The 135,175-nt window shown below is 41.7% G+C and overlaps 1 protein-coding gene across 1 annotated transcript; it reads left to right on the plus strand.

The window, feature by feature from the left end:
- The first annotated feature begins 15,964 nt into the window (after positions 1 to 15,964).
- On the plus strand, positions 15,965 to 116,524 carry LOC147085059 (osteoclast-associated immunoglobulin-like receptor). Its single transcript, XM_085979415.1, is given in 5 exon segments — positions 15,965 to 16,040; positions 87,100 to 87,390; positions 98,463 to 98,768; positions 112,657 to 112,764; positions 116,448 to 116,524. Coding segments are annotated over 5 exon segments (858 nt in total).
- The last annotated feature ends 18,651 nt before the right edge of the window (positions 116,525 to 135,175 follow it).

The following is a 135,175-nucleotide window of genomic DNA, read 5'->3' on the forward strand; positions in this document are numbered from 1 at the left end:
TGCCTCTGCACTTGCTTAAAAACTTCTACATCTCTAACTTTTTCCAGTTCTGGCAAAGTGTCACAGAAATGAAAAGTTAATTCTGTTTCTCACTCCACGGATGTGGCCTGAGTGTTTCCAGCATTTTCAGTTGTTATTCCTTCATTAGTTTATTGAAATGATTGTCTCTCTGATAATATTGAAACTAATTAAAGAAATATCTGTGATCAATTTGTGGGACCAATTGAGTAAAGAGAAAATTAATTTTTCTGCCACTACGAAATCCAGCCTTTTGAAATCACTGATTGTAATGTCAGAAACGGAGCAGCCAATTTTGCAAATAAGCTCCTACAAACAGCAATGTGATAATGACCAAATATTATGTTTTTAGTTGTCTTAAATGTGGGATAAATATTGGCCTGGGCCCAGGGAATAAGTCCCCTGCTCTTTTTTGCAATATTGTCCTATGAGATTTTACATCCACCTGGCAGCAGACGGGTCCTTGGTTTAACGTCTCCTCTGAAAGACAGCCGCTCCGACAGTGTCCTTACAGTGCAGTGCTGGGGTTTGAGCAAGTCTGTGTCCTTACATTACAGTGCTGGTTGTTGTAAAGGTCTATGTCCTTGCAGTGCACTGCCAGCAGATTTTTAAAGGTACGTGTACATACAGTGCAGGTGCCGTTATTATAAAGGACTGTTTTCTTAAAGAAAACCGAGCTGCAGCCATACAGGTCTCTGTCCTTAGATTGAAGTGCAGGGTGTTGTTTGAGGTAATATAAGAATTGGGAGCATGATGTAGGCCATACAGCCCTTCGAGCCTGCTGCACCATTCAATAAGATCATGGCTAATCATGGAACTCAACTCTACTTTCCCACCTGATCTCCACAGACCTTTATTCCCCGAAAGTCCAAAAATCAATCTATCTCTGCCTTGAATATATTCAACGACTGAGCATTCACAGTCCTTTGGGGTAGAGAATTACAAAGATTCACAACCTTCTGAGTGAAGAAGTTCATCCTCATTCAGACTTAAATGGCTGTCCTTTCTTCTAGTTCATTAATATAGATTGTAAATGTCTGAGGCTCCAGCAATGATCCTTGCAACACCCCACTAGTTACAGCCTGCCAACCTGAAAATGCCCCGTTTATCCCTATCTGTTTCTGTCCGTTAGCCAATGCTATATCCATGCTATTATATTACCCCCAACCTCACGAGCCCATACCTCACGTGCAATGTTGTCGAATCTTAACTCCCCTCAGAATTGGCTTAGCAAGCCACACAGTTGTTCCAAACCGCTACGACAGACTTTAAGAAGAATAAAACTGAATGGACAACTCTGCATCGAACAAGGCATTGGATTCGGACACGACAAAGTTACACCCAGCCCAGTCGACCCTGAAAATTGCTGCTCACTAAAACCTGGGGAATCTGCCCAAAATTGGTAGACTTGTCCCACAGACTAGACAAGCAATAGCCTGACCTAGTCATACTCACAGCATCATAGCATTCAGCAAACATCCCAGAATCCTCCATCACTATCCCTGGATATGTACTGTCTTACCGGCAGGACCGACACACCAGTGGTTGCTGCATAGTCGGGAGGGAATGGAACTCTAAGTCATCAAAATTGACACCGGACCCCATGAAGTCACATGGCTACAGGTCAAAGATGGGCAAGGAAACCTCCTGCTGTTTGTCACCTATCACCCTCCCTCAGCTGATGAATCTGTATTCCTTCATGTTTAACACAACTTCGAAGAAGGACTGAGGTTGCAACGGTACAAAATATACTCTGGGTGGGGGACTTCAATGTCCATCACCAAGAGTGACTCGCCAGCACCAGTACTGACCAAGCTATCAGAGCCCTGAAGGATATTAAAGTCAGGAAAGGCTTGCCGCATGTGATGATACAATCAACATGAAGAGAAAAGAAAACAACTTGACCTCATCCACGCCAATCCACGTGTCGCAGATGCATCTGTCCATGACAGTACTGTGGAGATATGACCGCCACACAGTCCTTGTGGAGACCACATCCAGTTTTCACATTGAGGGCACCCTTTTCCGTGTTGTGTGGCACTACCATCGTGCTAAATGGGGTAGATTCAGAACAAATCTAGCCATTATAACTGGGTATCCATTAGGGGCTGTGGGCCATCAGCAGCAGCAGAAATGTAATCTGTACAATTGTAACCTCATGGGATGGCCGGCATATCCCTCACTTTACTAGTACTATCAAGCCAGCGGACTACCTCTTGTTCAATGAGAAGCGTGGAAGAGCATGCCATGAACTTCACCAGGCCTAGATATAAAGAGCTGCCAATCTGGTGAAGCTACAAGTCTGGAATCCATGCATGAGAAACAGCGGAAGCATCGTGATATAGACAGAGCTAACCGATCCCACAAAGAACGGATCAGATCAAAGCTCTGCAGTCCTGCCACATCCAGCCTTGAATGGTGGCTGGGGATGGGAAATAAATACGGCCTTTCCAGCGACGCCCTTATCCCATGAACAAATAAAGAATAAATCAGCCCAGTCGATTGTTTTCGAGATTAAAATGTCCAATTTCCTCCACTCTTTCCTCATAAACCAGAGCTTTGGCTTTGGGGAGCAGACTCCTGGCCGTTCCCTGCTCTGTGCCCCGCACTTAATGTCTCCGCGATATTTCGGTGAATAAAGGTGAACAGATTTCTTAAACATTGGATGGAGCCGAGCCGCACACAGTTGCACGGTGATTTCCCTGCCTTGTACTCTGTTGTTTGGGATTGTAGATGAATATTTTATTGATATTTTTGATTGCTTTATTGCCTTTGTTGGATTGTTCACTGTTCAATCTACTTAACTTCCCAGGGCTCTTTATAACTTATCCTCAGCTCGAAGAACACTTTTATTTTAATGCCTAGAATTCTAATTCCTCTAACTGTGTGGTATTTTACACGGGCCTGCATTAAATTACACCGCCCATTAATGTTCTCACTTGAATATTTTGCCTAAAATGTCGTGTTGTTTCTGAGCTGTGTTCTCCGCCTAGAGCACCCTTTCTGATTTGACAATATCTAAAATTTGATCAGTTGACATTGAGTTTCCTAGACTTTGTTAAAGAGGGAAATTAGCAACAATACTTTTCCCAACACCGATCCCCGCAAAGCCCACACAGTTCTCCCCCGCCCTGCCATGCCCTAAATCCTGTAACATTTAACCATTGTTTTCTAACTTTCAAAGTCTTTGTTATCCAGTTCCAAAGTGTGATGTGTCACATTGAAACGTTCATTCCCATAGCAGTATTAACCTGGGAGTAAAGCGGCTGACGCAAACTGTTTGTTCAAATGACTGTAACTAATATCAGTGGCCCTGGGACAGAACTGTATGCTGGAGATTTCCCTGCTTTATAAATGAGGGCTGCTTTCAATGTCTCACTTCACAGTTTTCACCGGGGCTGATGTATCCATCACAACAGGAATAGTCGCTTCTCACATTAAATGGAAGCCCCGATACTTCAACAGATAAGAGCCATTTACTGCCCTATTCTCGCAGCTGTTGGTGTTCCTGGTAAGAGATTATTAAAATATACGAATCGTGTAAACTCTGTTAACTACATGGCTTCTCATGCTGCGTGTCTGACAAAGCAGCTGCTTTTTTGAGTTCCTCTCTTGCAGTTATGTAAGCTGTAGTGTCAGTTTAACCTCAATGTTCCTGTTTAATTAAGGTGGTGTCTTCTTTCACGCTCTAGTTTCTAGTGACGTCACCGTGCTTTTTCTGAACTGTCTGTCTTGCAAGCTGGGCTCCGGATCAAAGGACTCCATCAAATGAGAAATGGTGTCACCGGACATGAAGTTTGTAAAATGGCAATCATTGCATAGTGATAATTAATGTCGGGTTTGACGCATTCTCCAAAATTCACATTGAAATAATTAACAATGTAATTGAATGAGTTTCCTGGGTGTTACAGTATTGCAAGGAACGAACGTCCTACTAATCACTTACTTTCTATTACAGCGATATTTATTTTGAACTGTGCACAGTGAGCACATCAGCAATGTTGGCCAAACGACAAAGTTGAAAATATTAATGGAATTTCGATGTCTTATTTACTTATGGTTGGAAGCAAGATTCAATCATGTCTGCATCTTGACCACGTCCATTGATCTCATGATTCAGCTCAGTCTAATTTTGTCCTACATTCCTGTTATTGCGTTATGTTGTAAATCATTTTTCTAACTATAAACGAAATGCATTTGAAAGTGGAGCTGTTTGATGTTATGTATTGTCACGTTCTTGTGTATCATTAGGAAACCTAAGTTACCGCATTAATTGCAGATGAGAATCGGCTCAGGGTGGGCTCCGATATCTCTCCAGTTAGAAAGTGGTGCATCATATTATTGAGCACAACGCAATCATTTAACATTAAGCTCAATGCTTATTGGAATGGCTCTCCCTGAAGTTACAGGTTCTCCCAGTAGACTTCGTTTCAATATGTTTTTTTGTTGGCTTGGCTTTGTTGCCAGCGCTCCAGCATTTATTTCAGGAAGTTGTGTGTTCTAGTCTCTCTCTGGTACTTAAAACTATAACGAAACTAACATGTCATTCAAGGGGTGCTGAATGTCAGAGATTTGTAGAAATACCAATCCTTCAATGGTTACATCATAGTGGGGTCATTGCAGCAAGAAGCGCAGGGGAACCGAAACATGTGTCTGCTGAAAATCATATTTTAATAATATCCTGTAAGTGAATAGGAGTCCAGAAAGAAGTTATATTTGGATAGATCAGTGGATAATGCAGGACAAAATAATTTGAGTATGTCAGTGTTTGATTCGGTAGATAATTGTGAGGATAATTCTTTGGATATTTCAGTGTTTAATTCTATACCAAATTGAGAGGTGAATTCTTTGTAGATTCTAGTGTTTAATTCGATGTATAATTGTGTGGATTATTCTTTGGATATTTCAATGTTTAATTCGACGGATAATTGAGTGGATAATTCTTTGGATATTTCAGTGTTTAATTCGATTGATAATTGTGTGGTTAATTCTTTGGATATTTCAGTGTTCAATTCGATGAATAACAGAGATGATAATTCCTTGCATATTTCAGTGTTTAATTCTATAGATAATTGAGTGGATAATTCTTTGGATATATCAGTGTTTAATTTGATTGATATTTGTGTGGCTAATTCTATGGATATTTCAGTGTTCAATTCGATGGATAATAGAGATGACAATTCTTTGCCTATTTCAGTGTTTAATTCTATAGATAATTGAATGGAGAATTCTTTGGATATTTCAGTGTTTAATCCTGTAGATAATTGAGAGGATAATTCTTTGGATATTTCAGTGTTTATTTCTATAGATAGTTGAGATAATAATTCTTTGCATTGTTCAGTGTTTAACTCTTTAGATAATTATATGGATAATTCTTTGGACATTTCAGTTTTTAATCTGCAGATAATTGTGAGGATAATTCTTTGTATATTTCATTGTTTAATTATATAGATATTGTGAGGATAATTCCTTGGATATTTCAGTGTTTAATTGGATGGATAATTGAGTGGATAATTCTTTGTAGATTTCAGTGTTAAATTCGATGTATAATTGTTTGGATTATTCTTTGTATATTTCAGTGTTTTATTATATAGATATTGTGATGGTTATTTTTTGGATATTTCACTGCTAAATTCGATGCAGAATTGATAGTATAATTCACTGTACATTTCAGTGTTTAATTCTGTAGAGAATTGTGTTTATTTATATATAGATAAATGAGTGGATAATTATTTGTTTATTCATTGTTAAATTCGATGGAAACTTGTGTTGGTAATTCTTTGGATATTTCAGTGTTTTATTATATAGATATTTTGAGGATAATTATTTGAAACATTCAGTGTTTCATTCTCTTGATAAGTATCTGGATAATTCTTTGGATATTTCAGTGTTTAATTCTATAGATAATTGAGATAATAACTCTTTGTATAGTTCAGTGTTTAATTCTTTAGATAATTATATTGAAACCTCATTGGATATTGCAAAGTTTAATTCAATGAATAATTAAGAGGATAATTCTATGAATATTTCAGTGTTTAATTTCGATGGACAATTGAGTTGATAATTAATTGTATATTTCTGTGTCTAATTCTATAGATATTGTTAGGATAATTCCTCAGGCATTTCAGTGTTTAATTCTATACAGAATTGAGAGGATAATTATTTGTAGATTTCAGCATTAAATTCGATGAATAACTGCGTGGATTATACTTTGGATATTTCACTGTTTAATTCGATGGAAAATTGAGAGGATAATTGTTTGGATATTTCAGTGTTTAATTATATAATTAATTGCATAGATAAACCTTTGGATACTTCAGTGTTTAATTTGGTGCATAATTGAGAGTATAATTCCTTGTACATTTCAGTGCTTATATCTGTAGATAATTGTGTTTAATTGTATAGATAATTGAGTGGATAATTATTTGGATATACAGTGTTTAATTCGCTGGAAAATTGTGTTGGGAGTTCTTTGGATATTTCAATGTCTACTGTAATAGATATTGTAAGGATAATTCTTTGGATATTGCAGTGTTTAATTCGATGGACAATTGAGTAGATTATTATTTGTATATTTCAGTGTTCAATTCTATAGATATTGTTAGGATAATTCTTTGGATATATCAATGTTTAATTCTATAGATAATTGAGAGGATAATTCTTTGGATATTTCAGTGTTTAATTCTATAGATAATTGAGAGGATAATTCTACAGATATTTCAGTTTTTAATTCTATAGATAATTGAGAGGATAATTCTTCAGACATTTCAGTGTTTAATTCTATACAGAATTGAGAGAATAATTCCTCAGATATTACAGTGTTTAATTCTATAGATAATTGAGAGGATAATTCTTCAGATATTTCCGTGTTTAATTCTATACAGAATTGAGAGGATAATTCGTTGTAGATCTCAGCATTAAATTCGATGAATAATTGCGTGGATTATTCTTTGGATATTTCACTGTTTAATTCGATGTAAAATTGAGAGGATAATTCATTGGATATTTCAGTGTTTAATTATATAGTTCATTTCACAGATAATCATTTGGATACTTCAGTGTTTAAATCGGTGCATAATTGATAGTTTAATTCCTTGTATATTTCAGTGTTTATTTATGTAGATAATTGTGTTTAATTATATAGATAATTGAGTGGATAATTATTTGTATATTCAGTGTTTAATTCGATGGAATATTGTGTTGGTAATTCTTTGGATATTTCAATGTCTACTTTTATAGATATTGTGAGGATAATTCGTTGGTATTTCAGTGTTCCATTATATATAGATAATTGTGTGGATATTTCTTTTCGAAATTTCATTGTTTAATTCGATGGATAATTGAGAGGATAATTATTTGTAGATTTCAAAGTTTAATTCGATGGATAATTGAGATGATAATTCATTGTATATTTCAAAGTTTAATTCGATGTATAAGTGAGAGGATAATTCTTTGTATATTTCAGTGTTTAATTTGATGGATAATTGAGAGGATAATTCTTTGTATATTTCAGTGTTTAATTTGATTGACAATTGAGTGGATAATTCTTTGAATATTTCAGTAGTTCTTTCACTAGATAATTGAGTGCATAACTGAGTTCGGAATTCTGTTGAAATTCGTTGAATAATTCGATAAATAATTATTTTGATAATTCTGTTGATAATTGTTTAGATAATTCTTTGGACATTTTAACATTTAATTCATAGATAATAGTGTCGAAGTTTTAGAGGACAATTCTTCGATTGTTTCAGTTTTTTGAGTTTGGACAATTATGTATAATTTATGGGTTAAATATATATATAATCCATGTGAATGAATTTCTCGAAATTGCAGATCAAATGAAAGTTCTGTCCATGTATCTGTTATTCGTTATCATAATATTGACTTTCATATTTCAAATTAATCCGTGTTAATTTAAACTCATCTCTTCATTCAGTCTGGTGCCGGAGTCTGGGGGGAGGGAGGGAATTCTGCTTTGAATTATCGAGTGTTTTATCCACAGTTTGTAACATTGCTATGTAAAGACTCTGTGGTCAACAGCAGCAACATAATTGATATCAGACAGACAGCAGTGGGAAGCCTCCACCCAAACCATCTTCAGTTCCTGCCCACATGTGAATGTAGAAGCTTTCTCCACATCTATGTATGAAAACACGCCTATCCTCGTATCCGGTCCATGCGCTTTCTGCCCAATACCTGCTCCTGGCTTCCCTCCAGAGGGCGCTGTTCATGAGCTCTGGCAGCATCCAATGACTGATTGGGTCCACCTCTAACTATATCACAATGATTCAGAACTTTCAACAACACATTACTTCTTTTTCACTTCTCTATCATACAGCAAGCTCGATTTTGAAATGGAGGAAACACGTGTACCAATTGGATCTTCATCCTGCCAAGTCCCCATTGCAGCTTTACCCCTCCAATCCCCATTTCTCCTTCGCCAGGCACAGTTCCCATGGAACCGTCACCAGGCTGAGCCCCCATTGAAATTTCCCCCTGCCCAAACCCCAATGCACCTTTCCGCTGCTCAAACCCAACTGCAACTGCTCTCTGCCCAAATCCCACTGCACCTTCCCCCTGCACAAAACCCACTGCACCTTCCCCCTGCTCAAACAACACTGCCCCTACCCCCTGCCCAAACCCCACTGCAGCTTCCCCCTGCTCAAACCCAACTGCAACTGCTCCCTGCCCAAATCCCACTGCACCTTCCCCCTGCCCAAAACCCATTGCACCTTCCCCCTGCTCAAACAACACTGCCCCTTCCCCCTGCCCAAACCCCACTGCAGCTTCCCCCTGCTCAAACCCAACTGCAACTGCTCCCTGCCCAAACCCCACTGCACCTTCCCCCTGCCCAAACCCAACTGCACCTTCCCCCTGCCCAATCCCCACTGCACTTTCACCCTGCCCAAACACCACTTCTCCTTCACCCTGCCCAAACCTCAATGCACCTTCACCCTGCCCAAACCACAATGCACCTTCACCCTGCCCAAACCCCAATGCACCTTCACCCTGCCCAAAACCCACTGCACCTTCTCCCTGCCCAAAAACCACTGCAAAATCCCCCGGACCAACCCAACTGCACCTTCCCCCTGCTCAAACCCCACTGCAGCTTCACCCTGAACAAACCCCACTGCACCTTCACCCTGCCCAAGACTCACTGCACCTTCCCCCTGCCCTAACCCCACTACACTTTCCCCCTGCCCAGGTTCCATTGTACCTTCACCCCGCATGGTTCCCATTACATAGAATAGAATGACATACAATTTTCCATCACAGAAACCGGCCATTCTGCCCAACAGATCTATGCCAGAATTTATGTTCCACGAAAGTCATCTCCCACCTTTCTTTGCCTCACTCCAACAACAATTCCTTCTATTCATGTTTGCCTCCTGTACTTAACTAGCTGCCCCTTACATGCATCTATGCTAAGCGCCGCAGCCTCTATATATCATAGAATCATAGCATCATAACGGCACAGAAGGAGGCCATTGGGCTCGTCGACTCCATGCCAGCTGTCTTTAGAGCAATCCAGTCAGACGTAATCCCCCCGGTGGTTGTTTTATGAAAAAAGGTTGAGCAGGATGTACCAATACTTATTGGAGTTTAGAGGAATTATAGGCGATCTTATTGTTACATATAAGATTCTGAGGGGGCTTTACTAGGTAGATGTAGAGAGGATATATCCCCACGGGAGGAATCCAGATCTTGGGGGCACAGTTTCAGAATAAGGGGTCGCCCACTTAAAACGTAGATGAGGTGGAATTTCTTCTCTCAGCAGGTCGGGAAGCTATTGCATTCTGTACCTCAGACAGCTGTGGAGGCTGTGTCATTGAATATATACAAGATGGAGATAGACTGATTTTTGAAATATAGAGGAGTCAAGGGTGATGGAGAGCGGGCAGGAAAGTGGAGTTGAGGCCAAAACAGATCAGCAATGATCTTATTGAATGCAAACGAGTTTCAAATTCTAACCCATTTTGCACTTTCTCCAGTGCTTCTACATACTTGTTGTACTAAGCAGATCATAACTGTGCACTGCACTCTAAGTGTGGTCTCTCCAATGTTCTATATAATTTTAACATACCTCCTCTGTTATTGCGACCCATTTCTCTAGAAATGAACTCCGTTGTTTTGACAGCACGTTTTATGGCTTCCTTATCCTTCTTAGCTACTTTAATAATTTGTGAATTTGTCCCCCTAAATCCATTTTCTTCTCTCCCCCATTTGGAATCTTATTTTCCAAGTCTCATGCGGCCTCCTTATACCACCTAACAAAATTCACCACCTCACACATATATAGTTATTGAAAATCATTTATCATTTACTCTCCTTGATTCCATTCTGTTAATATCTTCTTGAATTTTGTCACAGACTTCCTCAGTGTTAACTTTACCGCATAATTTGGTGTAATCCGCAAATTTCGATGTTATACTTCTGATTCCCAAGTCCAAACCTCCACTATAAATTGTAACCAAAAGTGGCCCCTGTGGAATAACACTTCCCACCTTCCGCCAATCTGAACAACTACCTTTAATATTTACCCTCTGTTTTCTATTTAGCAGCCAGTTTACTATCCATGCGGCTACATGTCCACTGAGTCTACATGCTCGGACCTTAGTCATGAGTCTACTATGGCGGTGGAAGCTCTTTGAACGTCTATGTATACTACATTCACAACTTACCCTTAACTACTCTCTCTGCTAGTTTGTCAAATAATGCTATAATGTTGGTCAAAGATGTCCTTCCCTTTTGAAATCCATGCCGACAAGTCTTTATTATTGACATAATAAAGACTCACTACACACTTTAATTGACTTGTAACAAAACATGGAGGTCTAGTTAGTAGCCACTAGCTTCCTGTTTCCAGACTGTCTCTGGCCAAGCTGGGCCCACACCCTAGTATTTATACTCCTCGGGCGACGCACTCAGCTGGCCGTTCAGTAGTACTTCCTGAGTTACTTCTTGTAGAGTTTGCGATTTATGACAATTATGTTTTCGGATTTTAGCGTTTCTTCTATTTTATGTTTGAGCAAAGATTTCAATACCTTTCCTCTCGCCGATTTTAAGCAAACTGGACGACAGAATTTGTTTTACATATAATAAATAAAAAAAAAATATATATATATAGTGCCTCTGCTATCTCTTCCTTAGCTTTGAGTATGAGGGGAACTGTCTTTCCAGACCCCAGGTTTATCATCTAGTTAATTAATGTCTAGTTCATTAAAAATCTCACTCCTGTCTATCTTAGAAGCCGTGGTTACCTTTCTGAATTCTTTGGCTAACCTCACGTGCACCATGTTTGTGACGCTGGTAAAAACTGCGGTAAAATAACTCTTCAATATTTCTCATTTCACTGCCTTTATTTTAGAGTTTGTCTTGTTCATTCCTTAGTGGCTATATCCCTATTTTCCTATTCCTATGATTATAAAATACTTAACTATTTATTTTTATATTGGTTGCTAATTTAATTTCGTATTTTGTTTTGAGTTCCTAATTATTTATATTCATTTAAGGACAGAAGAACATAAGAAATAAGATCAGGTGTAGGCCACACGGGACCTCAAGCCTGCCCCGCCAATCAACAAAATCCTGGCTGATCATCGACCTCAACTCTACTTTCATGCCCGATCTCCATATTCCTTGAGTCCCTAGATTCCAAAAATCTATCTGTCACAGCCTTGAATATATTCAAAGTCTCAGCATTCACAGTCCACTGCTACAGAGATTTCCAAAGGTTCGCAACCCTCTGAGTGAGGAAATTCCTCCTTATCTCAAGGTTCTATTGTAAGGGGAATAGATAGGCATTTCTGCGGCCGCAAACCAGACTCCAGGATGGTATGTTGCCTCCCTGGTGCAAGGGTCAAGGATGTCTTGGAGCGGCTGCAGGGCATTCTGGGTGAGGGTGGTTGAGCAGCCATTTGTCGTGGTGAATATAGGTCACAACGATATCGGTTGAAACCTGGCATGAGGTCCTAAAATGTTGAATACAGGGAGTTTGGAGGTAAATTAAAAAATAGGACCTCAAAGGTAGTAATCTCAAGATTGCTACCAGTGCCACGTGCTAATCAAAGTAGAAATAGAAGGATATTTCAGATGAATACGTGGCTAAAGGACTGGTGCAAGGGGGAGAGATTCAAATTCCTGGGACTTTGGAATGGCTTCTGGGGAGGTGGGACCAGTACAAACTGGACGGTTGGCACATGGGCAGGACCGGGACCGATGTCGTTGGGGGAGTATTTGCTAGTGCTGTTGGGGAGGGTTTAAATTATAAGGGCAGGGGGTTGGGAACCAGTGCAGGGAGACAGAGGAAAGGGAAACAAGGAATGCACCAAAGGCAAAAGACAGGAAGGAGAAAAGCAAAAGTGGCAGTCAGAGAAATCAAGGGTTTATATTAAACATGGCCAAAGTAAATAATAATTTTAAAAGGATTAAGAGTGCTAAAAAAACAAGCCTGAAGGCTTCATGTCTTAATGCGAGGAGCATTCATAACAAGGTGGAAGAATTAGCTGTGCAAATAGATGTTAACGGATATGATATGATTGGGATTACAGAAACATGGTTCCAGGGTGACCAAGGCTGGGAAATCATCATCCAGTGGTATTCAATATTCAGAAAAGACAGGCAAAAAGGAAAAGGAGGTGGGGTAGCATTGCTGGTTAAAGAGGAGATTAACACAATTGTAAGGAAGGATATTAGCTCTGATGATATGGAATCTGTATAGGTATAGCTGAGAAATACCAAGGGACAGAAAACGTTAGTGGGAGTTGTATACAGACCTGCAAACAGTAACGCTAAGTTTGGGGATGGCATTAAATGGCCAGATGAGATTTGAAAACAAGAATGAGAATATTAAAATTTTGGCTTTGGCAGACCGGGAGCCAATGAAGATCAGTGAGCTCAGTGGGTGCTGGGTGAACGGGACTTTGTGCAAGTTGGGATGTGGGCAGCAGAGATTTGGACGACTCAAGTTTATGAAGGTTGGAAGAGGGTAGGTCGGACAGAAATGAGTTGGGGCAATCAATCCTAGAGGCCACAGCAGCATAGATGAGGGGGTCAGCAGCAGTTGAGATGAGGCAGGGGCTGAGTCGGTGATGTTACAGAGGTGGAAGCAGGCAGTCTTTGTGATGGAGCAGATATTTGGTTGGAAGCTCATATCGGGATGAATAAAACACCAAGTTTGGGCAAGGCTGGTGCAGCCTCAGAAAGTTGCAAGGGAGGGATGGAGCCGGTGGCTAGGGAATGAAGGTTATAGCGGGGACCGAATACAATGGCTTCGGTCTTCCCAATATTTAGTTGGAGGAAATTATAGTTCATGACAAATAGTGTGAAATTATGGACAAGGGACGTGTTGTGTGAGCTGGTGGTGAGATGGAGCTGGGTGTCTTCGGCATGCCTTTGATTCAGACGTTGTGTTTTCGGATGATGTCGCTGATGGGCAGCATGAAGATGATAAATAGGAGGAGTCCAGAGGTAACGGTGCGGGAGTGGGAAGATAATCTGCTGCAGGCTCCGATTATATCGATAAGATTAGAACCCAGTGAGTGCAGTCCACTGCAGCTGGCAGACGCTGGAGAAGCATTGGAGGAGAATTGTCTGGACAAAGGATGCAGACTGGTCGTGAAGGAAGAGGAGGGATAGCTTACCACAGTCACAGTCGCATAGGATGCCACTTGTGACATTGTTAAGGTCCGTTTATGTACTCGGGCAGCGGGTGACACCAGATTTGAGGGGTTCAAACATGGAATTCTGTGAAAGATGGGCACCGACTTGGGAGGAGACAGCACGATCAAGGACGGGGTAAGGAATGGGAGGTTGGAGATTGGGCGGTAGTTGGCAAGGACAGAGGCTTCAAGGTTGTTTTTTGAGCAGGTGCTGATGACGGCGGATTTGAAGGGGAGGGGACAGTATGTGAGGAGAGAGAACTGTTAACAATATCAGCTAACATGGGGGCCAGGAAGTGAAGTTGAGTGGTCAGCAGTTTGGTTGGAATAGGATCGAACGAGCAGTAGGTGGGTCTCATAGACAAGTTGAGCTCGTAGAGGGCATGTGGGGAGCTATGAGGGAAATTGGATAACGATGCGAGTTCAGATTAGATGGCAGATGGCAGCCACCAGTGCGTGAATGATTTCCTATTAATCAGTGCAATAATAACTTGAAAGTTCACTCAAAACAATTTGAATAATGAGGGTTTTACTGCGACTCTGAGTGGAAACAAATCTCACTAATCTTTGTATCTCTTGCAGTTAACTTGGTGGCGATTGTGATCCTGTCCCGAGGAAAGTGCGGTCTCTCCAAATGTATCACTCGCTACCTGGTGGCCATGGCAACGGCTGATCTCCTGGTTGTTTGTACGGATGTAATATTAAGCTGCATTGTTGAAATTTATTTCCCCGTTTCATTCTTGACCATTACCCCCGTGTGCTGTCTGAATATAGTCCTGGTTTGTGCAGCCACAGCGGCCTCGGTCTGGTTCACAGTGGTTTTCACCTTCGATCGATTTGTGGCCATTTGTTGTTCGAAGCTGAAAACAAAATATTGCACCGAGAAAACGGCGGCTGTCGTTATCGGGGTGGTGAGTGCGCTGGGATGTTTAATAAACATTCCCTGGTACTTTATATTTGACCCTGAATATAAAATGGAGAACGTACCCCGGGGTTGTGCCTGGAAACCCACCTTTCTTACTTCACCCGCGTGGGCAGCGTTTGACGTCTTTAATCTTACTTTAATCCCTTGTGTCCCATTCGTTCTGATTTTGTTGCTCAATGTTCTCACCGCTAGACACATTTTAGTGTCCAGTCGAGTCCGCAGGGGACTCCGGGGCCTCGGCAATGCAGAGAATCACAAGGATCCAGAGATGGATAACCGAAGGAAATCCATCGTTTTGCTCTTCAGTATATCGGGCAGTTTTATTTTGTTCTGGACGACCATGGTTGTTTATTTTCTGTTTGTCCGTATTACCGTCTTTGATTATGATGATGTTAAGGACATTAAATCGGTGGGATTCATGCTTCAGGTTCTCAATTGCTGCACAAACACATTTATTTATGTGCTGACCCAGGATAAATTCAGAGAGGAGTTAAAGAATGGGGTAAAATATCCACTGCATTCAATTGCAAAAGTATTTAAATAAGTGAAATAGCTGAAGTGTTTCCCACACAATATTTATCGGCGATTGCAATAGAGCTCAAAACATGTTTAATGGATCAATCGATATTGGTACAACATTTTAAGCAAAGTTGCAAATCGATGCTTGCTGTAATATATTCTCCTTAATAAACTGTGTTATGTACCGTCACAGATGTGATTCTTATGTTAAAACTTTTCCTGTTATTAACTGTGAAAATTAAAATAAACGAAGACTGAACATGCCCAGGTAATTCAGCTTCTCTTCTGATGGGAACAATTGTTCTAATGATACACGATGCTGCATCATTCTTCCAGCGGACACTAAATCCATCCAATAAATCATCGTGTGCAACATTAATAATCACCTGGGCATGTTCAGCCCATATCAGGCCAGCCAAAGAAACTGGAGACAAGCATGGCCCGTAAGAGTGTTGTGTAAAAAGGAAGATTGTCAATTGCAGCCACTTTCCTCTCAATGCAACAAACAATATCTGAAATGTACTGCCTTACGACCTTCCACAAGATCTGAGACACTTCCTTCACCAGCAAGTCTTACTTTACCTAATATCTTTAACCAGCAAGACGCAGTTGAAGGCTCTTGTGACAGATATTCTGTTACCAATACACGTTTTCACCCAATGAATGAATGCGCTATGAATCCAGAGATGTATCACGTATTATTTTTGATCAGTTTCACTCGAGCAACTTTCTTCTATCATGAGAACTAACCTAAAAGCAAAGACAAGGTAGAATTAACCTCACTCCCCATGGGTTGTGCTCTAAAAACCCACCTGCAAACTAAGATGCTTGTGCTCGCTCGATGAGGCAAGAGGCCTGTGCTGAAAATGCAAACAATAAGAGCTATGAAGGAGACGTTCATAAACGTCTAATACCAGGTATATCAGAATCATTACTTATATTGTACATGTAATAGTGGTTCAAATTACACTTAACATTACCTATAACTCAACGTTGCTGTTTTAATTGAGGGACTCAATTCCGATATCGGTTTACAGGCTTAATCAGATCTAATCCAATCATATGCATTTGATCAAAACTACCACTTTTTTTTTACCTTTTTCTCTTAACATTATTTAGGATGTGATAACAGGGCACTTAGAAAATCATAATATGATTAGGCAGGCTCAACATGGTTTTTTGAAAGGGAAATTGTGTTTAGCAAATTTATTGTAGTATATTGAAGATGCAGCAAGCAGGGTAGATGAAGTGGAAGCAGTGGATGTACTATATTTGGATATCCAACAGTCATTCGATAAGGAGCCACTTTAAAGAATGTTATGGAAGATAAAGACTTATTAGGTCGGGGTAAATTACTGGCATGGTTAGAGGATTGATTAACGGGCAGAAAACAGAGAGCAGGGTTAACCGGGTCATTTTTCCGGTTGACAGGCTATAATTATTGGGGTGCCGCAAGGATTATTGTTTGGGCCTCAATTATTTACAATCTAAATTAATGATATACATGAAGGGGCCGAATGTAATGTACTCAATTTTCATGACGATAGAAAGCTAGGTGGGAAAGTAAGTTGTGTGGAAGATACAGAGATCCTGCAAAGTGATATAGACAGGTTATGCAATTGGGCAGTATAATGTGAGGAAATGTGAGGTTATTCACTTTGGTAGGAAGAATAGAAAAAGGGAATACGTTTTAACTGGTGCCAAAATATTGAATGTTGAAGTTCAGAGAGATATAGGTGTTATCGAACAGGAACCTTAGAAGGTCAGCATGCAGGTACAGCAAACAATTAGGAAGGCAAATAGCTTGTTGGTCTTTATTGCAATGGGATGGAGTGCAAAAGTAAGGAAGCCTTACTACCATTGTACAGGGCTTTGGGGAGACCACACCTGGAGTACAGCGCACAATTATGGTCTCCTTAATTGAGGAAGGTTATACCTGCCTTAGAGACAGTGCAACAACAGTTTACTAGATTGATCCAAGAGATGGGAGGATTGTCCTATGATTAGAGTTTGAGTAGATCGGGCCTATGTGGCAAGAGTGGAGGCGGTGATGCTACTGAGGCGGAAGTCAGTGGACTTTGTTATAGCGTGACTGATGGTTATAACGCAGAAGCTAGGATCAGAGAGATGCTGAGGGTCATTGGCAGCTCACGGCCAATGTGGGGATTGGTACTGGTTGTTAGGGAACAATGTTTGTAAAGTTTGTAAAATTTGACTAAAGATGATGGCTTTTGCCTTGCCAATGTTTGTTTAGAGAAAGTTATGGCTCATTCAAAGCAGGATGTTGGAAAAGTAGTCGGATAACACAGGAAAGGGGGGTCGAGAGAGGAGATGTTAAAACTGGTGGCTTCAATGGACATGTAGAAGAGGATCCCATATCTGGTGATGGATGTTTCAATGGGAAGGAGGTAGATGAGGAAGAAGAGAGGGCTTGGATATGGAGAGATAGAAAATAAACAAAATGGGCGTCCATAAACCTATAAATCTGCCGGATATACTGAAAACCAAAATGATGGATTTCCTTCGGTTCTCCATCTCTGGGTCCTTGTGATTCTCTCCATCGCTGCGACGCCGGAGTCCCCTGCGGACTCTACTGGCCGCTAAAATACCTCTGACCGTCAGAGCTTTGAGCAACAAAATCAGAAAGAACGGGACACAAGGGGTTAAAATAGGTGCAACAACTCAAATGCGACCCATGCGTGGGATGGAAAGAAGCTCGGTTGATTGACACAATCCCAGGGAACATAATCAAGTATATTCTTAGGTTCATAAATAAAGTACCAGGGGACAGGATCTAAATAGCCCAGCACACTCACTGTACCGGTAACCACAGTGGCCGTTTTCTCGGTGCAATATTTTGTTTTCAGCTTCTCACAACAAATGGTCACAAATCGATCAATGGTGAAAGCGACTGTGAGCCAGTCAGAAACCGCCGTGGTTGGATAAACCAGGAAGGTAACGAGACTTAACACGGGAGTAATTCTCAGGAATGATTTGGGAAATAATTCAGATACATGCACCTCAATATGGGATCATTGATGACGGCCAGAAGATCGGTCATTGCCATTCCCACCAGTGATACATTTAGAGTCATAGAGTCATAGAGTAATACAACACGGATAGAGGCCCTTCGGCCCATCGTGTCCGCGCCGGCCATCAAGCCCTGCCTAATCTAATCCCATTTTCCAGCATTTGGCCCGTAGCCTTGTATGCTATGGCATTTCAAGTGCACATCCAAATGCTTCTTAAATGTTGTGAGGGTTTCTGCCTCCACAACCCTTTCAGGCAGTGAGTTCCAGACTCCTACCACCCTCTGGGTGAAAAAGTTATTTCTCAAATCCCCTCTAAACCTCCCGCCCTTTACCTTGAATCTATGCCCCCTAGTTATTGACCCCTCTACTAAGGGAAAAAGCTCCTCGGCATCCATCCTATCTATGCCCCTCATAATTTTGTACACCTCAATCATGTCCCCCCTCAGCCTCCTCTGCTCCAAGGAACACAAACCCAATCTGCCCAGTCTCTCTTCATAGCTGAAGCGCTCCAGCCCTGGTAACATCCTGGTGAATCTCCTCTGCACCCTCTCTAACACGATCACATCCTTCCTGTAGTGTGGCGACCAGAACTGCACACAGTATTCCAGCTGTGGCCTAACCAGTGTTTTATACAGCTCCATCATAACCTCCTTGCTCTTATATTCAATGCCTCGGCTAATGAAGGCAAGTATCCCATATGCCTTTTTTACCACCTTATCCACCTGTTCCGCCGCCTTCAGGGATCTGTGTACTTGCACACCCAGATCCCTCTGACCCTCCGTCTTGCCTAGGGTCTTTCCATTCATTGTGTATTCCTTTGCCTTGTTAGTCCCCCCAAAGTGCATCACCTCGCACTTTTCCAGGTTAAAATCCATTTGCCACTGTTCCGCCCATCTGACCAACCCATCTATATCATCCTGCAGACTGAGGCTACCCTCCTCGCTATTTACCACCCTACCAATTTTTGTATCATCCGCGAACTTACTGATCATACCCTTTACATTCATATCCAAGTCATTAATGTAGACCACAAACAGCAAGGGACCCAGCACCGATCCCTGTGGTACCCCACTGGCCACAGGCTTCCAGTCACAAAAACAACCTTCGACCATCACCCTCTGCCTTCTGCCACTAAGCCAGTTTTGTATCCAATGTGCCAAGGCACCCTGGATTCCATGGGCTCTTACCTTCTTGACCAGTCTCCTGTGCGGGACTTTATCGAAGGCCTTACTGAAATCCATGTATACCACATCCACTGCGTTACCCTCATCCACACACCTAGTCACCCCCTCAAAAAATTCAATCAAATTAGTCAGACATGATCTTCCCTTGACAAAGCCATGTTGACTATCCCTGATTAATCCTTGCCTCTCCAAGTGGAGACAAATTTTGTCCCTCAGGATTTTTTCCAATAATTTTCCTACCACTGATGTTAGGCTCACTGGCCTGTAGTTCCGCGATTTTTCCCTACTACCCTTCTTGAATAATGGTACTACATTAGCGGTTCTCCAGTCCTCTGGCACATCCCCTGTGGCCAGAGAGGTCCTGAATATATGTGTTAGGGCCCCCGCAATCTCCTCCTTTGCCTCACACAGCAGCCTGGGATACATTTCATCCGGGCCTGGGGATTTATCCATTTTTAGGCCAGCTAAAACCGCCAATACCTCCTCCCTCTCGATGTTAATATGTTCGAGCATATCACAGTCCCCCCGCCCTATTTCTATGTCTACATCGTCCTTCTCCACAGTGAAAACAGATGCAAAAAATTCATTTAGAACCCATATTCCAGCATTTGGAGGGACCGCACTTTCCTCGGGACAGGATCACAACCGCCACCAAGTTAAATGTAAGAGAGAGAAAAGGAAGCAGAGAAATTACTGATCAGAGCTGGAGCCAAAGCAGCAGTTTGACAAGAACTGCGCTGATATTGCCAGATTTGATGCTGCATTGAATGGTGGAAACTGATTCATGGACCTGGGCAACGCTTCAGGGCAGAGAAATGTATTTAAATACAATTATCATTAATTAAAAGGAACTTTGATAAAGAAAGTGAATAAAGTGAGCAGCGGATCCACTGGATGGGCTGAGTGAGGTCACAGCACAGTGGTCTCCTCTACATTGGGGAAACCAAACGCAGATTGGGTGAACGCTTTGTGGAACACCTCCAATCAGTCTGTAAGGGTGACCCCGAGCTTCCGGTCGCCTATTATTTTAATTCACCACTCCATTCCCACTCAGACCTCACCGTCCTTGGCCTCTTGCATTGTTCCATGGAAGCTCAACGTAAACTCGAGGAACAGCACCTCATCTTCCGATTAGGCACTTTGTAGCCTTCCGGACTCAATATCGAGTTCAACAATTTCAGATCATAACCTCGGCCCCTATTACATTTTAACATATTTTTTTCCACCGCTTTGTTTTGGATCTCACCCCGCCCCCTTTCCTTTTTTTTCTCTCTCTCCCACACGGCAGCTGTCTCCCAACCTGCCAGTACACTTCACATTTAATCTTGCTGTCTTTTGTCTCCACTGTCCTATTACCATCTCGTCTGGTTTTGAACACCTCTTAATGTCTCTTTTACTTCTTTTACTTCTTTTGTTCTATGGCAGCCCTGCATTCGATCTTTTTTATTTCCTTTCCATTTGCAAAAGGGATAGGCCCGAAACGTCACTCTTATTTCTCTCCACGGATGTTGCAAGGCCTGCTGAGTTTTCCAGCATTTTCTGTTGTTATTGAGGGCACAGTGCCAGTGGTCAAAGGAGGAGAGGTATCAGGGAGCGGGTATCCAAAGTGTTAAATCCGGATTTAAGCTACAGATAGAGTGAAAGAAATTTAAGGCTGGGATGATTTCGGGACAGGGGGAGGTGCTGCTGCTGTGTTTGCTCCGGGTTAACGGATCCGACAGTGTCTGGCACTAAACGGGAAAGGCCGAGAGCCACGGCAGGGAGTTTGACGCTTTGGATCTGTTGGAAAAGGTAGCTGGAAACCGAGTCATACTAAGCGAGATGATTAAACACACAGACGATAAAATGAAACTGGCTATCCTAAAACTCTTCAACTTGGTTCTGAGTGTCGGTTACTTCCCTGATATCTGGAACAAAGGACTCATAACGCCCATATACAGAAGTGGGGACAAAGTTGACCCAAATAACTATCGAGGCATCTGTGTAAACATTAACCTGGGGAAGGTATTCTGTAGTATCATAAACAAAAGACTTGTAAACTTCCTTCAGGAGCACAATGTCTTGAGTAAAAGCCAAATTGGATTCCAACCAAACTATAGAACATCAGATCATATCTTCACCCTACAGACCCTAATTGACAAACATGTTCATCAAAACAAAAGCAACATTTTTGCCTGCTTTATAGATTTCCAGAAGGCTTTCGATTCCATCTGGCACGACAGTCTATTCCTGAAACTTATCGAAAGTGGTGTAGGGGGAAAAACATATGATGTAATTAAATCAATGTATAGCAACAATAAATGTGCAGTTTAAATTGGAGACAAACAAACAAAATACTTCCCACAGGGGCATGGTGTGATGCAGGGCTCGCCCATCTCACCAACACTCTTTAATAATTACATAAATGAATTGGCAAAACTACTTGAAAAATCTACAGCACCCGGCCTCACCCTATATGAATCCAAGGTTAAATTCCTCCTCAATGCAGATGACCTGGTTCTGCTGTCACCAACTAAGGAGGGTCTACAGCAGAACCTGGATCTGCTGGAGTCGTTCTTTCAGACATGAACCCTGACAATAAAACCCCAAAGAACCAAAGTCCTTGTGTTCCAGCAAAGATCCAGACATCAGGGACGCAAAATAAATTTCACACTCGGAACAACTAAAATCGAACAAACCACTAACTATACATACTTGGGCTTAAAAATCAGTTCTACGGGAAATTTTCATCTGGCTGTGAATGAACTGAAAGAGAAAGCGAGAAGGGCTTTCTATACCATTAAAAAATCAATCCAAATAGAAATCCCAATTAGCATTTTGCTCAAAATTTTTAAATCAATAATTGAACCAATTGCACTCTATGGCAGTGAGGTTTGGGGACCGCTAACACAAAAAGAATTTGCAAAATGGGACAAGCACCCAATTGAGATCCTACATGCAGAATTCTGTAAAAGTATCCTCCGGACTCAAAGGAAAACCATAAACAATGCATGCACAGCAGAACAAGGCCAATATCCATTAATAAACAACATCCAAAAAAGAGCCACCAAATTTTGGAAACACCTAAAAATGAGCATCCCCCACTGCTATCATTACGAAGCCCTGAAATGCCAAGAGAGGACCATAAAGAAGAATACCCTCTGTCAACTAGTCCTGGGACTCAGTGAAGTAACTACTAACACTACTAACAATAACCAGCCCCAGGACAGTGACAGCGTAACAGAAAGAATTCGACCCAACACAATCGTCACTAAGCAAAAGGAAAAACATCTGTCATATTGGGCAGAAACAACAAAAACTCAAAACAAACTCAATTGCTACTTGGCCCTAAACAGACAATACAAAATGGCTGATTACCTGACCATGATAAAGGATAGCAAACTGAGAAAATCCTTGACAATGTGCAGACTTAGTGAACATAGCCTGGCCATCGAAAAAGGTAGACACAGGCAGACCAGCTACGAGGAGAGGACAGGATATGCTCTCACTGCAGTCAGGGAGTGGTGGAGACAGAGATGCACTTCCTCACAGCTTGTAGAAAATATCAGGGCATAAGGGAGAATTTCTACCCAAAATTCACAAAAACATGCTCGAAATTCAGAAATTTGAATGACGACCAAAAACTCCCATACCTACTAGGGGAAGAGAGAAATTGTGTAACCTTAGCGGCACACTATCTTAAAGCTTGCCATAAACAGAGGGACAACCAGTAAATCTAAGAAAAGAGTGTATACAAATTATATGAATGTATATTTATACACTCAGGGATATATCTGTTTATACACTGTATGGATAGAGCTGTGTTTGTGTTCAACCATGAATGTTTTTCGATGCTTTGGCAACATAAGATGTACCTTGTCATGCCAATAAAGCGATTTGAATTGAATTGAATTGAGTGAGATTGGGAGGGAAACCAGGAAAAGGACACGGGGGAGCTGGAGGGGTGTCAAGAGCAGAGGGTTTGGGAATGCGGACAAACTGAAGAAACGGGTGAGGAGACAGAGGATTCAATGCAGGGGGAGGAGAGGCTGGGATTCACAGGGAGATAATACAGCAGAGAGTGAGAGGAAGTTAATGTATAGATCACAGTAACACCACTCAAATAATAAATTCAAACATTCATTTCTGTGCTTACTGGTATCAGCTTGTGGGTTTAAAATGTGGTCAAATAATTAACTCAGCAATTCAGTTACATCAAATTCAAATTCAAATATATCCGTTATAACTGCCTCATTTTTTAATAATAGATTACGATTACTAATTCATGCATCCTATATGTTAATTAATTTTTAAGAATGTGTACTTATAAGTCATAAAGTAAGGAAAAATAACATTCACGAAAACAGACAGAGGATCTGACGCACAAACACAGGGAGCGGGTCCAACAATAACATCTCACCAAATCTGACCACATCCTAATAACACCTTGAAGTCACATCTACTTGTAATTTTACTCGAGGTTTCAGTAGCTCGCTCTATCTCACTTTCACTAAAACATATCCTTCTCGCTTGCCTTCTCCCTCTCTGTTTCTCTATTGCTCCTCTATCTTTCCGCACTGTCTGTATTCTCTTTGCCAAAGCTTTTTCACATCCGATTCAATCCTATCCTACAACGCCGAAATTCTGCTCACATGCTTCGTGCTCATTGATCCTATTCTCAGTGTCAGTTTGTCCATTGGCGAGATCTCTGAAAAATTTAATATCTCTGCAGATGATCCACGCCTCCTCCTGTTCATCTGTGCTCTTCCCCTCATCTGTAATACATGGAATCAACAGAATCGAATATCTCTACCAGACAGAACTAAAAGTATATGAAGTCCTTTCTCCTGTAATTATAAATTGCAGCGTTAGATGGGACGATTGTTCAGTTAACAAAACGCCAACATCACAGCTGCTTCGTATAATCTCCAGATCAATGGAAGGGCTTCTGATTCCAACAGATACAGTGCAAACTGATACAGCATATCCTCAAAATATTTCATATTACAATGAAGTCCAGTGACAGTCAGTGAGTCCATCACACTGAAGCAGAGAAGGAGCTATGAAAGTGTCAGCAGCAATGAAGGTAATCACAAGGATCCAGAGATGGAGAACCGAAGGAAATCCATCGTTTTACTCTTCAGCATATCTGGCAGTTTTATACTGTTATGGGTGACCCTGATTTTATATTTATTTTCTATCAGCGAATTGCAAAGATTTATGCTTCCTCCGTCAATGACCCTCTTTATATCCCAGGAGCCACAGCAGGAATGCTGCAGCTTCTCAGTTCCTGCACCAACATGTGTATTTATGCTGTGACCCAGACTACATTCAGAGAGGAGCTGAAGAACGCGGTGAAATGCCCACTCAATCTACTAGTTAAGTTCGTTAAATCATTGAAGGGGCGGAAGGGTTTCAAGCAGTAGAACTGATTCCCATTTCATGCTTCATTCCCTCAGTCCCCACTGGGGCGAAACTACATTTTTATTAACAGCCCAGAGCCCTGAAATGATCTTAAATCTGATCCTGTTATTATTCTTTGTTGATCATCTGACCTATTGAGGCGGGACTCGCTCCGAAGACGACACTTGAATTGTTTCACAAAAAGGCGGCACTAAAGTGCTCAGCTGGAGTTCCAGTAAAGGCCCGCCCTGCACTGACAGCAACATGGGCAAACCCGCCAATCACAGTCGCTGCTGTGGGCCTGCTCAGAGCTCTGCACATAAATGGGGACACAGAATGACAGAGATAGATAAAGAGATAGGTTATCAATAGATAGAGAAAGGCAAAGAAAAGAATACAGAGTTACATAGAGAGATAAACATAGATATAGTGGCAGGTGGAAAGTGGAAATGACAGATAGTGAGAGCCCTAAAACAGAGAAAAAACATAGGTCAGAACTCAGAAGGGAAGAAAGAGACAGAAATGAAACGTAGAGCAACCGAAAGTGAAACTGATTGCAGAGCATAGAGAGCAGAGGTAACACGTTAAATAAAGTAAACACAACAAGAGACCAATCAAAATAGGTAAAGAAGCAAAGAGTAAGAGATGTAGATGTTGAAATGGATAGAGAAACAGGAGAGAAAAAAGAATAGAGAGAAAGAGGGAGAGAGGGAGAAATTAATGGGCAAATACACTGAGAAGGCACAAAGAGAAACCGGCAAAAGATGAGATGGAGGAAAATAGAAAGAGATAAATATAATGAGGAAAGTTACACGGAGGAAAACCATAAACAGTAAAGGCACAGGTATATAAATTTAAAAAGCAGCAGAAATTAAGAGAAAGATAGGAGTTTGTGAGCAAGAGAAAACTGCGAGGAATTTTTGTACAAATGGAGACAGAAACTGAGAGATGTAGAGGAAAGTTAAACAGGAATAATACAGTCACGCAGGGGATTTATCAGCTTTCATTCCCATTAATTTCTCCAGCACTATTTTTTTACTATTAATGATTTCCTTTAATTCCTCCTTCTCACTAGACCCTTGGTTCGATAGTATTTCTGGAAAGTTAACAGTTTCCTCTTCCATGAAAACAGACCCACAGTATTTGTTTAATCACCGCACCATTTCCTTGTTCCCCGTTATAAATACTCCCGTTTATGACTGTAAGGGACCTCCATTTGCCTTCTCTAATCTTTTACTTTTTACATACTTGTAGAAGTTTTTACAATCCGATTTTATGTTCCTTGCAAGTTTTCTCTCATACTCTTTTTTTCTCCTCTTAATCAATCTCTTTTCCCTTTTTAGCTGAACTCTAAACTGCTCCCAATCCTCAGGCTTGCTACTTTTCCTGGCAACTTTATATGACTTCTCTTTCGATCTAATACTCTACTTAATTTCTTTTGTTAGCCGTGGTTGTGGATCTTTTGCTTTTGTGTTTTTGCGCCAGAGAGGGATGAACAACTGTTCCAATGTCACAGTGTTCTGGTTGACGGTCAGATGTAGTTTTAATTACATTAATAGAGTCATGTTTAGAGATGTTTGATGACACTAAGCTGCTTAAAAAATGCTATGTTCAAAAGTGACTCCCGCTGTTACACTGCCTCCGATCCCTCCCGTGCTGATGGCAAGAATTCAGTCATGGCCATGTGATGCCGCGTTGACAATCACCCTATACATCGATGATAAGCAGAAACTGCACCACGGGCACATAAGGTAAATAGCAGAGGATCCACAGTGCGAGTTAAGAATTTTTTTATGCAGCAAGATGTTCTGTTCTGGGCTGTCCTACTTGAAATGGTCGTGCTAGCAGATTGAATGTTAAGTCTTGAAAGAAAATTGGATGTACACATGTAAAATGAAAAAACGTGCAGGGCAATGGGGAAAGAGCAGGAAGTGGGATGAATTGGATAGCTCTTTCAAAGAGCCGCCACAGGCACGGTGGGCCGAATGGCCTCTGTCGGTGCTGTTTCATTCTAAAATTCTATGATTCTATGATTCGGTGTCTACGAATCTATATCAAGTTAGGAAGTGACAACATCCAAGCTTCGACAATTGTTGTATTTGCCTGGAGATCACTAAGCTGCTCATGTGCAAAGTTTTTCAATTGCTCCATTGTGCTTTTCCGTTTAGTTCTTCTCCATCCGCTGGTCGGAGAGGCGATAGAAAGTGAGCATGTGACATTAAATTAATGCCCAATTTATTAATATAAGCCTGAGTGCACTATTACGTGACTGATTCATGATTGATTGATAATCGTAATAGGTGTAGAGCTCTAGGGCGCGTTAAGTTATCACATAAATTGTTATTTATTCATTCACGGGATTTTGGTGCTGAAGGCAAGTTCAGAATTTATTGCCCATCGCTAATTGCCCTTGAGTGTCATATAGACCAGACCAGGAGAGGACGGCGGATTTCCTTCCCTAAAGGACATTAATGAACCAGATGGGATTTTATGACAATCCGGCAGTTACATAGTCTCCATTACTGGTACTAACTCTTTATTTCAGATTTATTTAATTAATTGAATTCCAATTCCCCAGTTGCATTTGAACTCTTGTTCCCCACTTATTAGCCCAGGCCTCTGGATTACTAGTCCAGTAACATTAACACTATGCTACCGTTCCCACAATGGAACATTAGAGAACAGTTCTTAAATTTCTAACATAACCAAATAATATTTCTTTTTTCTCGAGGGGTGATCACCACATTTCCTGTATTTAAATTTGTTTTTAATAACACTGCCTTTTGCTGTACAAACAGCTTTTAATTTCACGTGTTGTATTCATTATTTGGATTTGGCCGTCGCTGATAATGCCAGCATTTATTGCCCATCCCTAGTTGCCCGTGAGAAGGTGGTGGTGAGCCGCCTTCTTGAACTGCTGCAGTCCGTGTGGTGAAGGTACTCCCACAGTGCTGTTAGGGAGGGAGTTCCAGGATTTTGATCCAGCAACAATGAATAACCGGCCTGATTTATTTACAAGTCAGGATGTGTGACCTGAAGTGGAACTTGGAGGTAATGGTGTTCCCATGCGCCTGCTGCCCTTGTCCTTCTAGGGGTTTGAGGTCATGGATTTGGGAACTGCTGCTGAAGAAGCCTTGGCGAGTTGCTGCAGTGCATCTTTTAGATTGTACTCACTGCTGCCACAGTGCACTGGTTGTGGATGGAGTGGTGTTTAAGGTGGTGGATGGGGTGCCCATCAAGCGGGCTGCTTTTCCCTTAACAGTGTCGAGCTTTTTGAGTGTTGTTGGAGCTGCACTCATCCAGTCAAGGGGAGAGTATTCCATCACAATCCTGACTTTTGCCTTGTAGATGGTGTAAAGGTGTTGGGGAGTCAGGAGGTGAGACACTTGCTGCAGAATATCAACTGCTGACACGCTCTTGTTGCCACAATGTTTTTGCGGCTGGTCCTGTTAAGTTTCTGGTCAATGGTAACCCCCCCAACATTTAATACCTTTGAGTGTCATGGGAAGATGGTTAGACTCTCGATTATTGTAGATAGTCATTGCCTGTCACTTGAGTGTCGCAAATGTTACCTGCCACTTATCCCCGAAGGCTAAATGTCATTCACGTCTTTCTGCATGCGGTCATGGATTGTTCATTTTCTGCATGTTACTGATACCTCTGTAACAATCATTAAAAATTGCATGTCAGTTCAGAAGATGTAGAAGCATTCAAAAGCAGAGAGCATGCTGCCCTCTGACAGTATTTCCATTGATTGACGGATGCCTTTCTGGTACAGAACACATTGAACTTGCTGTATTACAATAAGATAAATGTAGGAACCTCGGCTGCCCCGTGTCCTAACACGCAGCAAATTCCCTTCACCCATCACCCCTGTGCTCGCTGTCCGACATTGGCTACCGGTAAGGCAACACCTCGTTTTCAAAATTGTCATCCTTTTCTTCAAAACCCTCCAATGGCCCTCGACCATCCCAATCTCTGTAATCTCCTATGGCCGCACAGCTCCGCGAGATATATGTGTTCCTCTAACTTTGCCCTCTTGAGCATCCCTGATTATAATCGCTCAACCATGGTGGCTGTGCCTTCTATTGCCTAGGCCATAACCTCGGGAGATCCCTTCCTAAACCGCTCCGCCTCTCTACCTCTATTTCCTCATTTAAGACGCTCCTTAAAACCTGCCACTTTGACCAAACTTTTAATCATCTACCCTAATTTCTTCTTATGTGGCTTGCTGTCAATTTTTGTTTGTTTTATCGCACACCTGTGAAGCACCTTGGGGCGTTTTACTAAGTTAAAGGTGCAATATATATATATATATATGCACAAGTTGTTGTTGTAGCTTCCTTAAATGAATTCCCTTGCGCAGGAGATGCAACACATGCCCTTATACCAGTCCCTTCCCACTGTCCAGGGCCCCAAACACCCCTTGCAGGTGATACAGCGATTTACTTGCAATTCTTGCAATTTAGTATACTGTATTCGCTGCTCACGATGCAGTCTCCTCTACCTTGGGGAGATCAAACACAGATTGGGTGACCGCTTTGATGGAACACCTCCATTCAGTCCGTAAGGGGGACCGCGAGCTTTCAGTCGCCTGTCACTTTAAGTCTCCACTCCACTCCGACTCATACCTCATGGTTTACCGCCTTTTGCACTGTTTCAATGAAGCTCAACGTAAGCTTGAGGAACAGCACCTCAATCTTTCGATTAGGCACTTTACAGCCTTTTGGACTCAACATAGTTTTCAACAATTTCAGATAATAGACTCTGCCCCTATCTTTATTTCATTTATGTTTTTCTCTCTCTCACATGGCAGCTGTCCTTCATTCTGCCATTGCCATTTACCCTTCATCTAGAGCCATCTTTTGTTTCTTAACTTGACCCATTGTCATCTACTTTTGCCTTGCACCATCCTTCCTTTTGTCTCTTAATCTCTCCTGCCTTCCATCCTATCACAGACCTTCCCTTTTGTTCTTTCCTTCCCTCCCCCCTGCACCCTCCCCCTGGCCCTACACTTCCATCTCCAACTTTATGCCAGTTCTGACGAAGGGTCATCGACCTGAAACGTTAACTCTGTTTCTCTCTCCACAGATGCTGCCTGACCGGCTGAGTATTTCCAGCATTTTCTGTTTTTATTTCAGATTTCCAGCATCCGCAGTATTTTGGTTTTGTATCACGATTGATTTAGTTGAAAACACGGTTGCCTTCTCTGATTAATGGTAAGAGTGAATGAAATCATGCAAAGACTTCATCTCCCAATGCCAAAAGTTACAGTTTCAGATGGAAAAACACACAGTTCAAATCCGAACGTCTCCGGCCATGGTTTCATTCCTGAATGCTCTTTTTACATTGAATTAGATGGAATTAAAAGCACAGAAAGAGGCCCTTCGGCCCAGTTGGTCCATGCCGATGTTTAGGCATCACGTGAGTCTCCTCCCACCACTTTTCATTTAACCCTATAGCAAAACCTAATCCCTCGTGATTTATCTATCTTCCCTATTAACTGCATCTATGCTATTAGCATCAACACTTCATGTGTTAGCCAGCTCCACATTGTAACCACACTCTGGCTGAATACATTGCTCCTAAATTTTCTGTTTGACTTACCAGTTATTCTCTAATATTTACGGCCCCAATTTTGGTTTCCCCACAAGTGGGATCCTTTCAATTTCTCTCATATTCTTAAAAATCTCTTCCACCCTCAGCGTTCCTTTTTCTACAGAAAGGATCCCCAGTCTGCTCAATCTTTCCGGAGATGTATTACTTTCTGTTCGAGTTAACTCAATTCGTGTATATTGCTCTCTGAGATAAATCCTTAGTTTGGCACTAACCTGAAAGTGTGTTCTCTGATCCTGACACACAGTTAAACTATTCGCAATAATCCAAGCATACCTTATTGTGCTTTAGTGAAGGAAACATACGAATACAAGAACATAATAAATAGGAGCAGGAGTATGCCATTCGGCCCCTCGAGCCTGCTCCACCATTCAATAAGATCATGGCTGATCTGATCGTGGCCTGAACTCCACTTTGCTGCCCGCTCCCCATAACCCTTGATTCCAATATGTTTCAAAATCTGTATATCTCCGCCTTGAATATATTCAATGACTCCGCCTCCACAGCTCTTTGTGGTACAGAACTCCAAAGATTCACGACCCTCTGAGAGCAGACATTCCTCCTCATCTCCGTTTTTAATGGGCGACCCTTTATACTGGAACAATGCCCCCTAGTTCTAGATTCCCCCACGAGGGGAAACATCCTCCCTGCCTCTACCCTGTCGAGCCCCCTCAGAATATTATAGATTTCAATAAGATCACCTCTCGTCCTTCTAACCTGCTAAACCTTTCCTCATAAGAAATCTACAGTCTTTACCCGGTCTGGGCTATAGATAACTTCAGCCACACATCGATGTTTTTGATTTCTAACTGCCCTCTGAATTGGTCAAACAACCACTCAGTTGTATCAATACAGCTAGAAAGGAATAAAGCAATAACATCGAATTGATAATTATGCTATGATCTAGACATCGAATAAAATCACAACAACGGCTTATCTCGCGCACTAGACCCTGCAATGTCCTCCTCACTGGTATCTGTGGACTGCTGGCCAGTTTGGGCGAACCTAGTCAATAAAAGCCTGACGTACGCATATTCACAGAAAAATAACTTTCAGCTAACGTCCGTGGTTCTGTCCTGCCTCACCAGCAATGTCTAGCTCTACAACAGGCTCGGAAATAACAACATTGACCGAACTGGCCGGGACCTGAAGGGCACAGATGCCAGACCGGACTTGCTGCAGGTGGAGAGAGAACCAACACGAGCAAATAAGCTATTCAGTAAACCGGTCGCAGAATTATCAGCTCAAATCTGGGCATCCATGAGGCGTTGTTGGCAATCAGCAGCAGCAGAATTGTGTTCCTGCACAATCTGTAACCTCATGGCCTGGCATATCCCTCACTCAAGCATTACTGATAAGTCAGGGGGCAAACCCTGGTTCGAAGAGATGGAAGGTCTCATCGACAGTTGTATCAAGCAACACTTACTCACCAATAACCTGCTCACTGATGACAAGTGTGGGTTCCGTCAGGACTACGTGACTCCAGCCCTCATTACAGCATTGGGCCAAACATGGACAAAGGAGCTGGCTTCCAGAGGTGAGGCGAGATTGACTGCCCTTGACATCAAGGCCGCCTTTGACCGAGTATGGAATCAAGAGCCGTAGTAAAGCTGAAGTCAATGGGAATCGGGTGGGGGGGAACATTCCACTGGCTTGAATCAAACCAAGCAAAGAGGAAGATGATTGTTGCTGTGGATGTCAATCAGCGCAGCCCCAGGATATTGCTGCATGAGTTCCTCAGGGAAATCTCGTAAGCCCAACCATCTCCAGCTGCTTTATCAATGGCCTTTCATCATCATAAGCTAACAAGTGTGGATGTTTGCTGATGATTGCACAGTGTATAGTTCCTTCTGGAACTCCTCAGGAAATAAAGCATTCCATGCCCATGCAACAAGACCTGGATGACAATCAGGCTCGGGCTGATAAGTGGCAGGTAACATTCACGACACTCAAGCTCCAGGCAATAAAGATCTCCAACAAGCAAGATTCTAATCACCACCCCTTTATAGTCAATAGCATTGCCGTCGCCGAAACCCCCAACATCAATATACTGGGGGTCAGCATTGACCATAAACTTAACTGGACCAGCAACTTGAACACCGTGGCAACATGAGCTAGTCAGAGGCGACGCATTCAGCGTCGAGTGTCTCACCTCCTGACTCCTTAAAGATTTTCCACCATGTACAAGGCAAAAGTCAGGAGTGTGATGGAACACTTGCCTGGATGAGTGCAGCTCCAACAACACTCAAGAAACTACAAAATCCATGTGAACGCAGCCCTCTTGATTGGCACCCCATCCACAACCTTCAACTTACAGTCCCTCCACTACCGGTGCACCGTGGCTGCAGTGTGTACCATCTACAAGATGCACGGCAGCAACTCGCCAAGGCTTCTTTGCCAGCACCACCTAAACCCATGACCTCTACCACCTACAAGGACAAGGGCTGCAGGCGCATGGGAACAACGTGACCTGCGAGTTCCCCTCCAAGTCACACATCATCCTGAATTAGAAATATATCGCCGTTCCTTTATCGTCGCTGGGATAAAATCTTGGAACTCCCTTACTAACAGCACTGTGAGAGCACCTTCACTGCAAGGACTACATCATTTCACCACCTTCTCAAGGGCAAATAGGGATGGTCAATAAATGGTAGCCTTGGCAGTGATGCACACATCTCAGAACGAATGAGAGGAAAAGATCCACTTGACATGATTGGATTGGCAGGATGATCAACTCACAGTACTGGTAAAGACCAGGTCCTATCTTTATATTGAGGACACCCTCTGTGGTGAAGTATAGCATTATCGCCATTAAAAGTGGAATAGATTAAGGTCAGATCTATGAGCTCTAAATTGTGCATTCAAGAGTCGTTGTGCAACATCAGCAGCAGTAGAGTTGTATTCCATCACAAATATGTAGCCCACAAACCAGCATAACCCTCACTCCTCTGACACAAAGATGTCAGATGAATAACTTAAGTTTAATGCGTGTCAAAGTGCATGCGATGATCATCACCAGGTGAACCAGAAAATGAAGTGCCTCTCGGGTGAAGCTGGAACACAAGCCTAAATGCAAGATAAAAGTCGGAAGTATCATGACAGCGCCATTCCAGAACCAACAAATCAGGTCAGAGGTCCGCCATCCTACCACATCCAGTCGTGAATGTGGGTGCAAAATTGTGCAACTAACTGGAGGAGGAGTCGGTTAGAACATCCCCATCCGACATAATGATGTGTGAATGCAAAACGCAAGGGTGATGAGTTCGCAAGCATGCTCAGCCAGAAGTGTTGTGCACATGCAGTTTCTTGTACAGCTCCTGAGGTCCTCAACAGATGCCAGCATAAAGCCAGTTCAATTCTCTTCACCTAACCTCAAGAGCCTGCTGAGTGCCCTGGACACCTAAAGAACTATGGGGACTGACAAAGTAGTGCTGGAAGCCGCTCCATCAGACTAGTCACAATCATCACTTCACATTCTGCGCCTTTAACTCAGTAGGTGCTTCCAGTAATTGTTGGTCAACATGGAAGAGCACGAATTCATCACTTGTCGAGGAAAAGATGTTCATTGTCAGGAAGACTCCTTCAGCTTGTTTGACTCAATTCCTCAATCCATGAGATTTATTGAGTCTGGATTCAATGTTGATTACCCAATGATCGTGCATTTTTGTCCGGATTTAGCATGTTTGGCCTATCCTGAGGATGATCCTCGAACTTTGCAGGCTTGATGCTGGGATGCTAAGTCATATCTATGACTCGTTGTAAACAACTATGGGACGCTCTCTCTGGGACAGAAGAACGGAAGGTCATCAGAAATAGGAGCAGGCTTTGGCCAAAAGGACCCTGGAGACTGATCCTCTATTCAAAAAGATCATGGCTGATCATCGACCTCAACTTCACTTTCCCACCCGAGCTCCATATCCCTTGACTCCATTTGCGTCAGCCTTGTATATAATCAAAGACTCAGCATTCACAGAACTCTGGGGCAGAAAACTCCAAGGATTCACAACCCTCTGAGTGAAGACATTCATCCTCAGCTCGGTCTTAAATGGCCGACCCCTTATCCTGAGTCTATGCCTTCAAGTCCTAGACACTCCAGGCAGGGGGAAAACAACCTCTCAGCATCTACCCTGGCCATCCCTTCAGAATCTTGTATATTTCCATGAGATCACCTCTTATTCTTCTAAACTCCAGAGAGTACAGGCTCATTCTGCACAATCTCTCAACACAGGACAGCCCGCTCATTGCATCTTGGAGGCCAGACTGCCCATGGCATTGATTGTGGTGGGCAATACTGGATTGGAGGCAGATTTTCTTCGGTGAAAGACTTTAGTGAAACAATTGTAATTTGTATAACAACGCACAGCTTTGCTGACTATTTTAGCTGCTGAAACTGGCTCGTAAATACCAACACTACACGTAATTTCTAGGCTGCTGTTTCCATACCATAATCAACACACCAAGTGTTCACACCTCGTCTGCAGGTCGGATGTTAAAGTGACAGCAAATCCATCATTACAATATCATGATGAGGTTGAGTCAATAATCAAAAAGGCTAAAGGAATGTCGGTCTTTATATCTGGAGGACAATATATAAGGGTTTATAAGTTATGCTACCGCTATCCAAAACATTGGCTAGACCAAACCTGGTGTACTGTGAGCAGTTCTGGGCAGCACATCTTAGGAAGGATATGTTGACCTTGGAGGGAGTGCAGCGTACGTTTACCAGAATGATACCCGGACTTCAAGGGTTAAGTTCAATGTAGAGCTTAAACAAATTGGCTTGTATTCCCTAGAATTTAGAAGGTTAAGGGGTGATCTGATCCAAATTTTCAGGATATTAAGGGAAACAGATAGGGTAGATAGAGTGAAAATATTTCCGCTTGTTGTGGATTCTAGGACTAGGGGGCATAGTCTAAAAATGAGAGCCAGACATTTCAGGTGTGAAATTAGGGAACACTTCTACACACAACGGATGGGAGAACTTTTGAACTCTCTTCCATCAATGGCAATTGGAGCTAGGTCAATTATAAATCTTAAATCTGAGATTGGTAGCGTTTTGCTAACTAAAGATATTGCGGGATATGGGGCAAGGGTGCGTATCTGTACTTAGGCTCGAGGGGCTGAAAGGCCTATTCCTGTTCTTATGTTCCTACATTCCTATGTTCAAACTGCAATGGATAAGGTATGAATTGTTGAAGGTATGAATTGCAGTGCCTCAGAAAAAAGCAGATGGGTTCTATCTTCATCTTAGGAAATGCATTACATTAATAATTTGGGAGTGTATAATTTAAATGTTTGAATAATTTTATTTTTACTTGAGGCAAACAGATGTATGTCTGCGATTGTATCTTCAAACCTGTTCAGTCGCATTGCCCAGAAAATGTCCTCTGTGGAACGATTGACGACATGCCTGTTATCTCACTCGCCAGATAACTTCTCCAACGGCAGGAAGTAGAACAGAACCGTTATCAGATTGGATGTTGCAAATAGGGAAGTGGTGGCAGGCCAGTTAGGCAGGAGATATATTATAATACTGAGATCTCGACATTCTTATGTGCACATTGTGTTTGAATATTTAACCCTTCCATTGTCAAATCAACCGGCATTGTAAATATTAGTTTTCATTTTTTTAGACAATATGGCAGAATGTTGTTCTGTCCCCAGGAATAGATATTAATGCCACTGCTCTTTTTTACATAGACTTTGACTGGATTTGGTAATAAAGGCATAATTTCAACGTTTGCAGCTGACACGAAATTTGGAACAGACGGAAACAATGAGGAGGCACTGGAAACTGATTTAATATAAATTTTCAATAAGGAATTGGATACATCCTTCGAAAGGAAACTTTGGCAGGGCTATGGTGAAAGAGCAGGTGAGTGGGAACAGTTGGATAGCTCTTGCAAAGAACTGCCACAGGCACCATTGGCCGAATAGTTACTTCCCACTGTAAACACAATTTGGCAATCGAAGAGATCTACTACAGCCTTCTGAGCTGATTCACAACATAATCCAATTACTCTTCATTATCCGTGCTCAATAATTACGAGTTTACAAGCAGTTTGCGCCACTGGATTTTTGCTCAGGTACAATCGCGTTGCCATGACGTTGTGTTTCAAGGGAAAGAGAATAGAAGAGTTATTCGCTAAGAGAGAAAATATGATCATCCGCCATGTTGCAATGAATTGGAGTGAGGAGCGGAACGTAGACGGACAGGACCGGAAAAAGTAACGATCTGGAAGTAGAGCAATGCCGAGGTCATAATCCGTTGCGTAGGTAGCACAACAGCTGCAGAAGGAAGTGCCAACAAAACCATTTAATGAGGGTAAAATGTATCGTAACAAAACGCTGTCAGTAGCACAGCATTCGTTTTTGTCAGGTTTCCTGAATTGTAGGTGTAGTTTGCTGAAAATTGTCTTTATGGTGTTGCCCTTTTCTCCCTTTACTGCAACCCTGTGATTGATATATGGAACGCAGAGTCAGTGAAACAAATCCATCTGTAATACCAGTAAGAGTAAATTGCATGCTTTGAATACCCACATATTTTAATGATGCATAACAAAAAACTCTTCCAGCACGGTGGCATAGTGGTTAGCACTGTTGCCTCAGCGCCAGGGACCCGGGTTCGAATCCGGCCTCGGGTGACTGTCTGTGTGGAGTTTGCACATTCTCCCCGTGTTTGCGTGGGTTTCCTCCGGGTGCTCCGGTTTCCTCCCACAGTCCAAAGATGTGCGGGTTAGGTTGATTGGCTATGATAAATTGACCCTTCGTGTTAGGGGGATTAAATACGTGGGGTTACGGGGATAGGGTGGGATATATGTTGGTGTGGGGGTTACGGGGATTGGGTGGGATATGTGTCGGTGCAGGCTTGATGGGTCGAAATGGCCTCTATCTGCACTGTGGGGTTTCTGTGATTTCTGTGATTTCTGTGATATCTTATGGCTGCAATGCGAAGGAAAATTTCAAAGATATTGTAAAGCTCCCACTTCCTGTTGCTGCACTAACCCTACTCTTAATGCAATGACATGAAAGCAGGGAGGAAGGAGCAGGCTCTTGCTGCGTGAACGCAGTGGCTGCAGAATTTATCAGTTCTGAGTGGACCTCAACAGCAACTGGCCGCTTCAGAAATAGTGAAAGATTTCTCCTCTGATCAGATTCCGTATTTCATGATACCTGTGAGTTGTGATTATTAATCTGTTCAGACAGTAAGTTATTGTTACATCTCGGTAACGGGAACGGTACTTTATTTGATTTCTTCCAATGCTGTCAACTCTGGTTTAAAATTGTTTAGTTATCTTTTGTACAGTACGCAGTGTAGTTAAACAGGCATTACAGGTGATTGTAAAAGCTGACATTCAAGCATATGGCTTTATCAGCAGGACTACAGTGGAAGTTTGCAACACATAACAGGGCCATTGAATTCATTCTGTCTCTGCTGGCTGTTTGTTGCAGCTAGCCAGAACACATCCTAATATCCTGCTGCTTCCCCACAGCCCCTGGGTTTTCATCTGATTAAAACGTTTATTCACTTAAAACTTTACACGTGGCAATGTACCGTGCTTGCGCTTGCTGCTGGCCCTGACACTTCATCCGGATCCCTCCTGTTATTCCTCGACTTTCAATTAATATTTTGTGACTGTAATTTCTATAGTCGTGGCTGCTTATTGTCGTTCCATCAATTATATTATTAGTAGGGCAGTAGCAGCGTGCACACAACATTGGCTAATGGACAATAAGCACAGTGGTGCTGCACGCTTGTTTATCAGCCTTGGGGGGAGAACTTCGTGGTGTTCCTCAAACGTCGGTTATTGAGAACGCTGCTCTTTTTAAGATACATTAATGACCTGGACTCGATTATAAAGGGCATAGTTTCAAATGGGCAGGCACATGCCATCTGAAATATAATGCAGAGAAATGTGACGTGAAGCATTTGCGAAGAACTATGAGATGCAATACACATTAAATGGTTCTGTTTTAAAGGAAGTGCAGTAGCAAAGAGAATTGGCAGTTCACATTGACAATTGTGACGATGACAGGACAAGTAGATACGGCTGATAAATAAAATCATATGGCAGCTGGGCTTTGTAAAGAGAGGCACATATGAATTAAAAATGAACACATAACAACATGAGAAATAGGAGCAGGAGTAGGCCATTCGGACCCTCGAACCTGCTCCGCTATTCAATTGCTGATTTTCAACCTAAACTCAACTTTCCTGCACTATACCCATATCGATTGATTCCCTTAATATCCAAAAATCGGTCGATCTCTGTCTTGAATATACCCAGTTATAGTCCAACTGTTTTATTTGAAATCACAAGCTTTTGGAGTGCTGCTCCTTCGTCAGGTGAAGTGGAGAGATGCCTATAGACACAGATTATATAGTCAGAGAATAATGCCAGATGATTACAGGTAATCTTTCTAACTGCCATTTATCACACCTCGGCAGAGAGATAATCACAGCAATCATCAATGATGTAATGTTTTCCTGACTGACCTGTTTGGACACCATTCACACCTTTGATTGCTGTGATTATCTCTCTGCCAAGGTGTGATAAATGGCAGTTAGAAAGATTACCTGTAATCATCTGGCATTATTCTCTGACTATATAATCTGTGTCTATAGGCATCTCTCCACTTCATCTGATGAAGGAGCAGCGCTCCGAAAGCTTGTGATTTCAAATAAAACTGTTGGACTATAACCTGGTGTTGTGGTGACTTCCTACATTTGTCCACCTCAGTCCAACACCGCCATCTCCACACCTTGAAGCTACTCAACGACTGAGCCTCCAGAACCCTCAGGGGTGCAGAACTGCAAAGATTCACTACACTCTGAGAGAAGACATTTTTCAACTCAGTCGTAAACGGTGCCCCACTTATTCTGAGACTGTAACCCCAATTCTAGATTCCCCAACCAGGGGAAACATACTCCCTGCATCTACCATGTCAATCCCATTAAAAATGTGTATGTTTCAATTAGATCACCTCTCATTCTTATAAAATCTAGGGAATATAGGCCTCAATCTCTCCTCACTGGACAATCACCACATCTCACGAATCAGTCTGGTGAACCTTTGTTGCACCTCCTTTGTGACAAGTATATCCCTACATAGGTAAGCAGAGCAAAACTGTACATATTAGATGTGGTCTAAACAAGGACCGATGACATTGCTTTAAGATGTCATCACACTTATGCTCAAATCCGCTTGTAATAAATGCCAACATATCATTTGCTTCCCAAATTGCTTGATGTAGCTGCATGTTAACTTTCAATCATTAGTGCACAAGGACACCCAGATCCCTCTGAACACCAACATGTCCCCCGCGAGAATCGGCGGGAATCGCGGGCTGAGCGGCTGTATAAAGGCTCCAGACACACAGGTAAGGCCTCAGTGCGAGAATCGGCGGGAATCGCGGGCTGAGCGGCTGTATAAAGGCTCCAGAGACCAGGTAAGGCCTCAGTGCGAGAATCGGCGGGAATCGCGAGCCGAGCGGCTGTCTAAAGGCTCCAGAGACCAGGTCAGGCCTCAGTGCGAGAATCGGTGGGAATCGCGGGCTGAGCGGCTGTATAAAGGCTCCAGAGACCAGGTAAGGCCTCAGTGCGAGAATCGGCGGGAATCGCGGGCTGAGCGGCTGTATAAAGGCTCCAGAGACCAGGTAAGGCCTCAGTGCAAGAATCGGCGGGAATCGCGGACTGAGCGGCTGTATAAAGGCCCCAGAGACCCAGGTAGGTTTACCAATCTCCAGTCTTGGAACTCGGAGGGAAGGAGAGAGGTAAAAAGCAATCCAAGTGTGACGTCACCAGAAAGTGGGTAAGTGATTGGTTGGTAAGTATTTCTCCCTTTTTAAGCTTAAATCTCTTTGGTTTATAGTTTCTAAGGTGTGATATTCACCAGCTAGAATCGGGGCAGAGGGTATTTAAGATTAATATTAATAAATTTAATTAATTACATAGAATGGGAGATCAGGTGATGTGTTGCTGCTGCAATATGTGGGACCTGGTGGACACCATTGATGCTCACGGTGATCACATTTGCAGTAAGTGTTGGCTGCTCGAGGAATTCCGGCTCCGTGTTGAAGAGCTGGAGTCCGAGCTTCAAACAGTGAGACACATCATGGAGGGGAGAGTTACCTGAACTCTGTGTATCACGAGGTATTCACGCCAATTAGATTAATTAATTCAGATGTAGTCCATGGCTAGGGTCAGGATGGTGTGACTAGAATTTTGGCAGGCACGGGGATCCAGGAGGTAGTGTTGGAGGAACCACAGCCCTTGCACTTGTCCAACAGGTTCGAGGCTCTTACTCCCTGTGAGGATGGGAACAGGGACTGCGGGGAGGATGAGCAACCTGGCGACAGCACCGTGGAGCGGGGGGGCCATTCAAGTGGGGGGAGTTAAAAGAAATGTTGTAGTGGTAGGGGATAGTATCGTTAGGGGGATAGATTAAGTTCTTTGCAGCCGAGAGCGAGAGTCCCGAAGGCTGTGTTGCCTGCCCGGTGCCAGGGTTAAGGACATCTCCTCTGGACTGGAGAGAAACTTGGAGTGGGAGGGGGAAGATACAGTTGTCGTGGTCCATGTTGGTACCAACAACATAGATAGCACAAGGAAGGAGGTTCTGCTGAGGGAGTTTGAGCAGCTAGGGGCCAAATTAAAAAGCAGAACCACAAGGTGGATTATTACCTGAGCCACGAGCGAATTTGGCTAGAACAAATAAAATTAGAGAGTTAAATGCGTGGCTCAAAGACTGGTGTGGGAGAAATGGGTTTTGATTCCTTGGACACTGGCACCAGTACTGGTGCAGAAGGGAGCTGTTCCGTTGGGATGGGCTTCACTTGGCCAGAGCTGGGACGAGAGTCCTGGCGGATCATATAACTAGGGCTGTAGAGAGGGCTTTAAACTAACTAGTGGGGGGGAGGTTCGTAGAGAGCAAATAATAAAAATGACAACAGAGAAGGTCATAGACTTAGGTAGAAGTGGGGAAATTAAAAACCAGAGCGTGTCAGGGAGTGGCAGAAGGTATGGAGTATAATGTAAAGTAATAAAAAGGGCAAAAGCAGGAACTAAGTGTCACAAAACATCTTTGAAAGTTCTCTATCTGAATGCACGTAGCATTCGTAACAAAATAGACGAGTTAATGGCACAAATAACTACATATGGGTATGATCTTGTGGCCATTACAGAAACATGGCTGCAGGATGACAATGCCTGGGAATTAAACATACCAGGTTATTTAACGATCAGGAAGGAAAGGCAGGAAGGAAGGGGAGGTGGGTGGCTATGTTAATAAAGGAAGGAATCACTATAATACAGAGAAATGATATTGGGTCAAAAGATCAGGATAATGAAACAGCTTGGGTGGAGGTAATGAATAATAAGGGGAAAAAACACTAGTGGGCATAGTCTATAGGCCTCCGAACAGTTGCAACTCTGTTGGACGGAGTATCAATCAGGAAATAGTTGAGGCTTGTAATAAGGGAGAATCTATAATTGCGGGGGATTTTAACTATCATATTAATTGGACAAATCAAATTGGGCAGGGCTCCCTTGAGGATGAGTTAATTGAGTGTATTAGGGATGGGTTTCTTGAGCAGTATGTAACTGAACTGACCAGAGGGCAAGCAACCTTAGATCTGGTCCTGTGTATCGAGACAGGATTAAGTAAAAATGTCCTAGTAAAGGATCCCCTTGGAATGAGTGACCATAACATGATTGAATTCCATATTCAATTAGAGGGTGAGAAGGTTGGATCTCAAACAAGCGTGCTAAGCTTGAATAAAGGAGACTATGAAGGTATGAGAGCAGAATTGAGTAGAGTGGATTGGGAAAATAGATTAAAGGGTAAGACGATACATGATCAGTGGTGTACATTTAAGGAGCTATTTTACAACTTCCAAAAATTTTTATTCCACTGAGAAGAAAAGGGAGTAAAAGAAAAGACAGCCATCCGCGGCTAAATAAAGAAATTAAGGATAGTATTCGACTAAAAACAAGGGCATATAATGTAGCCAAATCTAGTGGGAGGATAGAGGATTGGGAAAACTTTAAAAGACAGCAAAAAATAACAAAAAGATTGATTAAGAAAGGGAAGGTAGATTATGAAAGTAAATTAGCAAAAAATATATAAACAGATAGTAAGAGTTTTTAAAGTTATATAAAAAGAAAAAGGGTGGCTAAAGTAAATGTTGGTCCCTTAGAGGATGAGACCGGGAAATTAATGGTGGGAAATATGGAGATGGCAAAAACACTGAATGAATATTTTATATCAGTCTTTACAGTAGAAGACACTAAGAATATCCCAACACTGGACAAACAGGGGGCTAAAGGGGGGGAGGAGCTAAACACGATCAAAATCACTAAGGAAGTGGTACTCGGTAAAATAATCGGACTCAAGGCAGATAAATCATCTGGACCTGATGGCTTACACCCTAGGGTCTTGAGGGAAGTGGCGGTAGGGATTGTGGATGCATTGGTAATAATTTTCCAAAACTCCCTGGACTCGGCAAAGGTCCCGGCAGACTGGAAAACTGCTAATGTAACACCCTTATTTAAAAAGGGCAGTAGCCAGAAGGCTGGAAACGATAGACCAGTTACCCTAACATCTGTGATAGGTAAAATTTTGGAGTCCATTATTAAGAAGACAGTAACAGGACATTTGGATAATCATAATTTAATAGGACAAAGTCAGCATGGTTTTATGAAGGGGAAGTCATGTTTAACAAATTTGCTGGAGTTCTTTGAGGAAGTAACATATAGGGTGGATAAAGGGGAACCAGTGGTCGTAGTGTATTTAGACTTCCAAAAGGCATTTGACAAGGTGCCACACAAAATATTATTGCTTAAGATAAAAAATCACAGGATTGGGGGTAATATTCTGGCATGGATAGAAGATTGGCTATCTAACAGAAGGCAGAGAGTTGGGAGAAATGGTTCATTCTCACTGGCAACCAGTAACTAGTGGTGTTCCGCAGGGGTCAGTGCTCTTAACTCTTTACAATCTATATTAACGATTTGCAGGAGGGGACCGAGTGTAACATATCAAAGCTTGCAGATGATACTAAGATGGGAGGGAAAGCAGTGACTGAGGAGGACATAAAAAACCTGCAAGGGGACATAGACAGGCTAAGTAAGTGGGCAGAGATTTGGCAGATGGAATACAATACTGGAAAGTGTGAGGTTATGCACTTTGGCAGGAAAAATCGTAGAGCAAGTTATTATCTTAATGGCAAGAAACTGGAAAGTACTGAAGTACAAAGGGATCTGGGGGTCCTGGTGCACGAAACTCAAAAGGTTAGTATGCACGTGCAGCAAGTGATTAAGAAGTCCAATGGAATGTTGGCTTTCATTGCTAGGGGGATAGAATATAAAAATAGGGAGGTATTGCTTCAGTTGTACAAGGTATTGGTGAGACCACACCTGGAATACTGCGTACAGTTTTGGTGTCCATACATAAGAAAGGACATACTTGCTCTCGAGTCAGTACAAAGAAGGTTCAATCGGATAATCCCGGGGATGAGGGGATGGACGTATGAGGAGAGGTTGAGTAGATTGGGACTCTACTCATTGGAGTTCAGAAGAATGAGAGGCGATCTTATTGAAAGATATAAGATTGTGAAGGGGTTGGATCGGGTGGATGCGGCGAGGATGTTCCCGATGATGGGTGAAAGTAGAACTAGGGGGCATAGTCTTGGAATAAGGGGCTGCTCTTTCAAAACTGAGATGAGGAGGAGCTACTTCACTCAGAGGGAGGTAGGTCCATGGAATATGCTGCCCCAAAAAGCTGTAGAAGCTGCATCATTACATAAATTTAAGACACAAACAGACAGTTTCCTAGAAGTAAAGGGAATTAAGGGTTACGGGGAGCGGGCAGGAATTTGGACATGAGTCTAGGTTCGGATCGGTCCTGGCCCTGTGGGTAGCGGAGCGGGCCCAGGGGCCGTGTAGCCTGATCGTACTCCTATTTCGTGTGTCTAATTCTGTGAGATTCAGGAGATGGTTCTGTGATAGTGGATTGGCGGTTAGGATCAGATCAGCCATGATCTTATTGAATGGCGGAGCAGGCTCGAGGGGCCGATTGGCTTACTCCTGCTCCTATTTCTTATATTCTTATGTTCTTCTGTTTTCTCAATTATATTAATTAAGAGTCAGTGGCAGCGTGGATATAAAATCAGCTCAGGGTCAGAAAGAAGTGAGTGGTGCTGAAGGATTGTTTTTCAGACTGGAGAGAAGTATGTAGGGGGTTCCCCATGGGTCGCTTATTGAGACCGCTGCTCTTGTTCCTATATATTAACGACCTGGACTTGGGGTTAAAGGGCATCATTTCAAATGTGCAGAGACCTGGCTGCTGAAATGTTATGCAGGGAAGTGATGCCTGTTGGAAGGAAGAATGAGGTGAGAGAATATAAATAGCTTGGTGTAATTTTAAAGGGTGTGCAGGAGCAGATAGACCTGGAGGTTCACGTACACACATCTTTGAAGTTGGCAGGCCAATTGTAAAGGCTGATAAAAAGTATACCGTATCATGGGATTTATAAATAGAGCCATAAAGTAGTGATGAATAATTATGAGGTGATGCTAAATCATTACACATCATTTTTGGGGCTCAGATGGAACATTGTTTCCAGTTCTGGCCATCAGATTTTACAAAGTATGTAAAGGCCTTGGAAAGGATGCAGAGAAAATTTAACAGAATGGAACCAGATGAGGAACTTCGATGATGTGGACATAGTAGAGAAGCAGGGTGATGTTCTCTATGCAGCAGAGAAGGGCAAGGGGTTTTAATAGAGTTGTTCATAATTAGAAATTATTTGGAAAATGCAAATATGTATAACCGTTTCACTGTCCAGAGATCAACAACCAGAGCGTGCACATTTAGGGCAGATGATAAAATCGCCAAAGGGAGCGCTGCACTGTCGGAGGTGCCCTCTTTAGTATGTGATGTTAAACTGAGGCCCCTTCGTCCTCCCTCAGGTGGATGTAAGTTATCCCACACCATGATTCAATGAAGAGCAGGGCAGTGGCACTGGTGTCCTGGTCATTATTCCTCACTCAGCCAACCCAAAATAGCATTTGGAAAATCCACCCGTTTGGGAAGTTGTTGCAAATTTGAGGACAAATGACTATAAGATGAAAGGCATTGGAGAATAAATTATCAATATGTATATCTCGGGTACAGGTCTGAGAATAAAACGTGAAATAAGATAATTAACTGAGCAATCCTGGCACCGGCAGTTATAGAAACAGAATAATTAGTCAAAGTCTTCCCTGGGCTGAATCACCAGCTGCCTGCAGTTAGAGCAAGCGTGATTCAGTCATTGCAAATTTTAAGGTGTTTCCTGTGAAAACTGATATCTCTGCTGAAAGCTACTGCTGGCATTTTCACAGCAACACCATCAGTTCCCTATAATCCAAATTTCTCTGTGCAGAATAGTACAGTCGGGAAAGTTTATTTCTGTACTCCCATCGCAAAAAAGTTAGCACCTGAGATTATTGAACCATCATTTTTCACATTGTGCTCTTTGTGATCAGTGTCACAGATACTGTAAATTGTGATACAGCTCCTCTCTAATCAAAAGCGCCAGAAATCTTAGCTCATAGGACGTGCCTGTAAATGTATTCTGGATATCAATCAATACATTTTCAACAATGGGCCAGAAATTAGGATCGGGGGCTTGCCGCGCGTGCATGCCCCCGATGTGCACTCACCCGGCGCGCCGACATCTGAAGCCCGAGCCTGCTTGCATTTCCTGTCATTGGCCTGGTTCAGATGTCGGCGCGATGTGCTTACCTGATCCAGTGGCGTAGTTAGTGCGATGTGCCGGCTGGGATCAGGTGAGCACTGTGCAGCCAATCAGGGGAGGGGAAACTCATTCATGAGTTTGATAGTAAAGACTGTCAAACTCATGAAAAGTACGGGCGCCCAAAAGACTAGTTTAACTTTAATTAAAATTTAGAAAAACATCCCAATAATTAAATAAACTATAAATAAATTTAAAAAACTATTTAAAACAATTAATAACATTTTTGATTTTTTTTTTTTACCAATTCGGGTCTAAAAATAAACTTACCTTACTGTAAAGTCCTTAAAAACAATGAAGCTATGGAAAAAATGAAATAATTTTAAATATTAAACCACTTACCTTCAAGAATCCACTGCTTATGCCTCCTTTTTTCATTTCCAAAAAGTGCAGGCCCTTGCACATGCGCAAACCTGTCAAAACGTTGGATCTCTTAACCCCTTAGTTTGATGGAGAGGAAATGCTGGTTTCCCGCGCATGCGCTATGCATGCTGGAATCCAGCAGTTCCAACGGGCCCACGCGTGAGTACACCGTCCGTACTCACACGTTGGGACCGGAATTACTGGCCCAATGTATTCATTATTAAGTTTATCCGTGTCCTGCATATATGTAAGCTTATATAAATGTCTCTCTCGCTAAATGTACATATATATATATATATATTAGAGACAGAGAGAGAGAGACAGAGACAGATAGAGACAATGAGAGACAGACAGACAGAGAGAGACATAAAAAGAGAGACAGAGAGAGACAGACAGAGAGAGAGAGACAGAGAGAGAGATAGAGGGAGAAGGGCAGGGGGAGAGAGAGACAGAGAGATCGAGACACGGATGGAGAAAGAGAAAGTGAAGTACAGGGAGAGAGAGGTAGAGAGAGAGACAGGTAGAGATAAAGGGTGAGAGAGAGATACAGAGAGAGAGAGAGAGTGACAGAGAGAGTGAGAGAGAGAGATACCACAACCTGCACCATGTCTCTGTGAAGAAAATAAAGTGTTGTTAATTATGAACGGTTTGGATACAGTGAATAAGGAACAAGGTTTCCATTGGCTAGAGGTCGGTGACCAGGGGATGCACAATTATGATAATTAGCAAAAGCATCAGAGGGGAGATGAGGATTTTTTTTAATAACCACTTATTTTGTATCTGTCTTCACTGTAAAAGACGCAAAAAGCAGACCAAAATTTCTGGGGAAGCAAGAGTCCAATTAGGGTCAGGACTTAAACTTACTAATATAAGTAGAGAAAAAGTACTAGAGAAATTAATGGGAGTAAAAGCCAACAAATCCCCTGGACCTGACGGCCTACAAGCTAGGATTCTAAAAGTGGTGGCTGAAGAGACAGTGGATGCATTGGTTTTGATCTTCCAAAATTCCCTAGATTCTGTAGAGGTCCCAGCGAATTGGAAGGTCGCAAATGTAACACGGCTATTCCAGCAAGGAGGAAGAGAGAATACAGGGAATGACAGGCCAGTTAGCCTGACATCAGTCATCGGGGATATACTGGAATTCATTGTTACGGAAGTTGTATGAGGGCACTTGGAACATTTTAACATGTTTACACAGAGTTAACATTGATTTATGAAAGGGAAAACTTATTTGCCAAATTTGTTAGACTCTTTTGAGGGCAATCTGTGGATGTAGTATATTTTGATTTCCAAAAGGCATTCGATAAGGCATCACGTAAAAGGTTATTACACACGATAGGGGCTCATGGAATAACAGCAGAAAATGCTGGAAAAACTCAGCAGGCCAGGCAACATCCGTGGAGAGATAATAGAGTCAACGTTTCGGGTGAAAACCCTTTGTCGAGACTGGAAAGGCACAGGAAATGAAATAGATTAAGAGGTCAGGCTGGGAGAGAACAAAAGAGTAGTGAAGAGACATTAAGAGGTATTCAAAACAAGACGAGATCGTGATACATAGATACATAGAAGATAGGAGCAGGAGTAGGCCATTCGGCCCTTCGTGCCTGCTCCGCCATTCGATGAGATCATGGCTGATCTTTTAATTCAGTATCCCATCCCCGCCTTCTCTCCGTAACCCTTAACCCCTTTTGCCCGTAGAAATATATCTAATTCCCTCTTAAATATATTTAATGAGCTGGCGTACACTGCCCTCTGTGGCAATGAGTTCCACAGGTTCACCACTCTCTGAGTGAAGAAATTCCCCCTCATCTCTGTCCTAAATGGTTTAGCCCTTATCCTCAAATTATGTCCTCTAGTTCTGTTCTCACCCGCCAAGGGAACATTCCTTCTGCATCCAGTCTGTCTAGACCTGTCAGAATTTTATACACTTCTATGAGGTCCCCTCTCAATCTTCTAAACTCCAGTGTGTACATCCCTAAACTACATAGTCTCTCCTCATAGGTCATTCCCGCCATTCCTGGTATCAGCCTGGTGAATCGCCGCTGCACCCCCTCCATGGCAAGAACATCCTTCCTCAGATGAGGCGACCAAAACTGTACACAGTACTCGAGGTGTGGTCTCACCAGTGCCCTGTACAGCTGCAGCAAGGTATCCCTGTTCCTGTATTCTAACCCTTTTGCTATGAAGGCCAGCATACCGTTTGCCTTCTTGACTGCCTGTTGCACCTGCATGCTCGCCTTCAGTGACTGGTGTACAAGAACACCCAGGTCTCTCTGTACTTCCCCCTCTCCCAATCTATTGCCATTTAAATAATAATTTGCCCTCCCGTTCCTGCACCCAAGGTGGATAACTTCGCACTTGTCCACATTATAGTGCATCTGCCATTTATCCGCCCAATCGCCCAGTCTGTCCAAATCGCTCTGGAGCTTCCTGGTCTCTTCCTCTGAGCCCACCCCCCCTCCTAGTTTAGTGTCGTCTGCAAATTTGGAAATGCTGCATCCGACTCCCTGATCCAGGTCATTAATGTAAATTGTGAACAGCTGGGGGCCCAGGACAGATCCCTGTGGTACCCCACTTGTTACTGCCTGCCATTCAGAAAATGAGCCGTTTATTCCAACTCTCTGTTTTCTATCTGACAGCCAGTTCCCTATCCACGCCAGAACTTTCCCCTTTATCCCATGAGCCTCAATTTTCCATGCTAATCTTTTATGTGGGACCTTATCGAAGGCCTTTTGGAAGTCCAGGTACACCACATCTACTGGCTCTCCCCCATCTATTCTACCAGTTACTCCCTCAAAAAATTCCAATAGATTAGTCAAGCACGATTTACCCTTTGTAAATCCATGTTGACTCTGTCCTATCCTGTCCCCATTTGCTAAGTGCTCCGCTATTTCATCCTTAATGATGGACTCCAGCATTTTGCCCACAACTGATGTAAGGCTTACAGGTCTGTAATTACCTGCTTTTTCCCTACCCCCCTTTTTGAATAGTGGGGTAACGTTAGCTACCCTCCAATCCATCGGCACTGTTCCCGAGTCTAATGAATTCTGAAAAATCATCCTTAGTGCATCCGCTATCTCTAGGGCCACCTCCTTCAGTACCCTAGGATGCATGTTATCAGGCCCTGGGGATTTGTCCACCTTCAATCCCTTTAGCTTCCTTAACACCATATCCTTAGAGATATTGATTTGCGTCAGTTCCTCCTTTGCCAATGTCCCTATTTTTCCCGATATCCCAGGGAGGTTTTTTGTGTCTTCCTTCGTAAAGACTGACCCAAAGTATGCATTTAGTTGATCTGCCATTTCCTTATTTCCCATTATATATTCCCCCGTGATAGGACTAGTGGAGAGACAAAAGACGGCTCTAGATTAGGTGTGAAATGCGCTGGCAGAATGGGAGACAGCTGCCATGTGGGAGAGAGAAAAAAAAGGTGGGGGGGAAAGGGCAAAAACAAAGGTGTGGATAAAAATATAAGAAAAAATGTAATAGGGGCCGAGTTTATGATCTGAAATTGTTGAACTTGATATTGAGTCCAGAAAGCTGTAAAGTGCCGAATCGAAAGATGAGGTGCTGTTCCTCGAGTTTACGGATAGGGGCTCATGGGGTTGGGGGTAATACTGTAGCATGGATGGAGGATCAGTGTTGGGGCCTGAGCTTTTTACAATCAGTATCAATGACCTAGATAAAGGGACCGAGTGTAATGTATCCGAGTTCTGGATGACACAAAGATAGGTGAGACATTAAGCTGTGAGGAGATCTCAGAGAGTCTCCCAAGGGATATAGGTCGACTTAGTGAGTGGGCAGTACGGTGGCAGCTGGAGTATAAATAAGTGTAACATTGTATGAATTGGTAAATTCCTGACGAAAATACTGAGAGCGAGTCAATCAGATAACCAAACGATGTTTAATGCAAACTGGAGGACGGAACATTCAAAACTGCAGGAGAACGAATCAACAGGTGTTTGCTTAAGGCTGGCTCCACGAGGACTGAGAGGGGAGGCTCCTCAGTCCGACGTCATGACGTCATCACGTTTCCCGCAGTTGGGAACATCACGTGACCCACGTGGTGACGTCATCTCGTTTGGTCTTAATCCTTTAGCGACCGCGCTGCTTACATGCAGCAAACAAATACAGATACCGATTCACTCTGTTAAAGGCAATTATGTACATCCATATAAGAGTCCCTTGGTGGCTCTGCCACAACCTGACGTTATTCACTTTGGTAGGAAGAATAGAGAAACATAATCTTTTTTCGATGGTGGGAAACTTTTAAATGTTGATGTTCAGACAGATTTGGGCGTCGTCGTGCAAGACACACTGACAGCTAGCATGCAGGTACAGCAAGCAATTAGGAAGGAAATGGCATGTTGGCCTTTATTGCAAGGGGTTTGGAGTATAAATGTAAGGAAGTCTTGCTACAATTGTACAGGGCCTTGGTGAGACCACACCTGGAGCACTGTGCACAGTTTTGTACTCTTTATCTAAGGAAGGAGATACATGCCTTGGAGGCGTTGCAAAGAAGGTTCACTAGATTGATTCCTGGGATGAGAGGGCTGTCCTGTGATGAGAGGTTGTGTAGAATGGGCCTATACTCTCTTCATTTTAGAAGAATGAGAGGTGACCTCATTGAAACATACAAGATTTTGAAGAGAATTGTTAAGGTAGATGTTGGGAAGTTGTTTCCCCTGGCTGGATTGTCTTCAACAAGGGGGCATGATCTCAGGATAAGGGGTAGGCCATTTAAGACCGAGATGAGGAGGCCTTTCTTCATTCAGATGGTTGCGAATCTTGGAACTCCACTGCCCCAGAGGACTGTGAATGATGATTCTTTGAATATATTCACGGCTGAGATAGATTGATTTTTCAACTCCAGGGCAATCAAGTGATGTGGAGATCGGGCGGGAAGGTAGAGTTGAGGTCAATGATCAGCCATGATCTTATTGAAAGTGGGAGCAGTCTCGTGGGGCCATATGGCCTACACCTGCTGCTATTTCTTATGTTCTTATGTTCTTATTATCTGGAATTAATTGTCTGAAAGGGTAATGTAATCAGATTTAATAGTTATATTGAGGCAATTGGATCTATGCTTAAAAATAAAACATTTACAGAGCTATGGGTAAACAACTGGGGAAAGAGATAAATTGAATAGGTCTTTCTTGGAGAGTGCATAGGCGCAATGGGTCAAATGATCACATACTGTACTGTTTCGTTCTAAAATTCTATACATATATGCATATGTATATTTAATACATATTGCAAAAACATTGTCAAGACCTCTATTTATTTATTTATTTATATGAATTCATTAATACAACAAATTGCCACTAATCAAAAAAATATCTGGTTGCAACATAACTATTTCTAAAATAACATAGGGAGTATATAGGACCAGGGAAGATCACATTTATCTATCAACTAACCAATTAATTCCATTGGTTATGTCTGTGGTCTGTAGCCGTTCCAACCTTAGAACAGAAATGAAATCTTGAAACATTAGCACACTTGGAACATGAGGAGGCCATTCAGCCCCATGAGACAGATTTGATATTCAATGAGATCTTGGATGGTCTGAACCTCAAATCCATTTATCCACCTTTGCTCCATATGTTTAATACATTTAAGAAACAAAATTGAATTTATCAATCTTGTCATCTCTATCTGATTCAAGATCCAAAGCGTTTTGATGGGATAGTTTGGGCCTTCAAAAACCCTTTGTTTGAAATATATTCTCCTTATCTCTCGCTGTTTTTTTCTGCCAGTTGTCTTCAATCTGTGATCTTTGGTTACCCGCCCTCCTAGCAGTAAAACCACTTCCTCCTTGCTTACTCTATCAAAACAACTCATAATTTGCAATAGCTCTAGCAAATCTCCCCTTAACCTTCTCTGCTCTAAGGAGAACAGCCCCAGCTTCTCCAGTCCCTCCACTTCACTGAAGTCCCTGATCTCTGGTACCATTCTGGTCAATCTCCCCTTAACCTTCTCTGCTGGAAGGAGAACAATCCCAGCTTCTCCAGTCTATCCACATCACTGAAGTCCCTCATCCCTGGTACCATTCTGGTCAATCTCCCCTTAACCTTTTCTGTTCTAAGGAGAACCCCAGCTTCTCCAGTCTCTGCACATAACTGAAGTCCCTTAACCCAGGTACCATTCTATTAAATAACTTCTTGTACCTCATCATGGCCTTGACACACTTACTGAAGTGTAGTGCCACAGTTGCACACAATACTCCCCCTAAGGCCAAACACGTTGTTTATAATTTTTACCATCACTATAACTTCACTGTATTTGTTCTAAGGTTTTAACATAATTGATTTACTCTATTAATCGGAAAAAACATTTGCATCACGTTCTTTTCATATACTGGAATGTATCTCTTGATTCTCCCAAATATTGCCAATTGATACATTCCCATTGTGTGTGTTCGCCATCTTTTCTGCCAAACTCTCTTCCCAATTTTATCCAGCGGTTACCTTTTATCTCATCCAAGTTGACTTTTTTATTTCCAGTACAGTGACATTGTTGTTGACTATCTGCTTTCAGATTCATTTAACGGCCTGCCTAATGACATACTGGCTCTTTTATAATCCCATATTCCTAATTCATTTAGTAGAGTTGTGCCCAGGGATGCCACCTTTCCTTTGCTTTTAGTAATATTGTAACCTAGTAATAGTTGCAGGCAGCGGAATATCTCGTCCAGCTCGCCCACCTATCCCATGTGTCAGCCTTGTCTAAGTGGTAACACTGTTGCTTCTTAATCAGAAGCGCATGGGTTAAATTCTAACGTGAGATATTTGATCACGTAATTTAGACTCACACATCAGTGCAGTCCTGAGGGAGCGCAGCAGTGTCAGAGTTACCGCCCTTAGCATGAGACGTTAAACCGAAGCACCATCTGTTCTCTCAGCTTGAACAGCATTATTCAATTAAGAGCAGGGGAGTTTCAAATTTATGCTTGTCCTGTATATATTTAAGCTGGTATAAATGCCTCCCTCTCTCTCTCTATGGATATATATATATAGTGCCAAAATAAAATTAATTAAATCCGCACTCTAGTCTGTAAATGGTAAAATAGCCAAGCAATTTATTTATACACAAAATTATTCAACAGTACAATACGAACAGTCTACGGAGGTACCTAAGGGCTGATCAGGGAGTACAGCTTAGAGTTCCTGCAACTCGTTCCTGGCTGACTCCCCGATTGTCTTTGGTCTCTGGTATTTAAGCGTACAAAAACCGTGGCAGGCTCGTGCATAATCCATTAATTGGCTTAAAGCCCGCATGCACATTTGCTAATTGGCTGATTCCCTATCTCGCATCACGTAATCTTTTGCCTATATTTATTGTCACATGCTCTTTATGACCTCACCTATTATTGTATCTTTGTGACCTTCAGTAAACCCGCATGTCTACATTTCTATCCTGACTGTGCCCCGTGTGGTTTTACTTATCTCTAGGTTCCATTTCTTGTGGTTGGTGCTTCTGTACCTGTTTTATCTAATCTTGCAAAAGCATCAAGACCTTGCGGTTAACATGTCTGAACTGTCTCCGCTGTTGTCTCGTGTGCAAGCAACATTGTTAACCCCTTAATTCCTGAAGGGTGCCAATGCTTCACTTCTGAGCCATATGCAAAGCCTCTTTTATTTCTGGCTGTTGTTGCCAGGCAGAAATGCCTTGACTACGTATTCTTACCCATGAAGCTATGCTTCTACTAATTGTGATTTCTAAAAATCCACTTCAATATATATATAGTGAGAGAGAGTGATAGAGAGAGAGATACCACAATCTGCATCGTGTATTTGAGAAGAATCTAAAGTGATCATAATTATAAAGGGTTTTGATAGGTTGAATCAGGACAAATGGTTCCCACTGGCTAGAGATCAGTGACCAGAGGATGCACATTTATGGTAATTGGCAAAAAAAGAGGGGAGTTGCGGATATTTTTTAGTACCCTATTAATTATTACCTGGAATTCGTGGCTTGAAAGGAAAATAGAAACAGATTTCACAGTTAATTTAAGGTAAGTCATTTTATAGTTGAAAATGAAACATTTACAGGGCTTTGCTGAATGAACAGGGGAGTGAGTCAACTGAATAGTTCTTTCAAAGAGACTGCACAGGCGCGATGGCCACATTGTGTGCCATTTTATTATATACTAGCTGGGGGAGCCCGGCTTTGCCAGGGCTGTTTTGGGCCGGGCGGTTTAAATCGAGTCCCAGGCTTTGGGGCCTGTCTGTCTGTCCCTGTGTGAATCTGCTGCAAGGAAACATTTTAAATCGAGTCCCAGGATTTCGGGCTTGTCTCTGTGTCCCTCTGTGAATCTGCTGCCGGGCAACATTTCTACCTTTTAATAGCTTCAAAGATGAAAGTGAAAGTACTTATAAAACGTTTTTGTTAATGTTATGTAATTTTTAAAAGAGACACTAACTTTTCCGAAGCTGGATTAGCAGATTTTGAGCTGGAAGTAGTGAAGCAATGGCTGCCCGATGCCTGAGTTGAAAAGCATTAGTCCCGCCCACAGACGCAGCGATTGGCCAACCATCAGGTGACAGAACTGTAGGATTGGTCAATCGTGCCGGCACAGGATTGGTTGACCTTGACGTCAGTCAATCAATGCTATTAGCAGATAATGAGTTTAATTTTGAAGGTTTTTTGCATAACGCGCGAACAATTTTTGTCCGACCGAAAAGTAAATATGCTTATGACGGTTCTGGAATCGTAAGCTTTGTTTCGACGTAACACACGTGTAGGTTCGCTCTATTACTTTCGAGTTTATTGAAGACAGACAGACAGACTGAATGACAGACAGAAGTATCCTATTTTATATATATATATACAATAATTTGTAATATGTCTCTGAAAAGTACACTGAACACTTCTGATTAAACAAATTGTTTGCTGCATGTCTTTGGAATATACAGGGTATCATTATCAGAGATGAAATATGTGTGAACTGATTTGTTCACTATCCATGTGTATTAAACATTTCTTCCTCCTAAATATTGAAATGGCTGCAGATAGGCTACAGTAGGTGAAGCTAATATTTAAACAAATCTGCACTTTGAATAATGTAGTGAGTAATCTTATTGTTGTACTGAAAATTAAACAGGATTGTTGTGTGTTTAGCAATTAAATGTAATAATATGTACATATATATGCAAATATATTAAGATAACGTCAACATACAATTAACATAATCTGGAATAGAAATTAATTCTTCTGAGCTTCTCTCTGCGATCCTAAAACAGTCTCTATTTTTTAAAATTAGGGTTTTCAGTCCTGTATCATTGAAACAAGATGTTTAATATTGAAAGATCTTCAGAGATTTGCCGGTAAGTTATATGTGATTGCCTAAAATGCACTGTCATTGTAGGTGATTGTTTCAATACATTGTTTAATATGTGCTCCAGGCTTATATATACATATATAGGAAAAGGAGGCCATTCAGCCCCTCGAGCCTGTTCTGCCATTCATTGAGATCATGGTTTATCTGCGATTTATTTCCACAAACACGCCTTTGGCCCATATCCCTTAATTCCATTGGTTAACGGAAAGCTATCAATCTCCGATTTAAAATTAACAATTGATCTAGCAACAATTGCCGTTTGCGAGAGAGAGTTTCAATCTTCGACCAGCATTTGTGTGTAAAATTTTGGAATTTCATATTTTCACACCTGATAGGTCTGGCTCTAATTTTAAGACTATGCCACCTAGTCAAGGAATCACTAACCAGCGGAAATCGTATATCTCTATCTATCCTATCTGTTCCCCTTGCTATCTTGAAAACATCGAACAGATCACCCCCTCACCTTCTAAATTTTAGGACATACAATCCTAATTTGTGTAATCTCTCCTGGTAAATCAATATTTTAAACACACACACACACACACACACACACACACTGGTGTAACATGTCAAATTTATGTTCAGAATGAGTGTGTAGTAATTGTATGTGCTGACAGGTCAGGAAGAGAGTGTTTGAAGACCAGGACCTCAAACCTGACACTAAGCTCATGGTCTACAGAGCAGCATTGATACCCGCCCTGCTGCACGCCTCAGAGACATGGACAATGTACATCAGGCACCTCAAAGCACTGGAGAGGTACCACCAACTGTTCCTCCACAAGATCCTGCAAATCCTTTGGCAGGATAGGTGCACCAACGTCAGTATTCTCGCTCAGGCCAACAGCCCCAGCATCGAAGCTTTGACCATGCTGGATCAGCTCCGATGGATGGGTCACATTGTCCACATGCCCGATACGAGACTTTCAAAACAAGTGCTCTAATCGGAGCTCCGGCACGGCAAGAGAGCCCCAGGTGGGCAGAGGAAACGCTTCAAGGACACCTTCAAAGCCTACTTGAAACAGAGCAACATCCCTACTGACACCTGGGAATCCCTGGCCCAAGACCGCACAAAGCGGAGGAGAAGCATCCGGGACGGCGCCGAACAGCTCAAGTCCCTTCGCCGGGAGCAAGATCAAGGAGCGCACGTCCACCCAAGCACCCTACCCACCCGTGCCTTCAACCACTGTCTGCCCCACCTGTGACAGAGACTGTAGGTCCTGCATTGGACTCATCAGTCACCTGCGAACTCAGTTTTAATGTGGAAGAAAGTCATCCTCGGTTCCGAGGGACTGCCTATGAAGAAGAAGAAGAAGATTATTCGTTCCTTTAGTACCAACTTGATTAACGTGATATCTGTGTTGCAATCTCGGTTACTACAGCAACAGCCACATCATATCCGTTATGTCCAAACCAATGAATAAGGATATTAAGAAAGAAAACTATCTCGGTCCTTTGGAGGATCCGAAAATTGTGCACGAATCTAATGAGAACATGTATACTCCCTCAGTTCTGCTTGGGATCGGTGAGTATGATTCTAGTGTCTGTTAATTTTAACTCCTCGAAGATTTTTATTTCAATGAAAAGTTGAAATAGAGAGTTACGCAAACTGTTTGAATTGAGGAACAGTCTACACAGGGCATTGCTCGCTGCTGTTTTTTTTTCTAATGCGCATAGTCGGTCAAACTCGACCTGTATTTGTAATTGTTAAAAGGTGGGCGAGCAATTCACAGGTTACAAACTGGATGATGTGCTCTGGTAGCTTAACAATAAATCACACAGATGTTTCTCAAGATCTGGACACTGTTCTCGTACAGTTTGAAAAGCGGATTAAAGGAAGTAAGGGCAGGGTATGTGTGGCTGCTATATCACTAATTCACAGACACATTGTCTATCTAACTTACTTCAAACAATAAGTGCTGGACACACTCAGAAGGTCAGGCATCAACTGTGGAGAGAGAGTAGAGTTATTGTTTCAGTTCAAAGAACTTTCATCAGAACTGGAAGTTGTTAGTGAGGAGCAGCTTTTAAGAATATAAAGTGCTAGGATAAAGTCGATGGGAAATTAATAAAAGGAGGCAGTCTGTGATAGATTGGAGGACGTGAGTGATTCAGTGACAAAATGGATGATGGTGTAAGGCAAATGGGAGTGCTAATGCTGCAAGTCTAGAAACACATATTGGGTGCGAACGATTTTTAATGGTTACAGTAGAACAGCAACAGGTAAAGGAATCGTGGAAAATCAAACAAAGTGGAGAAGCTTAACCTGGTTCGGGAATGAGGCGGAAGATAGTAGGTAGACTCCCAGGGGTGCGGTTGGTGGTCGGAAATTGTTTCTGGGAGGGAAGGGCTGATGGTGGAAGTGTGCGAAAGAGGTTTCTGGGAGTTGTTCCCAGTCCCTGCGCTTATTTTAAAAGCACCTCTTCTCTAATATCTTCTAGTTCTCATTTCAATTATCGACCTGAATCGTTAACTCTGTTTCACTCTCCACAGATACTGCCTGACCTGCTGAGTGTTTCCTGAATTTCCTGTTTGTATTTCAGGATTCCAGGATCACAGTGTTTTGTTTTATCTATCTGCCTCAATATCTCGTTGTTTTTTCTTTCTTACACTCTCTTTTTTCTTTCTTTCCTTCTTTCACTCTCTCTTTCCTTCTTTGCCCCTTTCTTTACTTCTCTCTTTCTTTCTTTCTTTCTTTCTTTCATTCTCTCTTGACGAAAGTTTGAGCAGGCTGAGCCTATACCCATTGGAGTATAGAAGAATGAGAGGTGATCTTATTAAAACATATAAGATTCTGAGTGGGATTGACAGGGTGGATGCTGAGAGGATGTTTCCCCTAATGGGGGTATCGAGAACTAGGGGGCATCGCTTCAGTATAAGGTGTCACCATTTAAGACGGAGATGAGGAGGAATTTCTTCTCTCAGAGGGTCGTGAATCTTTGGAATTCTCTACCCCAGAGAGCTGTGGAGGCGGAGTCATTGAATATATTCAAGGTGGAGATTGACAGACATTTGAACTACAGGGGAGACAAGGGATATGGGGAGAGAGCGGGAAAGTGGAGTTGAGGGCAAGATTGGATCAGCCATGATCTTATTGAATGGCGGAGCCGGCTCGAGGGGCCGATTGGCGGACTACTGCTCCTGGTTCTTATGTTCTTATGTTTCTTATGATCTTTAACTCGCTCCTTCTTTCCTTCCGTCTGATTCTTTCTTTTTCTTTCTTTCCTTCTTTCCGTCTTTCTTTCTCTCGTTCTTTCACTCTTTCCTTGTTTCTTGCTATTTTCTTTCTTTTTTCTTTGTTTTATTATCCTTCCGGTCTTTCTTTCTTTCCTTCTCCTTTTTCCGTTTTTCTTTCTTTATGTCCTTCTTTCTTTTTTTCTTTCTTTGTTTCTTTCGTTCTATCTTTTTCCTTTGCTCTTTCTCTATTTCATTCTTTCTGTTTACGTGATTATCTCGATGTATCCGTCAATCTCTTTATCCACCTGACTATCTTTCTATCATTCTTTCTGTTTATGTGATTATCTCGATGAATCCGTCAATCTCTTTATCCCCCTGACTATCTTTATATCATTCTTTCTGTTTACATGATTATCTCGATGTATCCATCAATCTCTTTATCCTCCTGACTATCTTTCTATCATTCTTTCTGTTTATGTGATTATCTCGATGTATGCATCAATCTCTTTATCCCCCTGATTATCGTTCTATCATCCTTTCTGTTTACTTGATTATCTCGATGTATCCATCAATCTCTTTAACCCCCTGACTATCTTTCTATCATTCTTTCAGTTTACATGATTATCTCGGTGTATCCATCAATCTCTTTATCCCCCTGACTATCTTTCTATCATTCTTTCTGTTTACGTGATTATCTCGATGTATCCGTCAATCTCTTTATCCCCCTGACTATCTTTCTATCACTCTGTCTGTTTACATGATTACCTCGATGTATCCATCAATCTCTTTATCCCCGACTATCTTTCTATCATTCTTTCCGTTTACGTGATTATCTCGATGTATCCGTCAATCTCTTTATCCCGTGACTATCTTTCTATCATTCTCTCCGTTTACGTGATTATCTCGATGTATCCGTCAACCTCTTTATCCCCCTGACTATCTTTATATCATTCTTTCTGTTTACGTGATTATCTCGATGTATCCATCAATCTCTTTATCCCCCTGACTATCTTTCTGTCATTCTTTCTGTTTACATGGTTATCTCGATGTATCCATCAATCTCTTTACCCGCTGACTATCTTTCTATCATTCTTTCTGTTTACATGATTATCTCGAAGTATCCGTTAATGTCATTATCCCCCTGACTATCTTTCTATCATTCTTTGTGTTTACATGATTATCTCGATGTATCCATCAATCTCTTTATCCCCCTGACTATCTTTCTATCATTTTTTCTGTTTACGTGATTATCTCGATGTATCCGTCAATCTCTTTATCCCCCTGGCTATCATTCTATTATTCTTTCTGTTTACGTGATTATCTCGATGTATCCGCCAATCTCTTTATCCTCCTGACTATCTTTCTATCATTCTTTCTGTTTACATGATTATCTCGATGTATCCGTCAATCTCTTTATCCTCATGACTATCTTTCTATCATTCTTTCTGTTTACATGATTATCTCGATGTATCCGTCAATCTCTTTACCCCCCTGACTATCTTTCTATCATTCTTTCTGTTTACGTGATTATCTCGAAGTATCCGTCAATCTCTTTATCCCCCTGACTATCATTCTATCATTCTTTCTGTTTACATGATTATCTAGATGTATCCATCAATCTCTTTATCCCCCTGACTATCTTTCTATCATTCTTTCTGTTTACATGATTCTCTCGAGGTATCCATCATTCTCTTTATCCCCCTGACTATCTTTTTATCATTCTTTCTGTTTACATGATTCTCTCGAGGTATCCGTCAATCTCTTTATCCCCCTGACTATCTTTCTATCATTCTTTCTGTTTACATGATTATCTCGATGTATCCGTCAATGTCTTTATCCCCTGACTATCTTTCTATCATTCTTTCTGTTTACATGATTATCTCGATGTATCCGCCAATCTCTTTATCCCCCTGACTATCTTTCTATCATTCTTTCTGTTTACGTGATTATCTCGATGTATCCATCAATCTCTTTATCTCCCTGACTATCTTTCTATCATTCTTTCTGTTTACATGATTATCTCGATGTATCCATCAATCTCTTTATACCCCTGACTATCTTTCTATCATTCTTTCTGTTTACATGATTATCTCGATGTATCCGTCAATCTCTTTATCCCCCTGACTATCTTTCTATCATTCTTTCTGTTTATGTGATTATCTCGATGTATCCATCAATGTCATTATCCCCCTGACTATCTTTCTATCATTCTTTGTGTTTACATGATTATCTCGATGTATCCATCAATCTCTTTATCCCCCTGACTATCTTTCTATCATTTTTTCTGTTTACGTGATTATCTCGATGTATCCGTCAATCTCTTTATCCCCCTGGCTATCATTCTATTATTCTTTCTGTTTACGTGATTATCTCGATGTATCCGCCAATCTCTTTATCCTCCTGACTATCTTTCTATCATTCTTTCTGTTTACATGATTATCTCGATGTATCCGTCAATCTCTTTATCCTCATGACTATCTTTCTATCATTCTTTCTGTTTACATGATTATCTCGATGTATCCGTCAATCTCTTTACCCCCCTGACTATCTTTCTATCATTCTTTCTGTTTACGTGATTATCTCGAAGTATCCGTCAATCTCTTTATCCCCCTGACTATCATTCTATCATTCTTTCTGTTTACATGATTATCTAGATGTATCCATCAATCTCTTTATCCCCCTGACTATCTTTCTATCATTCTTTCTGTTTACATGATTCTCTCGAGGTATCCATCATTCTCTTTATCCCCCTGACTATCTTTTTATCATTCTTTCTGTTTACATGATTCTCTCGAGGTATCCGTCAATCTCTTTATCCCCCTGACTATCTTTCTATCATTCTTTCTGTTTACATGATTATCTCGATGTATCCGTCAATGTCTTTATCCCCTGACTATCTTTCTATCATTCTTTCTGTTTACATGATTATCTCGATGTATCCGCCAATCTCTTTATCCCCCTGACTATCTTTCTATCATTCTTTCTGTTTACGTGATTATCTCGATGTATCCATCAATCTCTTTATCTCCCTGATTATCTTTCTATCATTCTTTCTGTTTACATGATTATCTCGATGTATCCATCAATCTCTTTATACCCCTGACTATCTTTCTATCATTCTTTCTGTTTACATGATTATCTCGATGTATCCGTCAATCTCTTTATCCCCCTGACTATCTTTCTATCATTCTTTCTGTTTATGTGATTATCTCGATGTATCCATCAATCTCTTTATCCCCCTGACTATCTTTCTATCATTCTTTCTGTTTACATGATTATCTCGATGTTTCCATCAATCTCTTTATCCCCCTGACTATCTTTCTATCATTCTTTCTGTTGACATGATTATCTCGATGTATCCGTCAATCTCTTTATCCCCTGGTTATCTTTCTATCATTCTTTCTGTTTACGTGATTATCTCGATGTATCCATCAATCTCTTTATCCCCTGATTATCTTTCTATCATTCTTTCTGTTTATGTGATTATCTCGATGTATGCATCACTCTCTTTATCCCCCTGACTATCTTTCTATCATTCTTTCTGTTTACGTGATTATCTTGATGTATCCATCAATCTCTTTATCTCCCTGACTATCTTTCTATCATTCCTTCTGTTTATGTGATTATCTCGATGTATCCATCAATCTCTTTATCCCCCTGACTATCTTTCTATCATTCTTTCTGTTTGCATGATTATCTCGATGTATCCATCAATCTCTTTATCCCCTGACCATCTTTCTATCATTCTTTCAGTTTACATGATTATCTCGATGTATCCATCAATCTCTTTATCCCCCTGACTATCTTTCTATCATTCTTTCTGTTTACATGATTATCTCGATGTATCCGTCAATCTCTTTATCCCCCTGACTTTCTTTCTCTCATTCTTTCTGTTTACATGATTATCTCGATGTATCCATCAATCTCTTTATCCCCCTGACTATCTTTCTATCATTCTTTCTGTTTACGTGATTATCTCGATGTATCCCTCAATCTCTTTATCCCCCTCACTATCTTTCTATCATTCTTTCTGTTGACATGATAATCTCGATGTATCCGTCAATCTCTTTATCCCCCTGACTATCTTTCTATCATTCTTTCTGTTTACGTGATTATCTCGATGTATCCATCAATCTCTTTATCTCCCTGACTATCTTTCTATCATTCTTTCTGTTTCCATGATTATCTCGATGTATCCATCAATCTCTTTATCTCCCTGACTATCTTTCTATCATTCTTTCTGTTTACATGATTATCTCGATGTATCCGTCAATCTCTTTACCCCCTGACTATCTTTCTATCATTCTTTCTGTTTACGTGATTATCTCGATGTATCCGTCAATCTCTTTATCCCCCTGACTATCATTCTATCATTCTTTCTGTTTACATGATTATCTCGATGTATCCATCAATCTCTTTATCCCCCTGACTATCTTTCTATCATTCTTTCTGTTTACGTGATTATCTCGATGTATCCATCAATCTCTTTATCCAACTGACTATCTTTCTATCATTCTTTCTGTTGACATGATAATCTCGATGTATCCGTCAATCTCTTTATCCCCCTGACTATCTTTCTATCATTCTTTCTGTTTACATGATTATCTCGATGTATCCATCAATCTCTTTATCCCCCTGACTATCTTTCTATCATTCTTTCTGTTTACGTGATTATCTCGATGTATCCATCAATCTCTTTATCCCCCTGACTATCTTTCTATCATTCCTTCTGTTTACGTGATTATCTCGATGTATCCATCAATCTCTTTATCCCCCTGACTATCTTTCTATCATTCTTTCTGTTTACGTGATTAACCCGATGTATCCGTTAATCTCTTTATCTCCCTGACTATCTTTCTATCATTCTTTCTGTTTATGTGATTATCTCGATGTATCCATCAATCTCTTTATCCCCCTGACTTTCTTTCTATCATTCCTTCTGTTTACGTGATTATCTCGATGTATCCATCAATCTCTTTATCCCCCTGACTATCTTTCTATCATTCTTTCTGTTTACGTGATTAACCCGATGTATCCGTCAATCTCTTTATCCCCCTGACTATCTTTCTATCACTCTATCTGTTTGCATGATTAACTCGATGTATCCGTCAATCTCTTTATCCCCCTGACTATCTTTCTATCATTCTTTCTGTTTACGTGATTATCTCGATGTATCCATCAATCTCTTTATCCCCTGACTATCTTTCTATCATTCTTTCTGTTTACATGATTAACTCGATGTATCCGTCAATCTCTTTATCCCCCTGACTATCTTTCTATCATTCTTTCTGTTTACGTGATTATCTCGATGTATCCGTTAATCTCTTTATCCCCCTGACTATCTTTCTATCATTCTTTCTGTTTACGTGATAATCTCGATGTATCCATCAATCTCTTTATCTCCCTGACTATCTTTCTATCATTCTTTCTCTTTATGTGATTATCTCGATGTATCCATCAATCTCTTTATCCCCCTGACTGTCTTTCTATCATTCTTTCTGTTTCCATGATTATCTCGATGTATCCATGAATCTCTTTATACCCCTGACTATCTTTCTATCATTGTTTCTGTTTATATGATTATCTCGATGTGTCCATCAATCTCTTTATCCTGCTGACGATCTTTCTATCATTCTTTCTGTTTACGTGATTATCTCGATGTATCCGCCAATCTCTTTATCCCCCTGACTATCTTTCTATCATTCTTTCTCTTTATGTGATTATCTCGATGTATCCGTCAATCTCTTTATCCCCCTGACTATCTTTCTATCATTCTTTCTGTTAACATGATTATCTCGATGTATCCATCAATCTCTTTATCCCCTGACTATCTTTCTATCATTCTTTCTGTTTACGTGATTCTCTCGATGTATCCATCAATCTCTTTATCCCCCTGACTATCTTTCTATCATTCTTTCTGTTTACGTGATTATCTCGATGTATCCGTCAATCTCTTTATCCCCTGACTATCATTCTATCATTCTTTCTGTTTACTTGATTATCTCGATGTATCCGTCAATCTCTCTATACCCCTGACTATCTTTCTATCATTCTTTCTGTTTATGTGATTATCTCGATGAATCCATCAATGTCTTTATCCCCCTGACTATCTTTCTATCATTCTTTCTGTTTATGTGATTATCTCGATGTATCCATCAATCTCTTTATCCCCCTGACTATCTTTCTATCATTCTTTCTGTTTACGTGATTATCTCGATGTATCCGTCAATCTCTTTATCCCCTGATTATCTTTCTATCATTCTGTCTGTTTACATGATTATCTCGATGTATCCATCAATCTCTTTATCCCCCTGACTGTCTTTCTATCATTCTTTCTGTTTACATGATTATCTCGATGTATCCATCAATCTCTTTATCCCCCTGACTGTCTTTCTATCATTCTTTCTGTTTACATGATTATCTCGATGTATCCGCCAATCTCTTTATCCCCCTGACTATCTTTCTATCATTCTTTCTGTTTACATGATTATCTCGATGTATCCATCAATCTCTTTATCCCCTGACTATCTTTCTATCATTCTTTCTGTTTACGTGATTCTCTCGATGTATCCATCAATCTCTTTATCCCCCTGACTATCTTTCTATCATTCTTTCTGTTTACGTGATTATCTCGATGTATCCGTCAATCTCTTTATCCCCTGACTATCTTTCTATCATTCTTTCTGTTTACTTGATTATCTCGATGTATCCGTCAATCTCTCTATACCCCTGACTATCTTTCTATCATTCTTTCTGTTTATGTGATTATCTCGATGTATCCATCAATGTCTTTATCCCCCTGACTATCTTTCTGTCATTCTTTCTGTTTATGTGATTATCTCGATGTATCCATCAATCTCTTTATCCCCCTGACTATCTTTCTATCATTCTTTCTGTTTACGTGATTATCTCGATGTATCCGTCAATCTCTTTATCCCCTGATTATCTTACTATCATTCTGTCTGTTTACATGATTATCTCGATGTATCCATCAATCTCTTTATCCCCCTGACTGTCTTTCTATCATTCTTTCTGTTTACATGATTATCTCGATGTATCCGTCAATCTCTTTATCCCCCTGACTATCTTTCTATCATTCTTTCTGTTTACATGATTATCTCGATGTATCCGTCAATCTGTTTATCCCCTGACTCTCTTTCTATCATTCTTTCTGTTTACATGATTATCTCGAAGTATCCATCAATCTCTTTATCCCCCTGACTATCTTTCTATCATTCTTTCTGTTTACGTGATTATCTCGATGTATCCGTCAATCTCTTTATCCCCTGACTATCTTTCTATCATTCTTTCTGTTTACATGATTATCTCGATGTATCCATCAATCTCTTTATCCCCCTGACTGTCTTTCTATCATTCTTTCTGTTTACATGATTATCTCGATGTATCCGTCAATCTCTTTATCCCCCTGACTATCTTTCTATCATTCTTTCTGTTTACATGATTATCTCGATGTATCCGTCAATCTGTTTATCCCCTGACTCTCTTTCTATCATTCTTTCTGTTTACATGATTATCTCGAAGTATCCATCAATCTCTTTATCCCCCTGACTATCTTTCTATCATTCTTTCTGTTTACGTGATTATCTCGATGTATCCGTCAATCTCTTTATCCCCTGACTATCTTTCTATCATTCTTTCTGTTGACATGATTATCTCGATGTATCCGTCAATCTCTTTATCCCCCTGACTATCTTTCTATCATTCTTTCTGTTTACATGATTATCTCGATGTATCCATCAATATCTTTATCCCCCTGACTATCTTTCTATCAGTCTTTCTGTTTACATGATTATCTCGATGTATCCATCAATCTCTTTATCCCCCTGACTATCTTTCTATCATTCTTTCTGTTTATGTGATTATCTCGATGTATGCATCAATCTCTTTATCTCCCTGACTATCTTTCTATCATTCCTTCTGTTTATGTTATTATCTTGATGTATCCATCAATCTCTTTATCTCCCTGACTATCTTTCTATCATTCTTTCTGTTTATGTGATCATCTCGATGTATCCATCAATCTCTTTTTCCCCTGACTATCTTTCTATCATTCTTTTATGTTTACATGATTATCTCGATGAATCCATCAATCTCTTTATCCCCTGACTATCTTTCTATCATTCTTTCTGTTTGCATGATTATCTCGATGTATCCATCAATCTCTTTATCCTCCTGACTATCTTTCTTTCATTCTTTCTGTTTACGTGATTATCTCGATGTATCCATCAATCTTTTTATCCCCCTCACTATCTTTCTATCATTCGTTCTGTTTACGTGATTATCCCGATGTATCCATCAATCTCTTTATCTCCCTGACTATCTTTCTATCATTCTTTCTGTTTATGTGATTATCTCGATGTATCCATCAATCTCTTTATCCCCCTAACTATCTTTCTATCATTCTTTCTGTTTGCATGATTATCTCGATGTATCCGTCAATCTCTTTATCCCCCTGACTATCTTTCTATCATTCTTTCTGTTTATGTGATTATCTCGACGTATCCATCAATCTCTTTATCCCCCTGACTATCTTTCTATCATTCTTTCTGTTTACATGATTATCTCGATGTATCCGTCAATCTCTTTATCCCGTGACTATCTTTCTATCATTCTTTCCGTTTACGTGATTATCTCGATGTATCCGTCAACCTCTTTATCCCCCTGACTATCTTTATATCATTCTTTCTGTTTACGTGATTATCTCGATGTATCCGTCAATCTCTTTATCCCCCTGACTATCTTTCTGTCATTCTTTCTGTTTACATGGTTATCTCGATGTATCCATCAATCTCTTTACCCGCTGACTATCTTTCTATCATTCTTTCTGTTTACATGATTATCTCGAAGTATCCGTTAATGTCATTATCCCCCTGACTATCTTTCTATCATTCTTTCTGTTTACATGATTATCTCGATGTATCCATCAATCTCTTTATCCCCCTGACTATCTTTCTATCATTCTTTCTGTTTACGTGATTATCTCGATGTATCCGTCAATCTCTTTATCCCCCTGGCTATCATTCTATCATTCTTTCTGTTTACGTGATTATCTCGATGTATCCGTCAATCTCTTTATCCTCCTGACTATCTTTCTATCATTCTTTCTGTTTACATGATTATCTCGATGTATCCGTCAATCTGTTTATCCTCCTGACTATCTTTCTATCATTCTTTCTGTTTACATGATTATCTCGATGTATCCGTCAATCTCTTTATCCCCTGACTATCTTTCTATCATTCTTTCTGTTTACGTGATTATCTCGATGTATCCATCAATCTCTTTATCTCCCTGACTATCTTTCTATCATTCTTTCTGTTTACATGATTATCTCGATGTATCCGTCAATCTCTTTATCCCCTGACTATCTTTCTATCATTCTTTCTGTTTACATGATTATCTCGATGTATCCGTCAATCTCTTTATCCCCCTGACTATCTTTCTATCATTCGTTCTGTTTACGTGATTATCTCGATGTATCCGTCAATCTCTTTATCCGCCTGACTATCTTTCTATCATTCTTTCTGTTTACATGATTATCTAGATGTATCCATCAATCTCTTTATCCCCCTGACTATCTTTCTATCATCCTTTCTGTTAACATGATTATCTCGATGTATCCGCCAATCTCTTTATCCCCCTGACTATCTTTCTATCATTCTTTCTGTTTACATGATTATCTCGATGTATCCATCAATCTCTTTATCCCCTGACTATCTTTCTATCATTCTTTCTGTTTACGTGATTCTCTCGATGTATCCATCAATCTCTTTATCCCCCTGACTATCTTTCTATCATTCTTTCTGTTTACGTGATTATCTCGATGTATCCGTCAATCTCTTTATCCCCTGACTATCTTTCTATCATTCTTTCTGTTTACTTGATTATCTCGATGTATCCGTCAATCTCTCTATACCCCTGACTATCTTTCTATCATTATTTCTGTTTATGTGATTATCTCGATGTATCCATCAATGTCTTTATCCCCCTGACTATCTTTCTGTCATTCTTTCTGTTTATGTGATTATCTCGATGTATCCATCAATCTCTTTATCCCCCTGACTATCTTTCTATCATTCTTTCTGTTTACGTGATTATCTCGATGTATCCGTCAATCTCTTTATCCCCTGATTATCTTTCTATCATTCTGTCTGTTTACATGATTATCTCGATGTATCCATCAATCTCTTAATCCCCCTGACTGTCTTTCTATCATTCTTTCTGTTTACATGATTATCTCGATGTATCCGTCAATCTCTTTATCCCCCTGACTATCTTTCTATCATTCTTTCTGTTTACATGATTATCTCGATGTATCCGTCAATCTGTTTATCCCCTGACTCTCTTTCTATCATTCTTTCTGTTTACATGATTATCTCGAAGTATCCATCAATCTCTTTATCCCCCTGACTATCTTTCTATCATTCTTTCTGTTCACGTGATTATCTCGATGTATCCGTCAATCTCTTTATCCCCTGACTATCTTTCTATCATTCTTTCTGTTTACATGATTATCTCGATGTATCCATCAATCTCTTTATCCCCCTGACTGTCTTTCTATCATTCTTTCTGTTTACATGATTATCTCGATGTATCCGTCAATCTCTTTATCCCCCTGACTATCTTTCTATCATTCTTTCTGTTTACATGATTATCTCGATGTATCCGTCAATCTGTTTATCCCCTGACTCTCTTTCTATCATTCTTTCTGTTTACATGATTATCTCGAAGTATCCATCAATCTCTTTATCCCCCTGACTATCTTTCTATCATTCTTTCTGTTTACGTGATTATCTCGATGTATCCGTCAATCTCTTTATCCCCTGACTATCTTTCTATCATTCTTTCTGTTGACATGATTATCTCGATGTATCCGTCAATCTCTTTATCCCCCTGACTATCTTTCTATCATTCTTTCTGTTTACATGATTATCTCGATGTATCCATCAATATCTTTATCCCCCTGACTATCTTTCTATCAGTCTTTCTGTTTACATGATTATCTCGATGTATCCATCAATCTCTTTATCCCCCTGACTATCTTTCTATCATTCTTTCTGTTTATGTGATTATCTCGATGTATGCATCAATCTCTTTATCTCCCTGACTATCTTTCTATCATTCCTTCTGTTTATGTTATTATCTTGATGTATCCATCAATCTCTTTATCTCCCTGACTATCTTTCTATCATTCTTTCTGTTTATGTGATCATCTCGATGTATCCATCAATCTCTTTTTCCCCTGACTATCTTTCTATCATTCTTTTATGTTTACATGATTATCTCGATGAATCCACCAATCTCTTTATCCCCTGACTAGCTTTCTATCATTCTTTCTGTTTGCATGATTATCTCGATGTATCCATCAATCTCTTTATCCTCCTGATTATCTTTCTATCATTCTTTCTGTTTACGTGATTATCTCGATGTATCCATCAATCTTTTTATCCCCCTCACTATCTTTCTATCATTCTTTCTGTTTACGTGATTATCCCGATGTATCCATCAATCTCTTTATCTCCCTGACTATCTTTCTATCATTCTTTCTGTTTATGTGATTATCTCGATGTATCCATCAATCTCTTTATCACCCTGACTATCTTTCTATCATTCTTTCTGTTTGCATGATTATCTCGATGTATCCGTCAATCTCTTTATCCCCCTGACTATCTTTCTATCATTCTTTCTGTTTATGTGATTATCTCGATGTATCCATCAATCTCTTTATCCCCCTGACTATCTTTCTATCATTCTTTCTGTTTACATGATTATCTCGATGTATCCGTCAATCTCTTTACCCCCCTGACTATCTTTCTATCATTCTTTCTGTTTACGTGATTATCTCGAAGTATCCGTCAATCTCTTTATCCCCCTGACTATCATTCTATCATTCTTTCTGTTTACATGATTATCTAGATGTATCCATCAATCTCTTTATCCCCCTGACTATCTTTCTATCATTCTTTCTGTTTACGTGATTATCTCGATGTATCCATCAATCTCTTTATCCCCCTGACTATCTTTCTATCATTCTTTCTGTTGACATGATAATCTCGATGTATCCGTCAATCTCTTTATCCCCCTGACTATCTTTCTATCATTCTTTCTGTTTACATGATTATCTCGATGTATCCATCAATCTCTTTATCCCCCTGACTATCTTTCTATCATTCTTTCTGTTTACGTGATTATCTCGATGTATCCGTCAATCTCTTTATCCCCCTGACTATCTTTCTATCATTCTTTCTGTTGACATGATTATCTCGATGTATCCATCAATCTCTTTATCCCCCTGACTATCTTTCTATCATTCTTTCTGTTTACATGATTATCTCGATGTATCCATCAATCTCTTTATCCCCCTGACTATCTTTCTATCATTCCTTCTGTTTACGTGATTATCTCGATGTATCCATCAATCTCTTTATCCCCCTGACTATCTTTCTATCATTCTTTCTGTTTACGTGATTAACCCGATGTATCCGTTAATCTCTTTATCTCCCTGACTATCTTTCTATCATTCTTTCTGTTTATGTGATTATCTCGATGTATCCATCAATCTCTTTATCCCCCTGACTTTCTTTCTATCATTCCTTCTGTTTACGTGATTATCTCGATGTATCCATCAATCTCTTTATCCCCCTGACTATCTTTCTATCATTCTTTCTGTTTACGTGATTAACCCGATGTATCCGTCAATCTCTTTATCCCCCTGACTATCTTTCTATCACTCTATCTGTTTGCATGATTAACTCGATGTATCCGTCAATCTCTTTATCCCCCTGACTATCTTTCTATCATTCTTTCTGTTTACGTGATTATCTCGATGTATCCATCAATCTCTTTATCCCCTGACTATCTTTCTATCATTCTTTCTGTTTACATGATTAACTCGATGTATCCGTCAATCTCTTTATCCCCCTGACTATCTTTCTATCATTCTTTCTGTTTACGTGATTATCTCGATGTATCCGTTAATCTCTTTATCCCCCTGACTATCTTTCTATCATTCTTTCTGTTTACGTGATAATCTCGATGTATCCATCAATCTCTTTATCTCCCTGACTATCTTTCTATCATTCTTTCTCTTTATGTGATTATCTCGATGTATCCATCAATCTCTTTATCCCCCTGACTGTCTTTCTATCATTCTTTCTGTTTCCATGATTATCTCGATGTATCCATGAATCTCTTTATACCCCTGACTATCTTTCTATCATTGTTTCTGTTTACATGATTATCTCGATGTGTCCATCAATCTCTTTATCCTGCTGACGATCTTTCTATCATTCTTTCTGTTTACGTGATTATCTCGATGTATCCGCCAATCTCTTTATCCCCCTGACTATCTTTCTATCATTCTTTCTCTTTATGTGATTATCTCGATGTATCCGTCAATCTCTTTATCCCCCTGACTATCTTTCTATCATTCTTTCTGTTAACATGATTATCTCGATGTATCCATCAATCTCTTTATCCCCTGACTATCTTTCTATCATTCTTTCTGTTTACGTGATTCTCTCGATGTATCCATCAATCTCTTTATCCCCCTGACTATCTTTCTATCATTCTTTCTGTTTACGTGATTATCTCGATGTATCCGTCAATCTCTTTATCCCCTGACTATCTTTCTATCATTCTTTCTGTTTACTTGATTATCTCGATGTATCCGTCAATCTCTCTATACCCCTGACTATCTTTCTATCATTCTTTCTGTTTATGTGATTATCTCGATGTATCCATCAATGTCTTTATCCCCCTGACTATCTTTCTGTCATTCTTTCTGTTTATGTGATTATCTCGATGTATCCATCAATCTCCTTATCCCCCTGACTATCTTTCTATCATTCTTTATGTTTTCGTGATTATCTCGATGTATCCGTCAATCTCTTTATCCCCTGATTATCTTTCTATCATTCTGTCTGTTTACATGATTATCTCGATGTATCCATCAATCTCTTTATCCCCCTGACTGTCTTTCTATCATTCTTTCTGTTTACATGATTATCTCGATGTATCCATCAATCTCTTTATCCCCCTGACTGTCTTTCTATCATTCTTTCTGTTTACATGATTATCTCGATGTATCCGCCAATCTCTTTATCCCCCTGACTATCTTTCTATCATTCTTTCTGTTTACATGATTATCTCGATGTATCCATCAATCTCTTTATCCCCTGACTATCTTTCTATCATTCTTTCTGTTTACGTGATTCTCTCGATGTATCCATCAATCTCTTTATCCCCCTGACTATCTTTCTATCATTCTTTCTGTTTACGTGATTATCTCGATGTATCCGTCAATCTCTTTATCCCCTGACTATCTTTCTATCATTCTTTCTGTTTACTTGATTATCTCGATGTATCCGTCAATCTCTCTATACCCCTGACTATCTTTCTATCATTCTTTCTGTTTATGTGATTATCTCGATGTATCCATCAATGTCTTTATCCCCCTGACTATCTTTCTGTCATTCTTTCTGTTTATGTGATTATCTCGATGTATCCATCAATCTCTTTATCCCCCTGACTATCTTTCTATCATTCTTTCTGTTTACGTGATTATCTCGATGTATCCGTCAATCTCTTTATCCCCTGATTATCTTTCTATCATTCTGTCTGTTTACATGATTATCTCGATGTATCCATCAATCTCTTTATCCCCCTGACTGTCTTTCTATCATTCTTTCTGTTTACATGATTATCTCGATGTATCCGTCAATCTCTTTATCCCCCTGACTATCTTTCTATCATTCTTTCTGTTTACATGATTATCTTGATGTATCCGTCAATCTGCTTATCCCCTGACTCTCTTTCTATCATTCTTTCTGTTTACATGATTATCTCGAAGTATCCATCAATCTCTTTATCCCCCTGACTATCTTTCTATCATTCTTTCTGTTTACGTGATTATCTCGATGTATCCGTCAATCTCTTTATCCCCTGACTATCTTTCTATCATTCTTTCTGTTTACATGATTATCTCGATGTATCCATCAATCTCTTTATCCCCCTGACTGTCTTTCTATCATTCTTTCTGTTTACATGATTATCTCGATGTATCCGTCAATCTCTTTATCCCCCTGACTATCTTTCTATCATTCTTTCTGTTTGCATGATTATCTCGATGTATCCGTCAATCTGTTTATCCCCTGACTCTCTTTCTATCATTCTTTCTGTTTACATGATTATCTCGAAGTATCCATCAATCTCTTTATCCCCCTGACTATCTTTCTATCATTCTTTCTGTTTACGTGATTATCTCGATGTATCCGTCAATCTCTTTATCCCCTGACTATCTTTCTATCATTCTTTCTGTTGACATGATTATCTCGATGTATCCGTCAATCTCTTTATCCCCCTGACTATCTTTCTATCATTCTTTCTGTTTACATGATTATCTCGATGTATCCATCAATATCTTTATCCCCCTGACTATCTTTCTATCAGTCTTTCTGTTTACATGATTATCTCGATGTATCCATCAATCTCTTTAACCCCCTGACTATCTTTCTATCATTCTTTCTGTTTATGTGATTATCTCGATGTATGCATCAATCTCTTTATCTCCCTGACTATCTTTCTATCATTCCTTCTGTTTATGTTATTATCTTGATGTATCCATCAATCTCTTTATCTCCCTGACTATCTTTCTATCATTCTTTCTGTTTATGTGATCATCTCGATGTATCCATCAATCTCTTTTTCCCCTGACTATCTTTCTATCATTCTTTTATGTTTACATGATTATCTCGATGAATCCACCAATCTCTTTATCCCCTGACTATCTTTCTATCATTCTTTCTGTTTGCATGATTATCTCGATGTATCCATCAATCTCTTTATCCTCCTGACTATCTTTCTTTCATTCTTTCTGTTTACGTGATTATCTCGATGTATCCATCAATCTTTTTATCCCCCTCACTATCTTTCTATCATTCTTTCTGTTTACGTGATTATCCCGATGTATCCATCAATCTCTTTATCTCCCTGACTATCTTTCTATCATTCTTTCTGTTTATGTGATTATCTCGATGTATCCATCAATCTCTTTATCCCCCTGACTATCTTTCTATCATTCTTTCTGTTTGCATGATTATCTCGATGTATCCGTCAATCTCTTTATCCCCCTGACTATCTTTCTATCATTCTTTCTGTTTATGTGATTATCTCGATGTATCCATCAATCTCTTTATCCCCCTGACTATCTTTCTATCATTCTTTCTGTTTACATGATTATCTCGATGTATCCGTCAATCTCTTTATCCCCCTGACTATCTTTATATCATTCTTTCCGTTTACGTGATTATCTCGATGTATCCGTCAATCTCTTTATCCCCCTGACTATCTTTCTGTCATTCTTTCTGTTTACATGGTTATCTCGATGTATCCATCAATCTCTTTACCCGCTGACTATCTTTCTATCATTCTTTCTGTTTACATGATTATCTCGAAGTATCCGTTAATGTCATTATCCCCCTGACTATCTTTCTATCATTCTTTCTGTTTACATGATTATCTCGATGTATCCATCAATCTCTTTATCCCCCTGACTATCTTTCTATCATTCTTTCTGTTTACGTGATTATCTCGATGTATCCGTCAATCTCTTTATCCTCCTGACTATCTTTCTATCATTCTTTCTGTTTACATGATTATCTCGATGTATCCGTCAATCTGTTTATCCTCCTGACTATCTTTCTATCATTCTTTCTGTTTACATGATTATCTCGATGTATCCATCAATCTCTTTATCCCCTGACTATCTTTCTATCATTCTTTCTGTTTACGTGATTATCTCGATGTATCCATCAATCTCTTTATCTCCCTGACTATCTTTCTATCATTCTTTCTGTTTACATGATTATCTCGATGTATCCGTCAATCTCTTTATCCCCTGACTATCTTTCTATCATTCTTTCTGTTTACATGATTATCTCGATGTATCCGTCAATCTCTTTATCCCCCTGACTATCTTTCTATCATTCTTTCTGTTTACGTGATTATCTCGATGTATCCGTCAATCTCTTTATCCGCCTGACTATCTTTCTATCATTCTTTCTGTTTACATGATTATCTAGATGTATCCATCAATCTCTTTATCCCCCTGACTATCTTTCTATCATTCTTTCTGTTAACATGATTATCTCGATGTATCCGCCAATCTCTTTATCCCCCTGACTATCTTTCTATCATTCTTTCTGTTTACATGATTATCTCGATGTATCCATCAATCTCTTTATCCCCTGACTATCTTTCTATCATTCTTTCTGTTTACGTGATTCTCTCGATGTATCCATCAATCTCTTTATCCCCCTGACTATCTTTCTATCATTCTTTCTGTTTACGTGATTATCTCGATGTATCCGTCAATCTCTTTATCCCCTGACTATCTTTCTATCAATCTTTCTGTTTACTTGATTATCTCGATGTATCAGTCAATCTCTCTATACCCCTGACTATCTTTCTATCATTATTTCTGTTTATGTGATTATCTCGATGTATCCATCAATGTCTTTATCCCCCTGACTATCTTTCTGTCATTCTTTCTGTTTATGTGATTATCTCGATGTATCCATCAATCTCTTTATCCCCCTGACTATCTTTCTATCATTCTTTCTGTTTACGTGATTATCTCGATGTATCCGTCAATCTCTTTATCCCCTGATTATCTTTCTATCATTCTGTCTGTTTACATGATTATCTCGATGTATCCATCAATCTCTTTATCCCCCTGACTGTCTTTCTATCATTCTTTCTGTTTACATGATTATCTCGATGTATCCGTCAATCTCTTTATCCCCCTGACTATCTTTCTATCATTCTTTCTGTTTACATGATTATCTCGATGTATCCGTCAATCTGTTTATCCCCTGACTCTCTTTCTATCATTCTTTCTGTTTACATGATTATCTCGAAGTATCCATCAATCTCTTTATCCCCCTGACTATCTTTCTATCATTCTTTCTGTTCACGTGATTATCTCGATGTATCCGTCAATCTCTTTATCCCCTGACTATCTTTCTATCATTCTTTCTGTTTACATGATTATCTCGATGTATCCATCAATCTCTTTATCCCCCTGACTGTCTTTCTATCATTCTTTCTGTTTACATGATTATCTCGATGTATCCGTCAATCTCTTTATCCCCCTGACTATCTTTCTATCATTCTTTCTGTTTACATGATTATCTCGATGTATCCGTCAATCTGTTTATCCCCTGACTCTCTTTCTATCATTCTTTCTGTTTACATGATTATCTCGAAGTATCCATCAATCTCTTTATCCCCCTGACTATCTTTCTATCATTCTTTCTGTTTACGTGATTATCTCGATGTATCCGTCAATCTCTTTATCCCCTGACTATCTTTCTATCATTCTTTCTGTTGACATGATTATCTCGATGTATCCGTCAATCTCTTTATCCCCCTGACTATCTTTCTATCATTCTTTCTGTTTACATGATTATCTCGATGTATCCATCAATATCTTTATCCCCCTGACTATCTTTCTATCAGTCTTTCTGTTTACATGATTATCTCGATGTATCCATCAATCTCTTTATCCCCCTGACTATCTTTCTATCATTCTTTCTGTTTATGTGATTATCTCGATGTATGCATCAATCTCTTTATCTCCCTGACTATCTTTCTATCATTCCTTCTGTTTATGTTATTATCTTGATGTATCCATCAATCTCTTTATCTCCCTGACTATCTTTCTATCATTCTTTCTGTTTATGTGATCATCTCGATGTATCCATCAATCTCTTTTTCCCCTGACTATCTTTCTATCATTCTTTTATGTTTACATGATTATCTCGATGAATCCACCAATCTCTTTATCCCCTGACTATCTTTCTATCATTCTTTCTGTTTGCATGATTATCTCGATGTATCCATCAATCTCTTTATCCTCCTGACTATCTTTCTATCATTCTTTCTGTTTACGTGATTATCTCGATGTATCCATCAATCTTTTTATCCCCCTCACTATCTTTCTATCATTCTTTCTGTTTACGTGATTATCCCGATGTATCCATCAATCTCTTTATCTCCCTGACTATCTTTCTATCATTCTTTCTGTTTATGTGATTATCTCGATGTATCCATCAATCTCTTTATCACCCTGACTATCTTTCTATCATTCTTTCTGTTTGCATGATTATCTCGATGTATCCGTCAATCTCTTTATCCCCCTGACTATCTTTCTATCATTCTTTCTGTTTATGTGATTATCTCGATGTATCCATCAATCTCTTTATCCCCCTGACTATCTTTCTATCATTCTTTCTGTTTACATGATTATCTCGATGTATCCGTCAATCTCTTTATCCCGTGACTATCTTTCTATCATTCTTTCCGTTTACGTGATTATCTCGATGTATCCGTCAACCTCTTTATCCCCCTGACTATATCATTCTTTCTGTTTACGTGATTATCTCGATGTATCCGTCAATCTCTTTATCCCCCTGACTATCTTTCTGTCATTCTTTCTGTTTACATGGTTATCTCGATGTATCCATCAATCTCTTTACCCGCTGACTATCTTTCTATCATTCTTTCTGTTTACATGATTATCTCGAAGTATCCGTTAATGTCATTATCCCCCTGACTATCTTTCTATCATTCTTTCTGTTTTCATGATTATCTCGATGTATCCATCAATCTCTTTATCCCCCTGACTATCTTTCTATCATTCTTTCTGTTTACGTGATTATCTCGATGTATCCGTCAATCTCTTTATCCCCCTGGCTATCATTCTATCATTCTTTCTGTTTACGTGATTATCTCGATGTATCCGTCAATCTCTTTATCCTCCTGACTATCTTTCTATCATTCTTTCTGTTTACATGATTATCTCGATGTATCCGTCAATCTCTTTATCCTCCTGACTATCTTTCTATCATTCTTTCTGTTTACATGATTATCTCGATGTATCCGTCAATCTCTTTATCCCCTGACTATCTTTCTATCATTCTTTCTGTTTACGTGATTATCTCGATGTATCCATCAATCTCTTTATCTCCCTGACTATCTTTCTATCATTCTTTCTGTTTACATGATTATCTCGATGTATCCGTCAATCTCTTTATCCCCTGACTATCTTTCTATCATTCTTTCTGTTTACATGATTATCTCGATGTATCCGTCAATCTCTTTATCCCCCTGACTATCTTTCTATCATTCTTTCTGTTTACGTGATTATCTCGATGTATCCGTCAATCTCTTTATCCCCCTGACTATCTTTCTATCATTCTTTCTGTTTACATGATTATCTAGATGTATCCATCAATCTCTTTATCCCCCTGACTATCTTTCTATCATTCTTTCTGTTTACATGATTCTCTCGAGGTATCCGTCAATCTCTTTATCCCCCTGACTATCTTTCTATCATTCTTTCTGTTTACATGATTCTCTCGAGGTATCCGTCAATCTCTTTATCCCCCTGACTATCTTTCTATCATTCTTTCTCTTTACATGATTATCTCGATGTATCCGTCAATCTCTTTATCCCCTGACTATCTTTCTATCATTCTTTCTGTTTACATGATTATCTCGATGTATCCGTCAATCTCTTTATCCCCCTGACTATCTTTCTATCATTCTTTCTGTTTACGTGATTATCTCGATGTATCCGTCAATCTCTTTATACCCCTGACTATCTTTCTATCATTATTTCTGTTGACATGATTATCTCGATGTATCCGTCAATCTCTTTATCCCCTGATTATCTTTCTATCATTCTTTCTGTTTACGTGATTATCTCGATGTATCCATCAATCTCTTTATCCCCTGATTACCTTTCTATCATTCTTTCTGTTTATGTGATTATCTCGATGTATGCATCACTCTCTTTATCCCCCTGACTATCTTTCTATCATTCTTTCTGTTTACATGATTATCTCGATGTATCCATCAATCTCTTTATCTCCCTGACTATCTTTCTATCATTCCTTCTGTTTATGTGATTATCTCGATGTATCCATCAATCTCTTTATCCCCCTGACTATCTTTCTATCATTCTTTCTGTTTGCATGATTATCTCGATGTATCCATCAATCTCTTTATCCCCTGACCATCTTTCTATCATTCTTTCAGTTTACATGATTATCTCGATGTATCCATCAATCTCTTTATATCCCCGGACCATCTTTCTATCATTCTTTCAGTTTACATGGTTATCTCGATGTATCCGTCAATCTCTTTATCCCCCTGACTATCTTTCTATCATTCTTTCTGTTTACATGATTATCTCGATGTATCCATCAATCTCTTTATCCCCCTGACTATCTTTCTATCATTCTTTCTGTCTCCGTGATTATCTCGATGTATCCATCAATCTCTTTATCCCCCTGACTATCTTTCTATCATTCTTTCTGTTGACATGATAATCTCGATGTATCAGTCAATCTCTTTATCCCCCTGACTTTCTTTCTATCAATCCTTCTGTTTACGTGATTATCTCGATGTATCCATCAATCTCTTTATCCCCCTGACTATCTTTCTATCATTATTTCTGTTTACGTGATTACCCCGATGTATCCGTTAATCTCTTTATCCCCCTGACTATCTTTCTAACATTCTTTCTGTTTATGTGATTATCTCGATGTATGCATCAATCTCTTTATCCTCCTGACTATCTTTCTATCATTCTTTCTGTTTATGTGATTATCTCGATGTATCCATCAATCTCTTTATCCCCCTCACTATCTTTCTATCATTCTTTCTGTTTATGTGATTATCTCGATGTATCCATCAATCTCTTTATCCCCCTGACTATCTTTCTATCATTCTTTCTGTTTGCATGATTATCTCGATGTATCCGTCAATCTCTTTATCCCGCTGACGATCTTTCTATCATTCTTTCTGTTTACGTGATTATCTCGATGTATCCGTCAATCTCTTTATCCCCCTGACTATCTTTCTATCATTCTTTCTGTTTACGTGATTATCTCGATGTATCCATCAATCTCTTTATCCCCCTGACTATCTTTCTATCATTCTTTCTGTTTACCTGATTATCTCGATGTATCCGTCAATCTCTTTATCCCCTGACTATCTTTCTATCATTCTTTCTGTTTACATGATTATCTCGATGTATCCGTCAATCTCTTTATCCCCCTGACTTTCTTTCTATCATTCTTTCTGTTTATGTGATTACCTCGATGTATCCGTCAATCTCTTTATCCCCCTGACTATCTTTCTATCATTCTTTCTGTTTACATGATTATCTCGATGTATCCGTCAATCTCTTTATCCCCCTGACTTTCTTTCTATCATTCTTTCTGTTTATGTGATTACCTCGATGTATCCGTCAATCTCTTTATCCCCCTGACTATCTTTCTATCATTCTTTCTGTTTACGTGATTATCTCGATGTATCCGTCAATCTCTTTATCCCCCTGACTATCTTTCTATCATTCTTTCTGTTTACGTGATTATCTCGATGTATCCATCAATCTCTTTATCCCCTGACTATCTTTCTATCATTCTTCCTGTTTACGTGATTATCTCGATGTATCCATCAATCTCTTTATCCCCCTGACTATCTTTCTATCATTCTTTCTGTTGACATGATTATCTCGATGTATCCGTCAATCTCTTTATCCCCTGACTATCTTTCTATCATTCCTTCTGTTTAGGTGATTATCTCGATGTATCCATCAATCTCTTTATCCCCCTGACTATCTTTCTATCATTCTTTCTGTTTATGTGATTTTCTCGATGTATCCATCAATCTCTTTATCCCCCTGACTATCTTTCTATCATTCTTTCTGTTTACATGATTATCTCGATGTATCCGTCAATCTCTTTATCCCCCTGACTATCTTTCTATCATTCTTTCTCTTTATGTGATTATCTCGATGTATCCGTTAGTCTCTTTATCCCCCTAACTGTCTTTCTATCATTCTTTCTGTTTGCATGATTATCTCGATGTATCCGTCAATCTCTTTATCCCGCTGACGATCTTTCTATCATTCTTTCTGTTTACCTGATTATCTCGATGTATCCGTCAATCTCTTTATCCCCCTGACTATCATTTCTATCATTCTTTCTGTTTACGTGATTATCTCGATGTATCCATCAATCTCTTTATCCCCTGATTATCTTTCTGTCATTCTTTCTGTTTACATGATTATCTCGATGTATCCGTCAATCTCTTTATCCCCCTGACTATCTTTCTATCATTCTTTCTGTTTACATGATTATCTCGATGTATCCGTCAATCTCTTTATCCCCCTGACTACCTTTCTATCATTCTTTCTCTTTATGTGATTATCTCGATGTATCCATCAATCTCTTTATCTCCCTGACTGTCGTTCTATCATTCTTTCTGTTTACATGATTATCTCGATGTATCTTTCTATCATTCTTTCTGTTTACATGATTATCTCGATGTATCCGTCAATCTCTTTATCCCCCTGACTACCTTTCTATCATTCTTTCTCTTTATGTGATTATCTCGATGTATCCGTCAATCTCTTTATCCCCTGAATATCTTTCTGTCATTCTTTCTGTTTACATGATTATCTCGATGTATCTTTCTATCATTCTTTCTGTTTACGTGATTCTCTCGATGTATCCATCAATCTCTTTTAATACCCCTGACTATCTTTCTATCATTCTTTCTGTTTACATGATTATCTCGATGTATCCATCAATCTCTTTATCACCCTGACTATTTTTCTGTCATTCTTTCTGTTTACATGATTATCTCGATGTATCCATCAATCTCTTTATCACCCTGACTATCTTTCTGTCATTCTTTCTGTTTACGTGATTATCTCGATGTATCCATCAATCTCTTTATCCCCTGACTATCTTTCTATCATTCATTCAGTTTACGTGATTATCTCGATGTATCCATCAATCTCTTTATCCCCCTGACTGTCTTTCTATCATTCTTTCTGTTTACATGATTATCTCGATGTATCCATCAATCTCTTTATCCCCCTGACTATCTTTCTATCATTCTTTCTGTTTACATGATTATCTCGATGTATCCATCAATCTCTTTATCCCCCTGACTATCTTTCTATCATTCTTTCTGTTTACATGATTTTCTCGATGTATCCGTCAATCTCTTTATCCCCCTGACTATCTTTCTATCATTCTTTCTGTTTACGTGATTATCTCGATGTATCCGTCAATCTCTTTATCCCCCTGACTATCTTTCTATCATTCTTTCTGTTTACGTGATTATCTTGATGTATCCATCAATCTCTTTATCTCCCTGACTATCTTTCTATCATTCTTTCTGTTTATGTGATCATCTCGATGTATCCATCAATCTCTTTATCCCCCTGACTATCTTACTATCATTCTTTCTGTTTACATGATTATCTCGATGTATCCGTCAATCTCTTTATCCCCTGACTATCTTTCTATCATTCTTTCTGTTGACATGATTATCTCGATGTATCCGTCAATCTCTTTATCCCCTGACTATCTTTCTATCATTCTTTCTGTTTACATGATTATCTCGATGTATCCATCAATCTCTTTATCCCCCTGACTATCTTTCTATCATTCTTTCTGTTTACATGATTATCTCGATGTATCCGTCAATCTCTTTATCCCCCTGACTTTCTTTCTATCATTCTTTTTGTTTATGTGATTATCTCGATGTATCTGTCAATCTCTTTATCCCCCTGACTATCTTTCTACCTATCTTTCTGTTTATGTGATTATCTCGATGTATCCGTCAATCTCTTTATCCCCCTGACTATCTTTCTATCATTCTTCCTGTTTTCGTGATTATCTCGATGTATCCGTCAATCTCTTTATCCCCCTGACTATCTTTCCATCTATCTTTCTGTTTACGTGATTATCTCGATGTGTCCGTCAATCTCTTTATCTCCCTGACAATGTTTTTCTTTCTTTCTTTCTTTGTTTCTTCTTCTTAGTTTTACTTTCCTCTTTCCCTCTTTTTTCTGTCGATCATTCCCTCTTTCCTTGTTTCTTGTTATTTTCTTTCTATCTTGTTTCATTCTTTCTTTCATTCTTTCCTGCTTGCTTTCTTTTTTCTTTCTGTCTTTCTGTCTTACCTTCTCCTTCTTTCTTTCTTTTGTTCCTTTATATCCTTCTTTCTCTCTCTGTTGCTCGTTCTCTCTTTCTGTCTTTCTTTCTTTCTGTTTATGTGTCTATCTCGATGTACACATCAATCTCTTTGTCTACCTGACTATCTTTCTTTCTTTGATTCTTTCTGTCTTTCTTACCTTTTTCTTTCCGTCTCTCTATTTCTCTTCCTCTCTATCTTTCTTTCTTACTTTCTTTCAATCTTTCTTTCTCTTTCTCTCTCTCTCTCTTTCTCTCTCTATCTCTCTGTTTATTTATTGCTCTGTGTCTATATCGATGTGTGCATCTATCACCTTTTCCACTATTCCACAGGTTGTTCCCCTGTGTCTATTCCCATGAGCTCTTTGACTGGCAGTCCGGACCCGAGCCGTTCATTTATTTTCCCACTTTTTCTCCCCCTTTACTTTTAAACATAGAAACATAGACATAGAAACATAGAAACATAGAAACATAGAAGATAGGAGCAGGAGTAGGCCATTCGGCCCTTCGAGCCTGCTCCACCATTCAATGAGATCATGGCTGATCATCCAAACCCCAGCACCCGGTCCCTACACCAACAGCCATCCCACCCAAGCCCTATCCCTGTAACCCCATAACCCCATGTATTTAATCCCTCCTAACACTAAGGGCCAATTTTTATCATGGCTATCCCTCTCGCTATCCCTCCATGACCGCGCCCTCCTGTTGTTCTGCCACCTTTCATCTCTTCACTTTCGGATACTCTGCCCTCCCAAATCTCTATCTGCCAGAAGATCTTTCTTTCTCTCTTTCTCTCTCTCTCTCTTTCTCCACTTGGCCCCTCGAGCCTGCCCCGCCATTCAATAAGATTGTGGCTGATATTGGGCTCCCCAAAATTGCCTAATCTCTCCTCATAACTCAATATATTATATCTATATATATATATATATATATATATATATACACACACTGGTGTAACAGGTCAAATTCATGTTCAGAAAGTGTTTGTAGTAGTTTTATGTGCTGACAGGTCAGCAATAACGTGAACTCTATTTCAATCTACAGATATACTGCCTGGCCTGTTCAGTTTTTCCCTCATTTTCTGTTTGTTTTTCAGATTTCCAGCATTCCAAGTGTTTTCCTTTTCTCCAGCTGACTTTCTTTCTTTCTTTCTTTCTTTCTTTCTCTCTTTTGTTTACTTTCTTTCCTACTTTCCATCTTTTTTTCTGTCGGTCATTCACTCTTTCCTTGTTTCTTTCTTTCTTTTTTCTTTCTATCTTTTTTCATTCTTTCCTTCTTCTTTCTTTTTTCTTTCTGTCCTTTCTTACCATCTTCTTCTTTCTTTCTTTTTTCTTCTTTATATCCTTCTTTCTTTCTTATTTGCTCTTTCTTTCTTTTTTCTTCTTTATATCCTTCTTTCTTTCTTATTTGCTCTTCCTTTCTTTGGTTCCCTCTTTCTGTCTATATGACTATCTCGATGTATGCATCAATCTCCTTATTTAACTGACTTTCATTCTTTCTTTCATTCTTTCATTCTTTCATTCCTGCATTCTTTCATTCATTCTTTCTTTGTTTCTATCTCTTTCGTTATTTATTTCTTTTTAATTTATTTTTCTCTCTTCCTTTGTTTGTTTCTTTCTTGTGCTCATTCTCTATTTCTTCCTATCTTTTTCTTTCTTTGCAACTATCTATTTTTGCAACAGTCTAGAACAAAATGTATTAACATTTATACCCACGACGAAACACAAAGTGACATTTCAAAATGTTTTTCTCGGTGTATACGATCTGTTTAATTATTCAGTAAAATAATTATGTTTGTTATTGTTTGATAATTTTGAATCAATTTGCATTTTGTGCCTTACCTGTACTGAATTACAAAGGTACACCTAATTCTGGGAAAGAAAATCTGATGGCAATTTCGGAAGTGATAACATGTGAGCTCTGGGAGCATTTGGTTAATGCGACAAGTCAACCGGATATTGATAGGCAAAAACTTTTCAACGATTAATTTTTTTCTCTTTCAGTTCATTTCCAGGCGTTGTTCGGACAGAAAATAATATGTAAGTATGCGACATTAAAATGAATAGTCAATTCATTAATATAGCCATCAGCTGGCAGAAATTAATATTTCATAGTTGGGATTTCGTTTAACTCCAGGGCACACCGATCTAATGCAGGAAGTGTTGTGCAACATCCCGCAATTGTTTCTTAAATTCTGATATTCCCCCCAAAAAATTGCACTTAATTGAAAAGCGATCACGGCTTGTACGCATTTTGTAAAATTGTATTTATTAACACTGTCCATCACTATTATTATATAGGGCTCGACATTCATCTTGGGCAGGGCGCAAAACGGGCAGCATCGGATCAGCCATCCGTTATACGCAGCGCCTGATATTCAGTATTTGGGTGGATCAATTGGTTGGCGACCCTTTCGGGATGCCAAATTCGTTGCCGCTAATTTTAGCGCCCCGAAAATGTTAACGCCCCTCCGCTGGAAATTCATTAGTAGTGTCCCAAGCAGAATGTGAAGAGTGACTGGAAGTGCCCCACACCCTTCTTGGGCTGCCATAACTGATGATTGGCGGGATACGTGCAACAGCGCCACGCACGTTGGAGCATACCGCTGCCTCATTGCAAGACTCCTCCCCTGATTAATAGAGAGGGACCTAGCGCCGCACGTATCGGGGCACTGCTAGACCACTGGGGAGCGGGGTGCAGTAAAAACAGCCTCGCCTGCCCCTGTGGCCACTAATGGGAGGCGCAAATCCACCTAATTTACCAGTTTCTAAAATGACAGCAGTTGCACTTTCCTGTTATGTTGTTTGAAACATCATGTTACTGTTCCAGTAATTAAAAAACTGCACATTAATTCCAATGATCTAGAAAGCGGAGAACTCGTTTACCATTTCAGTGCGGGGGCATACATTGGTAAAGGGCAGGCTGAAATTAGGTTATTGCAGTGATATTGATGTTAATTGATTGAAGCTTTTCGGTGTTTAAACTCTTTTGACTGTGCTTTCCTCAGATGATTTATCGAAGCCAATCGTTACTGTGAATCCACCATATGAAGTCATTTTAGATGGAGAGACAATAACTATGACTTGTCGCTGTCAGTGTCCCCTCACAATGAACCGTTATTACCGAAGGCAAGGTTTATTCACGGAACTGGACGCTCCTGAAGGACAATGTTATACCTCTTATGAATTCATCGCAGATCATGGCTGTCAAAATAGTTACTCATGTGTATGTCTACACACAGAGAATGAACAATGGAGATCTTCAAGACCGAGCAACACTATTCAGATAATTATTCAAGGTATGTTAACAAAACCTATTCTCCCAATGGGATTAGAAAAAATTGTACTTACTCAGCAATCAAACGATCCAGTGGAACAGAAGGACACTTGGGCTGCAGTTACATTGGATCTTGGGTGCTAGTTTTCAAACCCAACCTCTTTACATGGTCTGAGCGGATTTCTTAATGGTTAGCGTCACAGCACAGGGTATTCCGGTGACAATAACTCCACTTATGATTCACGCACGATTTTTTTTCTATTAACAAGTTTAGCACATCCACTATTAACATCATTACTCTCTTTTTATAAAGACATAGTAAAAAAGCTTTTTTATACCATGTTAATTTTTATCAAACCGGATGTGGCCTGATCGTATTTGGTAGCCTCCAGTCAATGCATTTTCCTTCAGCCGATTCATACCCACACAAGTTGACAATTCTAGTACATCAGCATGTTGTAGTTTCCGCTCAATTCACAGTCCTTCTGCCGATGCAGAAAATAGTATAAACAGCCCAAGGCCTTACTTCAATCTTGAACACTTGCTGCTGCTGAGTGAAATATGTATCTTTCCCGCTCTCTCACGCTCTCGTTCTCTCTCCAATGATGCCATCCACGTTTCTTTGCTGTGCACTGAATGAAATAAAACTGCAAACATTTAAAGCCGATTTACCCGAGTTCCAGAAGCCAACAGAATCTGATAAATGGAATACCAACAGAAAATGCTGGAAAAACTCAGCAGGCCAGACAACATCCGTGGAGAGAAAATAGAGTCAACGTTTCGGGTCAAAACCCTTTGTCAAGACTGGAGAAGCACAGGAAAAGAAATAGATTTAAAGGCCAGGCTGGGAGAGAACAAAAGAGAAGTGAAGAGACATTAAGAGGTATTCAAAACGAGACGAGATGGTGGTAGGACTAGTGGAGACAAAGGACGGCTCTAGTTTAGGCGTGAAATGCGCAGGCAGAATGGGAGACAGCTGCCATGTGGGAGAGAGAAAAAGGAGCGTGAAAAGGGTCAAAACAAAGGTGTGGATAAAAAATCAGTAAAAATGTAATAGGGGCCGAAGTTATGATCTGAAATTGATGAACTCGATATTGAGTCCGGAAGGCTGTAAAGTGCCTAATCGGAAGATGAGGTGCTGTTCCTCGAGTTTACAGTGAGCTTCCGTGGAACAATGCAAGAGCCCGTGTACAGTGAGGTCTGAGTGGGAATGGAGCAGTGAATTAAAATGACAGGCGACTGGAAGCTCGGAATTGTGGTGTATGTGCCTTTAAGAGCCCCCTGTGTACTGTAATGCCGGTAATGGCCACTTGGGCTATATAAGCCTGTACATTGTCTTGTATCTGTTAGTTCACCTCCAGACTTTGTTCAGTAAACACCTGTGAAAACCAACTCCTGCCTTCCGTGTCTCCATTAACACATGGATACAACAGGGGTCATCCTTCAGGACTGAACGGAGGTGTTCCGCAAAAGTCACTCAATCTGCATTTGGTCTCCACAATGTAGAGGAGACCACATCGTGAGCAGCAAATACCGTATACTAGATTGCAAGAAGTACAAGTAAATCGCTGTTTCACCTGGAAGGGGTGTTTAGGGCCTTGGAGAGTGGGAAGGGGTGAGGAGTAAGGGAAGGTGTTGCATCTCCTGCGCTTGCATGGGAAGGTGCCGGGCGAAGGGGAAGGGGTGTTGGTGGTGATAGAGAAGTAGACTAGGGTGTCTCGGAGGGTGTCGTCCCTATGGAATGATAAAAGGGGAGGGGAGGGGAAGATGCATTTGGTGGTGGCATCACTTTGGAAGTGGCAGAAATGGTGGAGGATGATCCGTTGAATGTGGAGGGTGGTGGGGTGAAAGGTGAGGACAAGGGGATCCCTATCCTGGTTCCAGGTGGGAGGGGCAGGGGTGAAGGCAGAAGTGCGGGATATAGAATGGACACGGTCGAGGGCTATGTCAACCACGGTAGAGGGGAATCCTTGGTTGAGGAAAAAGGAAGACATGTTGGAAGCACTTGTGTGGAAGGTGGCATCATCAGAGCAGATGTGGCGGAGACGGAGAAACTGGGAGAATGGAATAGAGTCCTTACAGGAGGCGGGGTGGGAGGAAGTGTCGTCCAGGTAGCTGTGGGAGTCAGTGGGCTTGTAGATAAATGGAATATCTGCCTCAGAATGGGAGGGTCATTTAAAGCATTGAGCCAAAGGATGGTCGGGTTGTACAGATTGAATGGAGATGTACAGTAAGCGGCTACACAATGGTCATTATAGAAAACAGAAAAAAAACAGACTGAAATAAATGCCTTGCATAAAAGAAATAATCAGCACATTCTCGTTCATCCTGTTTTCTATCTGTCCTCTTGTAAGTAATAACAAATACCATGTATGCATTGCAAGCAAGGCGACAGATTCTGTTTTTTATAAAAGTGTCCTCATATATCATTGAGTAGACTTCTGACACACCATTTCATACAGTATTTTTAATACAGATGAACTCCCGGAGCCGACTATCTACATGGACCCAGATTCCGGTGCAGTTTCAAAAGGGGAAAATGTTGCCATTTCCTGCAAAGGTGAGATTCGCTCCAGAGGAGGAACATTTCTCTTGTTCAAAGATCACAAGAGGAACCCTGTACAGTCTCGTAAAGTGAGTGGCGATGAGCGGAATGTGACCATCAACATAATTACCCGAAGCGAAGGCTTTGTCGGAAATTACAGTTGTCGATATCAAACAGAGGTTGCAGGACGTTCGAGGGATTCACCATTCAGTAAAGATGTCCTAATTACGGAGAAAGGTAGGGACCAACACATTTCAATACGACGTTGTATGTTCTTGTATCTCAATGTCTGTCTCGTTCGCTCATATATTGTTTAAATAGGTGACCAGTTCCCTTTCAAATCGGACTGAGATGTACCAATTTCCGTGTAATAGATGAATGGGGATCGGTTTCATAAGGCCCATTAATTCGGGTCTCCACGGGTGAGAACGCACTGGGTACTCACCCGTAAGCCCAAAGGAAGTGCCAGTTTCGTGCATGCACTGCGTATGCGCGGGAAACCGTCACTTCCGTTCCCCTGAAAGATGGGGTTCAGAAGTCGAACGCGTGCACGCGAGAGGCTGCGCGTGCGCATCGAACTTACCATTATTTTGCAGGTTTTCCCGGGAAGGTAAGTCTCCAGCAGTTTGACATGTAAATAGCAGTCGCAAGGCCTGCTTTTCACAAGGAAAATGGTGAATTGATTAAAATTAAAACATTTTTTCCACAGGTTTATTATTTTTAAATACTTTAAAGAAAGGTAAGTTTATTTTTAGCCCCGTTAGAAAATAATGTTATTTTTTTCAAAAATGAAAAATATTGTTTAAAATAGTTATTTCATGTAATTTATAGTTTATATAAAAGAATGTGATTTTTAAAAATTGATTTGAAGATTTATTGATGTTTTGGGGCTTATATTATTTATAGGTTTGACAGGCCTGTCAAACTAATGAATGGATCATTCCCTGCTGCCATTCACTCTCCATGGCCCCTGTGATACCAGGGGATGCATCGAACTAACTGCGCCCCTGGGATACGCAAGCACCACGTGCCGAAGTTGGAGGAGGCCCAGGTTCAGAATCCCACGCGGGCCCACAGCTCAACGGCTGGCGCACAGGTTAAGTGCAGGTCGGGGGCTTGCACCCGTGGGAAGCCCCCGTCCCGAATTTCTGGGCCAATGTCTTAATCTTTCCATTTTTTGCTGCATAGCCTGCAGAAGATAAACCCCCCACCTGTTTTCCAAAAATAATGGTCACGAAGTAAACGCTGGATGAGTTATAAAAACATAGAAACATAGAGGATAGGAGCAGGAGTAGGCCAATCGGCTCCTCGAGCCTGTTCCACCATTTAATGAGATCATGGCTGATCATTCAAATTCAGTACCCTGTCCCTGCATTCTCCCCATATCCCTTGATCCCATTAGCCTTAAGAAATATATCCAACACTTTCTTGAATTAGTTCGCTTTCTTTCTATATATGCGTAGAATTCCCAGGTAACTCCCGATTTCACCTTCCACCCACTTTACATTGGTCCATCACTATCTGAAGACAGCCCGCATACCAGGGAGTGTCTGGCTGTGTACCTTCAATGCGGCCTAATGGGGTGAACAGAAGATCTTCCATTTGACTCCAGCAAGCGAGCTGTGCCCAAGATCAATAAAGTGTGCAAAATAAATAGGTATACTTAGGCGCTCCTCCATTTACTGCAAGGCCTGATTGACTTCGAATGCTGATCCTAAAGTTTTGCAGCCAAACATTTTCCAGTACACCTTTCAAGTGGATTGGCTCAGAAATTGAATTACATTCATACTTCAGAGATGGTACAATGCAGATTTACTAGGATATTGCCTGGTATGATGAAATACAAATATGAACAACAAAAAATCCTTGAAATATTGAGACTTCATTTATTAATGAACATTACGGAGCGATTTGGTGCAATGTTTACAATTATATAAATATGAAAGAAAGGCTGATAGAAGCAAAATGTTCCCAATAGATATGATTAATAACGAAGGGGTCAGAAGTACAACTCTAAATGTAAGAGAGCGAGAAAAACCTCTTTAAACTGAGAGATGTGAAGATATGGAATTCACTATCAAGGATAATGGTTGAGGAACAAATCTCATCATCAGTCATTGTTACTTTATATGAAATGTTGATGAATGTATTTGCGAACAGGATTGTGGAAATGTGATTCTAAGTATTTGCTCAGGTGACGGGCCAACACAGTCAGAGACTGACTTTGCCGAATGACCTGTTTCCTTGTAACTTCTGTGCAATTTATCTAAGAATTGTACGTGGAATCGGAGCCTCGCCTACTGGGCCCCATGTGTTCCTGTGTGATGATACTTTATCTGCTCTCATTGACAATGCATGATAAAACTGAACTTCGTCACAGAACAACTGAATTGTGGCTAATGGTAGTCAGTGCATCTAACTAAGATCCGAGGCCATTGCCAAGAGATTCCAATCATTATCGTTTCTGTTTCAGAGCAAACTCAACCCAGTTGCCACAACTTTCAAAGTTCCCTTTTACTGTTTAGACTGGCCGGTCCCAAATGATTCTTCTCACATCACATTCAGTGACCAAGGCATCTCAGGAACCGTGTGAGGACTCCCCTAGTTCCTGCTGTTGCCAAGGTTTTCAGTCCTTCCTGTAGCAGCTTGATTTTCAGATGTCAACGAATGTTCACTTTCATCCCCAAACAAGGTGGCCTTCCTTTGGTTTCACACTTGCAGCCGAAAGTCGAAGGCGTCATAAGGAAAAGCAAGATGCCTACCTACAGCATCTTGCAATTATATAGCACCTTTAAAGCAGTATAACACCCCAAGGCGCTTCACATGATCATAATGGGACTAGGCCCGACTGCGATTCTAGGATGAAGACAATATGACATTGCGTCAAAGAGATTAGCACGATTGGATAGGCTGGTGTTGCTTTCTTTGGAACAGAGGAGGCTGAAGGATGAATTAATTGAGGTGTATAAAATTATGAGGAGCCTATATAGAGTGGATAGGAAGGACCTAAACCCTTAACAGAGTGTTCAATAACCAGGGGACATGGAATTAAACTAATTGCTAGAAGGATTAGAAGAGAGTTGAGGAGAAATTTTTTCACCCATGGGGTGTTGTGGGTCTGACACCCACTACCTGAAAGGGTGGTAGAGGCAAGAACCCTCAGCACAATTAAAAATTACTTGGATATGCACTTGAAGTGCCGTAACATTCAGTGCTACGGACAAAGAGTTGAGAAGTGGGATAGGCTGAATAGTTCTTTTTCAACCTATCTGTAAGTGTTTGCAATTGAACAAGATCCGACCTTAAAGCATAGTTATTCATGACCAAAAATTATTTTACATGATTATCTTCCACTTAAGTAATAACATTTCGTTCAGTGCCCAACACGACTTTCGACATAGAGTGGAACTTTTCAATATTTATCAGTTTTATCAGTTTAATCTGATGCATTATATCTTCACCTACATCACTTAATAATATCTGCCATTTGCCTCACATAACTCACATTCCTATTTAGAAGAGTGGCCAATACCGACAATGCCACGGGGAATCCAATTCATGGGTTAACTGACATTGACTGCACCGCAAAACAAGTTAATGGTGTTAATTCCTTCCTATGTGCCCCCAGTTCCCTCACTGTGTGCCGTCTGCAATGTTAGAACATATGGACATTAGAAATAATTGCTGGAGTAGGCCATTTGGCCCTTCGAGCCTGTGCCACCATTCAATGAGATCATGACTGATCTTCTGCCTCAGCTACATTCACCGGCCCTATCGCCATATCCCTTGATGCCCTTACTAGTCAGAAATCTATCGACTTCTGTCTTGAATATACCCAATGACTGAGCCTCCACAGCCCTCTGGTGTAGAGAATTCCAAATATTCACCAACTTCTGTGTGAAGAAATGTCTTTTCATCTCAGTCCTGAATGGGCTGAGGCTGCGGCCCCTGGGGTCTTGAATCCAAAGCGAAGGGAAACATTCTCCGAGCATCCACTCTATCAAGCCCTGTAATAATTTTGTATGCTTCAATGAGATCCCCTCTCATTCTTCTGAAATCAAGAGAATACAGGCCTAGTTTATTAAATCTGCTTTCATACGACGGACCTGCCATCTCAGGAATCAACTCTTGAACCTTTTTGCACTCCCTCTGTGGCAAGTACAACCTTCCTTAGGCAAGGAGGAATAAATTGTACACAGTACTCCAGTTGTGGCCTCACCAAAGCCCTATATAATTGGAGTAGGACCGTCTTTACTCCTGTACACAAATCCTCTTTTAATGAAGGCCAGCATGACATTTGGCTTCCTAATGGCTTGCTGCACCTGCACATTCACTTTCAGTGACTCATGTACAAGGACACCCAGGTCCCTTTGAGCATCTGCATTCCCAATCTTTCACCTTTTAGGAAACAATTTGCCTTTCTGTTTTTTCTTCCAAAATGGATAACTTCACATTGATCCACATTATATTCCATCGACCATGTTCTCGCCCACTCACTGATCCTTTCGAGAGCCCCTTGAAGTCTCTTCGCATCATCCTATTGTTTGGCGACCAGATCTGCACACAGTATTCCAGCTGTGGCCTAACTAGCGTTTTGTACAGCTCCATCATAATCTCCCTGCTCTTATATTCTATGCCTCGGCTAATGAAGGCAAGTATCCCATATGCTTTTTTAACCAACTTATCGACCTGTCCTGCTGCCTTCAGGGATATATATACATGCACACCAAGGTCCCTCTGATCTCCTGTTCTTCCTAGGATCCTACCATTCAACGTGTATTCCCTTGCCTTGTTATTCCTCCCAAAATGCATTGCATCACATTTTCAGGGTTAAATTCACTAATAACATCATTTTATATAACTGTTCTACAAGGTTATATTATTTCACAATAGAACCTTAGAATGGTTACAGCACAGACAGAGGTCATATGGTCCGTTGAGCCCGTGCCAGCTCCCTTCAAGAGCATTTAATCTATTCCCCCTCATCCCGCCCTTTCCCCGTAGCCCTGCCATCTTTTTTCCTTTCAGTTACTTATCCAATTCCATTTTGAAAGCCACGTCTTTTTGAAAGCCATTTTGAGTCTGCTTCCACCACCCTTTCAGGCAGTGCTTTTCAGATCTTAACCAGTCGCGTCGTAAAAATGTTTTTCCTCATTTCGCCTCTGATTCATCTGTCAATCACCTTAAATCTGGTTCTCGAGCATTTCACCAATGGGAACAGTTTCTCTCTATCTACTCTTTCTAGACCTCTCGTGATTTTGAACACCTCTGTCAAATTTCCGCTCAAAAGTTCCCTGCTCTAAGCAGAACAACACCAGCTTCTCCAGTCTATCAACGTAATTGAAATCCCTCATCCCTGGAACCTTTCTTGCAACTCTATCCTGCACCCTCTCTGAGGCCTTCACATTCTTCCTAAACTTCAGGGCCCAGGTCTCTCTGTTCCTGCACACAATTTAGAATTGTACCCTTTTGTTCACACTAGAATGTATCAGTTCACACTTTGCTGTGTTAAATTTCATCTGCCACATGTCCGTCCATTCCGCCAGCCTGTCTATGTCCTCTTGAAGTCAATCGGTTTCCTCCTCACTGTTCACTATACTTACAGGTTTTGTGTCATCTGCAAATTTTGAAATTGTGCCCTGTACACAAGTCCTAATCATTAATATAAATCAAGAGAAGCTGTGGTCCTTGCACCAAAATCCTGGGGAGCACCAGTGTATACCTCCCTCCACCACGGAGACAACTGTTCACCACTACTCTATGTTTCCTGGCACTTAGCCATTTCGTGTCCATGCTGCCACTGTCCACTATTTTCCATGGGCTTCAACTTTGTTGGCAAGCGTATTATGTGGAACGTTAGCAAATGCCTTTTGGAGGTCCATGTATACCACATCAACCACATTGCCCTAATCAACCCTCTCTGTTACCTCATCAAAAACTCAATCAAGTCAGTTAAGCACGACTTGCCTTCAGCAAATCCATGCTGCCTTGCCTCACTTAATCCACACTTGTCTAACTGACTGTTAATTTTGTTGCTGATGATCATTTCTTAAACTTTCCCCACCACCGAGGTAAAACTTACTGGCCTGTATTTGCTGGGATTATCCTTACAAACTCTTTTGCATGTTCAATTCTCCAACCCTCTGGCACCACCCCAAAGCTAATGAGGATTTTACAATTATGACCAGTACCTACACAATTACCATCTGTACTTCCCTCAGCATCCTAGGTTACACCCCATCAGGGCCTCGTAACTTGTCTACTTTAAGTACAGCCAGCCATTCTAGACCCACCTTCTGATCAATATTAACCCATCCAGTACCTCAACTACCTCCACTTTCAGTATGACAAGAGGAAATGCAAGATGATATGCAATTAATAAGACCTGGTCCCTAGACCCGGAATTGCACTTTTTGTCTCTCTCAGCTGCTGGACTGGCTGTGGGCTTACGACTGCATTTGTGTTGTTTATCTAACTAATAAATCAAAAAAGTCCCTTTCTTATACTTTTCGGCTAGTTTAAACTACATCTGACACACAATAAACACGCAAATCCCCCATTTTTAATTGGTAACCCATTTTCTAATCTATTTAGCTTTTTTCACTGTGCTAGAAGCTTTGATTGTCGTACAGTAAGTGCATAACTTAAGGTACATGAGAATGAGTTGCCCCAAATTGAACACATATCTGTTTTACGCTTAATGCTGTTTTTACCTCAGAGAAAATTGTAATCATATTTTCAGAGGGTGCTGTGCAAATTCCCGCCCTCGACTGGATACCACGAGCACCATTGTGCATGTTGGTCATTTGCAGCCTATTTAAAATTTAACAGTGCCTGTCAAAAAACGAATACCAGCACCAAATTCAATTCAGTGTGTGGTTTTTAACTGCAGGAAACCTTCTGGTAGTCAGCACTTACGGGACCGAGCTGGTGCCGGTCGATCAACATTGCCGGAAAACGAGCGCTAATGTTAAAACATATGGGGGGAGAAATTGGGTGAGTGGTGCCACCTGTTAATGCCTAAAGAGGCAGTCAGTGGCTGTAGCGCCACTGGCTGCGTCTCCGGCGATATTCAGTCGGGGCGCTAATGGTGGCGTTAGGTATTTGCGCTGCAACGCCACCGATGATGTCATCGGTGTGCGCAGTGCCCCATTCATGCCCCGTTCGCGACATTTGGTAGCGAACGCCGCAGTTGCGCCGTTCGCTACCCACGCCCGGTTCACGGGGCCTTACTGTGCCGGCAGTGGCGCAAGTTAAGGTGGAGGTGCGGGGAGGCCGCTTTTCTGGCGGCCGCCTGCCAGCACCTCCATCCCCGGCCTCCTAACCCTTCCCCCCGCAACATTGCCGGCTGTTTCCCGAGAGCCTGGCACTTCTGCTTGATGCCGGGCTCATTTGCTTGCACTCTGAGTATCAGGGAAAATAAAGACAGCCTGAAGTATCAACAGGTTACAGGAGTCTATCGATTTTATCAAGACTTCTGTTTTTCAGTCGAGTAGTAAAAACTTCAGTGTTATTATGATTATATATCGTAATATTTTTTTCTACTTTAACATAAAAACAATCTAAACATGGAGCATCATTTCCTCAGAGTATAACACAGTTCACAAGCAGAGTTGTCTCAATAGTACCGAGAATATGTGTGCACTCAAGTAGGTTACTCTCTTTTTATCAATACTTAATAAAAATGCTTCTTTTTTATACACTGTTCATTTTTATCAAACCGGATCTGGCCTGATCTTATTTGGTAGCTTCCGGTCAATGCATTTTCCTTCCGCCGATTCATACCCACACAAGTTGACATTTCTAGTACATCAACATGTTGTAGTTTCCTGTCAATGCACAGTCCTTCTGCCGATGCATGCCCACACAACTTTACATTTATCATACATCAACATTCATTGGTTTCTAGTCAATGCACTGTCCATCAGCCGTTTTGTATGCACACAAGTTTACAATTCTCGTACATCAAAATCTCATTGTTGCAATGTTGTTTTATTGGATGTTTATAGTACGGAAATATTATAAACAGCCCAAGGCCTTACTTCAATCTTGAACACTTGCTGCTGCTCAGTGTAATATGTATCTTTCCCGCTCTCTCACTCTCTCGTTCTCTCACAATGATGCCATCCACGTTTCTTTGCTGTGCACTGAATGACATAAACCTGCAAACATTTAAAGCCGATTTACCCGAGTTACACAAGCCAACAGAATCAAATGAATGGAATATCTGCCTGAGAATGGGGTGGTTAGTTAAAGCATTGAGCCAAAGGAAGGTCAGGTTGTGCAGAGTGAATGGAGATGTACAGTAAGCAGCTACCATATGGAAAACAAAAAAACTGCAGACTGAAATAAAAACATGCATCAAAGGAATAATCAGCACATTCTTGTTCATCCTGCTTTCTATCTGTACTTTTCTTGTAAGTAATAACAAAAAACGATGTATGCATTGGAAGCAAGGCGACAGATTTTGTTCTTCTCATATAAAATTGTCCTCATATGTCATTGAGTAGACTTTTGCCACACAATTTCATGCAGTATTTTTGATACAGATGAACTCCCGGAGCCGACTATCTACATGGACCCATATTCCGGTGCTGTTTCAAACGGAGAAAATTTTGCCATTTCCTGCAAAGGTGACATTCGCTCCAGAGGGGGAACATTTCTCTTGTTCAAAGATCAGAAAGGAAATCCTGTACAGTCTCGTAATGTGAGTGGCAATGAGCGGATTGTGACCTTCAAGATAAATACCCGAAGCGTAGACTCTGTGGGTAATTACAGTTGTTGATATCAAACAGAGGTTGCAGGACGCTCGATGGATTCACCATTCAGTAAAGATGTCCCGATTACGGGGAAAGGTAGGGACCAACACATTTCAAAACGAGGTTGTGTGTTCTTGTATCTCAATGTCTGTCTTGTTCGCTCATATATAGTTAATATAGGTGACCAATTCCATTTAAAATTGAACTGAGATGTACTAATTTCCATGCTATAGTTAACTGGGGATCTGTTTTTGATCTATTGTCTTAATCTTTACATGCGTGCTGCACAGCCTGCAGAAGCTGTACCTGTTTGACTCAAATAATGGTCACGAAATAAACGCTGGATGGGTTAGTTAACTCGATATGATAGCAAAATACTGCAGATGCTGGACATCCAAAATAACAACAGAAAATGCTGGTAAAACTCAGAAGGCATCCGTGGGGAGAAATTAGAGTCGACGTTTCGGGTCTAACCCTTTTTCAAAACTGGAAAGGAAATGAAATAGATCGAAAGGCAGGGCTGTGAGAGGACAAAAGAAGTGGAGAGACATTAAGAGGTATTCAAAACGAGACGAGATGGTGATAGGACTACTGGAGACAAAAGACGGCTCTAGGTTTGGAGTGAAATGCGCTGGCAGAATGGGAGACAGCTACCATGTGGGAGAGAGAAAAAAAAGGAAAGGGGGGGAGGGAAAAACCAAAACAAAGTGGTGGATAAAACATTTTTTAAAAAAGTAATAGGGGTTGAGGTTATGATCTGAAATTGTTGAAATCGATATTGAGTCTGGAAGGCTGCAATGTGCCTAATCGGTTAGTTAACTCTCTTTATTTACGTGCGTAGAATTTCCGGGTAACTCCCGATTTCATCTTCAACCTTTGCATTGCTCCATCACTATGGGGGAGAGCAGCAGCGGAGGAGGAGCCCGGCTTAGAAACCGATGCGAAGGCAGAGGGCCGACCAGTTCAGGGGAGAGCAGCAGCGGAGGAGGAGCCCGGCTTAAAAACCGGCGCGAAGGCAGAGGCCCGACCAGTTCGGGGGAGAGCAGCAGCGGGGGAGAGCAGCAGCGGAGGAGGAGCCCGGCTTAAAAACCAACGCGACGACATAGGTAAAAAGAGCGATGAGGTCCTGCATCAAGAATTTAGGGAGCTAGGTAACAGATTAAAGAGCAGGACCTCAAAGGTTGTAATCTCTGGATTACTCCCAGTGCCACGTGCTAGTAAGTATAGGAATGGGAGGATAGAGCAGATGAATGCGTGGCTAAAGAGTTGGTATAGGGGGGAGGTTTTTACTTTCCTGGATCACTGGGCCTGCTTTTGGGAAAGGTGGGACTTGTACAAGTCGGACGGGTTGCACCTGCACCAGAGCGGGACAAATATCCTTGCGGGGAGGTTTGCTAGCACTGTCGGGGGGGTTTAAACTAACTTGGCAGGGGGATGGGATACAGAGGGGAGCTGAAATAGGGGGGGATGTGCTGCCAATTATAGAGAAAAAAACAAGTCAGCTTGGTAGATAGGGCAAATATATAAGGGCAAGGCTGGATGGCATCTATTTTAATGCAAGGAGTCTTGCAAATAAGGTGGATGAACTGAAGGTGTTGATAAACACATGGGAGTATGATATTGTTGCTATCATGGAAACATGGTTGAGGGAAGGGCAAGACTGGCAGCTCAATATTCCGGGGTACAGAATCTTCAGGCGAGACAGAGGGGGAGGTATAAGAGGAGGGGGTGTCGCAATATTAATTAAGGAGTCAATTACTGCATTAAGGAGGGATGATATATTAGCAGGGTCCTCTAATGAGGCCATATGGGTGGAGCGTAAAAACAAAAAGGGGGCAAGCACTTTGCTGGGAGTGTACTATAGGCCTCCAAACAGTCAGGGGGAGATAGAGGAACAGATATGCAGGCAAATCTCAGGGAAATGTGCAAATAATAGGGTAATAATAATGGGGGATTTCAACTTCCCCAATATTAACTGGGATAGTCAGAGTGTGAAATGCTCAGAGGGTGTAGAATTCTTAAAGTGCATCCAGGAGAGCTTTTTGAGCCAGCATGTAGAAAGTCCTACAAGAGAGGGGGCGGTACTGGACCTAATTCTAGGGAATGTGGCCGGCCAAGTGGAAAAAGTGATAGTAGGTGAGCACTTTGGTGATAGTGACCATAATATGGTAAGATTTAAGGTGGTCATGGAAAAGGACAGGGATGGGCCGGAAATAAAGGTTCTAAATTGGGGGAAGGCCGATTTTAATAGGATAAGGCAGGATCTGGCCAAAATGGACTGGGATCAGCTACTTGTAGGAAAATCCGCATCGGAGCAATGGGAGGCTTTCAGAAGGGAGATTGAGATCATACAATGGCAACATGTTCCCGTAAAGGTCAAGGGTGGTTCCAAAAGCCACAGGGAACCTTGGATGTCAGGGGATATACGAGAATGGATTAGGAAAAAAAGGAGGGCTTTTGGTAGATACAAAAGGCTAAAGACGGAGCAAGCCCTAGAGGAGTACAAAAAGTGCAGGGGGATACTTAAAAAAGAAATTAGGAGATCAAGGAGGGGTCATGAAATAACACTGGCGAGCAAAATAAAGGAAAATCCGAAGATGTTTTGTAAGTATGTTAAGGGTAAGAGGATAACTAGGGAAAAAATAGGGCCCATTAGGGACAAAAGTGGCAATCTGTGTGTGGAGCCGGAAGATGTAGGAGGTGTTCTAAATGAATTTTTTGCATCTGTTTTCACTATGGAGAAGGACGATGTAGACATAGAAATAGGGCGGGGGGACTGTGATATGCTCAAACATATTAACATCGAGAGGGAGGAGGTATTGGCGGTTTTAGCTGGCCTAAAAATGGATAAATCCCCAGGCCCAGATGAAATGTTTCCCAGGCTGCTGTGTGAGGCAAAGGAAGAGATTGCGGGGGCTCTAACACATATATTCAGGACCTCTCTGGCCACAGGGGATGTGCCAGAGGACTGGAGAACCGCTAATGTAGTACCATTATTCAAGAAGGGAAGTAGGGAAAAACCGGGGAACTACAGGCCAGTGAGCCTAACATCAGTGGTAGGAAAATTATTGGAAAAAATTCTGAGGGACAAAATTTGTCTCCACTTGGAGAGGCAAGGATTAATCAGGGATAGTCAACATGGCTTTGTCAAGGGAAGATCATGTCTGACTAATTTGATTGAATTTTTTGAGGGGGTGACTAGGTGTGTGGATGAGGGTAACGCAGTGGATGTGGTGTACATGGATTTCAGTAAGGCCTTTGATAAAGTCCCGCACAGGAGACTGGTCAAGAAGGTAAGAGCCCATGGAATCCAGGGTGCCTTGGCACATTGGATACAAAACTGGCTTAGTGGCAGAAGGCAGAGGGTGATGGTCGAAGGTTGTTTTTGTGACTGGAAGCCTGTGGCCAGTGGGGTACCACAGGGATCGGTGCTGGGTCCCTTGCTGTTTGTGGTCTACATTAATGACTTGGATATGAATGTAAAGGGTATGATCAGTAAGTTCGCAGATGATACAAAAATTGGTAGGGTGGTAAATAGCGAGGAGGTTAGCCTCAGTCTGCAGAACGATATAGATGGGTTGGTCAGATGGGCGGAACAGTGGCAAATGGAATTTAATCCGGAAAAGTGTGAGGTGATGCACTTTGGTGGGACTAACAAGGCAAAGGAATACACAATGAATGGAAAGACCCTAGGCAAGACGGAGGGTCAGAGGGATCTGGGTGTGAAAGTACACAGATCCCTGAAGGCGGTGGAACAGGTGGATAAGGTGGTAAAAAAGGCATATGGGATACTTGCCTTCATTAGCCGAGGCATTGAATATAAGAGCAAGGAGGTTATGATGGAGCTGTATAAAACACTGGTTAGGCCACAGCTGGAATACTGTGTGCAGTTCTGGTCGCCACACTACAGGAAGGATGTGATCGTGTTAGAGAGGGTGCAGAGGAGGTTCACCAGGATGTTACCAGGGCTGGAGCACTTCAGCTATGAAGAGAGACTGGGCAGATTGGGTTTGTTTTCCTTGGAGCAGAGGAGGCTGAGGGGGGACATGATTGAGGTGTACAAAATTATAAGGGGCATAGATAGGATGGATGCTGAGGAGCTTTTTCCCTTAGTAGAGAGGTCAATAACTAGGGGGCATAGATTCAAGGTAAAGGGCGGGAGGTTGAGAGGGGATTTGAGAAAGAACTTTTTCACCCAGAGGTTGGTTGTCGTCTGGAACTCACTGCCTGAAAGGGTTGTGGAGGCAGAAACCCTCACAACATTTAAGAAGCATTTGGATGTGCACTTGAAATGCCATGGCATACAAGGCTACGGGCCAAATGCTGGAATATGGGATTAGATTAGACAGGGCTTGATGGCCGGCGCGGACACGATGGGCCAAAGGGCCTCTATCCGTGCTGTATTACTCTATGACTCTATGACTCTATGACTATCTGAAGACAGCCCACATACCAAGGAGTGTCTGGCTGTGTACCTTCAATGTGGCCTAATAGGGTGAACTGAAGAACTTCCATTTATATGCAGCAAGCGAGCTGTGCCCACGGTCAATAATATGTGCAAAATAAAGAGGTATACTTAGGCGCTCCTCCATTTACTGCAAGGCCTGATTGACTTCGAATGCTGATCCTAAGCTTTTACAGCCAAACTGTTTCCAGGACTCTTTTCAAGTGGATTGGATCAGAAACTGAATTACATTCATACTTCAGATATCTTGCTGCAGTTGTACAGGGCCTTGGGGAGACCACACCTTGAGTATTGTGTGTAGTTTTGGTCGCCTTATCTGAGAAAGGATGTTCTTGCAATGGAGGGAGTGCAGCGCAGATTCACCAGACTCATACCTGGGATGGCAGGAATGACGTATGAGGAGAGATTGGGTCGATTGAGCTTATACTCGCTGGAGTTTAGAAGAATGAGAAGGGATCTCATTGAAACGTTTAAAATTCTGACAGGACTGGACAGACTAGATGCAGGAAGGATGTTCCCGATGGCCGGGGTGTTCAGAACCAGGGGTCACAGTCTAAGGATAAGGGTTAAGCCTTTTAGGACAGAGGTGAGGAGGAATTTCTTCACCCAGGGAGTGGTGAACCTGTGGAATTCTCTACCACAGAAGTAAGTTGAGGCCAATTCATTAAATATAATCAAGAAGGAGTTAGAAATATTTCATAAGGTTAAAGGGATCAAGTGATATGGAGAGAAGGCAGGGACAGGGTACTGAATTTGCATGATCAGCCATGATCTAATTGAATGGCGGAGCAGTCTCCAGAGGCTGAATGGCCTACTCCTGCTCCTACCTTCTATGTTTCTATGTTTCTATGGTACAATTCAGATTCACTCAGATAGTGCCAGGTATGATGAAATACAAATAAGAATTAAAAAATCCTTGAAATATTGAGGCTTCCTTTATTGAAACAATGAACATTACGGGGCGATATGAGGCAAAATTTCACATTTAATAAAGCATGGGAGAAGACCGATAAAACCAAACTATTCCCAATATTTATGATTAATAATGAAGGGGACAGAATTGCAATATTAACTGTAAGAGAGCATGAACAAACTCTTTATAGCGCGAGATGTGGAAGGTATGGAATTCGCTATCAAGGATAATGGTTGAGGAAGTAATCAGTCAAGGTTACATTATATCGGTGGATGAAAGAAAAGCTGACGAATGGATTTGCGAACAGAGTTGTGCAAATGTGATTCAACTATTTGCCCAACAGTTAGGTCGGCACAATTAAAGAGGAATTGTGCACAATTTGATCTAAGTATTGTACCTGGACTCAGAGCCTTGTCTACTGGTAACCACACATTCCTGTGTGTGGGTCTGTGTGTGATGATACTTTATCTGGACTCCTTGACAATGCATGATCAAACTGAACTTCGTCACAAAACAACAACTGAATTGTGACTAATCGTAGTCGGCGCATCTAACTAAATCTGAGGCCATTGCCAAGAGATTCCAAACTTTATCGATTCCATATCGCAGCAAACTCACCCCAGTTGCCACAACGCTCAAAGTTCCCTTTTAATGTTTAGTCTGCCTGGTACCAAGTGATTCTTCTCACATCACATTCAGTGACCAAGGCATCTCAGGAACCGTGTGAGGACTCCCCTAGTTGCTGCTGTTGCCAAGGTTTTCAGTCCTTCCTGTAGCAGCTTGATTTTCAGATGTCAAGGAATGTACCCTTTCATCCCCAAACAAGGACGCCTTCCATTGGCTTCATCCTTGCAGCAGAAAGTCGAAGGTGTCAAGAGAAAAAGCAAGAGGTCTATCTGTAGCACCTGGCAAATATATAGCGCCTTTAAAGATGTATAAGGTCACAAGGTGTTTCCCATGATCATAGTAGGACTAAACCTGACAGCGAGTCTAGGAAGGTGACAATAGGACTTTTCGTCAAAGAGATCAGCACGATTGGATAGGCTGGTGTTGTTTTCATTGGAACCGAGAAGGCTCAGGGGCGACTTAATTGAGGTCTATAACATTTTGAGGAGCCTAGCTAGAGTGGATAGGAAGGACCTATACCCTTAGCAGAGTGTTTGTTGTGGCAAAATAAAATTAATGAAATCCACACACTAGTCTGTAAATGGTAAAATAGCCAAGCAGTGTATTAAAATCCAGAAAATACAAAATTATTCAACAGTACGATACAAACAATCTGTGGAGGTACCTATACACTGATCAGGGAGTACAGCTTAGAGTTCCCGCAGCTCGTTCCTGGCTGACTCTCTGATTGTCTCTGGTCTCCGCTATTTAAGCATACAGAAACCATGGCAGGCTCTAAAGCCCGCATGCACATTTGCTAATTGGCTGATTCCCTATCTCGGGTCACATAACCTTTCGTCTATATTTATTGTCACATGATCTCCTGATGTTTTATTTTGTGACCCTTAGTAAAACCACATGTCTGCATTTCTGTTTGACTGTGCCCCGTGTGGTTTTACTTAACTCTAGGTTCCATTGCTTGTGGTTGGTGCTTCTGTACCTGTTTTATCTAATCTTGCAAAGCATCAAGACCTTGCGCTCAACATGTCTGAACGGTCTCCGCTGTTGTCTCGTGTGCAAGCTGCATTGTTACCCTCTTAAATCCTGAAGGGTGCCAATGCTTCACTTCTGAGCCATATGCAAAGCCTCTTTATTTCTGACTGTTGTTGCCAGGCAGAAATGCCTTGACTACTTATTCTTAACCATGAAGCTATGCTTCCACTAATTGTGGTTTTTAAAAATCCACGTCAGTGTTCAATAACCAGGGGCATGGAATTAAACTAATTGGTAGAAGGATTAGAGGAGAGTTGAGGAGAACTTCTTTCACCCAGAGGGCGGTATGGGTCTGGAACTCATTGCCTGAATGGCTGGTAGAGGCAGGAATCCTCATCACATTTAAAAATTACTTGGATATGCACTTGAAGTGCCGTAACCTACAGTGCTACGGACCAAGAGCTGGGAAGTGGGATTGGCTAGATAGCTCTTCTTCAACCTCCCTGTAAATGTTTGCAATTCAACGAGTGCCGGTCCTCACGCATAGTTATACATGACCAAAAATTATAAAACATGATGGCCTAGAAATTCAGTAAGGCCCCGCCAGCTCGCTTGCGCCCAGAAGTTACCGCTGGGCGCGGAGCCACTCGCGCCCGTCGGATATTAAGTTTCCGCTCCCCAACTCGAAGGCGGCTGCTGTTCAAGGGTGTGGCCGCCCCCGCTTGGGGCGCTGAAACTGAATATCGGCACGCGAGGTGCCGCAGCGCCACCCGCTGCGGGGCGGCAGGCTGCGGTACTGCAGGCCTTCCTCCCTCTCTTAAGGGGGAGGTGCCTGCAACAGCGAGATCGCCGCTCGCTAGTGCCGGCAATTGAGCCCGGCACCACGGAGAAGTGCCGGGCTCCCGGAAAACAGCCGGCAATGCCGCGGGGGGGGCGGTGGAGGAGGCCGGGGAAGGAGGTGCGAGCAGGCGGCCACCGAAAAAGTGGCCGGCCGCACCTCCACCTTAACTCGCCCCACTAAGGCTGCAGGACGGCCCCATCTTCACATCGTTGTTTGCGGCCGCTGCGGAAGAGGCAGCCGCAAATAAATATGGGGGTCGGGCCGGTAGCGGGGCGGAACCGGGGCACTGCGCACACCAATGATGTCATCGGTGTCGGCGCAGCGCTATCGGCGACCGCCGCCATTACCGCAGCGCTGAATATCAGCGCAAACTCCTCTAGTGGCGCAGAAGCCCTCTTTGGGCGGTAACTGGGCGCAAAGCCCACTGAATTTCTGGCCCGATGTCTTCTACTTAAGTAATAAAAATTCAGTGAGTGCACAACAGACGTTCGAAATAGAACAGTGCATTTCAAAATTTATCAGTTTATCAGGATAATCTGATGCATTATATATTCACCTATATCACTTAATAATATCTGCCATTTGCCTCACACACCTCGCATTCCTACTGACAGGAGTGGACAATACCGACAATGCCACGGGGAATCTAATTCATGGATTAATTGACTTCGACTGCAGCGCAAAACAAGTTAACGGCATTAATTGCTTCCTTTGCCCCCCAGTACTCTCACTGTGACATACCTGTGCAATGTTACAACAAGAGTATGAATACGTGAGAACCGAATTGAACCGAATTAACATTGACCAAGCTGTAAAATTCAACAAGATTCACTGCAGACAAATAATAGCAGTAGTTGCTTCAATCACCATGTTTAAGAACGTCGCAAAAGCATTCCCTCCATTCATGAACTCTGGCAAATGAGTTCTAAAGGAACACATTAAGCATTTTGAAGGACAATCTGTTAAAATCCTACAATTATTACCCTGAGTATAATGTCATTGTGCTGACTTTCTTTAGGAATTTGTTAGTTTTCCAGTTAATTCAGGGGTTTGAGTAATTTTGGTCCATTTCCATTGTGTGCGGCCACTTAGTGGATATTTGGTACATAGCAACTGCAGTAAAGCACAGTAAAGTGCAGTAAAGTGCAGTAAAGCACAGTAAAGCACAGTAAAGTGCAGTAAAGTAAACTACTGTATATCACAGACCTGCAGCCACACATGGTCTGAGAAGTTATATTGTTGTCACGCTCCAGCCTTGGACACTATTTGTCTGTAAGTACTTAAGAATGTTATAGATGATTAGTTTACACTATATTTTGCAGAAAATGTTTAGTTTGTAACTTTTCTTTGTAAGCAAACTTACACAGCTAGCCGTGAAGTGCTCGCTCTCTGTCTAGCTGGTTAACTTGTAGCTGTATTTTGATGCACTATGTACAGGGCTAATTTAAAGAGAATGCCTTCCAGTTTGCGAAATGTATATTCACAGTAAGCGGTGTTTCCACGTGTTTGGTGAGTTACATGCCAAATGTACTGTGTTGCTCAGGCGTACCTAAATTTGTGTATGCATATCAGTTATGTGCTTGTATACTAATGTGTTCTTCCACTTCTGCATTGTATTTCAGTTTCACAATAAGAATCTTTCAGTAAAGTTTACAAGAAAAGTCAAGCCTTGTGATTTTTATGGGAAGATATCAAGTTGTTAGCTACGTGTCTAGCTTTGCATAGGAACGCGCTGCAAGGGCAGAATAGTGAAAAGACAACAGCACAGCGGGCTCAAGCACAAGAAGATACCACCCAGCTACGATGAGTCTATGCTCAGGAAGACAATATACCATAGAGGACGTCGACCTGCCAACCGAGAAGCATGAGCCTTTTCGAGCAAATGATGCCAAGTCACTGTCCTCTAAAGCATCTTCTCGATCATCTCGGCGGTCCAGCAGACCGTCATCATCGACAGCTTCTGCAGCCGCCAAAGCACATGCCAAGCCAAAAGCTGCCCAGGCTCAATTGTCCTTCGCTGAAAAAGAAGCTAGTGTGATGAAGCAGAGAGCTGACCTCCACCCTACTGTGATGAAGCAGAGAGCTGATCTCGACGCTAGTGTGATGAAGCAGAGAGCTGATCTCGACGCCAGTCTCTACATTCTCCAAAGCCAGAGAGCTGCCGCTGCCGCTGAAGCTGAAGCTGCAGCTTATGAAGAAGGTGAGGAGAACGAAGGCGGGTAGCACAGCCATGAACCATATGTTCCAGAACAGCCCCTCAGTCCAGTGCAACGTACAAGTGAGTACGTCCAACAACACTCCAAATTGTTCTTCAAGGAAACATCCAGGTATCTCGACGCAGAACCAACTGCTCACCACAGTAACAAACAGCCTGTTTTCGGAGACACTGAGCTTAAAAGAGAAGAAACAAGTAAGACTTACCTGCAGAGACCTCCACAGCACTCGGCCAATCCAGCCAAGCAGTCCTCACCCGAGCCACAAGGTGCACAAGACCTCGCTAGGTCCCTCATCTCCCGAGAATTGTTAAGTTCAGGTCTTCTAGAATTTGATGACCGTCCTGAAAATTATTGGTCATGGAAAGCTTCCTTCCTGAGTACCACAAAGGACTTGAATCTGTCAGCCAGAGAAGAACTAGATTTGATGAAAAAGTGGCTCGGAGCTGAGTCGTCAGAACAGGCGAGGAGAATTCGCTCAGCGCACGTCCACAATCCCACAGCAGGCTTCAACCTGGTTTGGCAATGTCTCGAAGACTGTTATGGGACACCAGAAGGCATTGAACACGCACTGCTTAAGAAGATGGAGGACTTTCCAAAGGTAACCAACAAAGATAATGTCGAGCATCGAGAACTGGGTGACCTTCTCCTCGAATTGAAGTGTGCTAAGGGAGAAGGTTACCTGACAGGCCTCTCGTATTTGGATACAGCTCGTGGGGTAAACCCAACAGTGGAAAAGCTCCCCTACAACCTTCAAGAGAAGTAGATAGATAAGGGATCCAAGTACAAGGAGGACTACGGAATAGCATTTTCTCCCTTCTGTCTCTTCTCCAGGTTCGTCCAACAACAGGCAAAGGTGAGGAATGATCCAAGTTTCACTTTCTCCACCTCCAGCAGTCACGCTCATTCGAGAACAGAGAAACCCACAAGGTACAGCAACAAAGCCTCTGTGAGCGTGCACAAAACAGATGTTCCAGCCGAACCCTCAGTCAACCAATCCAGTTCTGCTGGGAATAAAGTGTATCACCCAGATCGTCAGTGTCCAATACACAAGAAGCCCCACCCACTCAAAAAGTGTTGAAGCTTTAGAGGCAAGCCTATTGATGAGCGCAAATCATACCTGAAAGAGAATCGCATCTGTTTCAGGTGTTGTGGGTCGACTATGCACATGGCAAAAGACTGCAAGATGACAATCAAGTGCTTCGAGTGCAACAGTGAAAAACACATCACAGCCCTGTATCCAGGTCCTCCTCCTTCGACCACCGAGAGTGCTGCGGTTGACAAAGAGGATAGCGGGGAGCAAAGCAAAAGCGCATCTTCTTCAGTCACCTCCAAGTTTACAGAGGTTTGTGGAAATGCAAGCAGCCCACGCTCATGCTCCAAAATCTGCTTGGTTAAAGCATATCCTGCAGGGAGAAAGGAGAAGGCAATCTAGATGTATGCAGTGCTTGATGAGCAAAGTAACAAGTCTCTAGCGAAGACAGAATTCATCAATCTCTTTGAAGTCAAGGCCAGCGCAGCTCTGTACACGCTAAAAACCTGTTCAGGGACAACAGAGACTATGGGTAGGAGAGTTGGCAACTTCATGATCGAATCCATGGATGGGAAACTACAGCTTCCCCTCCCCACCTTAATTGAGTGTGACATGATGCCAGATGATAGGACGGAATTTCCCTCCCCAGAGGTCGCACGCCATCAGCACCACCTACAGCCAGTTACCAACAAGATTCCAGCTGTGGACCCGGACGCTCCAATCCTCCTGCTCTTGGGAAGAGACATCTTACAGATGCACAAGGTGCGTGAGCAAATCAACGGGCCCCACAATGCTCCTTATGCGCAGTGGCTTGACCTGGGATGGGTCCTCGTGGGTGGAGTTTGCCTGGGAACAGTCCACAAACCAGCGGGTGTCAACGTCTATAAAGCAAAAGAGTTGCACAATGGTCGCACATCCTTTCTCAGCCCATGCCCAAACAGGATCCAGGTAAAGGAAGACTACGATGGCATGACGCAACATCATAGGTCAACCTCCTCTGCCTGTGAGGAAGAGGCAGGCCTCAGTGTGAGCACAGACAGCCTAGGATGCTCAGTGTTTGAAAGGTCCAAGGATGATGACAAGCCAGCACTACCCATGGACGACAACGTTTTCCTAACCATCAATGCCCTGAGGAGGTTTTTCTGAATCCGTGGTCCAGCCAAATTTCTCCGGTTTGACAAAGGGACTAACTTCGTGGGTGCCTGTAAGGAGTTGGACATCCACACGGACGATGCAGTGGTAAGAAGCTACCTCCAAAAGAAAGGATGCACGCGGGTGTTTAACACCCCGCATTCATCCCACATGGGTGGTTCATGGGAGAGGCTCATCGGTTTTGCCAGGCGTATTCTGGATGCTATGCTGCTTCGGACGGGACCCACTCATCTCACACACGACGTCTTGAGCACACTCATGGCTGAAGTCATGGCGATCATGAATGCAAGGCCCCTGGTGCCGGTGTCCACCGACCCAGACATGCCTGCAGTCCTCACACCAGCGATGCTCCTGACTCAAAAGATGAGTGCTATTTCAGCCCCCTCTGGAAACTTCGACATGGCTGAGCTGCATAAAGCAGTGGAAGCAAGTCCAGTGTCTTGCAGACAATTTTGGGAAGAGATGGAGAGGAGAGTATTTGTCCACCCTACAGAGCCATAGGAAGTGGACAGAAGACAAGCCAAATGCCACAGTGGGAGATGTTGTCTTGCTGAAAGACAGCCAAGCACACAGAAATGAATGGCCAGTGGGACTGGTTGTCAAAACTCTGCCGAGCACGGACAAGAGGGTCCGAAAGGTGGAGGTGAAGATTGTCAAGGAGGGTACTGTCAAAGTGTTTCTGAGGCCAGTCTCAGAGATCGTAATCCTCCTTTCTGAAGAAACCTAGAGAAAGGATTCTGAGCATGTTTGCAGCCAAAGGACGTTTTCTTTAGGTTTATTTTGTATCTGTAGTGGTGCAATGGAATTTTACCAAGCGGGGAGTGTGCTGCCTTTCTTTAGGAATGTATGTTAGTTTTCCAGTTAATTCAGGGGTTTGAGTAATTTGGCTCGATTTGCATTGTGTGCCGCCAACTAGTGGATATTTGGTACCTAGCAACTGCAGTAAAGCACAGTAAAGTGCAGTAAAGCGCTGTAAAGTGCAGTAAAGCACAGTAAAGTGCAGTAAGGCATAGTAAAGTGCAGTAAAGTAAACTACTGAATATCACAGACCTGCAGCCACACATGGTCTGGGAAGCTATATTGTTGTCACGCTCGAGCCTTGGGCACTATTTGTCTGTAAGTACTTGAGAATGTTATAGATGATTAGTGTACACTATATTTTGCAGAAAATGTTTAGTTTGTAACTTTTCTTTGTAAGCAAACTTACACAGCTAGCCGTGAAGTGCTCACTCTCTGCCTAGCTGATTAAATTGTAGCTGTATTTTGATGCACTATGTACAGGGCTAATTTAAAGAGAATGCCTTCCAGTTTGCTAAATGTATATTCCCAGTAAGCTGTGTTTCCACGTGTTTGGTGAGTTACATGCCAAATGTACTGTGTTGCTCAGGCGTACCTAAATTGGTGTATGCATATCAGTTATGTGCTTGTATACTAATGTGTGCTTCCACTTCTGTATTGTATTTCAGTTTCACAATAAGAATCTTTCAGTAAAGTTTACAAGAAAAGTCAAGCCTTGTGATTTATACGGGAAGATATCAATTTGTTAGCTACCTGTCTAGCTCTGCATAGGAACGCGCTGCAAGGGCAGAATAGTCATTACTGTATTTTTCTTGTTGCAGTAGAGGAACTGCCAGCGGGTGTGAACAATGTCTTTGTGTAAATAGTAAAGCGAGGGTTCACGTTCAATTTCAGTTGAATTTGGAAGCGTTAATTACTAATTTAAGTCTTGCACACAATGAACTATCAATGCTCTTTGCTTCTTCCACAGAGCAATATCTCACAGTGCCCTTAGTCCGACTCTGCCTCAGTGCCTTCGTGTTCATCGTGATGGTGATATTCATTGTTGAGCATTTCGTGAATGTTAACCCACGCAAAGGTAAGGCATTAAATAGAATTGCAAATGTTAGATTTCTCTAATATGTTTTGTTATTCTGTATAATTACCTGGAAAGGGCTTTCCTACGTCGTTATACCTAATACAGAGCCTACCAGATAACACCACATATCCAGTCACGTAGTATTACATAGTATTTACAGCACTGAATCAGGTCAGTCCGCCCAACAGGTCCATGCCGGTGTTTATGCTCCGCACGAACCTCATCCCACCCTTCTTCATCAACCCCTCAGCATATCCTTCCATGCCTTACCCCCTCATGCATTTATCTATGGTCTCTGTAAATTCAATTATGCTGCTGGTCTCAATAACTACTTGCGCTTGTGAGTTCCACATTTTAACCACTCTCTTGATTAAGAAGTTTCTCCTGAATTGCTTTTTGGATTCATCAGTGACTATCTTATATCCATGCCCATAGTTCTGGACTCATCCGTAAGTGCAAACATTTTCTCGACAGCTAACCTGTCAACCCCTTTCATAATGTCAAAGCCCTCTATCAGGTCAACCCCTAGTGTTCTCACTTCTCGAAAAAAGACTGCTGCCCGCTGAATCATTCCTGATAGTTAAAACACTCCTGTTCTGATATAATTCTAGTAATTCATTATTACCTGCTCCGTGCCTCTATATGCTTTTTATAATATGGAGACCAGAACTGTTCACAGTATTCTAAGTATGGCCTAACCCAGGTTCAACACAATATTAGCAAAACTACTCAACCCTCAGTCTTTTCTTATCCAGAGAAAAGAGACACTGCATGCTCAACAGCCATGGGGACCAAATTCGCACCCCATTACGCAAACATCTTCATGCACAAGTTCGAGCAAGACTTCTTCGCTGCACAGGATCTCCAACCAACGCTATACACCAGATACATCGACGACATTTTCCTCCTATGGACCCACGGCGAAGAATCACTGAAAAGACTACACGATAACATCAACAAGTTCCATCCCACCATCAAACTCACCATGGACTACTCCTCAGAATCAGTCACATTCCTGGACACACGAATCTCCATCAAAGACGGACACCTCAGCACTTCACTCTACCGCAAGCCCACGGACAACCTCACGATGCTTCACTTCTCCAGCTTCCACCCTAACCACGTTAAAGAAGCCATCCCCTATGGACAAGCCCTGCGAATACACAGGATCTGCTCAGACGAGGAGGGATGCGATGGACACCTACAGACACTGAAAGACGCCCTTGTAAGAACGGGATATGATGCTCGACTCGTCGATCGACAGTTCCGACGGGCCACAGCGAAAAATCGCATCGACCTCCTCAGAAGACAAACACGGGACACAACCAACAGAGTACCCTTCGTCGTCCAGTACTTCCCCGGAGCGGAGAAACTACGCCATGTTCTTCGCAGCCTTCAACATGTCATCGATGACGACGAACACCTCGCTAAGGCCATCCCCACGCCTCCGCTACTCACTTTCAACCAGCCGCCTAACCTCAAACAGACCATCGTTCGCAGCAAATTACCCAGCCTTCAGGAGAACAGCGACCACGACACCACACAACCCTGCCACAGCAACCTCTGCAAGACATGCCAGATCATCAACACAGATACCATCATCACAAGTGAGGACACCACCCACCAGGTACATGGTACATACTCATGTGACTCGGCCAACGTTGTCTACCTCATACGTTGCAGGAAAGGATGCCCCAGAGCATGGTACATCGGCGAGACCATGCAGACACTGCGACAATGGATGAACGGACACCGCACAACAATCACCAGGCAGGAGTGTTCCCTCCCAGTCGGGGAACACTTCAGCAGTCAAGGACATTCAGCCTCCGATCTTCGGATAAGCATTCTCCAAGGTGGCCTTCGAGACACACGACAACGCAAAATCGTCGAGCAGAAACTGATAGCCAAGTTCCGCACCCATGAGGACGGCCTAAACTGAGATCTTGGGTTCATGTCACGCTATATGTAACCCCACCTGCTGCAGGGTCATCCAGACTCGAGTCGACATTGGCTTGTTCTCTCTACACAGATGCGGCTGGACCTGCTGTGATTTCCAGCCAAAAAAAATGTTTTTTGTCTGTTTTTTTGTTTTTCATACAGACCCCAGCATCTGCAATATTTGACCCCTTGTGACCCCACCTCATTGTTCTTTGATGTAATGTTTCCCTGACTGACCTGTTTGGACACCATTCACACCTTTGGCTGCTGTGATTATCTCTCTGCCGAGGTGTGATAAATGGCAGTTGGAAAGGTTACCTGTAAACATCTGACATGATTCTCTGACTATATAAGCTGTGTCTTTATGCATTTCATCACTTCACCTGAAGAAGGAGCAGCGCTCCGAAAGCTTGTGATTTCAAATAAAGCTGTTGGACTATAACCTGGTGTTGTGTGACTTCTTACATTTGTCCACCCTAGTCCAACTCCGGCATCTCCACACCAATAATTCCTGATAGGTATAACCTCTCAATTCTGGTATGATTCTAGTAAATATTTTTTGCAGTTTCTCCATACCTCTATATGCATTTTATAATATGGAGACCGGAACTGTTCACAGTATTCCAAGTGTACTCTAACCATGGTGCAATACAATGTTAACATAGAAACACAGAAGATAGGAGCAGGAGTAGGCCATTCGGCCACTCGAGCCTGCTCCACCATTCAATGAGATCATGGCTGATCATTCAAATTCAGTACCCTGTTCCTGCTTTCTCCCCATATCCCTAGATCCCTTTAGCCTTAAGAAATGTACCCAACTCCTTCTTGAATATATTTAATGAATTGCCCTCAACTGCCTTCTGTGGTAGAGAATTCCGCAGGTTCACCACTCTCTGGGTGAAGAAATTCCTCCTCATCTCTGTCCTAAATGGCTTACGCCTTATCCATAGACTGTGACCCCTGGTTCTGGACTCCCCGACCATCGGGAACATCCTTCCTGCATCTAGTCTGTCTAGTCCTGTTAGAATTTTCTACGTTTCAATGAGATCCCCTCTCATTCTTCTAAACTCCAGCGAGTACAAGCCCAATCGACCCAATCTCTCCTCATACATCATTCCTGCCATTCCAGGTATCAGCCTGGTGAATATTCGCTGCACTCCTTCCATGGCAAGGACATCCTTCCTCAGATAAGGCGACGAGAACTGCACACAATACTCAAGATCTTCCCTGATTTTCAATTCTATCCTTGTAGAAATTAACCAAAATGGTCTATTTGCTTTTTATGGGCTTATTTACCTGCTTCGCTACTTTTAGTGATTTGTATACGAGCACCCCCAGATTCCACTGCTCCCCTACCCCATTTAGGCACTTATTTTCAATGGAGTATGTAGCCTCCTGGTGCTTCCTACCTAAACGTGCCACCTTACACTTCTATATAGAATGTTATTTGCCTATTACACGCACAACCTGCGGGTATATTAATATCTTCCTGCGTATGTTGTGAGCCTCCTCTGTATCAATTGCAATACCCAATGTGGTGTTACCCGTAAATGTTGTTGTTATACTTCTCTAGAGGGACAGGTGGGCAGGACCTGATAGAGAGTGTTCTGGCAGTGTCCCTGACCACAGATGTCCCATTCAGCAATGTTACAGGATTTCCACAAGGCAGGGATACAACTTGCATCAATCATCCTCGATTCTACTAAGTCAATCCAATGTCATTACATGTTTGTTTATTTATACAGGAAAAGAAACATTGGACAAAACGTTGTCACCAGACCGCCACAACAGACACAACATGGTCATTATGTCCCTGGATTGAATTTCTGTTTCAAGGGTGTTTTTTAAAAACCTTTGCAGAAGAGATTGCTTGCCTGCAACGCAGATAATTTGCTACAATATTTCTTTTAAAGGAGAGCTATGTCTGTTTTGATGCTATTCCCTCTCTAATATATAGGTTACAGCGACAAATCCGCACTGAACACTTTACACTTATTTTAGCAGAACATGTAGGAGAATCAGGAAGAACAGGACACTTTCTGTGAAGTAGAAATTGATCTGTGTGAAACGCCTTGGTGGGAGAGATGAGCTGAGCCAGAGGACCCAGCGATTCCTCCTGATTAACTTGGCTATTGAAATCTGCGAGTGTCACATAAAAACTTCCTCGGATGCTCCCGCAGAGGAGGAATCAATTGCTCAAGAAACAGAAGTAGGACAGGAACAGACACATTAACTTTTACAGGTTAGGGAATAGTCCAGCAGACTGCAAGCCCAAATTACATCTGGGTATGTATGAATACGTCATATTCTCAATGAAAGTAGAGCAACTGTTAACCAAAGAGCCTGGAAATGTGTCTAGGGCCCCAAACACCCCTTCCAGGTGAAACTGCGATATACTTGTACTTCTTGCAATCTAGTATACTGTACTCGCTGCTCACGATGTGATCTCCTCAACATTGGGGAGACCAAATGCAGATTAGGTGAACGCTTTGCGGAACACCTCCATTCAGTCCGTAAGGGTGACCCCGAGCTTCCGGCCGCCTGTCATATTAATTCACCGCCCCAGTCCCAATCGGACCTCACTGTCCTCGGCCTCTTGCATTGTTCCACGGAAGCTCACCGTAAACTCGAGGAACAGCACTTCATCTTCCGATTAGGCACTTAACAGCCTTCTGGACTCAATATCGAGTTCAACAATTTCAGATCATAACCTCGGCCCCTATTACATTTTTACTTATATTTTTTATCCACATCTTTGTTTTGGCCTTTCTCCCCCCCTTTCTTTTTTTTTCTCTCTCCCACATGGCAGCTGTCTCCCATTCTGCCAGCGCATTTCACACCTAATCTAGAGCCGTCTTTTGACTCCACTAGTCCTATCACCATCTCGTCTCATTTTGAATACCTCTTAATGTCTCTTGACTTCCCTTTTGTTCTCTCCCAGCCTGGCCTCTTAATCTGTTTCATTTCCTGTGCTTCTTTAGACTTGACAAAGGGTTTTGACCCGAAACGTTGACTCTATTTTCTCTCCACGGATGTTGCCTGGCCTGCTGAGTTTTTCCAGCATTTTCTTTTGTTATTTCGGATTTCCAGCATCTGCAGTATTTTGCTATAGTCCAAGAAATGTGATGGGCAGATAATAGAAATAGTGGAAGCAAATCTTCAAGAGAATCAAGAGAATGAACGTCTACAGAACAAGAATTGGCAATATCTCTGACACAAATGGAACAAGATAGGCTGAAACGTTGAACGGAAATGCTTATTTGAAGGGGAAGATTAATAAAATTGATAGGAAAGGATCATTAGCGGAAGGCAATGAGTCATGGCTGATATTCACAGGAACTGTACAGTTAATAATGTGGAAACAAATGACACAGCATCAGCCCAGCTCCAACCTCTTTGGCTTCGGATCTTATCACAATGAATCGTTATTTCTTACTATCAAAGAACCTGATCAAAGTCAGACTAGCAAATTAACGGAAGGAACATCCTGACACCCGAAGATGGGGCATTGATGTCTTTTTATTCTGAATTCTGAGGGATCCACGGCAAGAATGTAAAATCTGTTGTTGATGTTGGAAAAAACTGCACACATGAATGCGGGAATGGCCTTAAAGTCCTTTGAACGGATGGTGTATGATGTAGGAACAACCTAGTCGGCGCAGACACCACAATATCAGGTGTGGCTCAGTAGGTAGCACACTCGCCTCTGGGTTAGAAGGTTGTGGGTTCAAGTCTCACTTCGAAGAAGAGCTGGGCAGTTTTTCCCGGTGTCCAGGCCAATGATTATCCTTCAATTTACATCACTAAAAAACATTATCTGGTCATTATCACATTACCGTTTGTGGGACCTTGCTGGGTGCAAATTGGCTGCCGCGTTTCAAACATTACAACAGTGACTACACTCCAAAAGTACTTCATTGGCTGTAAAGTGCATTGAGACGTCGGGTGGTCGTGAAAGGTGCTATATAAATGCAAGTCTTTCTTTCAGACTGATTGTCGTGGATGAGGAATACAAATGAATTAGGGACACATTCTTCAGCCTCAAGCTAAAAGTGAAGCCTAGGAAGATTGGAGTGTACTTGATATGCCTCATCTCCGCCAATTCATTGATGCGTTTTCTGAGAAACTCTACCGTAACCACACTCTTGCAGTGAACAACAATCTCAGAACCGCTGAAAATCTGCAGGATTAAGGTTCAATTGGCTGCTTTCATTTCTTGCATCTGCCTTTCAGATCCTCATTCCTGTCCCATCCCTGGAACAATTCATGTTGTTGTGCACTTTGTAATTAGAGTTTAACTAATATGTCTTCAAGCGGTTGAACTCAATAGTTTGCACGATTGTATTGATACTGGCCTGAGCTTATTATTCTGATCCACAATAACCTCAACGTTGTGCTGAAGTGTCAGCCTGGGCTCATTGCTAGAACTCTGGCTCACACTTGTGCACATAATGTAGCCTGGCACTTGAGGGATGCACTTCGTGAGATGCTGTCTTCCTGATGAGAGGTGAACCAAAGTCCTGTTCACTCTCTCACAAGGAGGTGACAGATCTCACTGCACTAGTTAAAGAAGAGCAGGGCATTTCTCCCCGGCTGTTCTGGTGACATTGATCAGTTAACACACAGCCCTCAAGCAGATCATCGAATCATTTATCTCATTGCTGTTTATAGGACCTTGCTGTGAGGAAATTGACAGCCACGTTTCCCCACGGTACTACAGTGACCACATTTCATAATCATTTTAATTGGCAGGAGTCAGTCGTTCCCTGGGCCCGTGACAGTTGCTAAATAAATTGAATTTATTGCGAATTGTTTCTATGGATGGAAATTTGAATGTGAATTCATATATATAATCTCAGCTGTGTGCCATGTCTCAAAATTTCACAAATAAATTACCTTTGATTTCGAGTGAATTCTGTATCAGGTGAAATGTTTCAAAGTTAAGATGTGCATAACTTATGGATTGGGAAAGAGAGGGAGGCTTTTGGCAGATACAAAGGACTAAAAACAGTGGAAGGCCTACAGGAGTATAGAAAGTGCAGGGAGGTACTTAAAAAGAAATTAGGAGAGCGAAGAGATGGCATGAAAGCACACTGGTGGGCAAAATAAAGGAAAATTCCAAGGTGTTTTATAAGTATATTAAGTTCAAGAGTTAAACCAGGTAAAGAGTAGGGCCCATTTGGGACCAAAGTGGCAATCTGTGTTTAGAGTCAGAAGATGTAGGTGAGGTTTTAAATGAATATTTTGCATCTGTGTTCATTATAGAGATGGACGATTTAGGCATATAAATCAGGCAGAGGGATTGTGATATACTTGAACAAATTTTATTGAGATGGAGGAGGTACTAGCGGTTTTAGTGGGCTTAAAATAGGGTAAATCCCCAGCCCCAGACAAGATGTATCCCAGGTTGCTGTATGAGGCAAGGCAGGATTTGCAGGGGCTCGGACACAAATTTTCAGAATCTCTCTGGCCACAGGGGAGGGGCCAGAGGACTCGAGAACAGCTAACATAGTACCATTATTCAATAAGGGGAGTAGGGATAAACCAGGGAATTACAGGCCAGTGAGCATAACATCAGTGTTCAGGAAATTATTGGAAACAATTTTGAGTGACTGAATTAGTCTCCACTTGGAGAGGCAAGGATTAATCAGGAATAGTAAGCATGGCTATGTAAGGGGGAGATCATGTCTAACCGATTTGATTGAATTTTTCGAGGCATTGACTATGTGTGTGGACGAGGGTAGTGCAGTTGACGTAGTCTACCTGGACTTCAGTAAGGCCTTTGACAAACTCCCACATGGGAGACCGGTCAAGAAGGTAAGAGCCCATGGGATCCAGGGCAATTTGGTACATTGGATCCAAAATTAGCCTCGTGGCAGGAGACAGAGGGTGATGGTCGAAGGTGTTTTTTGTGACTGGAAGCCTGTGTCCAGTGGTGTACCGCAGGGATCGGTGCTGGTTCCTTTGTTGTTTGTAGTGTACATTAATGATTTATATATGAACGTAGGAGGTATGATCAAGAAGTTCACAGATGACATGAAAATTGGTGGACTGGTAAATAGCGAGGAGGGAAGCCTCAGTCTGCAGGACGATATAAACTGGTTGGTTAGATGGGCAGAATGGTGGCAAATGGAATTTAACCCTGAAAAGTGTGAGGTGATGCATTTTGGGAGGGCTAACAAGGCAAGGGAATAAACTATGAATGGTAGCACCTTAGGAAGGACAGAGGATCAGAAGGACCTTGATGTGCATGTACATAGATCCCTGAAGGCAGCAGGAAAGGTAGATAAGGTGGTTAAAAAGGCATATGGGATACTTGCCTTCATTAGCCGAGGCATAGAATATAAGAGCAGGGAGGTTATGATGGAGCTGTATAAAACGCTAGTTAGGCCACAGCTAGAATACTGTGTGCAGTTCTGGTCGCCAAACTATAGGAGGGATGTGATTGCATTGGAGAGGGTGCAGAGGAGATTCACCAGGATGTTACCTGGGCTGGAGCACTTCAGCTATGAAGAGAGACTGGACAGGCTGGGGTTGTTTTCCTGAGAGCAGAAAAGGCTGAGGGGGGACCTGATTGAGGTGTACAAATGTATGCGGGGCATAGATAGGGTAGATAGAAAGGAACTTTTCCCATAGTAGAGGGGTCAATAACCAGGGGGCATAGATTCAAGGTAAGGGGCAGGAAGTTTAGAGGGGATTTGAGGAAAAACTTTTTCACCCACAGGGTGGTTGGAATCTGGAACTCACTGCCTGAAAGGGTGGTAGAGGCAGGAACCCTCACAACATTCAAGAAGCATTTAGATGAGCACTTGAAACGCCATAGCTTGCAAGGCTACGGACCAAGTGCTGGAAAATGGGATTAGAATAGACAGGGCTTGATGGCCGTCGTGGACACGATGGGCCGAAGGGCCTCTTTCTGTGCTGTACACTCTATGACTCTATGACTCTATAACAGAAACAGCTTCTGGGTTCGAAACGTTCCTCACAAAGACTGAATTTTATGTTAATATTGATGGAGTTGTTACTCACTGAATAACAGGAACAATCAATAAACTCTGTTACTTCTAGGCTTGATTATTCCAACGCACAGCTGGCCAACCTGCCACGTTCTACCCTCTGTAAACTTAAGGTCATTCGGCCTGTCTCCTGACTCGCACCAAGCCCCGTTCACCTCTGTGCTCGCTGATATAATTTGGCTCCCGCTTAAGCAACACATCGATTTAAAAATTCTCATCCTTTTTTTGGAATCCCTCAATTGCCTTGCCTATATCGATCTTTGTAATCTGCTTCAACCCCACAAACCCCCCGAGATATTTGCGCTCCTCTAATTCTGGCCTCTTGAGCATCCCTGATTTTAATCGCTCCACCATTGGTGGCCGTGCCTTCAGCTGCCTGGGACCTAAGCTCTGGAATTCCCTGCCTAACCCTCTCTGCCTCTCTACCACACTTACCCCCTTGAAGACGCTCTTTATAAACTATCTATTTGACCAAGATTTTTGATCATCTGTCCTAATATCACCTCATGTGGCTCGGTGTCAATTTTTGTTTGATAATGCTCCTGTGAAGCACCTTAGGACGTTTAACAAAGTGAAAGGGATTATATAATTCCTTCCTGTTTTCCTTGTAGAAATAAATGATGCGATCATGGTTGCTAAAGTTGAACACATGTCGTTTGACATAAGAAAACTACTAGGCACTTGGTCTGATTATTAAACAAGGCTTTAATCAACTGTTTTTCAACATGGAGATCTAGTTGTGTCCTTCACTAGTTCCTGTTAAAGAATGTCCTGCACAAGCTGGGCCCATGCCCGAGTATTTATCCTCTCCCTGGACAGCGCCACCAGCAGGCCTCCCAGTATTATTACATCAGTAATTTTCACATGAATGACAAGGTTCATGTCATCCTTTATGAGAAAGAGCGAATGAGCTCATGAACAGAGTCTAGCTCGCAGTGCCAACAGTTACAGTGATGGACAAACACAAGATGTCTCTTGTTGCGTGTTCGTTCTTGAACCCCGTTGTTTTGCGAGATCACGTGGATATTTTCCTGCAGACTTTCAACTTACTGCCACATAGAGTAGTTGAAGCGAATAGCATGGATGCATTTAAGGGGAGGCTGGAGAAGTACATGAGAGAGAAAGGATTTGTAGGATATGCTGATAGAGTTAGATGAAGTCGGGTGGAAGGAGCTTCATGCGGATCATAAGCACTGCCAGAGACCATTTGGAGCGAATGGTCTATTTCTGTGCTATTAAATCTATGTAAGTTTAGGTAATTTTTCACTGAGGTTAGTTCTTAGACTTTAATTGCTAAAGTCCGCAAGCCTGCCCAATGTCCATTAAGGAGGGAAGCTTGCTGTCCATTCCCGGTATGGCCTACATGTAAATCCATTGATGTAGTTGGTTCTGACCTTCAATCTGAAGCCGCACAGCAAACATCGCCGTTGTACCAAATCGCTGGAAAGGAAAACAAATAACTGTACATGACGGATCCCTCCACTGTGACACACATCAAAGCAAGATACTACAAAGGGCATACCCAGCCCAGTCTGATCCTGCAAAGGCCTCCTTACTACCTGATGCCAAAGGTGTGAGAGCTGTCTCTAAACATAGTCAGGTATCAGTCTGATACAATGATACTTACAGAATCACACCTTCAGCCAACGTCCCAGATTCCTCCCTCAACATCCTTGGTTATGTCCTTTCCCCCGACAGGGCAGTCGCCCCCAGTGATGTGTGGCACAGTAAGATAGAGTTGTGGGGAGTTCCCCTAGGTGTCATCAACATTGACCACATCCCCGTGAAGTCTCAAGACTTCTGGTCAAACATAGGAAAGGAGTCAACCTGTTCATTACCACCTACCGCCTTCCATCAGCTGGTGGATCAATATTCCACCAAGTTGATCGCCAGCTCTGAGGGGAGCAAGGACAAAGAATGTCCTCTGGTGGTGGGACTTGATTGTCCATTAGCATGTGTGGCTCATACATCCATCACCGTCCAAGCTGGCAAAATCCTGAAGTACATAGCTGTCAGTGAGATAAGCAACATGAGGAAATAGATAACTTGACCTCGTCCTCTACAATATCCATGACACAAATGCACCAGTCCATGATGATTTTGTCACAGATAACAACCTCACATTACTCGTGAAGGTTAATTCCCGTTTTTGCACTGAGGAGACCCACCAGCGTGTCGTGAGGCACTATCACTTTTATGAATGGGACAGGTTAAGAACAGAGCCAGCAGCTCTGAATGGGGAAACCATGAGGTGTTCCAGCACAAACTGTTGCCTCATGTCCCACCATATCCCTCACTCCTCCAACGCCCTCCAGCCAGATCAACAAACCTGGCTTAATAACGAGTGTAGAAGATGGTGGGAGGGGCAGCGTCACGCGTACCTGAACATGAGGTGACAACCAATTGACGCTACAACACAGGACAATATTGACCTTAAACAGTGGATGCAGCATGCTTCATATGGAGCCCAGCGAGCCCACATCCAACGGATCAGGGTAACACTTTGCAGTCCTCCAGCACCCAGTCGTGAGTGGTGAGTTGTTTTTGTATACTATGAATCTATTTATGAAGCCCCTATGGACACCGGCTCACATATGATAGCTGAATTAGCGATGGGATTTGGGTGTTTTGCTGGTCAATTGGGCTGTGATTAATTGCACTCCTCTGATCAGATTATTGCCTCATTACTGATCAGCTCTTGTGATCTATCGATGGGGATTCTGTTTTTATTTTGTGGGACTAGACTTGATTGGGGTGGGTGGGAAGAATTCCTTCCCCCAAAGACAGTCGTTAACCAGTTGGATTTTTTCAACAATCCAGCAGCTTGGATGATTACTTTTGCAGCTGGTGACGAAATAATAGCAGTGACGAGAACATGACATCCAGGTTGATCGGTCAGTACCCTCAGCAGTAGTACACCAACCTTTTCCATCTCGTTGTATGGTCGGATGGTGCAGTAACTGGACAACCTTCTAATGAGACTGCTTGATGGAACTGATATGGATGGGATTTTATTTGATTATTTTGACTTTATTTCGGTAACTACGAAGATAGAAGCTGCTGGTTTAATTCCGCACACTGGGAGAGACATTCCATAACTTTGGATGATCTGCCAGGATCTCATTGAATGGCGGAGCAGGCTCGAGGGGCCGAATGGCCTACTCCTGCTCCTATCTTCTATGTTTCTATGTTAAGTCGGGAGTGGAAAAACTAAAGGGCTGGAAAACTTATTTTAATTGAGGCAAACAGAAGCATGTCAGCGTTAGAATCATCAACACTGTTTAACCGCGTTGACCACAATATGTCCTTTGTGGAATGATTGAGTGCAGGTCTGTTGTGTCACCAGCCAGATAACTCCACTAACAGCAGGATGTAAAACAGAAGCGTTATAAGATTGGAACCTGCAACTGGGGAAGTAGTGACATGGCAGTTACCCAGGAGGTGATTTATAATGCTGTGATCTTGACATTGTTTAGTGCGCTTTCTGTTTGGAGATTTAACCCTTCCTTTGACCACTGCTCATTCATTGCAAAGCTGGGTGGTCGTGTGTGCTGTGAGGAGAATGCCGAGAAACTCCAGTATGATTTGGACAGGTTGGGCGATTAGGCAGAAGCATGGCAGATGCAATATAACCTGGAAAAATGCGAGGTTATCTACTTTGGTGTCAAAAACAAGGCGGCAGATTATTATTTGAATGACAATAGATTGGGAGAAGCGGAAGTGCAACGAGACCTGGGCGTCCTTGTGCACCAGTCGCTGAAGGAAAGCATGCAGGTGCAGCAGGCGGTTAAGAAGGCAAATGGTATGTTGGCCTTCGTAGCGAGAGGGTTTGAGTACAGGAACAAGGATGTGTTGCTGCAGTTGTACAGGGCTTTGGTGAGACCACATCTTGAGTATTGTGTGCAGCTTTGATCGCCTTATCTGAGGAAGGATCTTCTTGCCATTTGGAAGGAGTGCAGCAAAGATTCACCAGGCTGATACATGGGATGTCAGGAATGACGTATGAGGAGAGATTGGGACGATTGTGTTTGTACTCGCTGGAGTTTAGAAGAATGAGAGGTGATCTGATCGAAACTTATAATATTCTAACAGGACTAGACAGACTAGATGCTGGAAGGATGTTCCTGACGGTCGGGGAGTCCAGATCCAGGGGGTCACAATCTAAAAATAAGGGGTGAGCCATTTAGGACAGAGAGGAGGAGGAATTTCTACACCCAGAGAGTGGTGAACCTGTAGAATTCTCTACCAAAGAAGGCAGTAGAGGCCAATTCATTAATTATATTCAAGAAGGAGTTAGATATATCTCTTAAGGCTAAAGGGATCAAGGGATATGGGGAGAAGGCAGGGACAGGGTGCTGAATTTGGATGATCAGTCATGATCTCATTGAATGGCGGAGCAGGCTCGAGGGGCCCAATGGCTTACTCCTGCTCCTATCTTCTGTGTTTCAATGTAAATATTGACTGTAATTCCTACTTCAAACAGAAGATGACGATCGAATGGGTGTAGTGCCACGCGTTCATGTGACTCGCACTGTAGCCTCAGCTTAATCATTATCGCTGCTCATTAACGGTGAGCTTTCGAGACAGTTGCTTCGGCTGGAGTTCAGTCTGAAGACAAAATTGCGGTGCCAAGATTTTGTGTCTCAATGGGAAAGGAACAGAAAATATTTGAGCAGTTGTCAATGGAAGGGTTAAATCTCCAAGGTATCAGAGAGGCTAGAATCATTTATCGAGTGGCGGCGGTCTAGAGGGAGGAGAAGGACATTAAAGGTCAGGAACCGAAAGCTATAACATGGTGGATGAAGAAATTCACAGTCCGTTGTGTAGGTTCTACAAACACAAGAGGAGAAGGTGAGTGGCAGTGCCAACGAAACCATTTATTCGGGGTAATATATATCAGTTAAAATTCTGCCAGTAGTACAGCATTCATCTGTGCCAGGTGTAGTGAATGGTATGTGCTGTTTGACGTGGATACTCTTTAATGCTTTTCGCCTTTATTCCCTTCACTGCACGCTAATGAGTGACAAATGGAAAGCAAAGACACAAACCCGTAAGCAGAGTAAATTTCATGCATTAAACTTTCACAAGATAAGAGGTATAACATATATTAATGAAGCTGAGATCAAAACCTCTCCCAGCTAGCCACCTATCCTGTGAAATGAAAGAAGGATTTGCATTTATATAGCGCCTTTCACGGCCACCGGACGTCCCAAAACGCTATACAGCCAATGAAGTACTTTTTGAAAATTAGTGACATGCAATATAGAAAACTCGGCAGCTAATTTGTGCACAGCAAGCTCCCACAAGCAGCAATGTGGTAATGACCAGATAATCTGTTTCTGTGATGTTGAATGCGGAATAAATATTGGCCAGGTCATTCGGGAATAAATTCCATGCTCCTTTTCTGAAATTCTGCCATGGGATCATTTACGTCCAACTGAGAGAGCAGAAAAATCTGAAAGGCGGCACCTTCGACAGTACAGCACTCCCTCAGCACTGTACTGGAGTGTCAGCCCCAGATTTTTGTGCCCAGCTCTCTGGAGTAGGGACTTGATCCCATCAGCTTGTGTGAGAGTGCGACCCATTGAACCACGGTTGACAGTACAACAGGAAGAAGACTTTCAAATATTTTCTAAAGCTATCATTTCCTGTTGCTGTACTGTTCCCTCTCGCTCGCTATGTGAACCATGTGACTGCACAGTATCAAAGTTGGGAAAGCACCTTAACAGAAGCTGGCCGCTTCAGAAATGCTTTTAATTTTCTCGGCTGGTCAGTTTCCACATTTCTTGTTGCTTGTGACCGTTTAGTATTAACATGTTCAAACAGCAGGTTATTGCTCCTTCCGAGTAACGAGACGTCTGCCTTGTTGGCTTTGGCTCATTGTTGTCCACCCTGTGGTATTAGAATTTGATAGTAATATTCTGCACATTACAGAGTGTAGCCGAGCTGATGTTTAATTGAAGTTAAAGGCAAATATGACAGCTGCAAATTAGGCCTGGGGCTCAATTATCAGGCCAAAAATATGATATTTTATGGTGCCCAACTCATGTCAAATGTGTACAAACACTGGATGTAATGTTATTGAATTGGCACAATAGCATCAATGTCCTTCCATACTTAGTTGATGAGGTTGCCTGTGATGTTGTTTCATTGCTGCATCATTTGAATCAATGGGGTAGATCTTCCACTTCATATCTCAGGGAATCTTTGAACCTAAATTATTCCATTTTGAAGGAGTATAGAAAAAGCGCTGGCCTAAGATTTATTTCTACAGACACAGTGATTTCCTTCTTGGCATTATCACTGCCATCCTCACTTTGACATCCCCCGCCATACCTACCCGAGCCCTTTTCCCGAGGCAGCACCCAATTCCTTATCAGCAAGTCAGGAACGCTTACACAGAAGGTGCTATACGGACCTGGTCCTTTGTTAATATAAGAACATAAGAACATAAGAAGTAGGAGCAGGAGTAGGCTATATGGCCCTTAGGTCCTGCTCCGCCATTCCATAGGATCATGGATGATCCAAACTTAGACTCACGTCCACTTCCCTGCCCTCTCCCCGTAACCCCTAATTCCCTTATCTGCTAGGAAACTGTCTATCTCCATTTTAAACTTATTTAATTTTGCAGCTTCCACAGCTCTCTGGGGTAGCAAATTCCATAGATTTACTACCCTCTGAGTGAAGAAGATTCTCCTCATTTCAATTTTGAAAGGGCAGCCCCTTATTCTTAGATTATGCCCCCTAGTTCTAGTCTCACCCATCAGTGGAAACATCCTCCCCGCATCCACCCGATCAAGCCCCCTCACAATCTTATATGTTTCGACAAGTTCGCCTCTCATTCTTCTGAACTCCATTGAGTAGAGTCCCAAACTACTCAACCTTTCCTCATACATCAACCCCATCATTTCCGGAATCAACCGAGTGAACCTTCTCTGAACCGCCACGAGAGCAAGTATATCTTTTCTTAAATATGGAAACCAAAACTGCACCTAGTATTCCAGGTGTGGCCTCACCAATACCCTGTATAACTGCAGCAAGACTTCCCTGTTTTTATACTCCATCCCCCTTGCAATAAAAGCCAAGATTCCATTGGCCTTCCTGATCACCTGCTGCACCTGCATACTAACTTTTTGTGTTTCATGCACCAGGACCCCCAGATCCCTTTGTACTGTAGCACTTTGCAGTTTCTCTCCATTTAGATAATAACTTGCTGTTTGATTTTTTCTGCCAAAGTGCATAACCTCACACTTTCCAAAATTATATTGCATCTGCCAAATCTCTGCCCACTCACTTAGCCTGTCTATGTCCTTTTGCAGGTTTTTTATGTCATCCTCACTCATTGCTTTCCCTCCCATCTTTGTATCATCGGCAAACTTGGATATGTTGCACTCGGTCCCTTCCTCCAAATCGTTAATATAGATTGTAAAGAGTTGGGGTCCCAGCACTGACCCCTGTGGAACACCACTAGTTACTGATTGCCAGCCCGAGAATGAAGCATTTATCCCAACTCTTTGTTTTCTGTCAGATAGCCAATCTTCCACCCATGCCAGTATATTATGCCCAATCCCGTGATTTCTTATCTTGATCAGTAATCTTTTGTGTGGAACCTTGTCAAATGCCTTTTGGAAGTCCAAATACACCACATCCACTGGTTCCCCTTTATCCACCCTTTAACAACTCTAATCACTGATCACATACAGTATCTTATCTCCGAGTCACCCAGAAATCCCCTTTTTCTGCAGAATAATTTTGGAGAACCGAGAAATTCCTCGACTCCACCTTTCAATCTCTAACTGATTACTTACAGAGTCTTTCCCTCCCTTGGGAAAGAACGGTTCAGATTCACTCAGAGAAATTGCTGACAAATATCCTGTAGATTACACCATTGCACAAATCAAATAAAGAACTATCACTCAAATACTGGATTCAGGTCCAGAAAATGCTCCAATATTGTGCATTTCTGTCATCTTTGAACAGACCAAAAATACATTTTAAAGTGAAGCCTATGCTATACAGTACTACAATATCATATCAGTTACTCATATTCTCTTTTATGTTAATTGTATTACAATATCTACTCACCTATATTTTAAAACTACCCATGCATGGAATACTATCGTGTTTTGATTAAATAAAGTCTTTCATAACCTGTATAACTTTCTGACAACACGTTTATACAGTCTGTGCATATTAGTGACGGACACCACCGCATCATTACCAACCGACCCCCTCCAACCCCACCAGCATGTCGCTCTGTTTTTTTTAGATTTGTTTTATCTTGAGTACAGTCACCATTCAATCATGTTATGCTGTTTTCTCTTTCGCTTGAATTGCGTCTTTTGTCGTTTTCTGAAACTTTAGGATTTTGCAGATGCTCATGACACCATTCAGACCTCCCTCTCTCTCTGTCTCTGTCTCTCTCTCTCGCTCTGTTTGTCTCTCTGTCTTTCTCTCTGTCTTTCTCTCTCTCTCTCTCATGGCAGGTGCAGTACAATGTGGATAAATGTGAGGTTATCCACTTTGGTGGCCAAAGTGGGAAGGCAGATTATTATCTGAACGGCAATAGATTGGGAGAAGGGAAATTGCAACGAGACCTGGGTGCCCTTATGCACAAGTCGGAGAAGGTAAGCATGTAGATGCAGCAGGCGGTTAAGAAGGCAAATGGTATGTTGGCCTTTGTAGCGAGAGGATTCGAGTACAGGATCAAGGATGTCTTGCTGCAGTCGTATAGGGCCTTTGTGAGACCACACCTTGTGTATTGTGTGCAGTTTTGTTTGCCTTATCTGAGGAAGGATGTTCTTGCCATGGAAGGAGTGCAGCAAAGATTCACCAGGCTGATACCTGGGTTGGCAGGAATGACGTATGAGGAGAGATTGAGTCGATTGGGCTTATACTCGCTGGAGTTTAGAAGAATGAGAGGGGATCTCATTGAAACTAATAACATTCTAACAGGACGAGACAGACTAGATGCAGGAAGGATGTTCCAGATGGTGGGGGAGTCCAGAACCAGGGGTCACAGTCTAATGATAAGGGGTAAGCCATTTAGGACAGAGATGAGGAGGAATTTCTTCACCCAGAGAGTGGTGAACCTGTGGAATTCTCTACCACAGAAGGCACTTGAGGCCAATTCATTAAATATATTCAAGAAGGAGTTAGATATATTTCTTAAAGCTAAAGGGATCAAGGGATATTTGGAGAAGGCAGGGACAGGGTACTGAATTTCCATGATCTCAATGAATGGCAGAACAGGCTCGAGGGGCCAAATGGCCTACTCCTATCTTCTATGTTTGTATATTTTTCTGTTTCTGTCTGTCTTTCTCTCTCTCACTCACTCTCACGCACTCTCTCTCTCTCTTTCTCTCTCTGTTTCTCTCTCTGTCTCAGTCTCTGTGTCTGTCTGTCTGTCTGCCTGCCTCGCTCTCTCTCTCTCTGTCACTCTCACTCTCTCTGTCTCTCTCCCTCTATCTCTGTGTGTGTCTCTCTCTCTGTCTCTGTCTGTCTGTCTCTCTCTCTGCTGGCTGTTTGCTGCAGCAACCCTGATGAAATTCCAATATCCTGCCGTTTCGCTATAGCCCTGTATTTGCCTCTGCTTCAAACATGTTTACTCTTTCACCTTAAACAATCAATACAACCTGCCTGTAGTTGCTGCTGGTGTTGCTACTGTATCCGGGTCCCTCCTTTTAATCCTCGACTTTCAATTAAAAACTATTGAATGTTAATTGCCCACTTATTGCTGCTTATTGTCCTTTTCTCAATTATATTAATTAAAAGTCAGTGGCAGCGTGGATATAAAATCAGCTCAGGGTCAGAAAGAAATGAGTGGTGCTGAAGGCTTGTTTTTCAGACTGGAGAGAAGTATGTAGTGGGGTTCCCCATGGGTCGCTTATTGAGACCCCTGCTCTTGTTCCTACATATTAACGACCTGGACTTGGGGTTAAAGGGCATCATTTCAAATGTGCAGAGACCTGGCTGCTGAAATGTAATGCAGGGAAGTGATGCCTGTTGGAGGGAAGAATGAGGTGAGGCAATATAAATAGCTTGGTGTAATTTTAAAGGGGGTGCAGGAACAGATAGACCTGGAGGTTCACGTACACACATCTTTGAAGTTGGCAGGCCAATTGTAAAGGCTGTTAAAAAGTATATCGTATCATGTGATTTATAAATAGAGCCATAAAGTAGTGATGAATAATTATGAGGTAATGCTAAATCATTACACATCATTTTTGGGGGCTCAGATGGAACATTGTCATTGAGTCATAGAGTTATACAGCACGGATAGAGGCCCTTCGGCCCATCGTGTCCGCGCCGGCCATCACGCCCTGTCTAATCTAATCCCATATTCCAGCATTTGGTCCGTAGCCTTGTATGCTGTGGTATTTCAAGTGCTCATCCAAATGCATCTTGAATGTTGTGAGGGTTTCAGCCTCCACAACCCTTCCGGGCAGTGAGTTCCAGACGCCAACCACCCTCTGGGTGAAAAAGTTCTTTCTCAAATCCCCTCTAAACCTCCCGCCCTTTACCTTGAATCTGTGCCCACTAGTTATTGACCCTTCTACTAAGGGAAAAAGCTCCTTAGTATCCATCCTATCTATGCCCCTCATAATTTTGTACACCTCAATCATGTCCCCCCTCAGCCTCCTCTGCTCCAAGGAAAACAAACCCAATCTGCCCAGTCTCTCTTCAGAGCTGAAGCGTTCCAGCCCTGGTAGCATCCCGGTGAATCTCCTCTGCACCCTCTCCAAAGCTATCACATCCTTCCTGTAGTGTGGCGACCAGAACTGCACACAGTATTCCAGCTGTGGCCTAACCACTGTTTTATACAGCTCCATCATGTCCAGTTCTGGCCATCACATTATACAAAGGATGTAAAAGCCTTGGAAAGAATGCAGAGAAAATTGAACAGAATGGAAACAGATGAGGAACTTCGATTATGTGGACAGAGTAGAGAAGCAGGGTGTTGTTCTCTGTGCAGCAGGGAAGGTCAAGGGGTTTTAATAGAGTTGTTCATAATTAGAAATTATTTTGATAATGCAAATAGGAAAAACCGATTCACTGCCCAGAGATCAGCAACCAGAGGGTGCACATTTAGGGCAGATGGTAAAATCGCCAGAGGGAGCGCTGCACTGTCGGAGGTGCCCTCTTTAGTATGAGACGGTAAACTGAGGCACCTTCCTCCTCCCTCAGGTGGATGTAAGTTATCCCACACCATGATTCAATGAAGAGCAGGGCAGCTGCACTGGTGTCCTGGTCATTATTCCTCACTCAGCCAACCCAAAATAGCATTTGGAAAATTCACCCGTTTGGGAAGTTGGTGCAACTTTGAGGACAAATGACTATAAGATGAAACGCATTGGAGAATAAATTATCAATATGTATATCTTGGGTACAGGTCTGAGAATAAAAAGTGAAATAAGATAATTAACTGAGCAATTCTGGCACCGGCAGTTATAGAAACAGAATAATTAGTCAAAGTCCTCCCTGGGCTGACTCACAAGCTGCCTGCAGTTAGAGCAAACTTGATTCAGTCATTGCTCATTTAACCAGTTTCCTTTGAAAACTGATATCTCTGCTGCAAACTGCTGCTGGCATTTTCACAGCAACGCCCTCAGTTGATGAAGATGCCTTTAATACACGCTGTTTTGTGCAGAGCAGTGTAGAGAGGGAAGTGTAACTTCTTGACTCACTTCCCTGTGAACTGTGGCTCAGTTGCTAGCACACTCGCCTCTGAGTCAGAAGGTTGTGGGTTCAGAGTCTCACTCTATGGTCTTGAGCAGATAAAGCCATGCTTGACGCTCTGAAGCAAAGCTGAGGGAGAGCTACATTGACGGAGGTGCCGTCTTTCGGAAGAGACGTTAAACAGAGGGCCTGTCTTCTTTCTCAGGTGGACGTAAAAAGGTCCCAAAACCACTATTTCGAAGAAGAGCAGGGGAGTTATCCCCGGTGTCCTGGGGCCAATATTTATCCCTCAACCAACATAACAAAAGCAGATTATCTGGTCATTATCACATTGCTGTTTGTGGGAGCTTGCTGTGCTCAAAATGGCAGCGGCATTTCCCACAATACAACAGTGATTTCACTTCAAAAGTTCTTCATTGGCTGTAAAGCGCTTTGAGAAGTCCGATGGTCGTGAAAGACGCAATATAAATGCAAGTCTTTCCTTATTTTCAATTTTCCTGCTGTCTTCTTTGCAGATAGATCAGTGCCGCTGAAGCGATACATTAATAATACAGCTCCCTTCTAATCAATCAGCGCAGGAATTCAGTTGCTCAGACAAGGTGCCTTTATATGTATTCTGGATATCAATCATTACATGTTCAGCAATGTATTCATTTTCGGTTTAATTTTATGCTTGTCCTGTATATATGTAAGCTTGTATAAATGCCTCTCTCGCTATCTCTTTCTCTCTCTATATATATAGTGAGAGAGAGTGATAGAGAGAGAGAGATACCACAATCTGCATCGTGTATATGAGAAGAACCTAAAGTGATCATAATTATAAAGTCATATCGAGTTCAACAATTTCAGATCATAACCTCCGCCCCATTACACATTTTTTCTTGTAATTTTTGCACTCCTTTCCACCGCCCCCCCCCTTTCCTTTTGTTTCTCTCTCACACCTGGCAGCTATCTCTTGCCCTGCCAGTACACCTCACACCTAATCTCAGCCTATTACCATCTTGTCTAGCTCTTTTGTTTCTTTCACTTCTTTTGTCCTATCGCAGCCCTGCCTTCGATCTATTTTCTTTTCTTTCCAGTTTTGAAGAAGGGTTCGACCCGAAACGTCAACTCAAACTTCTCTCCACGGATGTTGCCTGACCTGCTGAGTTTTTCCAGCATTTTCTGTTGTTATTTCGGATTTCCAACATCTGCAGTATTTTGCTATCATCATAATTATAAAGGGTTTTGATCGGTTGAAAATACAAATGGTTCCCACTGGCTCGCGATCGGTGACCATAGGATGCAGATTTATGGTAATTGGCAAAAAAAGAAGGGAGTTGCAGATATTTTTTTAATACCCTATTAACCACTACCTGGAATTCATTGCTTGAAAGGAAAATAGAAACAGATTTCAGAGTTAATTTAAGGTAGTTGATTTTATAGTTGAAAATGAAACATTTACTGGGCTTTGGTGAAAGAACAGGGGAGTGGGTCAAATAAAAAGTTCTTTCAAAGATACTGCCCCGGCGCGATGACCACATTCTGTGCTGTTTTATATATATATATATATATACACAATAATTTGTAATATGTCTCTGAAGAGTACACAAAATACTTCTGATTAACCAAATTGTTTGCTGCCTGTCTTTGGAATAATACAGGGTATCATTATCAGAGATGAAATATGTGTAAAGTGATTTGTTCACTATCTATGGGTATTAAACATTGCTTCCTCCTAAATATTGCAGTGGCTGCAGATAGGCTAAAGTAGGTGAAGCTAATATTTAAACAAATCT

This window comes from Somniosus microcephalus, unplaced genomic scaffold, assembly GCF_052327205.1.
Source record: "Somniosus microcephalus isolate GS21.2 unplaced genomic scaffold, FLI_Smic_1.0 unresolved_chr9, whole genome shotgun sequence".
NCBI lineage: Eukaryota > Metazoa > Chordata > Chondrichthyes > Squaliformes > Somniosidae > Somniosus > Somniosus microcephalus.